This window comes from Gambusia affinis, linkage group LG15, assembly GCF_019740435.1.
Source record: "Gambusia affinis linkage group LG15, SWU_Gaff_1.0, whole genome shotgun sequence".
Classification (NCBI taxonomy): domain Eukaryota; kingdom Metazoa; phylum Chordata; class Actinopteri; order Cyprinodontiformes; family Poeciliidae; genus Gambusia; species Gambusia affinis.
Genome location: NC_057882.1, coordinates 24,954,039 through 25,098,217, shown reverse-complemented (window position 1 = coordinate 25,098,217; position 144,179 = coordinate 24,954,039). Strand labels below are relative to the sequence as shown.

The 144,179-nt window shown below is 37.4% G+C and overlaps 4 protein-coding genes across 7 annotated transcripts; 2 read left to right on the top strand and 2 right to left on the bottom strand.

Annotated features, from left to right (window-relative positions):
• Positions 1-5,317: 5,317 nt before the first annotated feature.
• On the bottom strand, positions 5,318-59,675 carry pdlim4 (PDZ and LIM domain 4). Of its 2 annotated transcripts, none has more exons than XM_044140350.1 (7): positions 51,100-51,352; positions 39,935-40,086; positions 29,604-29,685; positions 18,902-19,167; positions 16,689-16,846; positions 11,549-11,687; positions 5,318-8,011 (listed from the first exon to the last, which is right to left on the bottom strand). In XM_044140350.1, exons 1-7 carry the CDS (start codon positions 51,190-51,192, stop codon positions 7,807-7,809), a joined length of 1,095 nt encoding a protein of 364 aa, XP_043996285.1. In that variant the 5' UTR covers positions 51,193-51,352; the 3' UTR covers positions 5,318-7,806. The 2 variants fall into 2 exon arrangements, with proteins under 2 accessions (XP_043996285.1, XP_043996286.1); XM_044140351.1 differs by lacking the exon at positions 51,100-51,352 and adding an exon at positions 59,562-59,675 and having other exon boundaries at positions 5,363-8,011.
• Positions 59,676-70,322: 10,647 nt separating this feature from the next.
• Positions 70,323-104,313, top strand: p4ha2 (procollagen-proline, 2-oxoglutarate 4-dioxygenase (proline 4-hydroxylase), alpha polypeptide 2). Of its 2 annotated transcripts, none has more exons than XM_044140347.1 (15): positions 70,323-70,484; positions 76,230-76,329; positions 85,868-85,964; positions 87,615-87,766; positions 89,677-89,814; positions 90,910-91,149; positions 93,013-93,209; positions 94,262-94,438; positions 95,194-95,264; positions 96,310-96,409; positions 96,481-96,534; positions 98,349-98,414; positions 101,072-101,140; positions 101,512-101,608; positions 103,496-104,313. In XM_044140347.1, exons 2-15 carry the CDS (start codon positions 76,248-76,250, stop codon positions 103,564-103,566), a joined length of 1,611 nt encoding a protein of 536 aa, XP_043996282.1. In that variant the 5' UTR covers positions 70,323-70,484; positions 76,230-76,247; the 3' UTR covers positions 103,567-104,313. The 2 variants fall into 2 exon arrangements, with proteins under 2 accessions (XP_043996282.1, XP_043996283.1); XM_044140348.1 differs by lacking the exon at positions 98,349-98,414 and adding an exon at positions 98,231-98,290 and having other exon boundaries at positions 70,349-70,484; positions 103,496-104,307.
• A 381-nt stretch (positions 104,314-104,694) lies between these two features.
• LOC122844660 (sodium- and chloride-dependent GABA transporter 2-like) lies at positions 104,695-113,175 on the bottom strand. The gene is made up of 14 exons (XM_044140346.1): positions 112,945-113,175; positions 112,702-112,836; positions 111,801-111,941; positions 111,581-111,659; positions 110,544-110,676; positions 110,175-110,309; positions 109,983-110,086; positions 108,749-108,873; positions 108,371-108,483; positions 108,146-108,283; positions 107,905-108,007; positions 107,547-107,647; positions 106,784-106,954; positions 104,695-106,556 (listed from the first exon to the last, which is right to left on the bottom strand). The coding sequence occupies exons 1-14, from the start codon at positions 113,132-113,134 to the stop codon at positions 106,383-106,385; spliced, it is 1,842 nt and encodes a 613-aa protein (XP_043996281.1). The 5' UTR covers positions 113,135-113,175; the 3' UTR covers positions 104,695-106,382.
• Positions 113,176-115,455: 2,280 nt separating this feature from the next.
• jakmip2 (janus kinase and microtubule interacting protein 2) lies at positions 115,456-143,199 on the top strand. Of its 2 annotated transcripts, XM_044140345.1 has the most exons (24): positions 115,456-115,619; positions 123,304-123,550; positions 123,651-123,905; positions 124,572-124,814; positions 125,131-125,340; positions 127,166-127,264; positions 127,946-128,092; positions 128,179-128,319; positions 128,714-128,770; positions 128,939-129,061; positions 129,170-129,298; positions 130,291-130,374; positions 133,074-133,136; positions 133,307-133,405; positions 134,461-134,562; positions 134,664-134,717; positions 134,799-134,864; positions 134,962-135,030; positions 135,248-135,325; positions 135,776-135,826; positions 136,239-136,391; positions 136,495-136,560; positions 137,866-137,940; positions 138,490-138,623. In XM_044140345.1, the coding sequence occupies exons 2-23, from the start codon at positions 123,422-123,424 to the stop codon at positions 137,914-137,916; spliced, it is 2,469 nt and encodes an 822-aa protein (XP_043996280.1). In that variant the 5' UTR covers positions 115,456-115,619; positions 123,304-123,421; the 3' UTR covers positions 137,917-137,940; positions 138,490-138,623. The 2 variants fall into 2 exon arrangements, with proteins under 2 accessions (XP_043996280.1, XP_043996279.1); XM_044140344.1 differs by lacking the exon at positions 137,866-137,940 and having other exon boundaries at positions 138,490-143,199.
• Positions 143,200-144,179: the final 980 nt, after the last annotated feature.

Sequence of the window (144,179 nt, the reverse complement as noted above, 5' to 3'; positions counted from 1 at the left end):
CTCTCTTTTCTTCCTATTTTCCCGGGTCCTTCCAGCGAGGAGTGTGTGCCAATCAGGAACAAGGATGCGTGATGACGTCACAGAGTTACAGCGTTTAATCTCATAGGAAACCACAATGAAGTAACAACACAAACTGCAAAACAGCCAAGATACAGACTCATTACCTGAGACAGACAAAGAATAAAAACAAAGACAGAGACAGAGAAAGAAAAAGCAAAGACATGTCTTTGGAGAAGGCTGAATGCCAAAACGGCAGGAAATAACAGCGATCTGAATCATTATTATCGTGTTCAATCTCTTTATAGTGGAGGCGTTTCTCTCCTTGTTAATGTATTCATTAAGGCGTACCCCTGGTTCGACCAACCAGGAGCTCCCCTGGACACTCAGAGGAACTTAGACCTTCCCTTAATTTCACGCCAGAGATCAAAGGCCATTTGGTCTCTAGAAGAACAATGGAGCAAGCAGCTGCATCCTGGTCTTCTGGCTCTAACAGATACCTGTGAAATTCGGAGTGCCTCCCGGCCAAATCAAGTAATTTAGTTTAAGGAAAGATTATCTTCACAAACCTAATTCTGGTCTACTGCATTCAGCATTTTCCAAAGATTTAAGTCCTTGCTTTATCACATAAAATCCTGAACAGTTTTCTAATACTAAACAACACATTTTCATTGAAACAATTTCCATTTGGTTCAGATATTATCATAGACAGTACAATTTTCAAATACATTCAGCATTCACCCTTCTAAACTTAGATAATGCACTTTCATTATAAACTTGCTATTAATACTTAGAAAACTGTTAGTGATCTCAACATTCTATGTTGCATTTTAGTTTAAACCCTGCCAGATGTGGTTCTAAAAAACCTTTGATGTTCTGTGAACCATACAGGCTTCTGCCCTGCAATAGATGCTAATTTCGTGGCTTCCTGAGCCCTGATAACAATACTAAAAGATCTCCTTTGATCTGCATCTAGTTCCTGACCTTTGACATTTACCCTGCTGGGTAATTTAACTGTAAATTCTTCACACAATATCTGTTTAAAACAAATAAATTCATACAACATAGAATGTTCAAGATACCTTTTACACATGACATAAAATTAACTGTTTAAAGCATTAGAAATAATCATTTTTCTTAACAATCCTCAATGTCTAATGAACAAATACAGTGTCCAAAACCAAATTAATCTTCTCCCAGAGATGTTTTAGAAATCTCTTCCAATGTTTGTTCATTTTCAGTAGTGCAAAATCTGTTAAATAAACCTGACAGACAAGTTGTCAGGACGGTTTCCAAACACATCATTTTTATAGACTTGCCATTTTTGTTTCTTTTTCAGGCTGATAGTTTAGCGTAAATGAATTCAGTTCGAAGCAGGGTCAGATGGGAACATTGGGAAATAATTGTGTCCCAGTTACACTGTAAACACTCTGATAGATGTAGTCATGCAGCACGAAACATCGATGATGTCCACAGAATGGATTCTCAGTCGTTTTCTGTCCAAATAATAACTTGCAAATGACTCGTCAAATTTATGATCAGAAATGGAAGAGCATTTTAGGTAAGACTTGAAAAATACCTCTGGAACAAGAAATACAACCCAGTCAGGACTAACTTGTCATGAATGATGTTAAACTGCTGCATGGTGGAAGTCTGCGTTAGAAAATCTCATATGGTTGAGAAATTCATTTTTACTGCAGCACAAAACAGTAAATTCATCAACCACAAGATTAAAGTGTCAAATGTTGTTTAGTTGTTCTGCTGTTGCAGCTGTGAGTCACCAGGGCAGGGACAGCGAGTGCCCTGCAGAGTCTGCCACCATAAGTGTTGGCATGTGAATGTAGAATCACACAAGAGTTCAGTCTGAGCGTTATCCCTTCAAAGGGCCAACTGGACTGTGAAAGTGACTGAAAGGAGCCACAGAGACGTATGTAAGTCTCCATGGAAACAAAATGAAGGCCTGGTAATCCATCACAAGGATTATCTTACAAATTACATGTAAACGACTCAAAAATGTTCAGCTTTTTCTTTACAAATCGATGACTGTTTCTACAAGTATTTACAGTTTTTCATTTTAGTAGGAAACTACTTAGGATTTTACAGAAGTGCAGAAAAGAAATATTTGACAATTTCCCTTTTATTCTTTCTTTTTATTGCCCTGAGTGTTTTTAAAAGCAGAGGAGTCATGAAAGTAGGTTGATTTTATGTCTGCTGAATCCCTCCTGAGTTGGTGTGCATTCTGTCATCATACAGAATGATCCATTGATTTCTCATTGCAAAGGGTTTGGCCCGCAGCATCATACTTCCTCCACCATGTTAAACAGAGGATGCTATTTTTTTCACATATTCCTCCTCTCTGTCATGTCAGAACAATCCAGACTGATCAATGCTAAAAAGCCCAATTTTAAGCAAACACTCATCCTGCATCTCCATGGAAACACAGAATCCTCTCTCTTGAGGGTTATTTGTAAGATAAGTTTGTTGTTTTGACACATTGCTGTGTGTAAACTCTTTGGTCAAGAGAGTCAGCATTTAGTATTTTATTATTTATTACAGATAAACAGGCTGATCAGTATCAGCCAAATCCCAGTTTAAGACTTTATTCAACACACTGGTAAACAACATGAAATGTGATGATTAGAACCTCATCAGTTCAACACGATCAAATGGCTTGTATGAATATAAAAATAATTCAAAATCACTTCAACATAAAATTTGTAAAGCTAAACATGTGATGACAGAGGTCTGGATAATTTTAGTCTGATAAGAAACTAATGAGTTCAGGTTTTCTACTTTTATGACCTTCTGTTTGTAGAATGAATTTATATCTGAGCTGGGTCAGAAAGCTGCTTGTACAAACATTTTGACCCCGACTATATAAATCAGTCATGGCAGTAAATTGGGACCAAATGGAGCTTCAAACCTGGAATGAAAACTATGCTCTATATATAGAGAATGAGGTATAAAAAGAACAAACATAAATTTCAGCAGCTTTTTCACATAAAACCCAAAGGAAGAACTGCTTCATTCTTTGGTTTATTCTTTAAAGTTCATAAGTAAAATGTAAATTCACTTAGGAATGATGATATGAAATGTATAATTTGAAAAAAATTAACATTTTGAGAATGCTGAAAAATTTGAATTTGAATCCTACTGACAAAACTACACAAGCTGTGAGTGAGTGATGTCACATCTTGCAAAGCAAAGACATTAGAAACCTTAAGAGTTTATCTTCAAACTGGACTCAAAGTTTATAGATATCAGTTTATTTCTGTGCCAACAATCCTACACAACATTTTAGATTTACTTTTGGAAATTAGTTTGTTAAAATGTAGGAGTCAGAGAGTTGTGCTTTGGTCAGTACCTTGGTTTTTTTTTTCTAGATTACTTGTTCAAAAAGAAAAAGACTTATGTGAAATCTGGTGCACCCTCCTCCACCTTTCTAAAGGAAACGGTGGAGTTCTGAAAATCATTAAAGCTAGAGACAAAGCAGTCCTGGAGGAATACCTGCAAATGACTCGACATTCTCATTCCAGCTGCTCTGTGATCCTAAACATATAACCAGTCACAATAAACTGGTTTAAACCAAGGCGTTTATATTTGACAGATGGGCCCAGTGAATATCCAGACCTAAATCTCATTAGGAAGAACGAGTAGCACGACTTAAACATCACAGACGTTACCCATCAATCTTACTGAGGCAGGAACATTTTTCAAAAACGAAGATGGAAAAAAAAAATCCTGGTCTTTGGTGGTTTTAAAAAATATTGACTCAGTGGGGCTGAGTGCACGCTTTTCAAGTAATATAAAAACTTACACCTATTATATAAATTACATTTTACAACTGTGCAGAACTTTTTGTTGATTTGTCACATAAAATCCCAATAAAATACATTCATCTTAGTGCTTAAAACACAACAAAATGTGAGACTATTCAAGTGTTATTACTTTTGGAAGGTGCTGAGCTTTAGCAGGAACACGGCATGTTTGAGCATTTTAATCAGGCCTGTGTGTGCTGGCTCAGACATTTGAACACCTGAAAATAGTGGACCATCTTCCAAACACAGCAACACATTAATTCAAAACTTTTCAGGATGTTGGTGCTAACCGAAACGCAAAGAGAAACCAAGGGAGACGATAATCTGTCCACATTTATGATATTTGTTTGTTTTGTCCTATAATTTAGTGAATATACTTATTTGGATGTATAGTAACTTTGAAAAAGTAACTTTAGTCAGATTACTGATTACTCCTTGAAGAAGTAACTTAGATTACTGATTACTTGATTTGGAAAGTAACTAATTTACATTAAAAGTAACATTTTTAGTTACTTTCACCAGCTGGTGACAACAACGCTGTTACCAGCCTGTTAAAATTACATTGATTTTTGTCAATACTTGATTGTAAGTTATTTTATAATGATTACATCAACAAAGTATCTCCACTTATATGGTTGAACTGAAGGGGAGATTGTTTAATGGAAACAACAGCACAAAAAAACTTGAGTAATTTGTGTTCCAGTATTGTCTGGAAAACGATAAACAGAACTAATGTCTAATGTTTTTCAAAATCAAGTGTAAAGGTAGATTTTCCAGCCTTTCCATATTTACCAATAAGGATTTTATTTTCCAGCCATTTTTTATTTTGAAGTGTTGATTTTCTGAAGAAACGTAACCCTTTGTCTCAACTGGCCAGTATGTGGATTGAGCCCATAACCTTGTCCAGCTGGGCTAACTTACCTTACATAATGTTACGTTTCTATAGATTTAATTAATTTAATCTGTGGGTTTAATGTAAAGCTTTCTATTTTTAAGTGCAAGTTTTCTCTAAACTTTATGTTTTAATTGGCCAGTATGAGGATTGAACCTGTGAGTTAAGTGGTTTTTAATGAAACTATATGTATTATAACTGACAGGCAGTCATGGATTCTGCTTTTGACATCCATTTTGTTTTTCCACTTTCTAAGAGTGATGAGCTTGATTTTTTTATTTTTTATTTTCTTAACCTGCACCTGTCAATAGGATCTAAAACATAATTAAAATAAACTTTTCCAGAATCTCCACAGCTAAAATTTCAGTGTACCACGCATAATATTCTAGAAATTCTCTTTAAAAACAATAAATAACTATTTTAAAACAAGACTGCTATAGTTTTATAATCACATTTATGGCATCTGTGCACTAATTTGTGACCTTTATATTGAAAAGTAAGGAGATAAAAACATGTCAAAACTGAACTGAACTTCAACTGAAACTAGGATTCAATTGAAGGGATTGTGTTTGGAAAAAACTGTAGATAGATCCAGAATGAAATCACATCATGGAATTATAGTTTTCATTTTATTTAAACCAAGAAAGAACAGAAATGACAAGAAATACAAAAAAAAAAACTAAAAAAAAATAAACAGAAAAAATGTGTTGGCAGTACAATAAGTTAAACAACAGAGGAAAAAATACAAACTTTATTCAAAGAAAATGTTTAAAGATGCATGAAAAGCAAATGGTCTATAAGTGAGATGTTATACTAAACCAATTCCAAACAAACAAAATATGTACAAGATCAAAAACAGCATGTGGTGTTAAAGTTTTTCACATAATTTAAACAAATTACAAGCAAAGAAGCTAAAAACAAAGGAGGAACTACTGCCAAATTCACTCTTCTTTCAGATGAACAAAAATAGCTTTGTCAGATATTTTCCTAAAATTAAGAATAATATCACTCTCCTCCATCCAGTTCACTTCACTATTTACAATAAGATAAGACTGATGGTCACAAATGGATGTTGTTTTTTATTCTTCCAGGAAAGGAAATGACATATCATCTCAAGTCTTCTCCCTCCTGACACTTTCCCGTCTCCTCAGAGGAAATGGAGAAATAAATCTTATTGGCTTCATGACCTTGGCTTTAAGCAGACTCATGGATTCTTAATAAGAAGGGGACAAATAAATGCACATACATGCATATTGTCTTTTTTTTTTCTCTGCCCTTGAGATGTTTTGGCACCAACCCTAACCCCAACCTGAAGCAGCAGGTATTATTACCACATGTTGTAAAGTCCAAGTTTACTAGCTTTTTATTTTATTAGAAACAGTTTCCATTGTGTTCCCTCTAGTCTCCAATGCATAAAGTCATATTTAAAACTGTCAGGAGAAGAAGGGGGTTCTGGTTTCAGCCAGAGGAGGCTTTAAAAACACCCAGGGAGTCTTGTTTATGTAGCAGGAATGCTTCAGAGCAATAGCTGAAATTCCTCTCCCAGTCAGGTGCAAAAGTAAGAAAACATCCTCAGAAAAAGATCTGCACTCTGCTCCAAATGTCTCCAGGACAAAGAGTTCATCTGTTTTAAGCTCACATTTATTGACATTTTTATATCACATTTTTAAGTCACTGGAAGTATCATTTTAAGTTGTTCTTTAACAATTTAAAACTGGTTATTTTATGACTAAGTAACTTGATAAACATTTAAAAGATTTAAAATAAATTCCTCTTTTGCTGAACTTACATAATCTCACACTGAAGTCCAAATATCTTCTGCAGAAAAGTTTTATGATCAGACAAAGACAAAGACTGTTGATCAGATAAGATGTTGGGGTTCAATGTGATCGGCCACTAGAACGTCTAGTGGCAGAATCATGCTGGGTGGCGGATCTATTCTGCAAAGGAAACTTGTGCAGATTTGGTGGAATAATAAAGGAAGGAGAACTGCTAGAAACTTTAAAACCATTTAGGTTCCAACTGGATAATAATCTGAATCTCTAATCAAAACTGGTTTTCAAATGAAACGTTGAGACGTTTCTATGGTCTGCATCTCTACACAGATGGTTCAGGATTAGGAACCAACGGTTTTCAGTGAGGTCTAACATCCAATAGGATTTTTGCCAGAAGTTTGATTATAGCAATAAAACATGTAGATAAAGTACAACTTAAGAAATATCTAGCCAAATACAAGGAGGGATACATATACATGTTTGGTATTGTATGCATCTATTCGGAATAAAAGTGTTTAACCTTATTGATCCAGCTCTTCTCCTGACCCCTAAACAAATAAATTCACTGCAAAATGACCATAAAGTTGATGGACATGAGGATGTAATGCTGTATAAAAATATGTTTATTTTAATGCGAAAATAAGTGCAGGGGAACGTAGTTCACTCTGCATACGGAGGAATTTGCTACAAAGTTACTGACACTGTAGTAACTTTTACTAATAGGAGGCAAAAAGCCTTATTTGCAGCATTAAAAAGTGGAAAGTGAACTGCCAATAAGTTAGAAACAGAACAAGAACATTTAGCTGTAGTACTGTTAAATGACTTTTTAACCCCTTTAACCAAAACTTAAACCACAGATCGCTGCAGACCTCATGGATATGCAAAGCAAAAATTGTTATAAGCAGAAAACGGCAGCATTTCTTGACATCAGTTATAGTTTTCATGTCATCTTTTAAATGTGCATGGTGAATTTTATACATGACATTAAATATTAGACTACTGGATGCATGTGAACACAGTTCTTTGTGTATGAAAGCAAGTGATTTTGTTTTCTTGGATTAAGTTACAACACAAATCAATGAATGATGAATAATGGAGTTTCCAAATGAATGTTTTTGAATATGCATGGCATTTATCAAACCTGTCAGAGTGAGAGTACTGATCTGGGATCATGGAAATTTCCCACCAAGGGAGGCAAAACTGATCCAACATCAGCAGTCGTACGCGACAGAGCATGACCACAGCTGGCTACGACCCTCAGCTCCTCACTCCACTACATTTTGGTTTCCCTGTTTCTGCTACAGAGGAAGCCAGTCTCCTCCTCTTAGACCAGCTCCACCTTGGAGTTAGGATACACGGCGACCACGTCGTAGCCCTCAGGCGGCTGGACGCGAGCCTTGGCGTGGGTCTCGCAGTACAGACTGTCTTCGATAAAGAAGTAGCCTCTCTGCTTCAGGTTGATGCCACAGTCGTCACACATGAAGCAGTCTGGGTGGTAGAGTTTGTCCCGGGCCTTTACAATGGTGCCGCTGCGTAAAAATAATAATTTAAAAAATGGTTAGAACATTTTTTTTCTTTCTAGAAATGCAACCACAGCAGCTGAGATGTTTTTTCTTTCATCAGACATTCACAGCTCATGCTAATTCACTTAATTACAGCATGAAGTCTGTCAGTGTTTAGTATCTGAAACCTACATAATGAAGATAAATCCTGATTCTCCCCAGGTTTTGTGAAATAATAAGTACAACTGATAAATAGTTTTAAAACCTTTTCTGAATATGATGAGATTTTTATTTTGCACCACTGAACTGAAAACAATTTCGTAAAAGAAAAACAAAGAAGAAGGTGCAATGATCTGGTTGCTAAGTGAGCATCATGAACTAAAGCATGTGATTCATCAGCATCCAGTCTGGTAAATGTCACACCTGCCATCTGAACAACCTAAAATAAAGTTGATTTTTGTTAGTTGGATATTTCTGAATCTTCCACATTGCAATCTTTTTCAAACATTACACTTTGTAAAAAAATGTCAAATTCAGGAGAAAGGTACAAAATCTGACAAAGTATTTTTTATGTTATAATGAAACAAAAATGTTTTTGGAAAAGAACACCATGCTCACTGCAAAACATGGCGGTGGCAGCATCATGCTTTCTTATTACTTTTCCCTAAGGTGGATGTAAACTTTGTATGTCAGTCAGTTTTGACCCAAAACCTTTAAGCCTCTGCTAGAAAGCTGAAGATAAAGAGAGATTTCATTCGCAGCATCACTGAGTCCAAACATGCACAGAAATACACAGAATTCTAACTTCATAAGAGGGAAAATGATGTTTTGGAATCAACTAGAGAATCTGGGGCTCATCTAATTACTCAGAGTGAAAAATGCTGACAGAATTTACCGAAAAAGACTGAATGTTAAAATAAATCACAAGATGCTTTGACAAAGCATTCATTTAGAGGTGTGTACTCTTATGTAAGCAGGTTTTTTTTAGACCGATGCGTTTGTTTTTGGGTTGAATTGCACAGGATTTAAATGTGATGCCAAACGTGGAAACAGTTTCAAAATGATTTACCATAGTTAAATTTTTCAAGGGTGTGTGTGTACCTTCTGACAGCCTCTGTGTCTATGGGTGTGTGCTGACGCTTTGATAATTACATAAGCACAATATAAATTCATTTCAGACTTTAATCAACTTGAGCCTCATTGTGCCACATCTTTCATTTTTAATTTCAGAATATTACAGGGTTGCTTCTTGTAAATGCAGTCAGAATTGTGGAGCGCTTCAATTCATATGGAAACAAAAAACTTTTCAAAAGGTTTGAATTGCTTCAAGGAGATGACATCATCGCAGCAACGAGGCATCAACACTTTAAAAGGTTATGAGTTATGATGAACTGTCCAGGGACACAGTTGTTTATTTAAACTATATCTATGCAAATCAGACATTATCTTCTTTTACAGTCATTTAAAGCCCTTTGCTTATTTGAATATGGATGTCCCACATGTTATCATGTATCAAAGGACGCATTATGAGTCTGTTTATAAGCAGAAGGATCAGAGCTCCCACGCCTGGAAACTGGCTCCATTTGCCTTGAAAGTCACAGCTGGGATTAAATTAAAGCCAACTTCATCAGGCTCCAGCTGCAAGTTAAAAACAGATGAATCTGCTAATTGTTGTGTTCAACAAAGGCAATAACTCTTATTAGGCAAAGAGGCTCATTAACATGAGTTTTCCTGTGCTTTTTAAGCATTTAATCTCCAATGAAACTTGTTTATAAGAGATGCAAAAGGAAATCCAACTTTACAGCTCAAATGGAATGCAGCAAAACAGATTCTGGTGGCAAACTATTAACGACAACACTGGCTGCCCAAATAGTTTATGTGCTGCTCTGAGTAAAACTCTAGTGACACTATTTACTGACTGAGATGTTACAGAGGTCTGTGGTACCACACAAGAACAGTTTTCTTTTTAAAATCACACTTTAAAAACAAGTTCTATTGCTTCAAATAAAAAAGTTCTTTTATTTAGAACTTATATAGTTCTAAGTAAAAAATAACTGTCTTTTTCCACTTCAGATTTTAAAGATCATTTGAAAAATCCTGTGTCAGTTTTACTGTTAGTAACTCTCATGCTAACTTCTGCAGACACTCTATCTGCACTCATGAAGATTCCTTCACTCTGACACGCCAGACACTTGACAGATCTGCAACGTGTACGCCATCCAACCAATTTTCTGATTAATTTAACTATTACACATGTATTGATATGCACAAATGCATGTCAATAAATTAGAAGACCACCAAGTTTCAGTGATTCAGTTAAAAACAGAAAATCCTGTATGCTTCTGTTACATGTTTTTGAAGTTCTTCTGTAAAATTTGTCATGGCCTTTAACCAAAACAAATCCTGTCAGCTCTTCAGTTGATTTGGATTTTCATAAGACCAAAGACCATAAAATGACGTTAATACAGAAAGACTGTGGGATGACACACTCAGTCATGTGAAGGAATGCAAACTTTAAAGTCATTATTATCATCCACTATGACAATAAACCATTGCTAATGAATAAAGCTGTTCACAGATTGCTCTATCCAAACCTATCAATAAAAACTTCAGCAGCAGGAAAAATCGCAGTAGAAAGTTTAATACGTTGCCATGGTAGTGTAATTTATTGACATTCATCCTCACAGACCATAAATGTTTAGACAGAGAAGATGTTGAGGCAAAGAGCAGAATTAAAGCACATGGTGCTGTCACAGTGAAACCATTCAAAGCCCACATCAACATACAGAATGTGACCAAATCAGATGCAGCACATGTACTTTATAAACACGATAAGACCTCATTTTTCACAAAATAATCCCTTTACATTTAGATGAACATTAAACATGCATTCAGAAATGCCAAATGTGAAAGACTGACAGCAGCTTCATGTTTTAGTTCTGGACTGCAGCACAGTGATCATTAAATCAAAATCCTGCTTCTTTTTTAACCACAGTGAAACCACTCATGCTTGACTGTAAAACCTCTTGTCACAAAGCTCTATACATGCTCCAAAAGGCTGTAAAATGCTCAGAGGTCATAACAGGCTGTTCCCGCCTGCAAGACCCCAAATGTGTTCCTGTCGGTGTAAAGCGCATGACATCACTGCCTACCTGTGGCAGCTTTTATGCTGGTGGTTACTTTGGCAAACAGACTGTATGCATCTGTGCACCTATGTCTAACCGTGCAGCTATGTGACGCTGGGTGTGGAGTGTCTCTGATTAATCATTAAAATAAACTTTCTGAGAAATGGTCGTCGGCTGGTGCAGGTCGAATGGTGTGAGTTAACCTCTCTGATTCCAGCCAGGGTAAAACCTTGACTCACCTAGCATAGAGTGGGTCTTAAAACTTTACGACTGTGGGCGACGTGACAAAACAGGCAGAAGATATATGATTTCCAGATGCAGTTCAAGCATTTCAGCAGACATACACTTATATCTAAACCATGCAATTCATTACACATTTTTTTAGTTGAGTTGGAGAAAGTATTATAATTTCTTTGAGTATTCAACTTAAAGTACTTACACGATGCCGTTGCAGCAGCGTGAGCACTGCGGGAGCTTCTGCAGACCAGACATGGGGCTGGGGATCGGGCTGCCCAGCTTTGGTATGGGAGACCTGACCGGAGATCTTAAGCTTCTCATTCTTTCTGTTGGTGACAAACCTGTTGGCAACAAAACAATAAAAAATAAATGTTACTATAACCCAAAAATATTCAGCTGTCAGACATCTTACAGGCAAAACTCTCATAGCATAAACATTGAACAGTTTTCCAACATCCACACTTCCTCTGTAGGTCTCTGCTAAACGTTTATCTTACACACAGGTTGTGTTTGCTTTGCTTAATGTGATTTGATGATAAATAGATTTCTGATTCTGCCTACTTTATCAGTAAGATGAATGGCTTCCAGGCATTCATTCAAATATTCTCCATGAATGTTTGAACAGAAAGTTTCTATAACTTCTCAAAAAGATCTGAAAATTGTGACCATCAGTTCCATGTAATGTGGGAAGATTAGAGTAATTTCTTATGCTGTCAGGTAATAAATAACATTTGAAAACAGGTTAATTACTGTAAGAATGGATACAGTTGTCTCTATAACAAATTGCTACAAATATTGTGTAACTTGGCAAGATGAATATTTTTTTTCTGTTTTTTGCTTGACTGCATCTGCAGCAACAGAAACCTGGAAACAGATAAGGTATGACAGGAGATTAAGATTTCACAAACTATTACTTTGGTATTATAAATCACAATTGCAATCTATACAAGCTATGTGATGAATGCATTAAACTAAAATGATGTTTCAACACTACTTTCAGGTGTTGTTGTGAAATCCACAATTCCTACTTACATGCTACTGACTGAACTGAACGATGTCATCTTATTATCTGGTGGAGTTTATTGTTGTGAATATCCTATAATGAACATCACAAACTGGAATTGTCAATAATTACAATTTACTGATGAGTTCATTTGTTTTTCAGTGTTTGTTCTTTATGGATCTTATATTGCTGCAAAATGACTAACAGACAGAGAAATCCTCCTAATGAACCGATGTCCTCTGCCAATGGTGGGAAAAATGTGCAAAAAGATTTATGAGAGCTTTTAGAAAGAGTAATATTTATGAGTTGTTTGGTTTAGTGGAGGAGTGGTGAAAGTGGATCTTTCAGGTATAAAAATAAGAGTTAAGGTTTAGGAATAGGTTAAGCTTTTTCATTCAAACAAACTACTTGAAAGTTAATGATGTCAGATTAACCTGGATCGTTAAACAATAAAGACTTACAATTCTTTTTCTAAAAATGTAAAGCCACTGTATGCAGTTTGGTTTTGATCCTTAGCAAGTTGAAACATGAGACCAGAATGACGTGCTGCCACTGCAAGTGTGGGCACAGCACTGCACTCCTTTTCACAGCACAAGAAAAGAAAAGTGTTGAAATAAATAAACATTCGTTGTTCTCTGCTTTCGTCTTCAGCTTACATCACTGTCTTGAATTTCCCTTTTCTTCCTCTCCATGACTTTCCTGTGTTTTCTCTTTATGTTTCTGCAGCAGCATTTCCTGGTAAGAATTCACCAGTCAAAGCCGACTGATAAAGGGAAAACATCCAATGACACAAAATCCACAATTTAATCATCATACCATTATGCAGCAATCACATGAGTTGTGATAACAATTATCGTACTGGCAGGAACAGTCGCAGTCAGCTTCTTCACATTTTTATTGACTTCAAATCCAAATCTTGTTACAATCTGTTAAAGTAATGACGCATAAGCCATAGGGGTGATAATCATGGTGGGTGTAGATGAGTTCCCACAGATGGTGAGTTTTATGAAGAGCTGTCAGCTTAGATCATCAGGTGTTTAGTTATGCCTGCTTACTGGGTATGAATGTGGCGTGTTTTACGCTGGATGTCTGAGCTACTTTGGTCGTTTAAAGTTCAGTAAAGCAGATCAGAGAAGTTCAGAGTATGACTGATCAACATCACTGATGATGTGCCAGGAGAGGATATTCAAGCCAACCGGGCTGGTATGAGGAACACTAACCACAGTTTAATCAGCCTTCATCTGGAACTGAAGGCTTAAAGCACCTTTTATTCCTCAGTAACTGCAGACGTGACTGAACTACACTTCACCGACATTCACTCTTAAATGTGGCTTTAATTTCTCTACAATGTAATGATGAACTGGAATGGAAAAAAAATAATGTGCTGCACAACTCTAAAGTGACTTTCTACTAATTAGGCTAACTAATGAAGGGTTTCCAACCACACACACACACACACGCCCAAACCCCCCCCCCCCCCCCCACACACACACACACACAGAAAGTACAAGGCTTGTTTCGTCTTGCTTGAGTTTTATATTCAGATGGTGGAACCGCATACAGTAGCCCGATTCCCAGCCACATTTAGACAACAGTAGATGCATTTATGAATACATCTGTTCACCATGTAAGGCTTTATGTGTCAAAGTGGTTAAACAACATTTGTTCTTATTTTACAGCAAAGCTAGTTATAAACAATAAACACTGAAATAATGTACTTATTAATGCAACTGAACTCTGATTAGAATTGCTGCCCAGCTTTCTGCAAGTTTCCAACGGCAGTTTGACTAAATAAAATCTAAGAGTATTTGAGAGCTCCTTGCCATCACCCTAATCTTTGCAGAGTCTCTGTTGGATTGAAGTCTGGACTGCACCGACCCAAAATGTTATTATTACTTAGAAATATGTTAGCAAAATTTTAAAAAATGTATATAAATATGCCAGGTGTACAAAGAATCTTGGGTTTAAATATACTCCATATTTAAGCCCAAGATAAAATATGGAATATATATGTATGTATAGATATGTACAAATAGAGCCTAATGGCTTTCCTCCTCAATGTCTATGAAAGATAAATAAGTTACTGCAATAGTAACATGAATTTGTGAAAAAACTCAAAATATGCAGATGTTATTTAGTTTGCGGGTGATTTTCTAAAATGTTACAGAAAACCGAGATAAATTTCAGGAAAAAGAATTTTATTGCAAAAACACGAGTTTCTGTTCAACTGTTTTTTATTGTAAAATTCCACGTTGGCTTTAACGACACAGAATATTAATTATAACCTTGTTTACTTCAGAGAGGCAGCTTTTAATCTGTAAAGTTCCTCAGTGTTGTTAGATCCTCTCTGCCTCCAGTCGCTTTCATCTGTCGTTAGCATTGTCTCCTTCTTCAGCTCTTGGTTTTTGTGCTCCACTAAGTGTTATGAAGGTGATAAATTAGAGAAGCTGTGCTGTTTGGCTTTGCCCTGGGCCTCACTGTGGGAGCTCTTCACTTTGTTTCTGGTGCTTTGAATTATCCTGTCAACTCTCACTTCAAAGCTACAGCCTGAAATGTTGTGACAGTATCTAATGCAGAAGAGAAAAAATACAAAGATTGCTTCATACTAAACCTGTGAGAAGAAGACTGAACAAAAACCTGTTTTAGCTTTAGAATAAAAAATATTTAGAAAAATGTGAACAAAGGTACTCTTTAAAAGTATCTCAAATAAATGTAAGTGTAGCATGCTTGTAATTTATACTTTCATTTTTAAGTCATGAAGGTTTTGGTTTAGTTTGGTCTCATTTTCTAAACTATTTCTTTCTTGTATTCAGCTATAGTTCCTTGTGTTCTCCATGTTTCTCCTCTTCAGTTAAATAGTCCTTCCTGTTCAGTAACCATTCCTCTGTTACCTCATGTCTCCAAGAGTGCTTCATTATCTTTCATCATCAGTAAACATTTATTATTTATATTACCTGCTTCCTGCTTGTGTTTTGGTTCAACAAAAAGTGGCCGTTGATCAGAATGTGGAGGAACCAGTAACTATAATCCATGATGTCCTGTTTCCCTGCTAAATAGTAACAATGTGAGAAGGTTTACTTCTCCACTCCCTAAAATGGGAAAGACAAGCAACGTGTTGATGTTCATCTGGAGTATAAAATACTTACATTTACAAATACTTTTCTTCTTTATGTATTTTTAATTAGCAAAAGACTTTTGTGTTGCAAGCTGCAACTTCAATAAAGGCAATTTTGGTTTAAAACTATTTAATTTACAAAAAAATCAAAAATAGTCTTGAGTTCAGGGTGTGATTTAGATTCTCATCTTGAAAACAAAATCAAAAGGTTTTTGTAATATTTTCTGCTAGAAAATATTAAAAAACTGATATTTACTTAGTGGTTGAGAAGTTTACTGATGCAGTTAAAAGTTGTAAACTCCACTCAGTGCAATCACTTTTATGAAGGTTCTTTTTATGTTAGACTCTAAGAGAAACATTAATGATGAATATCTTTTTTTTTTTATTGGTGTATAAATACTCACTAACTTATAATTACCTCTCCCACTCCCTAAACGTTTGTCCAGCTTCAGTGGTAAACATGGAGCATGAAGAGAAGGTTTTAGTTCCAGGGATTAACTTCCTCCTGCTGCTGTCAGCCTCACATGACTCCTCCTCAAATGAAGGAATGCCAAGTAGTCGGACAGGAAAACCGTATTTCTCACTTTTATTGTCTTCTGAGAAGTTGTTTTTGCTCTAAATTGATTTACCAAAACTTCCCTCCCCTGGATTTTCTTCTATTCAAGATCTATTTTAAAACATTTAGGCTTTCTCTTTCCTTTTGTCTTAGCTTTTCTTTCAGTTATTCTCATGTCTCCCCCCTTCCTATCAGTCTTTTAACTCGGTTGTCAGTGTTTTTCTATAAAAGGAAAACTATGCCACTAGATGGAGGAGCTCAGAACAGTCAGAATGAGAATCACAAGCCACATCTGCAGAGCAGGAACTATTTACACCTTGTGTTTATGTGACTGTTTAGAAAAAATGCATTGATGTATGCGAGCAGAACTGAATGCTTATTTCATGCCTGCTTTGAAGTAAACATAACTGTATTGTAACAACTGGTGGTAATGTTGTGCTGATTTTTTTAAGCTTGACAAAGTCACAAATTAAAATGTACAACCTTTTGTCATTCTGATCCATTTCCTGACACTTTTGCATGGAGAGTAAAACACTTCAATGGAGCATAACTGTATTCCTCAACCTTTCTAAACTTTCTAAATATTTGGAGTATGCTGATATTTCTGCAAAGGTTTGGACCGATTCCATTTGTTGCTTTAATATCAGACACAAACACAGGAGTCGTACCTCCGTCCTCGGCGTCCAGGATCTCCTGGAGGTATTTGAAGGAGCCAGACTGTTTGGGCGCAGAGACTGGCTCTTCATAGTCCTGAAGCATCTTGTAGACATCTGACTGGGGGTCGAAACCATTACGGCTCACTGGGGACTGCGGAGGAGGCTCTGGACTGAAAACCACATAAGAAGCATGACTCAGTAAGAGTTTTTGCAAAGCAGCCAACAGATGACAATTTGGAGTGAAGAAGGGTGAAGAACAGCATGTGTTTAGCAACAGATGAAGGAGAAAAGAATAAATCTCCACAGATTCTGGTTTACCCTCACAAATGCTGATTATGTAGCATTATTTTTATATAAACAAAACACAGCTAATAAAGAAACAATTTAATTAAAGTGTAGATCCTTTTAAGCAAAGGGATCTACACTTTACTAATGGATACTGCTTTATCCATTGGTCATCCTCAGTCACTGCACAACCTGCAGTTACATCAAATGTGTGTGGATGTCATTTTGAAGAGCCTGGTTAGTGATGCACCAATCAATCAGCCGGGTTATTATATGCTGAAAAACTTGAATCTTTATCGACTTAAATGCACCAAAACTGCATTGAGTTTGTAAATGTATCAAGAAACAGAAAGCTGTTTGTCAACATTTATTTAGAGTTTTGTTAAAACCAGATCAAATGCTTACTACTTCCATAACAAAGAAACAGCACATTTTTGTTTAATGGTTAATGGCAATATTTAAATAAATTAGTCTACAATTGTATCAGCCAGGAATAATAGTTTTTGATATTTAAATAATTTCCTGGAAAATATTTTGGTAAAATAAGGTGATTGACAAACAATCATCAATAACTAAATAGATTTGTCTCTTTTTCATAAGATTGTATATTATAACCTTATCTATTAATTGAAGTTTGATCACATTGAGTCACATTGATTCTTTATAATCAACTTTAGTCACAAGGTTGGAAATGTCACCATCCACACTGCTATTTATGTTCTGAATAATCAGCTATGAAAAAATATTTTTAAGACTGGATTTAGGTTAAATATACAACAAAAAAAAAACAAAGAATATAAAAGGAAAATAAAATCACCAATGCAAGAGTGAAAAAACGTTTTTGTAAAATCAGAATGGATGCAGCAGAACCAGAGGTGTTTCCTTTACTCTAGAATGATTCCTTATGCTGGGATTAGTCTGGGATTATCAGCCGCTCCATGCCAGGCCTGTGCTTGCTCATTCATCCAGATTGAAAGCTTCAAGCTTTAGGAAGATGACGAGTGGAGCTGCTGACAGATGTGTGCAGACCAGACACACTTAAGGACACGTTTGTCTCCAGACTCCTTTTCAGGAGCAGCAGTAAGTCACATGACAGTAAAAAAACTCAGCTCTGTTTGAAGTGAAGCTGCGTGATGGAGAAAAATGGCAGTAATAAACTAAGTTGGAGAAGAAGAGTGACTGAAGTCAATGGATGCCATGAAAATAGTTTTTAATTTTGGGTTTGGAGTGGAGACCTGGATGGGATTAACAGTCCAGTCGCAGGGAACTCTGGGAGTTTTTCAGAGGATGTTCACCAGGGAACAGGAGACACAGGTTTATAACCCACTGGAGGGATGAACATAACAGCAAATGGCTTTTCCAGGCTGTTGGGGGCGAGGCGCGCAGGTGTGTCGAAGGATATCCAAAATGTGTCTCTGTTAGCATCCACACATACCGACATCTGCCATGTATGACATACTGCAGCTCTGTTTTTAAATGAAATCCAGTTTTAACTTGATGGATTTCAGAGCCAGTTGCTGGAGACGGACTCTTATTTCCTTGTGTGGTTTTCTCACAGCCGTGGTGTGCAATGAGGCTGATCTGGGAAATATCACGGAGAGATATTCTGAAAGCCAACAAGCCTTAACAACTTGCACGGACATGGTTCACTGTTCTCCACTTGTACAGGTTACAGCAGGAAAACAACCTGGATCTCTTTGTTCTTTCTTTAATCTGGGTTTTATATGGAACAAACACATCAAAATGAGGGCTTATTTTGATGGTAGCTCTACAGAAAAGCTCAGAAAGGCAGAACAAGACTAATTAAAACAGCAAAAATAAGGAGCAAATTAGAACACAAAAACAACCTCACACAGCTAATCCACTAGAGCTATTGATGCTGCCAATTATGGTTCATTGTCGGTACTTATGTCCTTTGAAAATGGTGTGTGTTGTCTCACCTGTGTGTGGCGCTCAGGCTGAGACCCCCCATCTTGCCTGGCAGGGATCTGTCCCCGTTGCTGCCATTATGAGCATAAAGCCCAGCTGGGTTGTTGTACTGAGCATGCCCAGTTCCGTTCCCATGTCCAAAGCTGTGGCCGTTGTTGGGTCTGGTGTGTCCGTTATTCAGGTGAGTGGGCTGAGGAGCGAGAGGGGACAGCGGCTCAGAGGTGTACGAAGGTTTACGGACGTAGTTGCCAGAACTGCTGGTGATGGGACGGAAATTCTGCAAAAGAGAAAAAGAGGAAGAAAAGCATGTCAGAAGGGATGACTTTAATATTTAAATGTAAAATGAATTAAAATGAAACATAACAGTGGAGATGATGCTTGGAAAATTTTCTGGAAAAGAAACTTGAAAACGTTTAGACAGAAAAGTTAAAAGATTCCACTTTTGTAATAACCGTTTGCTCCTGCTTTCCAATAAGAGTCCAATATTAGTTTTTATGATATCTTGTCTATTTTTTGTTACATTTGCATTTAGTTTGCCTTGCCTCGACACCTACATAACTCTGCTGTATGTGCAGAGGTCAACACCCTCATGCATTTGGACAAACGCAATGGTGACATCATCGAGCTGCTTGGTGTTTACTGCAGCTATCAGTGCACTTAAGAGATAATGCTCGCTCTGCAGCCGGGCTCGGATGTCTCACAGACAGAATTTTCCAGATAAGGTTTTACTGCAGCGCTCGCGCTTATGTCACCACTTCTGATACCGCTTCAGGCCTTTGAATTTCTCAGATAGCCGGCAGCTTTACTGACTAAACAAGGCTGCACATCATCACAGCTTCAGAGTTTTCAAACATTTTAGCTGAGATGGAGAAACCTGTTAACAAGTCTGACCGTGCATCAGCATAAAAAACAGATTTCTGTAATTCTGAGCCAGTGGAATGTGTGTGTGTGTGTGTGAGCATGTGTGTGTTCTGGGCTGGTTTAAAGTGCCTCAGCCACAGGTGTTGGAGGTTCAGCGCCTCTGCAGCCAGAGCCCGTTATTTCAACGGATGGATCTGCTGGATGTCCTGTTCTCAGCTTTCCCCTGGACCACCCACACACCCACACACACACTCACACCCACACGCACACACACACACACAGGTCTTTGGTAATCGTGCAATCACAGCTTTTCAAAGTGTAGTTGGATTTCCCTCTACAGCAGCAAGCCTTAGCTTTGAAATTTCCCACCAATACACCAACAATACAGGCAGATTTGAACATAAACAGCTTTGATTAAAATATTAGTCAAAAGAGTTTGCACTCAGAGCTACAGCAACTACAATAAAGTTTTCTTCATTTTTCATGTTGCAACCATAAACATCATGAATTTTATTATTTTATGTGAGAGACCAACACAAGATAGTGCTTTTTTTCTTTTCTAATATTTGAATATTGTGTTGTGAATTTGTATTTAGGTGAAACCAGCTTGGCTGCAGTTCCATCTGTAAGTCCTTTGCCTCTAACAGCTTCATACATCTGGAGACATTTTTGCCTGTTCTGCTTTGCAATGAAGCTCAAGCTGAGTCAGGTTAGATGGAGAACATCTGAATGCTGCACTTCAAGTCTTTCCAATGATTCCAACATGGATTTAGGAGTGAACTTTGACTGGGCCATTCCATTCTGGAATTCCAGTGTAGATCTGACCGGTCATTGTCCTATGAGAAAACGTACCTCCCTGTCTGTATTAAGTGTTTTGGAGACACTAGCAGGTTATTCCATGTTGTCATTGTACTCAACTTCTGACTTCATATCAACTCTGATCAGCTTCCGTGTTCCAGCAATGTGATGCTGGCACCACCATGTTACCCAGTGTGACTGGTGCATGAAGAATGATGCAGGATCATGTTTACCTCAGACTTGGCGTTTTGGGTGTAGAGTGAAATGGTTTATTTTGGTCTCATTTAAAAGAAGCACTTTCTTTTTAATGTCTCCAATAAGCCTTCATGGCTTATCTCAACAATCATTTTCTTCTTGATATTTTTCCACAAAAGCCAGAGTGGAGTTCATAACTAACACTTATCCCATCATCACCTGGATTATTGTATTGTGCATGCCGCCTGAGTTGTAGATCTCTGCAGCAGTCAGATTAGGTGAACCACTCACTTTCTGTTTTGGGACCGTAGGTTGAAAAGTGATGTGAGGCGTTTAAACTCCACGGCTTGACCTGTCTGGTGTGTTTCTAGGTCTTTATGTTGCTGTTTGTTCACTAATGGACCATTAGTAATGGTCAAATAGAACCTGAAGCCGACGCTGAATAGTATTTGTTGTATCAAAATGAAGATCCACATTTTTTTAATGTTAATTTGTTACAAAAAAGTCCTGCATTTGTTAAGCACGGGCTTTTTTTTGTCATTGTGGTATTCCATATAATTCTACTAAAATCCATTTAATTTTGTGGTTTTAATCTAACAATGGAAAAAGGCTAAGTTCTTAACACAAAAGTTAAATGTGAATTACTTTTGAGAGGCAGTTTAGAAGAAGAGAAACAGTAAATTCTGAGTAATGACGACCAAAAAGAACCAAACAAGTCAGACTATATCCTGCTCGTTATCTTTAGCTTCTTATTCTTATGCTGCTGACAGCATGACGACCACATTAAGGCCTCAATGGTTTTGTAATTTCTTTGGTTTGGAAAAACAATTTAGGAGTATGAAGATTTTTTGTGTAAATTAAATTCAATCTGGATAGACTCACACAGAGAAAGAGAAGCAGTTAGAGGATTTAATGATCCGAAATTTTTGGCGCTCGAACCCGGCGGAAGACTTGTGAGCTGAGGATCACCAGGCAGGTGATCGGTCCAGGTTTAGCTCAGGGTAGTCTTCCCCCCGGTCCGAATACTGGTGGTGGAACGGAGCCTTGAACGAAGGAGCAGAGAGGGAGCTAGGAAGATGTCCCTGGGATGATGGTGGAGATGGGGAGGAGGTGGGTCGAAGCACGGCTGACGAGCGAGAAGATCCGGGGAAGCTTGTCCTTTGAAGGGATCCGTGAACGACGATTGGCTGAAGCGGTGCGGCGCACCTGTCCCGATTGGCTGCAGCGGGGGCGTGTTGAGTGTCTGATGTGGGACGGCTGTGTTTTGTCTCCCAGCTTGAATTTTCGCCTAGGCTTCATTTGTGAATCAACTTTTGTTTAAAAATGAAAAAAATCCACCAAAAATGTAGCATTGGCAGGAATTTTGATGTTACTATTACTGGTTTGTGCCAAACCCTTTCCCCTCCAGTTATCTCCTTTTCTCCTCTAACAAAACATTTTGACAATATTCAACTTTAGGATTTCTGTTTCTGACTGCTGTCCTTGTGTGCACTTTCTCTTTATCCTCTTTAATCTCTCAATTTCCTGAGAGTAAATCCAGAACTGTTTTCTTCAAAAACAAATTGCTGTCACTACATGTCTTTTTGAGTCTTCATTAGTCGTTTCTCATTCTTAGACAAGGTTAAATCTCCAGATAACAATCAGAAGAATAACTGATGCAATCGGGCGAGCTTAATCATGCCTGCGCTCTTAGAAAAGTGGGAAGGAAAATCCATGAGAGTGGATTTTGTTACACGTTCCAGTTGAAACTTAATAGACATTTGATTTATGATACTGATCTATGCAAACATGAGTGGAGAACGACAGGTAATCCTTTGTTAAATTATTTAATGACGTGTTCAAAAGAACAATAAAAGTCAAAGAATCGATATTTGCTTTACAGACTTGGAGGGAAGTGACCAAGAAGAGCTACGCAAAGTTTGCTTGCTCAGCCCATGATTGTAAATTTGCTAAAGATTAGATGCCATTATCCTTAGAATAAAATGAATAAAGGTAAAAGATGTTCTCTGATCTTCCAGCTACGATATACACCTGTATTCTGCATTTTCTGCAGAAATACAGAAAAAGCTGGAATATTTTCACCTGACTGAAATGGGGTGACTTCATGTGTTTTGACTGAACCCAGCCAAGCCAAACCTTTCAGCCGTTCCTTTTGTCTTTTCATTCTTGCAGCGCTCTTTCTGCTCTCCCTGTCCACGCCCGTTTCACAGATATTTTCTTTAGATGGATGGTAGATTTATAAGGCAGCACATCTGGTGCATGCCTTATAAAAATGCCAGTATGGTTACATTCAGAACCTGTTAGTGCCTTTGAGCTGTAGGAACGGTGCAGCAGTTTGCGGTCTTTAAGTTACCTGTGCCAAATCTTCCTCAATGAGATGCATATTTTCATTTTGAAGGTTTAGAGATGTTGATGTGGGCTTTTATCTACAAATAAAATAGCCCTTTAATATTTTTACAATTCAGTAAAATTTGGTGCAATCTGCTTTTCCAAACAAAAACAGACTTAACTACTCTATTTATGAGGCCCAGCATTGTCCAATTCCCATAAATCGAGGAATCCACGTGATTCCACCAGCATGCTTTTCACTCGTAACCAAGCATGGCTAATGTTTCAGGAAGACTTGCAGTCTAAGGGAGTGTGTACACACAGAAAGGACCATGAAGAGTGAGGGCAAAGAGAGAAAAGCGTGTCTACTTCTGACTGTACTAACACACTTCAAAATGTGATACTGAGGTAATTTTGAGCCAGAAACATGTCCACTCAATACACTGACAGAAAATCCATCTGATATCTCGATGTGCAGCTACAAGCGGGTCACACTGTGGCAGAGCGGCGCCAGGAGAAGCGGCGATTCGGACCAGAGGACAGACGTTGGGGGTTGAAAGGTGGAGGAGCTTAAATGAAAGCACATGTTTGTTTAGAGCTGGAAACTAAGACTTAAGCCCAACTGCTTCACCAGACATACATACAAGTTCATGACAATGCTGAAACATGCACCCACTTCCTGCCTTTGCTGCCTCCTGCATAGTTTAATTCATTCAAAGTTAAGCTTTTCAGATAGCAGCCTGCACTACCAACCGAACGGTTCCGGTTCTCTGGGCCTGACCCCCGTCTGAAAGAGCGACAGAAAGGGCCTGATGACAACAAGGAGTATCAAGTGCTGCAGAAAAGATGGTCTGAAAATGTAAAATGTTTACAAACATTATGGAATAAATAGAAAGTTAATTGTAAATAACCTAACCACACATATGTATTTATGATGCAGTTAAAAGAGAAAGTAGCAGCCAGGTCCTGCTGACCAGTAAACTAGATGAACTAACAGGAGTTCTGGAAGTTTGTTGTTCTGCAGCAAACAGTTGTGGATAAACAGACACCTAGAAAAAAACAATGACTGTAGAAAAACAACTGTTGCTGCAAATTAATAGCAGAAGGGTCAAGGTCATTGTACAGTAAGAAATATTTTTCAATTTTTCAATGAGAGGACAGGAAAGAAAGTGACAATGCTCCATCTGAGTATCTACAGGCCTTCATATTACAACTAAGAAAGACTGAATCAGTGTTCAGTTTGATTTGAATGCTTGCTATAAAAAGTGTTTTAGCTTGTAAGGCAATATAGTGAGAGTTGGTTGGCTGCATCTGAAGGCAACTCCAACTTCAAGACTCTTCTTTGGACATAAAAGCGTGTTTGTTTGCAGTTGTTACTTTACTGATTGTGCCTTAATGTGATTGAGTCATTCTTAATTTCCCTGTACCGATTCTCTGCACATTGCAAATAAAATCAATTGAGGACAAAAGAGACCAAAGCAGAGATATCTGCCAACAATGCACCGCAAAATGTCTGTCAAAAGTCAAGCACAGCCTGTACAGATGTGTGTGGTGGAACCTTAATAAATAGTTTTTTGTGTATGAAAAAAGGTAGTATAATAGTTTTACAGCTTGCTCCAGTGTTATTGCCTAGACCAAGTAGTTTTGTGGTCACTGAAAGACCAGTAATCTACTCTTAATCCACATGCAATGTTCCCATTTTTCACTAAACAAGTTTTAAATCAAAGCTGTGTCACAGTTAAATCAGAGTTAAATACACTCAGGTGGGTTTGCTATTAGAAAGAAGGTCAAACTGAGTTCAAAATGGAATCCTTTTAATCTGCACACACATGAAAATGAAAGACGTGTAAATCAATTGCATCTAAATGATTCCAGACAGGTGGAGCCTCATGAACAAAAAAGGTTTTAACGACTCCATCTACTTCACAACATGCCGAGAGCTACGCACCTGAAAGCGATGTGGACGTTTCAGGGGATTAGTGGCTAGTTACTGAACACAAGCACTCACTTCTAAAAACAAGATGACTTGCAGGCGGGGTGTCAAAGAAGAATATTTTGGGAATTATTGAAGCATTCGGTACACCAAACAATCAGGCTTGCTAAGGTCAAAAGACCATTAAATAATTGGACATCCCATCTTGAAAGGAACAGCAGCTTTAACAGCAAATACTTCAAAACAACGGTATTGTTCCTTTGACAAAACAAATGTGTTTTATGTGCACACTTTTGTTTTAAAAGCATAATTCAGTTCCAGGCAGTGGGGGAATTATAGCCTGCAAGTCATGCAAGGAGTTTATCTGTCAGCTCCTATTAGTGTTAGCTTGGAGAATTTGCTTTCTGCTGCCAACGCCTGAGCTGAGACTGGAAGCTTCCAGTGACGTGTGATCCAGACCTCTCAGCTTCATCATTGTGAGGCCCCATTCTTTCCACAGGACCAAAGTTCTTGACCACAATAGCTAACAGTATAATGATAGGTTAGCTGCCATGAATGACACTGAGGATCTGTGAGCCAGAAGAACTGCTGTTTGATTTAAACATTGACAGCAGGAATTTCCCACTTACTTGAAGCTGCCACTTTATAACTTCAGTGAAGATGCTTTAAAACACGAGTAACTGATAGAGTAGTAAACATACTGGTGTGTGAAAATGTTTTAAGAGAAAGGCTGATAACTACACACTTAAAGCCATTTAGAAGAAGATCTGATGGGATCTTAAAAAGGCCTTTTTTAATCCATTAAACAGACTCACTTTTAATGGATTCAGATTTTGACCTGACCTTGCATTCAGAATGGCTGCTGTATTAGAAATTGATTTTAGCTGGTCAATAAGTTGGTACTTTGCGTCAGTCTGATGATTAGCAGTGCAGAGCAACTGGTGGGGGAGGAACTGTGGTGCATTTCTCAATGTCCATAAAGAGAAAACGAACAAAAAAACGTTTTCTGAAACTTCCTTAACAGGTCTTTAAAACATGAGATTAGGAATCTTAATGACAAAAATCCAGAGTTTTGTCATCTGCTGGGAGCTTAGAGTGGATTCTCTGCTGGTCTGCACCATGGAGCGCCAGGTGAAGATGTTTGGGGGTTTGATCAGGAAGCTCCATGGGTGAACGGTTTGGGAGGTTTTCTAGTGACATCCCAGAAGGACGAAACGCAGACCTCATTGGAGGAACTGTTTATCCCCTCATTGGGCTAAGGTTTCCACTAAATACATTTTGTATTAACTTGTACTGCCTACTTTTCACTGATGCTATGTAAGTGATTCTCAAAATGCCCATTGGAAGGCAAACATGTAATTTAGATTCATGTTGATGCGGAGAAGTAAAGGCAAATGATTGGGCATTTAAAAAGCAGCAGAAAAGAAGTTACTGCAATAAAACAACATTAATGACAAAACAAAAAGAATAACACACTTAAAACAAAAGCAATTTATGATGGCTTAGCTGTGACACCTTGTCATGACTTAACCCTTACCACTCGTCTTTATCACAATCATTTCTATTTTAAGAAGTTACATTTGCCAGTCAGTAGCCTGTGGTCACTCTTTCCAAAATATGACCACAGTTCCTAAGAAAACCCCCGGCATCATATGCTTCTACTTTTTTATATAAACAGCCATATGGCTGCTTGGTTGGTAGCCAAAATTACAGCATTTCGTCTAAAACTTTGACGAGAATCTCCAGGGGTCTCAAAGTGAAAGGAAACATCTCACACCTTCCATGTGTCACTTCCTGCTCAGTTGTAAATTCCCATAAGTCAGACCGGAATTTCCAACTATTTAAGAAATATTCCATCTGTTAATCTGGGACTGCTAGAATAAACGTGCCACCTTCAAATGCTGTCAGCCAACAAAATACTGTTACCCTTAGCATAAAGCCAGATTTTTACAAGTGAACTGTAAATACACGTTTGAATAGCAGACCTTTCTTTAAGTTACTGAAAACAACATTTTTAACTCAATTGTCAAGCCCAGTCAATCTCTGTTGGCTGTTTTTACAGCAGATCATCAAATCATATAAAAATCAGAGCCAAAAATATCACATGGCACAACGTTTGAGTCAGCCTGTATGAGCAAGGTCACGATGTGTAGATCATTTCCACTGAGACTCAGGAACAATCAGCATTGTGATGCGTTCAAAAAACAGCCGGAAACAAAGAAAGAGAGCACTGAGGTCTTTTAAATGGCCTCGGGGAGCGGATGTTTCCTCTGTTCATGCTAGGAAGATTCCACCTGAGTGTGACACTGAAGTGGCCCTGAGTTGCTGGTTTCAAGCTGTTCAGGTTCACTTTATTGAAGGAGACGCCAGAGAGCATTTTTAGAGTTGGCTGAAGGAGAAAGGAAGGACTGGATGAGATGATATAGAGATAGAGAAAAAGGAAACTGGGAGACCAGGGAGGATTTGCTGCTCTCATGTTTCCACCAGTCACGCTCGTCTGTGTTTGTATAAACTGATGGTCTGCCTCACTTTGGTCTGGGAATTGCTTTAGCTTTTGAATGTTAAACCAGGACCTCAGATTGGACTGACTTTGAGTCAGGAAAGCTGAAGGGCCGTTGGTTTTATAGAAAAAGATTTGGACAATTTTCACTATCTTTGAAAGAAAGAAATAAAATGAAAAGGACTACGCAATAGATTAAATGCAATTTCATTGAGACATCAAGGACGATTAAAATCAAATATTTTAAAGAATTACATGCTGTGTAATATTTGCTGCTCACAGCTTCACATTTTCCATAGAAATAGTATCTTGGGTCAGCTAGAGTCTCACTGCAGTTGATACTCACACCTGATAACAGTGTTCAAGATAAAAAATGCACAAAGAGTTTTGCAAAAATTGAGTGAGTAAATAAACTGTCTGATCTCGTTTACAGTATTTATTCATCCTGCATTAATAAGCTCTGTCTGGTAACATCTGCAAAATGATGTGAAAGAATTAATGCATGCTTTGTAAATGTTTCTTTTAAAAATATGAATGACTGAAGTCACTATTGTGAGCTGTTTCACAGCTGTATAACATATTGCTGAGAAAATCCCTGCTGGCTGGAGTGATTTACGGTCACACAACAGTAAATAATTTGATCTAAAAACAATAATCTTTGGTGTGAAAGTTGTTTTTGACAGAAGTGGGTTAAAAGTGAGTTCTTATTAATATCAGTGAGCTGTCGTCCTTTTCTGACCAGGAACATTCTTGATTTGGAGATTTTGGGAATCTCTCAGCAAATGCAGCAAGCCTGCTGTTTACAGTTAGGAACGCTAACTGTGCTAATTGCTAATGTAAGATCCCAGACAGCCTTAATATCAATCCCTTCATCATGCTGTCTTTGACACAACCTTCTGAAAAGTTTTACTTTTGAAAACAATAGCTAGTCAAAAGAAACTATGCACAGGGGGGCTGTGGTGGCGCAGGGGAGGAACGCAGCGTGACCCACAGTCTATATGGAGAACCGATGACCTTTGCATCATGTCTTCTCTCTCTCTCAACCTGCTTTCCTGTCTAACAACTATAAAGGAAAGGCCACGAGAGCAAATAAAACCTTAAAAAAATGAACTAAACTAGACACAACTTTTAAGCAAGTTGTTTGTCTTTATTTTCTGGTTTAGTAACAAATACTAAAAATATCATAGCATGGTGTAGGAAAACTCCCCTGGAAAGCCGGCAGAGTCACTGTTGAGAAATCAGCTGATGTAGATAAGAAATAATGATACTAAAAGTGAAAGTGAACATTTCTTAACAAAGAGCAATAGTGCTAACCTTCTGTACATGTTGCTACAAATGCAGGTCAGGCTTAATTCTACCACAACACAGTCCTTGACAACTGAACATCTCTCACGTACACAATACTCTCATTGTCTGTTTCCATCCTACAAACTCTTCACGCACAACATATGTGCACACATGCTTACACCCAACACACGTCTCATTCTTTATGTGCTCAGAAACAAGCCGCCGTGCCAGAACTTGGGGAAAAAAAATTGGAAAAAGCTCATCTGGTGGAGTTCATCACGCTGTGAATCTCCTTTTGGCAGCTGATCATTTGGAGAACAATCGAAACACTATTTCAACACGGTTCCAGCGAACAGTGGGACACATTCTCCCATTTATAACTGAGTTAATGACCATGTACATGCAGCTTGTGGATCGAGGTTTGCGCCTGTTTCCATAGATTCTGTTTGCTGTCAAAACAAACTGGAATCACTCAGCCACTAAGTTGTAAAGGTCACAGTTATGGCTGCGGACATGACTTACCTTCTGCTGTGGGAGATGCAAAGGGCTATAAAAGACGCCATCACTGACAGCTGATTTCAGAGCTAGATTAAAGATTTGATGTTGTGCAGTAAAAATCTGTCACTTTCTTTTGTATGGTTCCATATACTTTCCTCCACTACTTAAATGTCTTTTCTAATTAATTCCATTCAACATGGTGTCACATTATGAGGAGTTTCCTACTACAGCCTGATCATAGAAAAACTGAGAGATGAGTTGTGACTGCTTCCATTTCATTCTCACAAAACAATCCAGGGAAGACGGTGGTTACCTGTGCATCAGGCTCGGCGTACGGACTTATCTTTCCATCTTCACTGACAGTTGGTGACCACACTCTGTCTCCAGATCCCGATCTGAAACACAATCCCCATGAGAGACGGTGTTAAATTCATCCTCTGCCAACGTACACTGTAGTGCTGAAGCGTCTGAAAATTTCTGCTGAGATGGATGGATTTTTTTTCTATTTTTTGCTGATAATATCCCTTCTGTATTAAATGTCATTTTTTCCGAGAGTGAATTACTAAGAACTAACAAAGAAAAGTGAAAGTAGACACCGTTCCTACTCGTTTTTCTGACATGACTGAGCCAGGAAAAAAGCCACTCATCAACACAGTGTAATTGTTAGAAGTAAAGAAAACCATATGCTTTTTTTCTTTTTACAAATACTTAAGAAGTTCATCACGTTTTTATAATCAACCCCCTGTACTCTTATACCCATAAATAAAATCCACTGAAAAAAATTGCAGTCAGAAAATTCATTTGCCAAGTAGAGTTACAATCTTTGCACCTCTAGTTACTCTTGGAAAAAGTATTGACGATGACAGACCTGTTAACTTGATCTGACCAGCCAGAAGGAGAGCATTAATCAGAAGCAAGATGGCCGCTCTGGAGGAGCTGCACAAATCAACAGGACAACCTGAAGTCATGAACTTCCCAATCTGGCAGCGTGACCGCTGCAGTTAACCACAACCCACAGAGTGGAAGCTGCTCAGGTCAAATGAAAAAACAACATTTTTGCTACATGTGGGGAAACACTGACTGCAGATATCCAAAAAGTAAAAATTGGTGGCGACAGCATGTTTGTTGTGATCACGCTTTATTAGTAGTAGTAGTAGTTTTTCATAAAAATCTCAATAAAACTTAATTAATACATAAAACTTTGTGGTTGTTGCATTACAAAATATGAAAAAGTGCTGGTTGCATTATTGGAAGGAACTCTCAGAGCAGTTGATTTGTACATTTGGCAGGTTTTATGCTGGAAATGAGTATAATTAGTTCTCATCATCCCTCCAAACACACAGCGACATATTAATGTAACACCCAACACTTCAATGAGAGTTATAGTTTGCCTCACAGCCAGTTCTTACTACTATTGTACAAAAGTAGTGATAATTCTATTATTGTTAGATTGTTCTTTTGTTTGTATGCATAATAATTAACTGCAGCTGAACGCACTTATGAAAAAGTACACAACATACTGAATGATTGCTAGGGTAAGATGGATTATTTATTGCACTTCCCAATGGGCCTACTGTGTACACATAAGCAGGTGTTCACATAATTCACCTCTTCCTCTAGAAAACATACAGAAAAATGCTTCAGTGAAACCAAAAATGTGTCACTTTTCCAGATAAAACAATGTAATTCAGTCAGAGCTCTCTTCAATTCTGTTTCACTGTCCAGTTATGTGTAAATGTCACAGAGAAGATTGAAGAGGGGTTCTTTAAGTAACATGAATCCAGATGAGCCATAGTGTTCAATGTGAAGAAGGGAACACATGAAGCTTTCATAAGGGTAACACCAGGCCAACGTGCTAAAGAACAGAGTCTGCATGCAGTTGCTGACCCCTGCAGACGGGTGAGGCTTTGTCGAACTAGATGAGATCACCGGGTTGCAAGCTAGCACAGCATTGCTCAGGCTGAGGCAATGCTCCAGATATGAGCCACGGAGGTGTTGCTATCAAGGATGCTCTTATGAGGCGCCGAGTGTCTGCTGAATGAGCAGCAGCTCCAGAACTGCGTAGGAAGAACGCTCCCGCCCTTACACCAAGACCTCCATGATTCAGAAGCAGAAAGTCATAATTCTTTCCCCAGTTTGTTTGGTTGCAGTGGTTACCACACAAGCAGCCTATTGAGATGTGAAGCTCCAATGCAAGCCTGCTGGGTGGACCGACATTTTTAAAGAGTCAAACAAAAACAGGCTAAAGTGGGAAGGATCACAGGATGACCAGTTTGAACCTCACATTGTTGGCTCCACCAAATCCAGAATTACTCTAAAGACACATGTTGTTTATCTTTTGAAATAATAAAAAATAAAAAGTCCAGCTGGAAGACAGCTGAACTCGATAAGTTAGTTTACTTCAGCCACTCAAATATAGACTCAGTTCTTTTTCTAAATGACAGCAAAATACATGTAGCACCAGGCCAATAAATAAATCTGTAGTCAGTTACACACAATGAACTGTACAAATGGAAAGTGTGATATTCATTTGTCAACAATTTGTATAACTAATAGTATTCCAGCTGTATTTATGCTGAAGTTAAATTACACATCCTCTAGTTGGAGTATTTACAAAATGGCTGACTTGTTGCACCTAAATAAAATGTAGGCGTCAGAGGAAAGGGCAAAAATCTACATAAACTCCATAAGTTTTAAAAATTGTAAAAAACCAAACCCACCATTCCTCAATCACAGACAATAAAAAATATAGTAAAAACAGCTGACAGCCAACTGTACTCAAATACAAACATTGTTGATCAATGACTCATAGTTGTATTCATCTCTGATCAAAAGCATTTAGGAGAAAGGTCCTTCTGCACTCTACAGGATACAACAGAAGCTGCTACTTTCTCAGCTGAAAGAATTTCAGAGTTCTCTGAAATACATCAGCTACATTTAAAAACACGTTTCAGACATTCCTTGACAAAAATCTGGTTGCGGTTGATGATCAAATTATCCGATGACTCCCCCAATGCTTTAGATGCTGAAATCATAACCACATAAAAGAGAGAAACATGAGAGGACAGATGAGACGAAGGGCAGCAGAGGCAGCGCCGCTGGCAGGAGGCAGACCTGTGAGAAAGCTGCTTCCTTTGGAGGTTTCTTTTTGTTTTGCCCCAGCAGGAGTCCGTTGCTCCGTTGCTCCCATGCAGTTTTCATGCTCAATTCTTCATCTGTGACTCACAGGTCACAAAGTCAGGGTGAGACATGAAGGGCAAATCCTCCACCAAGGGGAACTTTAACTCCATCTCTAATTCCTATGATTCTTTCCAAATCCTTAGAAGCTTCTCTTGTTTTAGTTTCAATCTGGAGATGATGAGATTTATTTTTAATATGTAGAAATACTTAATATGCTCTCCTCATTTAAAACCTTCTGATCCTGGATTTTTAGTTTAAACTCATGTTTATGTACCTCAAGTATTACGGCAACAGAAAACCCTTCTGATTATACAACCTTCCAAAAATTGTCTTACACTCTTCACCCATTAGCTCACAAACATAACCTTTAAATTTATTTCAGTAAAATATAAAATAGACCAACGCAGAACAGAGCATACTTATGAAAAGGACTAACCGGATCCAGGCTTTTCATTTTCGTTCAGACCTATTTACTCTACTGTGTAACACTAATTAGTACATCGAGTTCCTCATATGTGTAATTTAATCTCAGAATAATGAATGTTAGGTGGACAAATAGTACTTTACATCTCCATAAACACATTCCAACTACAGTGACAGCAACAAGAGCTGGGGATACTTTTCTTTAGCAGGAGCAAGGAAGTTAAAATCCAAATAAAAAATATTGAGGTGTATGTTTACACTGTGGAAACGTTTAAAGGCTGTGGAGACCCAAAGCACAGTTAGACAGAGAAGCAGAAACATTCACTAAGTGAAGCAGTTGATCTAATGGCTACCTGTAATTTGTAATACTTTACCAGCAATTTTATATCCCTTTAAATAGTCAAAACAAAGATGAATGACATATTTTTAAACTATAATTACCCTTGACTGGGATCATCTGCTCTCAATAAAAAAGAAGCAACTAGAATTTCATTTGTGTTGCTATATTTCTAAATATTATGGATTTTGGTTTGGAAAGCCACTCTTTAGTACTTTCTTGTAAATGGACGTTTTAAAGGGTTTGTAGACCAAAAAAAAAAAAATTACTTTAATCCGGCTCTGCAGAAGCCAAACCCCACTGATTGCAACACTGAAAAATAATGCATGTACAGGAAAGCGGGTTTGTGCCATTTGGTGCAAACGTTTGTTTAAACCTCCAAACCACCAAGTAGAATTTTAATGAGAACAAATGATTGTTCAAGTTTCACCATACATGAACAACACACAGTGTCACACGCAGTGTGGAAATGATGACTCATTTTTCATCGCATTAACTCGCCACACACACGACTCTTTCCGAAGACGTTGACCAGCGGTGCAAACATGCATTCCAAGCACCATAATCTCTTCAGACAAAACGTTTTCTTCAACAAGCTCTGGTGGAATGATGAGGACTGCAATGAAGTGAAGGCACCACAAAAGAATTGGTAAATAGAAAAAAAATGAAGAAAGAATTCAGTCGGATGGGATTTGGGTTTGGAGGGGGAAACAGCGGTAGAACACGTTAAAGTCACGAACAAAGAGGTTGTGGAGGACAAAGAGGGAGGATTAAAGCGAGGAGAGGTTTTCCTCTCCAGCTGGTTCAGATGAGTAAATGTCTGAGAATACACAGAAAACGAGTCTGTCCACAAAGCCACTCTAAATTTAGGCACAACACATGTGAAGAGGGATTCTTCCATTTTTCCTTTGCAAAATGACAAGGAGGATTTAAAGACTGAGGCCATGAAGTAACAGGGAGAGAAACAGGCATACGTCAGCAGGAAAGTATGATGAAAAATGGAAAGATATTGTTCAGTGTTGATGCTGGAATCATTTTTTGATTCTCTTCCCTGTTTTTCCATTTCAATCAAAATTATCCTTGATTCTTCTTTTCCCTCAACAGATTTCTAAACATAACCCAACCAATAACTTGTTAAAAAACAGCTTTTCAACTTTACCACTCTAAAGTTAACGTTTAGTTTTTCCAGAATCTCTTTAAATTGGGCACATAGAGGAGGGCAATGAGGGCAGCATTTTTTATCAGGGTTGTTAAAACACATTCAGATCATGAGAGTTTTGGAAAAGATACATAATTTTTTAGGGTCATTGCTTCCCAAATCATAACTTATAATGTCAGTATTGAATTCTATAAACTAATTCCTTGTTTTACTTCCAAATATTTCTAAAATACACTGTCATAATAAAATTTTTATTTTCAGTTGCTGTTTACTTACCTAATATCATTTATTTAAAAAATACTTTAACAGTTTTAATTAAATGCTAGCCTTTAATTAAAACGGTTAATTACAGGGTTTCTATAGTCCCTGTAAGAAACTTTAAATCTCATTTTTCCATTTCTTTATTCTACTGTTTTTGTTTTGCAGACCAAAGTAGCTCTAATACATTTTCATGAGACTGTGTTTTATAATGTACCATGAGAGCAAAACAAATACCATGCAGACTTTGAAAGCACTTGAGACTCTCTGTTTTATATGGTTTGGGAAACTTAAAAAGTGTCCATCTAATAAAAGTATACTCGACACAGCAGTTAATCATGGCATATTATTTTTTTTTAAGTATTTAAAAACCAAATTAATAACTATAACTGCCATCACGTCGTCCATGTTGCCTCTTTATGTCATAGACTTCTAAGTTTCCTGGAGCATCTAAGCTTAAAAAAGCCACATAAAAGACATAAAAAAATGTGGGTTATGAAAGTTAAACATGTGAATCCATTACAAAGAAACATTCTTAAGTTACTCAAGACCTCAAGTTCAGCTGCACCCAGTGTACTGTAATTTTGGTTCCCAGCAGACGTGAAGACTCATATATTTTGTCGATGAGCTGCTGCACAAAATTACAGGTCTCCTATTTCTTGTGACTCTTTGCAGTATTTCATGACATGGTCTTCTAATAAGGGCTAAGAACTGCTTGTCCTTAAAATATTATTTTCTAGTGAGTCAGCATGTGCTCTTTCAGTCACTTCCATTCGATTTGACTTTGCAATCAATGGTTGCAGTTAAATACTCCTCACTTACTTCTGTGGCCTACAGTTGAGGACAATTTCCAATCCTTTAAGTCCCAAATGTCACAGCTACAGAATGGATAACTCATTTGTTTTATTCCCCTCTTTCCTTCATGATAAAGACACTTCCAGGATGAACAATACCTCTAAGCCTCAGCAGTGTGAGAACATGCTTGACTTTTCACAACTCAGTAGGGATCTAGTGAAATCACGCAGCAGAAGAAAACATTTGATTTTTAATGGTGAAGTAACTGTGTGCTACTAAAATATGGAGGTGTTTAACACTGACATCCTGTATGGTAAATGGTGGGTTAAGGTTAGGGAAAACTTTTAGAACAAATTTATGTCAGATCATTATTTCTTGGTTAATGTTCAGTTGTCATAACAAAGACATTTTGAATAATGTCAACTTTTTATTAAAAGTTTAATAATTTACCAAATGACCCTTTATGACAGCAGTCATAAATATTCATGAAGACTGACTCACGTTCATGAGTTCAGGTGTTATATCATATTTATGACGCTGTCATGACAGTCTTATTCACAACCCGTCAAATAAAGTGTTTCAAAAACTTTGACTCTGTTCCTGAAAACACTCAACAGCCTTACCAAGGCTGTTTTGGCTTTGGGACCCGCCAACATTGTTAGACTAAAAACATTAATGGTTACAATATTACATGATGCTTGCACAGAAAAGTTTTGATTGTGTATATTTGCTGTGAGGCATCATCTGAGTAATGAGGCGATACCTCGCTGCTGAATGAGATGTAGCTTTCTTACATAAGACTTTTTCCTACTCACTCTTCTTTCTATGCACCGTATTATGATTATGTGTCTACTCTGTCTGAGTTTCACTGTGTTGTCTTCTGAATTAAATTTCCAGAAACAAAGTATTTAAGCCATAATTTGAGCCAGGAAGACCCTATGTGCCTTTTTCTTTTGTCTCAGTGATTCATGGCTCCTTGGTGTTTCTTCTGTCCTGTTGTTCTTTCTCATAACTCCACTCTCTAATGTGTTTCGACACTCCTGCTCTCTTAGTATTATCTGCAAGTATCTCTTCAAATGAATTTTACAACATGTTTTTCCAATCATTTGCGTCTCTCTTTCTTTTCCTCCAGTTTATCGGCTGTCCAATTAAGCAACATGCAGCGAGCCAAATGTGCATGCCTATCTCTCAGAGGTGGCTTATCCTTTTTCTGTCCAGCAGAACAGGGCAGTTCACTCTGTAATTATTTAACCAACATTGTGCAGAAAGGTCACATTCCAGGAGCTCTTCCTGTTCTACCTCGTCTTACATAGACTAACGTTTAGGAAGGGATATCAGGAGAAATGGTGAATACTATGGTTATATCTTGTGGATTTATTTAAACTCTTATTTAGTCAAACTACTTTGACAAATTCTTTGTTTTTGACTGTAATATTTAAGGGTGAGGTTACTTGTATGTCTATATGGACAGGTTCTAAGAAAACTGTGCTTCTCCAGTATAGGCATATGAGCACTGTTGACTTATTGCACAATGTTTTTCAGTTGCCTGGAGTGATAAAATGACCAGATTCTGATGTTTAAGCAGTGAAATGTTGGAATGTTTGCTTTCCTTTGCAACTGTAAAGGAGCTTCTCTGGTCAATCCACTGACTTACTTCATGTATGCTTCGATAAATTTACAATCCCCATGTGGAAAAGCACTTAATGCTCCACAGCTTCAGCCTGATATATGGCTGGAGTATTCCCAAGTGAAGCAGTGGGGGCAGTCGCATTGTGAACTGCATACGATAGAAAAAAAACAAAAAGGAAAATATTTTTCTGACCATATACATTTCTTCCCATCTGATTGCTCTCATAACTGTGTCAACTTTATATTTTGAGCTTTCTTTGGCAAACAGAGAAAAACTTTGTTCTCTGCAGCACTAAAAAGAGAGAGAGCCAGAGAACCAGCCTGGCAGATGTCACTCGTAACTAAGGCTGAAACCACTTTATGTTCTTCATCTAAGACAACGACGTTCAGAGGTTGCCAGAATCACTCCGCACTTTCCAGAACTCCAGCAGCCCAACTAACCATCTAATAGAAATGTGGGAAGCAACTGACATTTCAGTTTTTCCTTGGTTGCAACCTTCCAACCACCTTCACCCCCCTCTGTCATTAACCGTTTAAACTGATGATTTTAATTCCAGAAACATGTTGCCTCTGTCCTCCTCTAAAGGTCAAACCAGAGCGGCATGGTAACAACAACTCTTTTAATTATAAGGATCTGAATTAGGGTGAAATAGAAACCGTATCTAGTCTATTTAAAGGTGCAGTTAAAAACATCAAAAGAGAAAAAAACATGACCTAACACATTGTGTCATAGTTTATGTAACAAATTTGATTTGAAGTGTTTAAATGGTAAGTGCATATGTACATCAACAGTTATTGCTTCTCCAGTAAATACAGTTTGAAATCATTTTATTTAGATAAAGTTGTGCTTAGGTTGATGTGATAAAATGTTATAACACTGTTTTGCCAACATTAGTCCTTCCCTTCAACATTTTAAGGGTTGCACATCTCAGGAAGCCTTTGAAACAGAAACAGGTTCCCACCAAAAAGAATGAGATTTTTTCACTGTCAAACAACTACTTCTTATTGAAGTAGCATTTTAAAAGCTTTCTAACTGCATGTGTTATCCAAATAAACCTGGCATAAATGTTCCTATTTTGAAAAGATGGCTAAAAGAACCTGTGTCCCGTCAGATTTTTACCCCATGAAAATATGACGTTTACTAATCCAAACATTGATTAGTAAATATGGATTTACTAATCCTAATTAGTAAATGGATTTTTAGATACTTGATCATTTCTTAACAAGTAAAAAATAAATCACAATCTTTTTTTTTCCATTTCAGCAACAACTTGAGGAACTGGATGAGAGACGATGTGCATCAGTGACGTTATTTTATCCTGAGTGCTTGTTTCTCCCTCCACCTGCACCGACTCTCTGATTAACTCATCTAACCAATTCCTCTCAGCTGCAGATTAGCTATAAATGTCTTCTCACAAGAAGAGAACAATGAATAGAAATGCTAAGCTGCTTAGCATACAGCTAAAACCCAACTGTGTGGCGACCAGGAGCCTTCCAATACGTATCTATCCAGTAAATTCACCCTACAGGAAAATCATACAATGTTCAAAGAATCTGGAATTACATACCAGTTTCTCACAGGATGGTAAGATAAACACTGAGGGTTGTTTTTTAAATTGATGTTTTGAATGAAGGCTATGAGAAAAACTTCTTACAAAAAAATAACAACAAAAAAACACAGCATAGCATAAATTTACAACTTCTGCATTCAAGCAATCTGCTTGATGTCTGTAAGAATGCCACATGAACTGAAGGAACCAGGACAGAGATCTTTGTCATCAGGTTTGATGAAAACCAAATCAGCACCAACATGGTCAAGGTTCATGACTTGGGCTTGTATTGCAGACACAGGGTTGGAGTACCTCAGCTCATTAGATTAATCATAAACTGTTGTTTATACCAAAATATTATTGAGTGGAATAAGTGGAAACGTGTCTGAAAGCAGAAGCTTCACCCATGCAACAGGCGATGATCCAAAACAAACTTGAAATCTACTGCTATTGGTGTAAGATATTTAAAAAAAACTGTACATAAAGCATTAAGGCTAAGCAAACAAAACACAAGATGACAACCTAATGACTTTATACCATATGGAAATCCGTTTTTGCCTATTCATAGCTTAGAATTAAACAGTTTTACTTTGTTTTTTATCCAACCTTGCATCACTAAATCCTAGCTTTAGCGCTTCAACAGTTAGAAGAACCAAAGATCTTTAGCTTATTAGAAGTAAAATAGAAAATATCACCACTGAAATGTATTTGTAAAGGCCAGAGTCTGACTCACTGCATGGAGAAGCCTCATTTAATCTGATAGTGCTCTATAGGCACACCAACCAGGTGATTTTAAGCTGCTGTAAAGCCGTCATCTTTCACTGTGACTCAACTGTACCAATTGACTCAACAGGCTGAGCAGAAATAGAAACACCATCACCAGTTTCATAATTACAATAACTCCCTGATCATTGGTAACAGGCAGGATTATAGCAAAAATACTTCTGAAACATGCTGGAACATGTTGGTCATGTTACACTGACAATGCCTCACAAAAAATGCAAACAAAAGAAAAATGGAGAGGTTATTCCTTTGTTGGACCATCATTGCCCCTTTGGGCTTCAAAATCAGACAAGACTTTGATAAACTGGCGGTTCAGATTACTTGGCATTTTAAAAGTCACCAGATGACATCCCTTCCATGACACCTTCACGGGACTCCAAAAAAAATAAATAAATAAATAAACAGATTAATCTGAACTGCAGGCAGAATTTGCAAATCCAGAGAGGCAACCGTCCGACTCTAAATTAGGTTCAAGAAAGGTTTCAAACATTGTTACATTTGGCAGAGCAGAGTGTTAAACAGTGTCATACCTGCTGATGATGAGTGTGAGCTCCTGAGTGCATGTTTTGATCTTGTTCTGAGCCTCCATATGAGTCATGAACTCTGTGCTGTCACCATTGATAGCCAAAATGGTGTCACCCGGACACAGGTCACCCTGGGCCGCCTTGCTGCCAGATGTTATCTAAAAACATCAATGAACCGACAGACACACAGAAACAGGTTATTTAGGAACTGAAGACAAAAGAAAACTCCAGTTTAAAAAAAGCAATTGTGATATTTTATCAGAAAATGGAAAATAACAAGGTTAGAAGTTGGCTTTAAAATCCAATAGGACAGTCAGTACATTCAGCCTATCAAGCAAAATACATATTCATCAATGTTTAATTATTTTTACAACCAGTGGTCTAAACTTTATTTGCATTATATGATGATTGTGTCCAAAGCCAATTTGCATCCTTACGCAGCACTGGGTATTTTACATCAGCATCCTGACCAACAATCTTAACTCCATAACATCACACAACGCTTAAAGAAACTGTTTAGTTTGTGGTAATTTTTGAAAATAATTCTCAATAGTGATTAATTATGTTTACTCTTATCTGTTTTCAGATTTTGTCCATTTGGCCCGGCTCTGCAAATGATTAAACTGAATTTTAGGGGTGTCCGACAGCACAGGCTAAATCTGACGCAGCTCTGTTTTCATTTTGACAGACACTTTCATTTTTTCATATACAAACGCAGCAAGAAAATTGTCAGGCATTTGTTTTAATCCATCTGTATATGGTTAGTATTTTGAAATTGAGTACAAAACCACAACCATGAACAATTTTATGATCAACCACAAAATTGCTTAAGGCTAAACCATCAGTAAATGCTTTTCAAGGTGACCCTGTAACCTTAACATATGCAACTGGTTTGAAAATATCTGCTCAGCGAGTTCTTTCTTATTGGCCTTTCTGTGGTCTTGCATATGACATATGTCCACATTCCTCTAGTTTAGAAGATTTTCTTTCAGCAGGTCATCAGAACAGATTTTTCACTGTGAGCCCACATTCCTGAAACCTGCATATCAGAGGACATTTGAGGCTCACCGGGAGGCAGAGGGGTGAAAATGAGCGGACTAGTGTGTGAACCAGTGTGTGTGTTTCACCTTCACATACACACAGTAACATCTGAGATCAATTTGTATGATTACTAATATACTCACATGTTACTTATATTTCCAAGCCTGTCTGTGGCTGAAAGAAAAAAAAAACCTGCTAATTATTTCCTCCATAATGAAATGGAACCAGTTATATCACATGAATCTGAGCCAATCATTATTGTTATAGGAAGGAAAGAAAAACAATGACATGATGTAAGGTGTTATTGAGTCTCCAGTCTTTTTCCATGTTCCAAATATTAGAAAATGACATGTTTCAGTTAGTAATTTACCTAAAGTTAAATGTGAAAATCCTAGTTTCACTACTTGAAAAATGAATAACACCAATATCACCAGAGGGCCTGAAGTTTATTGAAAAATTCTGCAGAGTTCCCTGCTCTACATAAACGGTTCAACTGAGGGTTTCTCTGGTATAAATGTAAGCAGGACCAGCTCTCTTGAAGCTAAGCTAACTAAAGATCATCCAGCTACCAACTGTAAATATTGACTTGTGTTTCTTCAGAGTCACAACAGGCTGATGTTGTGACTCACAACATCATTGAAACACAAAGGTTCAATGACACAAACTGTCATTCATGCACACATTCACACCTGAGGTCAACTTAGAATCCCTCATCAACGGTGAGAGAAAGAGCCACACAGAAAAGGAACAGCTAAGATTTAAGTTCAGGGCCTTGCTGAAATAAAAATTGGGAAATTTTTTTAAAACATGGCAAATACAGGACATAGAGAGAAATGAAGAATATTTTGATTTCACTTTTACAAGTTATGATACTTGGCTAATATGACAAAAGATTCGTTTTTTTTAACTGAAAAGATCATGACATTTAGCTGGTTAGTGGGTATATGAACATTGATTTTCATAAACACTATAACATAACCAAAGCACGACTCCTCAAGAGTAATATTTTACAGGCTGCAGAACATTCCTGAAAATATTCACATCTTTGGTTCAATTTCCTAATTGACCAGGTGAAAGACGACCGTTATTCAAAACTTGTACAATAACTCTGAGTGGTACAGGATGTGATTACAGTTAAAAATAATGGATTAAATTTAGTCATTTACCTTCTGTAACAGGAATAAACTGCTGATAGATAACATCTTTTTAAATTATGCTTTTCTTTATTTATTTTTTACTTTTAGTTCTTTTTAACACTGCACAAAAACAAATTTTCTGCTTTGAGATGATCAATTTAGTTCACTGAAGAGAGCAGATTATCAACATTTGAGGAATGTTTGCACAATAACGGCGCACAAAAGTCATTGTTTAACTTTATTTATAGTAATTTGATCACAAAGTTAGCATTAAATTCAAAAAGGTTGGATACATTTAAACACAGAAGGCTGAAACCAGCTAATTGTCTCTGAGCTACACATGTTTTCTAAATCAACTCCTTATGCTTGTGTTGGTTATCCATCTTTGTCACTTGGTGCAAGTTTTTAAGCTGAACTCATTGATCTCCACAGCAGAACCCCCACTGCTCAACTCCACAGCAGCTCTAATGTTTTTATTCTGACAGCTGCTCTGAGACATGTTGCTTCAGGACCAGTAAAAACCTGACTTTGAAAAACAGATATAGTAATTTAATCCAGTGTAAACAATACGTAAAGAGCTGCAGTAATAAGCAGAAGTCAGGAAGAAAAGGATTTGGCTCACAGTTGTGGAAAAGACATACAAGTCCACGCTCCATGAAGCACTAATAGCTGGATTGTGTGGTTCAGATGAGGAATTGTGAATTTACAGTCTGCGACCGCATCAATGTCACTAACTCAGTTCCGGTAAACACAGAGAGCAGTGGGGGGAGATTGCATAAATTTGTATACGCAAGAGCAATTCTGGGAAAATTGCACTTGCAGAAATTTGGCATAAACAACTGCAGGACTATAAACTTGTTAATTAAAGATTGAGTCTTTGCAAAAGGCGTATGCACAACCGACTCTTAGGGTGGGAAATGTGACAGGTTTTTTTTTTGTTTGTAGAGCGTTGGCTGACGAGACGCTAACCTGAGGCTAGCGTTGGAGGGCAGCGTTTACGTTGCTCCATCATCATGGCCTCCCAAGAAAGAATTTCCTTTAAACATTTGTGTGAGCGTTGGATCTGGGCCAGGATTGTGCCACAGTGGAACAAAGCTCATTCACCCACAAAACACACACACACACACCCACACACACCCACACACAGTGGGTTATATCACTTTACACCGAGGCCCTGAACAGCACAGCATGATTCACAGACACACACTCACACAAACACACGATGATATGCCAAATACCACAATAGTATAGCAAAAATAGACAATAAAGGACAAACATGTCTGTCCAAAGAGCCCTAAAGGTGATGTAAACATACAGTTCATACAAAATTATAGTTTGCCATGTGTACACTTTTCATTCTATGTTAAGTAATTACATATGTCTAAGCGGTGTCAGTTACAAGCTGTTTTCTCACAAATGTTTTTTGTGGGTTTTTTCTGGTAACAAAAACAAATTAAACAGAGTTTCCAAATCCTTTGTTAATTTACTAAGAACAAAACGCTGTATGAACCAACCAGGCCATATGTGAAAAGTTACTGCCCATTCTTCTTAAATCATTAGTTAACAAGATTATACTCATTTTTCTTAAGTGAATTTCACTTGCTATCTTCCAGGTTATAGTCCTGGAATGTGTCTGACATCTTGAAGTAGACTCAAGAATCTAAAAACAAAACAAAAACAACACTGTGGACTATTCTGTGACAGCCATTATTCACAAATGAAGCAAATATGGAAAGTTAATAAACCGTCACAGGACAAGCCAGTCTACCAAAATTACTTCAAGAGTACATCAAAGACTTCTGAAGGAGGTCCTCAAAGAACCCAAACTATCAAAGCAAACTATATCTGGTTTCACTTGACAGGGCTAAAATCTTGTACGGCCAAAACAATTACTGGGAAAAAGAACAAAATCCCAGATTCATATTTACCAAAAAAACATTCTGATAAATCCCAAGACTTTTTGAAAAATATTCTGAGAACCGATGAGACAAAAGTGGAACTTTTTGGAGGGTTTACATCTTGGAAGGTAAAATCTGGCGTAAAACTAACAGCTTTTCAATATGGCTTTATATTTACAGTCAATATTGTGGTGGAGATGAGATAGTTTTTCTGTTTCAGGATCAGGACGACTTGCTGTGATTGATGGACCCACAAAGTCTGGTCTGTAACAGATTATCTTGAAGGAACATGTCTGGCCATCACTCAATAACTTCAGGTTTACAGGAGGACAATTATCCAAAGAATGTTTAGTCATGATTTTTGAATTTATTCAGTGTATCTTATCTTATGTTAGTATTTGTTTGAAAGACTAGAACATAAATAAATACAATAGAATTTTGTTCATATTTTACAACCTCCGTTTTATCACTAAAGATATCGCTTTTCCAAACAAAGCAACAGAAAGTGCGTCACATTAAAGATAAGAGGTACATTTCTCACTTCAGGTGTTAGATACACCGCTCAGGTTCTGATGCAACACTAAAGTTATTCCAAAAATCTTATTCATAACCAACGTGTCTAAAGTAAATCAATACCTAGTTAAACTACAAACAGAGAGTCTGGTAAGAAAATGCAAACCTTATGTCACCCAGTTTCATCATGTGAATATGTTAGTGAATATGTGGTTTCACTTTGAATATGTCAGAGTTAATTACAGGCTTTGAGCCCAGAAAAGGAAAATGTTGAAAGCTCATGAATGTTTTGATATGTTTACACAGCATAGAGCATGTAATAAAACTTTCACCCTGGTGTGTCATCTTTCTGGGGGCAAAGTCTTACCACTATCATTTTTACCATGCGTCTTTCCTGTCCCCTTTATAAAGATCAAGATCCAAACCGTTACACGTGTTCAACTTGATGGATCAAACATGTTCCTGTTAATCGCTAAAATGTGGCAACCCAACTCCTGATTCAGCAGCAATACTTTATTTAAACACAAGTCAAAACTGGCAGTCCAGCATCTCAATGTGACATGTTCATAAAGAGAAACTGAACAGTAATTTAACTGCATAAATATTTCTCTGATACATAAACTCCATTTCAATAAATTTGACTTGGAAATGTTTTTGACTGGGTGGGAGGGCCAAGTTGCACTTCTCAGTGACAAAGTAAGTAATTCCTGACAAAGAGTCCAACGCCTTTGTTTGCTTGTTTGCTGTGTGATAAAAACCATGGTTATGACCTTGGCAACATTTTTAATAGCAAAGCCAGAGCCTTGGGTGTGAGGTTCTGACTGGAGTGGGTTAATCACACTAGAACAAAGAGACTGGGTCCGCCAAGAGGAATAAGAAAGACTGGAGCTGTGGGAACTTATGTCTCATGAACAATCTTTATCTTGCAAACAGGGGTGAAAGTTAGTTTGTGTAGATAATATGAATAATCCTTGCTAAGTCCGTAGTAGTCCCAGAGATAAAGAGACTGCAGCTAAAAATACAATCACACTTAATTCACAAAAATAAGGATTTCAAACTTGTCTATGTGCTCTAAAGACTCCAGACTTGACTGGACTCCAGCTATGGGACTTGTGTCTCATGGACTATCTTTATCTTGCAATGAAGAATGAAAGGTAACTGGAACATGTAGCTATCAAGGTAACAACTACTCAGGATTTATGCAGTCTGAGAATGTTCATTTCAATAATAGACTTGACTTTTGGGTGAAAGACTTGAGAACTGACTTGCATTTACTTCTTTAAAACTTGAGCCTTGACTTAATTTGTCAACATCTAACGGCTTCATAATATCAATGTCCTCCTTTAAAATCTGATAAGAAAATCCAGTCATTTTTCACATTCTTCAATTATCCAGTGATTAGAAGAAGAAATTTTGCATCATTCCAAACACATGACATTGTTCCCCATAGTTAATGACAAGAATACCCACATGAACACCACCCTGTTATCCATCACTTGTTGAGATGCAACATCTGAAATTATCACCTACTTTGACTCTTGAAGACAATTATTGTAGTCATCACTGTCTAAAAGAACCCACCAGGCTTCACTGGTCATATCTCTGGATATGAAAAAACATACTTTGAGAGATTACAGGATACAAAGGACACTGGGTTCCAAGATATGCAACTGCAAAATATCTCCTGGTTGTATTTGTACTTCAGTCATGTTCTCTTATTTTGGAACAGAGAAGCATTGTCGAACATGCAGCCAGTTTCTGTTTGACCTCGTATTGCAATCTACATGTAGGCCCAAAATCTTGGACTGGAGACCTAAAATGAGACAGCTTGCATGATCAGATGTTTAAGGTCAGTGTAGTCCAGACCCCGCAGGGGGAACCTAAATTAATCTCATTTATCGTACGTCATTGTAACAACCAGCTGACTTCCAGGCTAAAATAATGATTATGCATGCTGCTTCAATCAGCAAAGATTACATCATGCATCTCATCTTCATGACATTGAGTTTAGGTTACACAAGTAGATTACACATTTAATAGAGACAGAGGGAGGCCAACATCTTAAGACATAAAACACTCCTGGGCAACTTTAAAGTTAATCTTAATTTGCTATTAGCAATCAAGAAAATTCACTTTGGTATCATTTTAGATTTAGAAGCAAACAAACACGAAGTTTCAATGATGACAGGAAGAAAAATTATATTGCAAACTAAACTGAGTCTGTGTTGAAAAATCAATCAACCATCAACCAAACATCTCGACAAAACAACCCTGTAATACACTTCCTCAAATAGTGTTTGTTAAAATTAAACGCTATTTAAATAAACAACACATAGCTAAAATAGAGGTCAAACTAAACTAGTGAGGAATATTAAGTATGCTTAAATACTGACAATAATCATTTCACACTTTGTATTTTGTGAAACAGCAGCCAAACATGTCAGTTACTGAATTTGTCATCCAGAATTCAGCATGTTTTCCATTAAATTTATTACATTTAAACATGTGTTGTTGTTTTTTTTTTATTAAATAATATCTAATTATTTTTGCTGATTGCTGGTGCTTGGTCACACTGATTTTTTTAAACAAGGTGTCGAGACATGTTGCTGATGTTCATTTAAACAAAATCTTAATTAAACCATGATTTAAAAACATCACCTTACGGTTAGACAAAACAGGATCCAAACATTGTCTGCCATAATGCCGTGGGGTGTTAGAGGGGAATGTTGGAAACAGCAGAAATCTGACCCATGTTTACACAACACCCACATCTGAACTCCTATTCAGCAGTTGAATGTTTGCCACCTGGTAGAGGGGAAAAGTTTCCTGCGTCACCGTCTGTCTGGGTTTTGGTGTGACACTGATGTACAAAGCGTTTATCCTACATGTGTCACATTCAGCAAATCCACACAAAATACTTAATCTGTTATTTCAGGGATTTCTACATGTTTACCTTCCTCTGCCTCTCAATAGTTCTCATTTACCCACAGACATTTAATAACCCACAACACCACACACACATAAACACACCACTGGGCCAAATATTTCCAGTCAAATAAGCTAACCATCAACAGGAATAATTTCTAATGGCTTGGCAGGGGAATATTCTTTTTTGGGAACATTAACAGCTTAGCTTAAGAACCAGATAATGTCATCAGAACTTGTTTTCCGGTATTTACATCTTTCCCTTTCTCAGTGTGGGGTTGTTCCCAGTCTTTCACTTCAGCACATGAGAAATTAGGTATTTACTTTCATTTATGCCAAGTTAATGCTCAGCACAAAAACAATAAATCTTTCTATTAAAACTTATATTAAAACTTCATATTACTGGTCAAAGTGGGGTCTTGCTCTGGCAATTGGTGTCCAAATGAATAGTCACAGACATGCTGATCTTTGAGTTTAATACCTGTATTAGGACTGTGCAAAGTATTGAAAATTCATGTTGTAAAGAACTGCTTGAACTGTAATAAATGTTCTCTAGATGTTTAAGGCTCTGTATGATGCTCATTTATTTGGTGACACTTGCTTGATGCAGCACACAAAGTTTTAGAAAACAGAGAGAAAAACCATCAAAAAGAAACTAGAATTTAGTTTTTCAACACAGCAAAGGTCAGCCAGAACCAACTTTTGCAATAAAACCTCTTTGATTTTTATTGAGGTGGAAATAGTGGATTTGATTTTTGCTAGTAACTGTAGTTTCTGCTTCCGTTTAACATGAAGACATGCTGAGAGGTAATTCAGCCACTTGACTCAGGAGTGACAGAGAAAATGTTGCTAAAAATTATAACACAGAGGCTCTTGAGGACTGGAGTTGGAGACCCCTGTCTTCTAGTAGGTGAGAAAACAAAAAGAAACATCCTAAGAACAAGCATAAAAATGTACATTTGAATTAGTCCAACCTTGACTGAATTATTATACAGTCTATGTCTTTAAAACAGAGAACATGTTTTGTAAAAAAGTGCATAAACCCAAAAAACTGGTACCTTTTTTTTACCTAAAGTATTATCAGTCATTTCATCTCATTATGTGGGTATAAACCCCTAAATAAAAGCTAGACCTAGTTGTAAGTCATTTCTTATCAAAATCAGCAAACTCAAGCACTGGACAAGAGGAAAAAACCCAAACAATGATCTCAATGCATGTCTATTAACACAAATAATGCACTTTAAGGATCATGGGTATCTTCATTTTTTCTGACTGCTAAACATATTTTCCAAAAGTAAAATAAAGTTGTTATTATGTCACATGGTCAATGGATTAATGTGTAATGGTTGGTACAGAGGCTGTTGCAGTGATATCCAGGGATTTGGTTGCAAATACTCTACGTATATTTAAGCCTCTTACATTACACATTTTGTTAGATATGCTTCCTTTTCAACAGCTGCTTCCTTGTCTAACTTTCAATCCAAGATTTTGGAATTACCCTCCATTCATTCCTGCAAGTAGCTCTTCCATGTCAGCTCTGGGTTTTTCTTGTGTATTTCTCCTCTGTAACAATCTGTGAAGTGTAACCTGTAATTAACTGTAATGTTGCCAAGAAGACAAGGTTTTGCAACACCTGCTGCATCAGAAGGAATGCAGTGAATGTCATGCTTTTTATTTTGGCAATCATGCAAGAACTCGCAAATTCAACTGGTGAGAAATTAAGTGATTTATTGCATTGAAACCAAAGCCTATCTAAGTCGCCCTGAGGCTGCATGAGAAAGATCTTCACTTTACCAATATTTTCCAAAGATTGGAAGCTTTATACCAACAGTAAACCATTTCAACAATTCCCAAAGTAAACATTTTATGAAATAGGCACTTTGTTTATATCTCTGATTTTGGGATGTCAAATTCAGTTAACTTTCACTTTCATTTAAGAGAACTGAATTCACCAAGTGAGTCTCACTGTTGTGAGAATGATGGACCCACAAACCTGATGGTTTACATTTGTCAAGACTTTTGCACATACTGTTTGACTAAAACCAGCTACATTGTGGCATCAAACCTTTTTTCCCTCATTTTGGTGCTAATGGAACTGAGCACTCGAACTGACCCAGAAGGTCTCCTGTTTGTCCTTTCAAAGTTGTTAATCTGGGTTTGTAAATGTAAAAATTACACCTCTAGTTTGAAATGCTTGCACCCTGCAGTTACATGGAAGGTTAGGGGCTGGCTGGTGAGACAGCTGAGGACAACACCTGGAATCCCTCAGCAGCACGAATAAGCACTGATGAAAAACAAATGTCAGCACCCCCCCTCCTTCTCACTTACTCTGTCCCTCCTGTAAGCCCTGCAGCACCAGGCTGTGTTTTCCCTGGCTAAGATGAACTAATGGCTACTGCCAGATCCACTGCAAGCACTGTGACTCTTGACCTAAATTGTGAGGGTCAGGGAAGTTCATGAGGCTTTGAAAGTACAACTTCATCTACTTTTGTCAATATTTCAAACAATGATGAATCAACATAATTACGTGGTCTTACAAGATAAGGATTCTAGCACATGGAATCATTTTGAAAGGGTCATTTCATGTGGAGTCACTCATCAAGATAGCAAAACAAACATTAGCCATGGGAGGCTACTAGTTTCAAGGCGTACTATGATTTCAAATAGTTAATTTTAAAACCACTACAAGTTTAAGTGACATTTTGAATTTTTTATTTTTTTTAATTTTCACAAGTGAAATAATATAAATCACAAACTATGCATAAAAGAATCAGAATTGAGTCTGGCATAATTTTATCTAGGCTGACTAGTAAATATTGTCCATTCATGCAAAAAAACAAAAAAAAAACAAAAAAAACACTGCATAAATATTATAAATCTAAAATTTTACTTTAGAGACTCACAGCTAACAGCTGGACAATCCCTTTCTTCAGCAGCACTTCTCATTTTTTATTTGACCTGCACTCATGGCTTCCCCTACACTGTGTAATGATGAGCCATGTTTATCACATGAAAAACTTCTAATGGCTGTGGTGTGATGTGTGTTTGTGTGTTTAAATGTGAGTGTGTATCTAAATGAACCTTTAGAAGAAAATATTTTGAATAATAAAAGCAATAATGGGTGTTTGAACCTCCTCCATTTGTATGGTCTTTCCTCTCTTCCACCTGCGCACTACCTGTTTAGTAAAGCTACCAAGTCACTATTTTTATAGCACTAATTTACAAGAAGTATCTTATTAATGAGCTTTACATATATTCCATTTTGATCTGCAATTGTTACCTACAGTTGTTTCATCATAAGCCATACCCTCATTTTTATACTCTCCAACGCTAGTTAGGTACTAATCCCCTACATTAAAAATATTACTTGTTAGATTATCATCCCTTTTCTGTTTAGACTGCAGATTTTGAGGACACATGATCGCTAATAGTGACTTCGCTGGCAAATCACCTGCCAGAAAATAGACAGCACCATCTTTCCGTTATGAGCTTTCTAAGGATTAATAAAACTGTGAAAACTTTTATTCAATGAGTGATGCTTACAATCCCAATATGAATGCAAATCAAACGTATGGGATCAACGCAGCGGCGCGTTATCCCCCTTTTTTTCCCCACAATTCAATGAATGGATTCATAAGCAGGAAAAGTCGCTACGTACCCTGGAGATGGTTAACGGTGTGCTAAAATCCCGTCCTCCCACCAGGCGAAACCCCCACGGAGAGGGTCCCTTCAGTGTCACGGTGTAGGACATGTTTGGTGTCGATACTTTTCGAAATTCTTTTGAATAAATAAAATTTCAGATGATAGGAGGAGGAAAGTGTAAAGTCCGGTAAAAAAGCGAACGTGAAGTAGTCAGAGTCCTCCCGCAGCTGCTAGGCAACGCCGTCCTGGCTCTCAAAACTTTGCTGCTCCGCTCCTGATTCAAGTTTAAGTAAAGAAGCCGCCTCTGACGTCGCTGGACGGGCTGTCCCGCCCACCTTCACCCAGACTGAAGGCGTGAGAGTGGGAGGAGACCCACCGGACTCTGATCCTACGAGTCTAAAATATAGGACAATAAAAACATTTTACCCCTCTCTATTATATCTGATGAAAATACCAACATGCATTTTAAACTACTTTTGTATAAGCATAAGAATTACCTGTTTGTTTTTTCCTCTCACTTTTTTTTTTTTTTACATAAATATACAGGTCCTATTTTAGGTAGCCTAGGGCTGCCAAAATTACCAAATGCAAGGAATGCATCCGTGACTCTACTTTATATGTTTATATTCTATTTATTTTTTGTGAATCTTCACATTGCTGCTGGTCTATCTGAATTTCCTCACTGTGAAATTGTTTCTACTCCAGTTATTTTGAGAGAGATTTTTGATTATTTTCCTAAATGTAAGTGTTTGACCAACATGACAGTCATTACATTTTCTGGAAAAAGGGAGAAACTTGCATCATCAGGTTGTTTGGGGGTTTTGTTGTGGAGCAGAGTGGTGCAGGCTGCAGGGCTGTGCTGTTGTAAACATGCTGCCTGCAGCAAAAAGGTCCTGCAGTCTTTGGGTCCTGGAGTTTATATAATCTCCTCTGGCATGCAGGGTTTTCTTCAGGCTCTCCTGCTTACTTCAGGAGTCCAAAAATATTTACATGAGCTTAATTAGGTTCTCCATATAGCCTTTAGGAATGATCATATGTGTGAATGATTGTTTGTCCTGGGTTTTTTTCTTGTCTTTGGCAATGAATGAATGAATGGATGGATGGATGGATGGATGGATGGATGGATGGATGGATGGATGGATGGATGGATGGATGGATGGATGGATGGATGGATGGATGGATGGATGGATGGATGGATGGATGGATGGATGGATGGATGGGGGATTTGTGTACTTCATAAGATGAGGGCATCTAAAGGATAGAACATTTTGTGGAAATATCAAAGCAACATCTTAAGAACCAAGAAGTTGAAGTTAAATGAGTTTTTCAAATGGCTGCTGACTCTTACATATGCAGACAAATTAGTTAAGATGTGGTTTAAAAACAACACAGTCAATGTTTTAGTGTCCATCACAAATCTTTTCTATTCATCAGCCAACACTGCCTTGTTTTAGAACAAAAGTCCAGTTCTGTCTGAAGAATAAGGTAGCTTTATTGATTTTTTTAAATCAACAAATTTGATTAAAAAGGTGACTCTATTAATGTCTTCAGATCTGACCATCATGACTTTAGACTTTCAGCAAATGCTGATCACTAAAACGAGATAATTCAGTCATCCCTGTATCTGATTAAAACTTTCTGGCATCAGGTTCAAAGCCTCTTCATCCACAGGAATATCACCTTTAGTAATAGTGATGGTTTACCAGGTGATTGTTTCTTTGTTGTTGTTGTCCTGGATATCGTTGGGTTCAACTTGGCCATCCACATAAATAATGTTGACTCTTAAATCGACGAGAGGTTCTTGGATATGTTTCCTGTGTGGTACTCTACTAAATGAGTGCTGTCAAACAAACACTGTTAGACTGGCACATAAAAGATTCCAGCTGCAGTCAATTAAAACCACAAGCTGAAGGTTGAGATGTCTTGGCAAGCTAACAGAGGCATTTTGGAATGCCACCAAATTAATATTCTGAGTGCTTATTTTGATGTTGTTGGATTGATAATATTGAGTATTAAGTTAACTTCAGAAAACACTAAATATGGATAAGCAATATTTAGTCTTGGGGTGTTTTTCCTTCATGCCCACAAATATTCAACAGACTATCGGCAATATGATGAAAATATTCTGACCTTTCAGACAACAATCTGGTGTTTTAAACCTAAATCCGGCACATTATTCACTGACCAGGGCCTTAAGTTTAGAGCCACGATGATTAAGAGAGAGAAAAGAATGATCAATTATTAGTGCTGTAATATGGATGCCAGTAGCAGAGGACACCTCTCCCATTTTGTTAGTGGATATCCTATTATCTTCACTGCCTGATTATTTTATTTGATCCATCCAGTTATGCAGTGAGTCAGTGGATTTGAGCAGATTTCTGTTTCTTTGTTTCTCTAATGCAGAGGGAATGACCTCATAGGCATTACTCCAGTGTGTGGCCTTTAGTAGACGGCACACATGTGGGGTCCTGTCTTGATATCTGAGTCAGTCTGAATCAGACACTAACCAACAAATGCATCTGTAAAGTTAAGAGGGTGTGTTTCCATTTAAGCTGAACGTCAACATTAGGTGAATCAGCACTGAATTAATGCCAACCTCTCAATCCAGACTCCACAGTGAGCAGCTAATGAGAAATTTAGCTGCTCACTTTTAATGCACGGCCAAATCTACTTAGCAGAGCACACTGCATAATGAAAATCACTCTGGTGAAGCAAGATTCAAGCAGCATAAACTATACATGCTGACATTTCTCTCTACTCAAACTGTAAGGTTTTATACAGCAGAACAAAAAGTAGCCGTGTCTAATTTATGCTCATGTTTCACAATGAGCAGATTTGCTTTTAAAATAGAAAATGATCTGAAGAGGTGCAGCAGCACAGGCAGGACACTGGAGTGTTATCCAAATATTTTTGGTTTGTGTTTAGACAGATATAATTTCCAAAATTTTTTACTCCATTCACTTAATGGAAACATGCCAATTAAAAAAAAGAAAAGAGTTTATTTTAATAAAACGTTTTTGTGCGAGAATGAGATGGTTTTTCACTCATATGGAAATAGATGTCTAGAGAAAGTTGTTGACCTGTTTACATTATGTATCTCAACATCTGCTGATCTGCTCTGTCACTTTACACAGTTTATTTTTGTTATGATGTCACTAACAGTCTGTGTAAAATCCTCTCACAGCACAATGTTGGAACTCACTGACCTCCTAAAAGGAAGACACTGCTTTTCAACGATCTGTAGAAACAGCCTGCAGGTGAAGATACTTAACTTTATACACTCATCCTTTTGGAATATCATACACAGTAATCCAAAGACAGAAATCTAGTCTTGTTCCTTTGGATTTTGAATTTCATCTAAGCAAAGCAAAAGTAGTAAAAACAATATGTGCACAATTTTTACAGGGCTGTAAATAAAGCAAACAGTTACATCACCAGAGATTGTCCTCAGACTGTTTTGAACAGACTGCTCATCTGCTTACAGCCCTGGCTTCATCAAAGGATGACTAACCAGAGAAGAAGAAAGCCTGTGAGGACAGCTGTCTGTGCTGAAGATTTACTGGGAACGTCAACATCTTCTTCAAAAGCCGGTTTGCAATAAATCTAGTTGAACCTCTCCTTTTTCTGTTCAGTTCTCTTTCTCTTGATGATCATAAATTAGAGTACCTTCAACAGAAATTAAGGTTCTTTTAATGCACGGCCAAATCTACTTAGTCTGGTTTTATCTCCGTGTTGCATAGACTTGAAGAATGTGAGCGGAAGCAGGTAAGACAAAATGTAATCATGAGCTGTCTGCCTGTCTGGGGTTTTTTCTTGTTGGAAAGAATTACAACATCTCTTCAGTAGCACAAATCCTGGCAACAAACCAGCCAGAAAAGTTTATATTCTGTTTAATACAGGCATGTATAAAACAAAATCAAATTAGTTCATTTCTAATGACGTTGTTTTAACATTTTTATTCACCCAAACTGGCAAATACATAAGTTTTGTAAATGATACAGTACTAAACATTATGTGAAACAAAAACAATGTTTTTTCTTAAAAACTTACATGTTTGTAAACAATCAGAGCCCTAATTATTACTAGGTTGAAATTATTGTAATTTTGAAACACAATTAAAGTTTGATTTTTTATTTGTTTTCCTCCCCTCCAGGGGGCCTTTTTGTGGGCTCTAGTGTCTCTTATATAAAGATAGGCTGACAGGGAAGGGGGAAGGACATGTAGCAAATGTTGCCAAGTCCAGGAATCGAACCCGTGACAGCTGGGACTCAGGGCCTCCAATTGTGGGTTGTGCTATTCCCTACACCACCACAGCACGCCCTGATTTTATCATTTTTTTATCATAATTTTATTATTTTTCACTGTCAGTATAAGAGTTCTTTTGGCTCAGTTTCTCCTTTCTCATAAACATATGATTCCAGCAGGATACAGCTGTTTTCTAGATAAAATTATGTACACTGTGCCCACTGCCAAACGCAAGGCAGACACAAGCTGTGCTTCTGACAAGCAGTCAAGAAAATCTGACACGTTTTTAATGACACAAATGTTCCTCAACTGCAAATCATTCCAAAAATTGTTCTACCATTATGAATGTTAAAACCACAAATGGATTTTAATTTTTAACAGATATTTTAACTGATTGAAAAAATGTCTGTCATAATTTTGGGGGCTTTAGTTTTGTCTTAAGGTTTAGTCTGGGATTTATTTTCTGTGTTTTCTATCAGACATTTCCTTCCCTCACAGCTGCACCCAGTTTCTAATCAACCTGATTCTTCTTCAGTAATCAGCTCTCTGGTAGAATTGTTTGCTGGGTTCCCCACTTGGGGAAAGCTGCAAATTAAACTCTAACTGTCTTTTTTGTTGCTTGTTTTCACAAGAACTGGTTTCTGTTAGTCATTCTTACACAAAGGACACTGGTGGAAGAAAGCTTTTTTCTATAAAACTCTCATTACACAACCGGTCAGCTTGGATGGCAGATCTTCTGTTGTGTCAGAACTTTTCCATCAGTTATTGCTGTCTTTAAAACATGTAACATTGCTTAAAAGCATGATATCTTCTCCAATATGAAAAAATAAAAAATAAAAAGAAATTAACCACCAAGAAATAGTTGATATGATGCACTCAAGAAAACCAAACCCCATGAGGTTTAAACTGTGAGGTATCAGCATAAATTGTAATATCATTTCTTAAGAAGTTACAGATGATAACCTTGACTATGTCATATTTTTTGTGAAATAGTCAGATTTATCAAAATGTTCTACAAATAATTCAGGTGAACAAGTTAAATAGTCAACAAAGCTATTTGACAAACAATGGTTTTACTGTGACAAAGTCAAGAAGCAGAAGGCAAATCTTGCAGACATTTTTTTTGATTAGTAACAGCTTTATCACAATAACAAGAAAAACCCTCAAATGTATCCCCCTTAGTTCAAACAGCACATGCTGGAAACAATGCTGCCAAGTGTACCGCTGAGCCTAAAGCAGCATGTGGGGAAGCAAATAATGGAAGGGAAATCATAAAGCTTAATTCATGTGGCTGAAATATTCAGAAATGGAAAACAGACAAATATAATTCAAGCTCTGAAGAAATCCAGAGCTAAAACAAAGACATGCACATTTAATATGAACAGGTTTATACCATTCTTGCTGTTTAATAGGAAAAACCTTTTCAATTTGAAATAAACTTAATTTGAAGCACAAGATTTTATTGCTTTTGAATAGATTTTAACATCCAAATGGTGATGTGTATGCTGAGACGGCTGTACAGATTACTGTGAATTAGCACTGCTGAGCCTGACACAAGACTAACCCTATATTTATACAGATAAAAAATAATATTTGACCAAAGTAAATAAGACATTCATAGTTTTTGCCAACCTGATAATGGAGTACAAAGAAAACACACTATTACGTTATCTTGAGTTGTAAACGGTTTGTGGCATTATGAGCCTAACTACATGTTCTGGGTACACACATGCACATCCACCAGATGTTAGTCATTATTGTTTAATGTGGAGGTGCTTCCCAACTGTTGTTAGAGTAACTAATAGCTGTAAAGGAGTCTTTTGCTGTTTAAAAGGAAGACACAGCTGAAATTTTAGGAAAACTAAAATAACAAGTTAAATGTTTTAGTTCTTGTTTTCTATAAATTAAAACAAAAGAGAGACTGAAATTGTAGGATGCTGAAAGTAATGTCTTCTTCAGGTGTGAGGACGTCTTAAACTGACTTTAAGAAAGAACTGTCTCTCATTTCTTGAATGAAACAGAAAGACTTTCTTTAGATGTATTTGTGACCGTGCGGTAATGCTTTTCCTGTAGCCGGTATCCATGGAAACCAACTGGTTCTTTGGTCACATGTTGGCAAATAATACAATTAAAAATAGACTATGGTAATGATAGACAATGGAAATGGCAGCATTTCGAGTAGCAACTGGTTGTAAAGGCATTATTATTGTGGAAAAAGGATTACTGCCAATCTAATGTGAGTGTGTGTGCTATGATGTGACTTACAGTCCTGAAGAAATTAGAGAACCACATTCAATATTCAGCTGTTCATATGTTCAGATATCAGCAATAAATCTTACTTTGTAAGCGTATGCACTCTGATGTCAGTCAAAAGAAGGTTGGTCCAGTTAATTTACAGACTGAGAAACGAAAGTTTTATCAGCTAGGATGGATCATAATGAAGTACAAATAAATAACTGTTGCTTCTCTGCTTTAAGTAAAGGAGATAAAATCACATTATTTTAATTTTGAATTGTTGCATAAGTAAAGCAGCAAGCTCTTTTTACTGAATCTCATACAAGCGTGAGAATCCCATCATTAGAAAGCTGTAAAAACAGACAGAAAACCTTTCTCACAGCCTACAGGCTGCAGCAGTTCTGATTTTGTTTATTGAGCATACAAACTTAAGCTGCTAATGATTTCCCTCTATTTCAATTTTGTTTAAATAAAAACTTATTATTTTTTTGAACAGCTACTGGATTCAAGGTTTCCATGTACCTTCATGAAGGTCTTGTATTTGAATTGAGACGTTTGATACTTTTTCTCTGCTAAAGTTTAAGCTGACTTTCTTTGCAGGTCTCATTTTCTTCAAGCTCATCATCACCCAGCTTTCAGAACAAGCTGGGTGATGATGAGCATACAGCAGACATGTCCAGGTGATGTAGAGATGTAGTTAAACACTAATGTGCTATTTATGTCTTTTTATACCTAAAAAGACATAACGCCCCTTCACCCACCAGTGGTACAAATAAATTTCTAAATCTCACATAGTCTCCACATTATACCTAAAGCAGCCAATCAGATTCAGTTTCAGGCTGCTTCACAGACATCTTGCTTTCTTTTGGGACAATCGAGGTCCCAAAATGAGAGAAAACAACAATCAGACAAGACTGGTGAAAGTAATTAAAGTTGGTACTTTGTGAGGTATATCAAGGATTATGAGCTTTTTTGAATTGTGTGTTAACCTCAAGGATTTTCTAAGCATGTACACAGAATTGCAGCAAATTCTCAACAGGGCAGCTGGTTTGCATCGAAGCAAGGACATTTACTTTTTGGAGGTTTTATTTGGTCAAAAATAGAAGATTTTATATTCTCAAGTCAAAACAAATCAGACACATAAAGGGGTATAAAACTCAATCCTCTCCTTTGTGTCTTTGTTTGTATTTATGCATCTTGGAGCCTTGAACGAAAAACTTTTTTTAAAATTTTTGCTAAATATGCAGCCAAGCTGCTGGCTACGGAAAACAGTCTGAAAAAAGTTCTTCAAAAACGTTTGCTTAAGCTGGTTAGGAATTACCCAGCCACACAATATTTTTTTTATTTTTTGTACTTGAGATGCCAATTTAGGTCTTTGAGGTTTGCCTGAGTTGACTGAAATAAGTACTCTGAGCCCCAGTGGATGTCATAAAGTGAGGAACATTAGGCTGTAAGCGATGAGGTTTGCAATGAAAGACCTGATCAGGATGCAGATCTTTCCAAATCATCAGCCTCAAATGGCAGCTCACAGATTCTAAAGTAGATCAGCAGTGGAACAATACATTCTTTGTCCTCTGAGGGAGGCTTTTGTGACCTGGGAAAAACACACAAATGTTTCCCACGTGCAACCAACTGTTGACAACTGATCTCAGCACATTCACTTCTTTGTTTGTGTTTACGGCTGTTCAATGCCGCAGAGCGAGCTGAAGGCCACCGATGATGATGCCAGCTGGTAAAAGTGGCTTCCTGTTAGCATTTATCTGTGTTTGGCGATCTGTCCTACACAAACTCATAAGGGATACGTGTGTATGTGATGTAAACATAAAGATCCCCTTAAGATTGAGCACAAATAGATCCTGCTTCTTACTTTCAGTAGACTTTATGCACAGTTTTTGTCATTTTTGCTTTTCTGAACATTGAGTGAATTTTAAAGAACTTAAGTTTTCCTGCAGACAAAATTTAACATTTTAGACTATTTACACAGTGGAAGGTACTCACCAGTTTCTTTGTGTTCTTGTAAATGATCCTTAAGCAAGATTACAACTTCAGCAGTCTGTGATCTGCCTCTTTGTCAATTGTGGTATTGCCAAGTGTCTTTTAAAAAGTCAGTATTATGTGTTTTCCAGGCACATAGTGCCATTTTATAGCGTAATCAAGTAACCATGGTAACTTCAGTTGTTCTAAAAATGCTATATATATCAATTATGACTTAAAAGAATTTTGACTTTCTAATTTAATCCGTTGAAATTGGGCCTCAGTCTCTTTAAAAACTCCTGCTCTTTCTGAAGCTCCTCCTTCAGGAAGTCATCACAACATGGCTCCTCTATTAACACTTTAATATTGTTTTTATCAGCTTTACTCAGAGAAGTAGCTCCTATATTAAGCTCAGCAAATGCATATTTCTGCCAGGTGTTTGCTAATAGCTGCAGGATAGTGTGAAGGAGATGAATGGGAGAGCTGCAGGGGAAGGCTGCTCTGTGAGGCAGGCCTTGCAGTTTCTTTCTTCTTTTTTTTACATAAAACTGAAGCTCAGAGGAGGAGCTGCGCCTCTAAGGCGGAGCTAAGTTCACCCAAGTGTTTGGCACAGCTGAATGGTTGCCATGGAGATTAAAGGATTTCTCAAACATCCGTGAAAGAGTCAGAGCAACTCTTTCACTCTTTCTCCTTTTTTAATCTTGCTGTTGCTATGGCCTCTGACCTTTTTTGGTCCTTCAGTAGGATTCAGTATGAGTGGTTCCCACAACGCTGACAAACAACTTCTCCAAATATGAGGTTTTGCAATCATTATTTCAGAGCTGAAGGAGTACTGAAACATGGGAGGAATTACAGCTACTGGTCAGCCATCTTCACAACACACAGATAAACCAAAATGTTGAAGCCAACCACCTAATGAAACCTGAGGGAGTTTTTGTTTAGATGAGGTGCAGAACATCCAGATGAAAATGTGAGAAGATAAAAGAAAGAATCTGTGGGGGTTTGAGGACAAAAACGGGATTACATGCAGATAACTATCCAAACCACTCTACTCAAGCTGTTGCCTTCTTACCTCCCCCTTTTTAGAAAATGTAATTCAATCCAGTTTATTTACAGAGTTTATTTACAGAGTTTATTCATAGAGTTTATTTATAGAGCATCAAGCTCAAAACAAAGTTAATCTCAGGACACAAGTTTATAAGCTTTTCCTGAACTGAAATGTCAAACAGCAGTTGTGGAAAAGAAACTCCCAAAAAACTTTCAACTTTCTGCCACAGATATTTTCAAACAGGAAGTAACCAGGAGTCTGGCATTTGTTTCATTTTATTTCTTGAAAGCTTGTTTACCTTCAGTCTTTTATTTCCTGCTCAGGCATTGGCTGAACCAAGACATGTGGTGTGGAGACACACTGAGGAATCTGGGATTAAGGTGGAAAAAATCTGTTTGCCTTAAATTCTGACTATGTAGCTACTTTTACTTCACCAATGGCAACCACTTGAAGAAGAATATTATAATTTAGGAATCACCAGAGCTTTAAAATATGTCCTCCTCTAATCATTTTAAAGCTTTTGGTGAATGTGCTCTGAATGTGTGTTTGTGTGTCCACTGTTTGGACACACAAATCTCAGAGATCCCTGAAGAATGCTCTCCAAACCTGTTTATGACCTTCTGGGGCTGCAGGAAATACATCGCTTTAAGGAAACTGAAGCTGAGAGAGAAAAACCTCTTTTGCATAATGATTTCCAGGCTATCGTGTGTTGCTTCCCTATTGTTCCACGTAGTCCTAATTTAAGGTTTGACTGATTTATACGTCACATGTACTTGGCCCAGTAAAGAGCAAGGTCTCACAGATCCATTTGCTACTTTTATTGCTGATATTTTTGTAGTGGAGCAAGAACACTGACAGTCAGTGATAGATTTAAGCAATAAAAACAACAATCTTCTGTGGCCATCTGTAAGGCTGTGCATATTTGAGTATTAGACATTTGTAAATCACTACACGTAAAAATGAAATTAGCTCTGGAAATCTGAAGAGAAGTCACAAACTTCTACAAGACTAGTCTCAGTGGGGATAATATAGGAGAATTTTATGTGTTTAGAATTTTTAACCTCAATTCACACCAAGCTTTACAAATAAAACGTTAACACAGCCTCCAGTTGATAGGAAAAAGAAATCCTCCTCCCCCTAATGGAACTGGTATCTACAACTAGTACATTTTCATCAATATTAATAAATTATTGACTTAAAACAAGCTCCTATCTAACTGAACAGTTACTTGTTTGCTTTGTCTTATTTCAAGTGTACTAAGATATTATGCACTAGAAACTAAGTCAAAAATACTTGGCAGTTTGTTTTTTGCAGTGTAGGAAAACTGCTTTTCTCATTGTCTGGCTCTTCTCGTTTTTCTTCTTCTACTTTGTCTGCTTGGAGTTTTAAGGTTTATATAAGAAAGCCTTTTCATCGTCATTTACCTGCTTCCATCTTGTTTGTCTCTCATGACTGATATGTTTCTTGTGTTGGCAGAGTGAGTGTTGCTCAACATAGCTGTGACTCCAGCTAACCTCACCTCATAGTCAGGTTTTCCCTTTAATTTGTCACTTGTCTTTACAAACAGCGACAGGATCTCAAAACAAATGACAGACTGAGAAGATTTAGAAAGCCTGTCAGGAGCTAACACGCCATGCCAGACTTCCAGTTTGATGTTATCATTGTAACTAAATGTGTTTTCCTTCTGTCATCAAACTTTAGTTAAAAGTGACTTGGAGTTTTGGGTTTTCTGCTGTTCCTAAGATGTTGATGTTGAACATTTTTAGATTCTTACCAGGGATGATTTTCAGTTTTGCTTTAAAGGATTGAGATGGAGAAAATTAGATTAGAGGAAAGCACCTAAGATATTTCAGACTGAAACTAGTCTGAGATATCTGATTGGCACAGTAAGAGCTGTTTTTCTGTCTCTCCCTGGCACTGAAACCTTTAGAGGAATCTGTCTCACATCTCCCAACAGGAAGCAGAACTAAAGTGATCAGTTGTGTAATAAAATGCTTTAGTAACCTGTGGCCCTGCTCCATATCTTTCAGTTGAAAAGTTGTCATCCTTCCCTCACTCTTATATTGTTTCACCACATGTGTGAGGGAGTTTTTTTTTTATTCCTGCCTGTGCTGTTATCATTCCACCACCCTTCTGGAGTGACTGTGGAGTGCTCTGCGTGTCGGTGTAATGTGATGGGCAGAAAATCCGGGGCCATGCATAAAGGGGATTTCTAAAGATTTAGTGCACTCATAACTTACACAGCAAAGATGATCTGACTTCCTCCTACCAAGAAACCTGTGAGCAGCCAGGTTCAGGATGTTTAGTCTTAAATCACAGAGTCCGTCTCACAAAACACTATTCAATGAGTCATGCAATGCAGGCAAACAAATACTTTATACTTAAATGAAAATTACAGACAGTAACAGCTGTCTGCTCAGGTAAGACAAAGCAATGCAGCCAACTGGGTCACGGAGCGCCAACAGTTCCAGCACAAGAGGCAAAAAAACAAACTGCCCACCAGCATCTGTTAATCTGCCTTTCTCATTTACTTGTTTTATTGCTGTGGGAACGTAAAGCAAAGCAGACAGAGAGGTTTCCAATCCCTCTACGGTATGAAGTCCACCAGCAGTCCAGCCCCTCAGTGCACCAGTGCTGCTGCTCTCTGGACACCCAACCTTCAGGTCATATTTGGAGCTCCTCTTGGCGTTCCCTGGGGTGACAGTTATTCTGTTTATGTTATAAAACAACTTGGCACCAGTTTGTAAAGAGAAGGGTGTGTGGGCTTGTGTCAGCAGATCATAATACATGATGAATACAGGCATGGAGACATTGCCACTGATGCAGCGTATTTGCAGTGCAGATAAAGAACTTCATTTAAAAGAAGGAAGTGAACGATTTTAATTGCTAAATTTGCCTAAATTTAGAGCTAAAGTTTAAAGAAGACCAAATTAAAAACTTGGAAGCTGGGGTACCCAGAGAGAACCCACACATGCACATGCACAAAAAGACCCCTATTTATTTTTTATAAATTAAAAAAAAATATTTAGATAAAACTTGTACTCTGTCTATAAAATAACACATTTTATAACTTGTGTGAGATAGTGTAGCCAAAGCAGCAAAGAGAGGTGAAAAGAAAGCAGCTTCAGCAGCCAGTTCCAAGTTCTGCTGGAGGATGTCACCTTTAATTTGTGACATCCAGCTCCAGTAGCCAAAATCTTACTGGTTTTATTTCAAATCGGCAACATACCTGCACTTCATAAACCATACTGAAACCGTACAACAAAATTTATACAAAGGAACAGGAATAAGATTATGAATCTAATTTGCAAACTCATTTACATTAAATAGTCTGCGAAATAAAACATCTGATACAGGGCGATTCAAAAGGTTAGTTCAAAGAAAACGAACAATACAATACCAAAGAAAACTCCCCCTCCTCCCCCCATTTTGGTACAACTCTGTGATGCAATTAGTGACGTCATACAGCCATTTAAACAGGAAAAACAAACCTGGGATAGTGAGTGAAACCAAGTTACACCAAGGCTTAAATTAAAGCATTATAACCAACTATAGATAGATTAAATAAATCAGAAAACTGATTTAAGGAGCAAGCAGTAAATAAACACAATCTTCTTAATGAACACTGATTGATAAATAAGTAAATTGAATTCTGGTGTTTTCCAAACAAATTACCTGTTGTGACAGAGCAAGACCCGAACTGTAAAGAGCTTTGTGGTCATATCCAGTTCAGCTTATCTCCCTCCTGCTACCACTAATATCATAGATTTATATTAAGCCGAAAGAAGAATCCAGCTTTCATTGGTTGTCAAGTGTTCTTGGAAGGCCCTCAACACTTTGGGGGCCCTCACCTTTGACCTGGCTCGCTTGTACCTTGTACTGGCTCTGCAGTGGGTCTTAGGATGATCGAAGTGTGAGCTCACTCGTCCTCACCCCTCCTTAAGCATTTCACAACCATAATGAGCTGCAACTTGTTTGTGCATCTGCTGGAGCTGCTTGTTTCGTCACCAAGAGGAGCTGTGTCAATATTTGTCAAGTCGTAACTCACTGATTCATTGAATAGCCCAATAATGCTTTGGTGAAAGGATATTTTAGGCGTGATCGAACACTTTCACTCAATCACAAGTAAACACGTGTGCTTACAGGCTCATACAGGAGCGCCGCCACAAAGACAGTTAAGAGGGAAGAACGAAACAAACTGACAAATGTGGAAATGAAGAATTTTATTTGTTCAGCTGCACAAAATATCACAAAGTGCTTTTATCATTGCTAAGCAGTTAAATAACCAGGACCAGAAACGCCAGTTATAATAAATTAACCTTTAAACTTCCAAACTCTTTGATTTCACAGGATTATTTACTATTTCTCCCAGTTTGGAATATTCTGAGAAAATTAATTAAGTAGTTTGTGGGGTTCCTCAGGGCTCAATTTTCAGACACTGTTTATTCAATATCCATATGCTTCCCCTAGCTGAGACTATAAAATATTCAAATTATTTTCCATATGTGTGTTGATGACAAAGCTTTCTATTCGTGAGTCACCAAATGACTGCAAATGAAAACATCTCTTTACTGTCACTGAGTGACTGTTTCCATAATGTCAGTGAATAAATAAGATTTCCTCGATTGTTAGCTTCTTCAAATCTGAACTAATTATTTATTTTTTTGCTAGACATATTTGTTTTTATTTCTAGCCCTTATGAACATCACTGCTGGACCTTAGAGTTTGTCTTTGACTAACTTTTTAATGACGGTTATGATTTATTGTGCTTTAAAATTAAGCACCAGATATAATTTTACTTTACTCTCACATTACCAACAATGTCGTAGTCATAGCTGCATATTTATTCATTTTGTTGGACACACTCTTGTAGCTACTACATTCCTCAATTTGAGACTAAACTCAGATTGTGTTTTGCAGTGACAGCCGCTAAATACAGACTAACAAGAAAAGTGAAGATAAACTGTGAATCTAACGGTTTATTGTTTATTCTAGTTTGATTTGTATGTAAGTCTCATCCAGGGAGGATTCTTGAAACCTCAAACACTCAAGTGGACGGATTCACACGATGTCACAAAGCTGCCTGTAAGCAAACTTCACTTTTAGCCTCCTGTGATTTCTGTGGGCCAGGCATCACCCATGTGGGACATCTGCATCGCTCCAACAAATGTTCTGGATCCCTTCCAAACAGCATTTGACATCAGTGTTGTGTGAACGGCACCCTGATGCTCCTCGTCAGCGCTGAAAGACAGATTATGGATCCCAATCAGCCATGAATCACTGTTTGGCACTGGATTTATACAAACTACAACTAAAATACTGTGTACAGAAGAAAAGTGTGTCTGATAAATAAAAGTTTGACATAGATTATAGCAAATCTTTCTTTGGCACAGATGGAATAGAAACCAGACAGAAAGACAGTCGTGGGAATTCTAAATCTTTCTGCACTTTATCTTTTTTCAACCTCATTATTTGGCTGCAGTTACTGACTAAGACACCAGTGTGTTTTCTCTGTGTCTTACAGTGTTTGTTGGACTCCCACCAGGGAGGAATTAAAATCAGAGACTGGCCTTCCTGTCATGCTTCTGAACTCAGCTGATGAGGTTTTGATTAAAGCAGCTGAAATCCAAACCTCACTCCCTGTGTTCACTTTCAGCGCTTAAGGCCAAAGCAAAGCAGACGACCACAGAGTAAAAGCATGCATGACGACACATGTGCAACACCGTCTGTCCATATAAATGTCCTCACTAAATCATTGCTGCCCCAAAAGGGGCGGGGGCCATCGTTCACCCTGTGACCCCTGAATTGGCCAGTTTAGCACCCAGAGCAAAGTGTGGGATGAATTGAACCAAAACAAGCAGTTGGAACATCTGGAACTTTTTAACTCTGGCTAAATAAATAGGTGGAAGAAGATATGTGGTTTTGTGTAGCAATTTGACACTGATGCAATTTTGGGTCTGATTCCAAAGAGGTGCATGAAAATAGATTTTCTTCTTTGATGAATGTTTTTAAAAAAATCCATCCATTGTCTACACCCAGTTATCCTTGAAGAGTTGCTGGTACCTCTGTCCTGTTCACGAGTTCATCACAGGGCAACACACACACACACACACACACACACACACACACACCTGGGGACAATTTAGTGAGACCAATCAACGCAACAGTCATGTTTTTGGATTGAGGAAGGAAGCTGGATTAAGCATGCATGCACTTAAGCTCCATACAGAAAGAACCTGGGACTTTCTTGCTGCAAAGCAACAGTACGACCAACTTATAAAAAAGTAATCTTTTTTTTTTATAAGATTGCTTATAAAAAAAGTAATCTAATAAATTTCTAGCAGAAAGATAAATATTTCTAACAGACATAAACACAACTTACATGAAAACAAGCAATTGATGGAAAGAAGCATTAAAATGTTGTTTGTTCTAATTATTAATCAGTGACTTGATGAAGTTTCTTGGTGTTGCTGAAAGTTTATGAAGGTTTCAGGCAGTGAAAGCAGTTTCTAGCCATTGAGAACTACTGACACCTAGTGGATATTTCTGCTCTGTGCAGCTGTGAAGCCTTATAAATTCATTTCTAACGCTGAACTCACTATACCATCTCATTTCGCCGTACTGATGCCAGACGATCAGCTTTTTCTGTAAAGGCTACTAATCAGTGATTTGAGGAGCTGCATCTTGAAAATATTGTTTAAGACACTCAGCTGCATGACTGTGTGTGTGTGTGTGTGTGTGCGCCAGTGATTGTGTGTTTGTTTTGTTTATTGTTGTATTGTGTATCCACTTTTGAGATTGTAGATGTGAATTAACATTTTCTGTTCATTGTCCCTTTTTCAATAAAGTTCACTATTATAAAGAAGTTTTGAGTTGAATCTTTTTGTTTATTATATTACATGTCAAATGATAACGTAACAGCTCTTAAATGTTTCTTCCTGCTGCCTTTTGAATAGCTTTTATTCATTTGATTAGTTTAATTTGGCCTTTTTGGAATATTTTAATGTATTTATTTTCATTCTTTTAGTTTGGCTCATGTAAAGCACTTTGTATGGAAAACGAGAAGAAATTTCTACATGACTGTACCTATTGTAGTGTTCATTCCAAAAAGCGAAAGAGCATAAACAGTCAAATGAATAGCATTAAAAACAAGATGTGGTTTTTACTTCTACTATAAAGTTGTAACAAACAATGCATCCTGTCTTGATTTAAAGTGGAAAATAGTTTTTGCAAATCTGAGTTTATAGGATGTTGCAGACTTGAGCAGCTCAGAAACTAATTATGTTATCTCTGTTGTGGTGTTGGAAACACTAAGTAGATGTAAATACCTGATGGAAGGTAACCCTGACATGTATTTAAGGCAAAGACCAGTCAGTGCTAAATGGTCCAATAAGAAAGGGAAGAAAAAAAGAACTCCATCCTTATTAAGGCACTGAGCCAGAGCAGTTACTTGAAGGGCTGGTGTAGGATTTTAAGAAACATCTAAACAAGCCAAAAAAGGGACATTAACATAACATAAATATTACTCTAATGTATTAGTATGTGGTATATTTTGAGAATTTTTTTATTTTTTATGATGACTCCTGATGACTAAGGCTGACTAACACGGTGAAGCAGAGAGGAATTAGGGCACAAACCCAGAGGAAACCAGGGCTGTTCTAATGATTTCAACTGCAGTCACATAAATAAAGCAAATGTCAGAATAACAAGACAAAACCAAACAGTTTATTTCAAAGACATGCATCTTTACGTAAAACACGTAATTTTTGAATTGTATTCAACTTCTGTGTTGCTTTCTGTTTTCACAATTTCCGACCAAATGCCTGCTGGGAACTAAAGGGAACCAACAGTGACACCTACTGGTTAAACTCTGTCGAGACACCTGATTGTTAAATGTTATTTTTAGCATCATGGACGTTTGTATGGAATCTGTGTTTACTCTTCAAAGTCAAAGATCCTAACTTTTAAAGCACTGTCTAAATATACTTGAATATATCGAACATGTTTCAAAGTCTGGTAATTCAATGTGTGATGAAGTTTATACGTGAATTTAGCTATTCACTATAAAATCCACGTTAGCTGGAGATATGCACCAGCACCCCTCCCGACCATTGTAATCAAGCTACTTTAAATTATAGGCCTTTATATCAAATCTTCTTTATTCGTGTATTGTCTCCCATTGGTTCCACTAGCACAGAATGCAGATTATAGAGATTTAAATAGCACAGCAGAAATGAGTAGGACCTTTAACAACAGGCCATAATTAAAGCCATTTCTTTTTCTCCATCTGGAGCTCAGTCCACCCAAAAACAAGCCTCGGAAACCAGAATCCAAACTGCAAACGTGACGGCTTGCATGGATTACATTACCGTAACGAACATAAAAGATAAACTGTAATAAGAAATATTAAAACTTGCTTGAGAAAAAAATCGGAACCCATTTTTATAGGCTCTTGGAGGAAATAACGGAGCTTATATTGAGTATAAATTGGGCTTGTTTGTTTAGTAAAGTGCTTTAAAGTAACTTTTGATTTTTTGCAACTAAAGAATAAACTAAATATAAATTTAAGAAACTGATCCTATTTGTATAAATAACTTGAAAGAAAGGGATTAATTGAATAAAAACACAACCACTAAGTCTATTATTACTATTTATAATAATAATAATAATAATAATAATAATAATAATAATAATAATAATAATAATAATAATAATAATAATAATAATATCTGCTGTTTTGTTAAATTGTATAACATAAGGGGAGATAGACAAGGCATTCATTTATGATGAATACATTCTCCTTCTGATTGTAGTTAAAAACTACATCAAAAGAACAATATCAGACGTTGAGTTTAAGTTAGACATGCAATGGAATCAAATAAAGAAATCTTACTAAAATATTTAAGACAGATAATTGAAATAATAAAGTTAGATGGGATCCTAACTAAATATACATATTCTTAACATTTATTTAAAAACATATTAGCTACAATCAAGACTTTATAGAGGTTGTTCCAAATGTGAGGGTTAAATTATTGAATAGTATTTTGTTAAAACTATATCTCATGCTGCAATACCATTCAATAATTTAATTAAAGTAAGTAATTAATATAAATTTAAGGAACTGAACTGCTATCACAAATCTTGCCTTAAGTACTTTGGGTTGAGGGGGTTTATATTATGTGAAAAATAATAGAAATTTTTACGGGCAGCGAGAAGCGGAAAAAGTCTTATTCAAATTACTTACAACAACTGTGACTGCAGGAGGCGCTGTTTTTTCTGTACACCCTCACCTTTAAGGATTGTCATTTTGGAGCACCAAACCAACATGGAAAATAAACATGTATCAGAAACGGAGATTATTTTGAACAATGAGAAGTTTAACATGGCTATATCTGTTTTGCATTACTGGTTTTTGATAGGATCATCCAGTTACCTAAACCAACAAAAGGGTTGATTGTGCTGCTTTGACAGCAGAGCAGCCTACCGTATTTATTCCACATTAAGTATCTAAACTAAATGTAATTTTAATATATGACAATGTCTGTGTTTAAGAACAAGAGGCAAACTATTGCAATAATTTTATAGAAGAAATAATCACTGACTTTCTTCTGAATGTAAATTTTATATGTAAATTTGTAAGTTGAACTTCAATATCACATTTCTTACTTCAGGAACTGCACCCAAATGCAGCACAAGGGGGAAACTCTCGGTACACAATGTCCCTGCGCTTCTCTTCCTGTACTTACGGTCTAATCCTCCAGTCTGTTCTGTACGTGGCAGCGGTTCCAAACGCATTCCCTCTGTACTCTTCATAACCCCGGGGGTGCCAAGTGGATTTTCGTCCACACAAGGAAGCGTGACAGTCTTCGTTTAAAGACTCCAGAGGTGTACAGAAGGTAGGCCTACAGTATTAGCTTATTTGCTGCCATACAAGCTTCTCTTTACATCATTTGAATCGCTGAGCATGTTCTGCCTCTAGAACATGCTGTGAAGGTTGTTCTGGGGTGTACAACAGGCGATGTTTCGGATTATTTTTGAACATTTCAGACCAAAAACCTTATGTGGTTCAAGTTCAACGAATACTTAATATGTAGTGATGTGTGTGTTTACTTCGGAGGAGTGTGTGGCGTCGTTAAATGAAACAGTGAAACTGTTGCGTTACAATGTTTCTTGGCAGACTGGAGGAAACTTTCAAAACTTTGCGCGAACTTTCTGACAAGTCCCCCTCTTTTCCCGTAGAGGGGGGACCGTTTCACACTGTCTCTCTCACACACGCTTTAATATGAAAAATTAGCACATGTTTTATTTATTGCATAATTTGGGAGTACAAGCAGACAAACTGGATCTTACAGAGCGACAAGAGTTGTAGGATTTTTCTAGAAGCAACTGACCGGAGCTGACGTCACCGGGTCTGCTCGGACCCAGGTGAAGAGATGATGAGGAAGGCTTTTTACCAAATCCAACATGCTCCAGGAAACTTTAAATATGTAATTTACTAAACACTCAGGTTATTCTTACATGCCAGATGAATTCTCCTGAGAAATGATAGCAGAACGTTTTTCTTCAGTGTCAAACCGGGCCAGAACATTTCCTAAGAGGTGGCCTGGAGGAGGAGGGGGTCGAACTGATAGCTTGGTGTGGCTCATCAAAATTAATATGTGGAGGTATTTTAAACAACCCCACTGCTGCTAGTTTGACTTTTCAAGAACCGGTTTATGGAAATACCACAAAAATCTGATATGGTTGAAAATGTTTTATTAACCCCCAAAATTTTAATTTATGTAATTTTTACTGATGCAGCAGGTCAACTGCGACTGCAGCAGGCCCAGCGAATGTGCAGAGTGAATTATTGATAAAAGCAGAGCTCACTCTCCATTCATTCAGTGTCATCCTTAAGATGTGCTGAGTGCAATTTGTATTCTGCACTGCATTATTGGGATTTAAATATTTTTATACCTTGATAGTATTTCTTTCATTTCCCAGTTTGGGAAATGAAATGCAGTTCGGACATGCTAGATATAAGAACCTGAATAGCTTGTAGATCAGTTTTTGTATAAGTTGTGAGTCAAATAAGGTACCAAGTAGCATTAAAAGGTAAGATACTGGCAGTTAGACAACGACGAGGACACCATGTTTTCTATGTGAAAAACCCCACACAGTTTTCATATATTCTTCTACCAAAAAGCTTCCGGTTCTTTAAAACAGTTATTCAGAAAATGTCTTTGGCACAGTCAGCTGATTAGTCAAATGTTTTACAGAATGACTGAAGAAAAAATAGAGTGAAAAAGTTATACAATTGGGTTTTCCCTTTCTATTAAATGTGTTTCGAGTTTATTGAGATTTTAATATCTGAACAAAGTAATCCAGCAAACCAGTAAAATGTCAAAGTTCTAACAGTTTTTGCTCGGATAGTCCCCCAGTCGTAGATCAAACTGTCTCTGTGTTGTAAAAAGCTCCATAAAAAGCCCAGGCTTTGCTCACTTTGAGTGCATGGTGTAATGTCATCAGAGCCCAGTTTCACTATAAAGGTCTGTGTGTTCAGGTAAGTGATTACAATGATTTTAATTGACTGTGGCAACCACTGGAACACACACATTATATGGAGGCAACAAAAGAAAAGATGACATCAATCTGTCAGCAGGGATTAGGCTGAAAGGCCGATGACATGCACACTCATACAGGGATCATTTAGAAATACAGCCTGCAGAGGGGATGAAATGCTACTGCTAACCTTAAAAATATTGAAGCACAGCATCAAATGTTTTTTGGCTTGATTTATATTTACTACTGCATCTTGTTATCAGTGTTGCCATGGCACAGGAAAGTGTGTACAACATGGCTGTGCTCATGTCCAGTTTGGTGACTAGATGTAAATTTAAACAAGATTTGAGTCTCCGATTTAATATTTTGACTTTGAGAACTTTCTGTAAACTGATATGAGATGAACAGATTTGAAACACTGATCTGAATGCCATTTGCATCAAAGTATAGCCAATTACTGTACTTTAGTCCACTATTTTTCTTGCCTTACTGTGTCCATTGGTCAGGAAATGCTCACTTCCTTTCTGGACAACGCAGTGTTTCTGCAACGTTCATTGCAAGATGACCTTATAACAAAGTAGATGTTCATGCAAAAGTTTAGTGGAGGTGAAAATCACAAGAGTTGTTTGTTTTCCCTGGACATTCAGGTATTTTTGACTGAGCTTTTCCATCCATCCATCCATCCATCTTCTTCCGCTTATCCGGGGTCGGGTCGCGGGGGTAGCAGCGTCAGAAGGGAGGCCCAGACTTCCTTCTCCCCAGCTACTTCCACCAGCTCCTGACTGAGAACCGGAGCTTTTATTTCTTTTATTTTGTTATTTATAATGTATTTTGATTAGGTTTTAGTGGGCAGTTGACACCTTCCCTGATTTGTTCCCTCCATTTTGTGCTTTTTTCTTACTCAATGTAGTTTTCTAGTTTTTTCTAAACCTGAAGATGAAAAACTGTACATATGAATAATTTGATGACCAATGGTGGTTGAAAAGTCTTAAAAAACCCCCAGTATTTATTCAATATAAGCTCAGTGACTGGTCAAGTAAAACACCATTGAAAATTATGATTTTGGGATAAAAAAAGGGAATAAATCTGACATAATTTCATACAGTTATTTCCCTTTGCAGTCTGGTATAACATAGACAAAACTACAAAGTACAAAGCACAATTTGGAAGTCTGAAGAATAAATTGAGATTTTTGAAACTAATCTAAATTCAATAGGATTGTTTTTTTTTTTTCAGAATTGTGGTGAAAATGAAATGCTAAGAAAGGTTTAAATCTGAAACTGTGTCATCATGTTTACAGTATCAACATGTCTGCTGTCCTGAAGTACATGCATTCATTTCACACAGGATTCTGTGTGGGCATATGTGTGTGTGTGTGTGTGCGTGTGTGTGTGTGTGTGTGTGTGTGTGCGCGTGCGTGTGCGTGTGTGTGTGTGCGTGCTCAGGAGTCCAGTGGTGTGATTACCATCAGTCAGGAGAGAAGCTGCTCTTTATCACTCTTTGTTTACACTCAGTGATGGGAAATTGCAGCATCATTTCTCTCTTGGAGGATGAACGTTGTCTTCAGTTTCAACTACTGAATTATTCGGAGTGTGATGTAAATTCCTAAAATTGCAGAAAGGTGAAGGAAATGTTGGCTTGGTGTTCTCTTATATCAGACATTAGATCTGTTTAATGTTCTCTTTTGACCCACGTTTTAGTCTTTTACTGGGAGGCAGTAGATTAAGGGTTTATCCTCTGATGTTATTTCCAGCTGCTACAGAGACAGCGATCATGTTCTTTCTGTGTTTGCTGCAGATGTTGAAATGTTTACTGTTGGAATAAATATTTGTTCTTCAGATTCTGTCCGCTCAGCCCTTATGTCAGCCGCTTCGCCCTTGTCGTCCTGATAGAGCAGGAATCCAGCAGGTTGTTCAGGGAAATCACTGTTTTTACACTCAGAACGTTTTTCGGTTTATTCTTAAGGGAACACGTGTGAAACATTAACATCCAGTCTGACTTACGACATGGAAAAACATTTTCTCAATGTGTGACTCATTGTTAAAAATAGAGGCCAAGTACAACTGGTTGAAAATAAAGCCAACCGTGTCTGTTTATCTTATCTACCTCTCTACCTATTGCTATTCCTGACAATTTACAGAAATGTCAGGAAGGAGTTGGAACCCAGAAGTATCTGGAACGCCAGTTTGCTTCAGGAATGTGACCATGGGTGTTTCTGCGTGCAGCAACAGGCGAGACTATGTTTGAGCTGAGTAATCATTCTGGGTGTAAATTACCGATGGCAGGGGGGGGTTTGGTCACTTCTTTTCCATTTTAGGACTGTGGTAATAATGACCTGGGCCTGCACTATTTAGATGAACCAGTCAAGTTAAACGCATTTAAAAGATGGAAACTCTGTTGTAGCTCTAATTTTTTTAAGTTTCATAAAATCATCTTAGCTGTTATGAAGGACATCAGTCATTTATGTGTAAACTGCAGCAATATTTGTAGAATATGACACATTTTTGGGTTTCATTAGCTGTTAGCTACTATTATAAAAACATCACTGTGTAATTAATTAATCTCTGAATTAGTGAAATTCTGTTGGTGAAACTGATGATCTTTCTGCACTCTGGCTTTATTTTTGTGTTGTTGCAAAATGCACAAAGCAAATAAAGCTTTAGAAGTCAAACAATTAAATTGTATTTCGAAACTTGATATAAAGCACATGTGCAGCTCTTCATGCTGGAGAAGATAGGGTCTTTCAAAAAAGAGAGTAAAAATGTCTAGATATTTGAGTTTTAGTCCTTCATTGGCTCCAAGAGGCTGTGGCACATTCCATTATAATAACTATAATTGTAGAGACATTTAAAGTAGAAGAAGGCAGTAATGAACTCTTTCTCTGCACCGGCATAAATAGAGTTTATGTTAGCCTTTATTTAAGTCTATCAGAGACTTTTCTTATCTACTTCCAGTTCCTGATTATTCTTTTGTATGGCTTTCAGGAAAATGCTTATTTTTGTCACTCTGTGAAAAGGGATGTAAAGTTGTTTCCTTTTACAAAAGAACTGATAGTACCTGCAATTTCATTTAGGAAGCACCTTATATGTGCTGTCTTTTTAAAAATATGTTCCTCAAATCACTGTTTTTTCTTTACGGATTAACTTGCAACATTCTGGCTGCAAAATGTAAGTGCTTCATGTTATCTTAGCAGATGAATTGTTTGTAAAATGGCTGCTGTTAAAAGAAAGGAGCAACATTATTCTGCTTCTTGTTTTTGTTTTTCTCAAATCCTTGATTATAGAGTTGAGCAGACAGTGTGTGGCGGTGTTTGGCAGTAACAGTGTGTACGTGTTGGGATGGTTGATGCAGTCAACCCTGAGATCCAATTGAGACCAAAACAAAGACACTTGTAGTGACTTTCACAAGGAAAACTTCTCTGTCTTCTGCTCCATGAACAAAGAGCTCAGACAGATCATTTTCCTTTTGGCCCAGAAAACAGTTGAAGCTTCTAAAAACATTTAAAACAAAGAAACGCTGAATTTTTCTGCAGCTTTTGTACTGAAACTCAACTATTTGCTTGGTTTAATCTTCCTCTTATCACTTTTCATCCATATTCCAGATGTGGAAATTGGAATGAGGTTGGACCTTTTTTATGGTCTGTTCTAGTTTATTGCAAAGTTTGAATTTTATCATAAACATTATCAACAGCCATCTGGTGGCCATATTAAGAAATGTGGCCACTTTATCTTTTAATCCATGTTAAAAGATAAAGTAAAGCTTTAATAAAAAGCAATAAAAACTTCCACAGACATTTCTGTACATGATCCAGGTAAAAAGTGAAATGAGGAAATTTACTAACATGTTTCACATTCAGCTCTCCTGCAGATGAAACAAGTTTTTATTTGGAAGTATTTTAAGAGTTATTTTGTTTCTTGGTAATTTGATGCAGAACTGGACATATAAACTGTGTTGATACAGAAACACAACATCCTTAACTTATATTTTAAAATCATAATTGTAACATTTTAAAAAGGTAAAAATCTATGTAATTTTTAACTATAATGTGTTTTTTTTTGTCAGTCTTCTCAATATAATATGCTCTGTTTCTGTTATTAAAGGTTACCAAAGTGGACAAAATGAGGAACCATGTGTTTTGTATCTCCTGGGTTTTGCTGTGCTGCTGCTGGTCTACACGTGGGGACATCTTTACCTCTATTGGTAGGTTAAAAATTAACTTATTTCTTTGTTTTAAAATGCTATTTTTAATTTTTTTTCCTTGATTTGCTTGCAAATACCTTGTCACTCTCTACATGTTGAAGAATATCAAGTTATGAGGACATACACATTGCAATAAAATTTACATAAGTTCTACTCCCATATAGCAACAATATCCAAATTATAATATTACCAAAACTCATATAAAGCTATCCCCTCTTCACAGCAGTAACAGTTATTTAATCTCTTAGGACAGTGGTCCCCAACCACCGGTCCGTGGACCGATTGGTACCGGGCCGCGCAAGAATTAATTAAATAAGTCCGTTCTATGTATTGAGTCTGGAGGAGCTTTTATTTTGAAAATCCTAAACCGGATGCTGTCGGTTACGTCTTGCGCGCCAACAGGCAGCAGAATGAGAAAGAAACAACGGCATCGGTCTCGATCCTCACAACGCAGCACGCCCAATCCCCCTGTCCGCGAAGGGTTGACCGGTCCGCTGTACTAAAAAGGTTTTGGACCACTGTCTTAGGGTGATTATAAAATATGAAGAGAATAAATAAAATGAGACCAAGATCTTATGCCAAACAATATGCCATGAATTTAACATCCTTCATCCCAATAAACATTTACATTCATTGCATTCGCAATCTTTAGCTTGATAGATTATTTATGCTTATCTGAATATTTGAACACTTATTTGCATATATGACATAATAAATACATTCTTATTATTCACTGGTCATCAACACCTGTAGTCATCTAACTCAAAGCTTCAAGACAGGTTTGCTGCGATCAGGTCTTTTGCTGCCGGTTCCCATCACCTGGATTTGCTGCTAATTTTTCGCTTTTGGTATAAATACTGCTACGTGATCTGGCAAAATGATCTGGCAGTAAATTCACCTAATTTAGACATAAATTTCAAAAATATTTGCAGGCACAATACAGCAGCTATTCAGTCAGAAGGACAACTGAAAAACTTGCAATCAGTAAAATCATATTTAACCAGTGTTGTAGAAAGTACTAAAAAAATGTACTTAAGTAAAAGTACAAATACATGGACAAAAATGTACTCTAGTAAAAGTAAAAGTACTACATTAACATTTTTACATGAGTAAAAGTAAAAAAGTACTGGCTTTTAAAAATACTTAAGTATTAAAAGTAAAAGTACGGCTCTCAGTGAGGCTTCAGTCCTGTAGGACTTAGTAAAAATCCGTCCAGAAGAATCGGATTGTTCATCACTATCACTATATAGCAGACTTTGGTCACAGCGTTGTCCCATATATGCGACACCTAAAACAACACTTCCACACAATAATTAAACGTATGACTGACAACGTTTTTTCATCGCAGAAGCACCATATGTGTCTCTGTACAGCTAGTTTTGCTAACATCACGTCCACTTAGCTTACCTTCCTTTAAGCTTCCTTTCCAAGTGACGCTAAAAGTTGGACGAAGTTTCCACCGCCAAATCTTATGATTTATGTAGCGAAATTCTATTATTGACGATTAGACACAATCATCTCCCGCTTAGAGGAAACCACTGCGCATGTCTGGGAGCTCCGCGTGCGACTGAAAGGAGGAGGCGATGGGTGACGACAGTAATTAGTAGGTCACGTTAGTGCTTGGATTTACAGCGCCTTGTTAAGTCCCTGAACTTCATATTTTAATGGGAAAAAAAGCGCAATGCGACTTGGATGTAACGAGTAACGCGACGGTTTTGTAGAAATGTAGTAAGTAGAAAGTACAGATACTGTAAAATGTAGTGGAGTAAAAGTTGAAAGTATTCATTATTAAATATACTTAAGTAAAGTACAGATACACGAAGATTGTACTTAAGTACAGTAACGAAGTACATGTACTTCGTTACTTCACAACACTGCTTACAGTACTTAGAGGAACTTGAAATTCCATCAAATTTAAGGCTGCTAGCATCCAAACTACCTTATAAACTGCGAGAAAGATGGCGAACCACAGCTTATGAAATACAACAGAGAACTGGCAGGAGAGTGAGATTTAAACATCTTGTCGAGTTTGTGGAAAACTATGCTAATATGCTTTTGGATCCTTTGTTTGGAGACCTTCAAGACCAAACAACAATCAAAAAAACATTCCCAAGAGGCAAAGGTGAGCTAAAATCAACAAGAGGTAAAAACAGCAGCTTTGCAACATCAATATCTACAGAGAAAACAGGATGTTTTGCCTCCACCACCTCCTGAAACGATAACCAGTCCCATCATCCATCACTGTGGATTTTGTGAGGGAAAACACAACTTAACTGACTGTTCGCGTTTTAAAACAGAGTCACATGATACTAAAGTTGAATTTTTGAGAAGTCATGGATATTGCTTTGGTTGCCTACTAAAAGGTCATTTAAGCAAAAATTGTAAGAGGAGATTAATGTGTCAAGTTTGTCGAATGAGACATCCAACAGTACTTCATATTAAAAGTGCAAAAGTTGTGCAGCAGGACAGTCAAATTGAGACTGAAGTAATTTCCATAAGCAGTGCTCTTGTTTCAGCAGGTGATGCAACCAGGGCCGGGAGAGAATGTGCACTTTCAATTGTTCCCGTCCGAGTTAAGGTGGCAAACGGGGACAAATATATTCAGACCTATGCTTTCCTTGACCCGGGCAGCACGGCAACATTTTGTACTGAAAGATTGATGAACCGACTAAGTTTGAAAGGACGCAAAACTGAGATACTTCTGCGAACAATGGGACAGGAAAAGCCTGCAGGAACCTATGAGGTTAGAGGACTAGAGGTGGGAGACTTGGAGGGCTGCACATACTTGGACTTGCCAAAGGTTTACACACAGGATAAAATACCTGTCTCAAAAGAAAACATAATCACACAAGCTGATCTGGAGATGTGGCCTCATCTCAAGGGTGTCCATTTAAAGAAAATTGAGGCAGACATTGAACTACTCATTGGAACTGATGTTCCTCGAGCATTAGAGCCATGGAGAATAATAAACAGTCATGATAACGGACCGTATGCAATGGAAACAGTGCTTGGATGGGTGGTAACTGGACCACTTGGTGTTGATAGTACCACAGAATATTTTGGGCCTATTGCAGTGTCAAGTATAATTTCGGTTACTGATTTGAAGGATTTACTCATCAGACAATATAACCAGGATTTCTCTGAGAACTTGTATGAGGAGAAAAATGAGATGTCTGTTGAGGATAAGTGTTTTATGGAGATTGCTTCTGGCTCATTGTATATTAAAGATGGACACTATCACCTACCACTTCCTTTCAGAAATAAAGACAAAGTTATGCCTGATATCTATAAAGTGGTTAAGGAACGCACACTGCACCTTATGAAAAGGTTTAAGATGGATATGTTGTATGCAGAAGAATACACATCCTTCATGGAGGATATTTTGAAAAAGGGCTATGCAGAAAAGGTTCATTAGAGCAGCTTTGCAGGGAGGATGGACATGTCTGGTACATTCCGCATCATGGTGTTTACCATAAGCGAAAGCGCAAACTGAGGGTGGTGTTTGATTGTACATCCTCAAACCAAGGAACTTCTCTGAACAAGGAGTTGCTCCAAGGTCCCGATTTAACAAACACCCTTATTGGGGTACTGTTAAGGTTTCGCCAAGAACCAATTGCAGTAATGGCAGATATTGAGGCAATGTTTTATCAAGTTTATGTGGATGAAAAGGACAGTATGTATATATATGTATATGTATACATATATACATATGTTTATATGTATATATGTATACGTATATACATATGTATATATGTATATGTATATATGTATACGTATATATGTATATATGTATACGTATATACATATGTATATATATATGTATATATATATACATATGTATATATATATACATATGTGTATATGTATATATATATACATATGTGTATATGTATATATATATACATATGTGTATATATGTATACGTATATACATATGTATATATATACATATGTGTATATGTATATATATATACATATGTGTATATGTATATATATATACATATGTGTATATGTATATATATATACATATGTGTATATGTATATTAATATTATTATTTATTATCATTGTTATAAACAAGTTAAAATTTTCTTCCTTAGCCAATTCATTATCAAATTTGCACAAAATCTTTTTGGACTGATGGAGGAAGCCTGAGAAAGTTCCTGAAACAAACAAAGGAGATGATTGTTGATTTCAGGAGGAACAGGATTAGATCAAAGTTTGTTTCCATCATGGGAGTAGAAGTGAAGGTGGTTGAGGAATATAACCACCTCAATGTTCATCTGGACCACAGACGGGACTGGAGACGCAACAGGGAAGCGTCTATGAGAAGGAACAGAGCAGACTGGAGTCCTGGAGGAAGCTAAGGTCCTTCAAGATGCTGCAGACCTTCTATAATCTGTTGTTGAGAGCGCCATCTGTTGGGGCAGCAGCATCAGCGCCAGGGACCTAAAAATGCTCAACAGCCTGGTAAAGAAGATTGGTTCTGTTCTGGTTCTGTTCTGGGAAACCTCTGGAGATGGTCATGCAGAGAAGGATTCTTCATAGGATCAAGAAAATTAGGGACAATCCTGATCATCCTCTTCATCCGATTGTCTTGGATTGTCTTGTTCTCAATGGCTCTTTGAAGAATCCTGATGAACATTCAATTTTCTTTGGGATCAATAAAGTAATTTTAAACTGAATCAGGAAATTTAATGACAACTGGTGAATACCTTCCTCCAGTTGTCATTAAATTTAAAGCAAAGCATCCAATTCTTGGCATGGTACTGCCAACACATAAATCAATCCACAGACACAAATTAGAAAAAAATATAAGAATGAAAAATCACAAATCCAAAAAATAACCAGCAGCAGGCAAAATAAGCACAAAATTAACAATAATATCTCCCACTTAGATATATTCTTACATATATTTACACAAATAGATATATAGTTTTGGTTATTAAACAGATTTTCTCTCTCTTTTAAAATAATCTCCACAGACTCAGAAACGGTTTCTGCCTTGATTTCAGCGACATCTTCTAATGATTCTGCTCTCCCTCTGCTTTGGAGAGGGAGAGCAGGGTAAGACGTTACACTTGCCGTTTTCTTCTCATAAATGTAAACAAATCCCGTTTCACAAATTACTTTCTTGCAGTCGCCACCTGGAGTTATAACAAGGTCATCATCAGCCATGAATATCTGTTGTCCCCGGATCAGGAAGGTGTAGAAGTGTGTCAGCTTCGAATTACTGCAGATGATGGAAGAAAGATGGTATGTCTGATTTCCACCTTTTCCGGGGACGTCAAGCGTTGCACTTGGAGCCAGTATTGGATTCCAAGCCCTGGCCGACAGTTGCCGGAACAGGACAATCACTTCATTATTGCCTAGAAAGTTTTTTCTGTTAAATACCCTTTTGCAGACTGAACAGCGAGTTTCCCCACAAAAATCCAACCAACAGTTAAACAGAGAAGTGAAGCTCTCTGCACGTAGTGAAGGCAGAGCAACGAGGGGGCTGCTCTTCAAGAGTCCAATAAGATCTCTCTTACACTTCATGCAGGTCTTCTCTCCTGTCATTAGCATTTTCATGTTTCTATCACTTGAGTTTAGCCAGGTTAAAATAACTTCCAATAAGTACGAAATGTGATAGTCTTTACCCAAGTCAGACCACAGTTCATTTTCTCTCAGTTCCATCTGAACTCGGGCCATTTCCAGTGGGGTAAAATATTTTCCCGGATTGTGAACGGCTGTAGAGATGAGACTGGCACATAATGGTGTGGCTGATGATGCCTCAGAAAACTTCTTGGGATTTTGAAAAATGCACTTTCTGGTAAAATTCAAATTCAATATGCCTTGAAAACTGGCGTTCATCCAACCATTTTTGCAAAGGTTGGAAAACTTACAAATATTGTCAATGTTGCCTTCTTGGTTTTTGTTGATTTGGTTATTTAAAACATCTGTTTCTGAGAGAAGCTGCTCATCTACAAAGCAAACATCCCCGGCCGGGGAAGTTGGTTCTATTGAATGATTGGTGAAATCGTTTCCTACATCAGCTTTCTCTTCATTGGTGCTGTCTTCAATTTTCTTGTTCTTCAAAGCAAGACAGTTTTCAGACTCAACTGTCTCAGTTTCAACGCAAACTTCTGCAGCCGCAGAAGTTTGATCCTTGGGAAAATTAAAGAAATCATTTCCTGCTACAGTGGTCTGAAGGGCACTCTCATCATTGGTACTTTCTTCAAATGCCGTCTTCATCAAAACAGAAGTAGAGCTTTCCGACTCAACTGTCTCTGTATGAAAGCAATCCTCCCCAGCCGGGGAGGTTTGCTTCTCTGTTGGATAAGGCTTGAAGACAGATGCATCATATCCAGATAAAGTGCCCTCATCCTGAGAGCAACTTTTCTCTACCTCCCCAGCCGGGGAGGTTTGCTTCTCTGTTGGACAAGAGTTGAAGACAGATGCATCATATCCAGATAAAGTGCCCTCATCCAGAGAGCAATCTCTACCTCCCAGCCGGGGAGGTTTGCTTCTCTGTTGGACAAGAGTTGAAGACAGATGCATCATATCCAGATAAAGTGCCCTCATCCTGAGAGCAACTTTTCTCTACCTCCCCAGCCGGGGAGGTTTGCTTCTCTGTTGGACAAGAGTTGAAGACAGATGCATCATATCCAGATAAAGTGCCCTCATCCTGAGAGCAACTTTTCTCTACCTCCCCAGCCGGGGAGGTTTGCTTCTGAGTTGGAGATGGAAGGAAGAGAAATGCATCAAAAGCATCGTATTGAGGAAAATTGCTTTCGTCTTGAGTGATACTTTTCTCTACCTCCCCAGCCGGGGAGGTTTGCTTCTCAGTTGGAGAAGGATTGTAGAGAAATGCATCAAAAGCATCGTATTGAGGAAAAGTGCTCTCATCTTGAGCACTACGTTGTTCTAAACCGCTTCCAGGAAGTAGTTTGTCAAAAACTCTCTTCATACTGGTGGTTACTAAATATCCAAGGCCAAAACCAAGGGGAAAACACACGTTGACCAAAATCTCTGCCATCCTGAAAATTCTTGCGAGAAACAATGTTGAGGTTCGAAGAGCTGCTTGGATATGAACTGAGGTCTTGCAACACAAGCATTCATAACCTCAGATGTTCTTTGATCTAGAACCGCATGTCATAGATGAGGTCATAACTACAATGAGGTCACTGGGGGAATGTCTTGTTTCTTCTTGTTGCTATGGAAACGGTCAGATCATTTCTGCTTGAGCCAAACTATTGCCCCTCTGCAATGGCGTCACTTAATGGTTCGAGGAGCCATGATGAGAAGTGAGGGACGGGAGTATTGAACTGAGCAACTGAAGTTGTTTTACAAAGTTGTTAGGAGTCGGCGTGTTTTTTTTATTTAAAATAAATGTATTAATAAACTTTCTTTGATAATCAGTACTGCAAGCTTCTCATCTGGCCTCTCTCTCTGCATATATATATATATACCATATACCATACCATGGTATTGTATATATATATATACCATACCATATATATATATATATATATATATATATATATATATATATATATATATATATATATATGGTTTATTATTGTCATATATAGTCTTACAGTTCGATCTCCTCCCTGTTCATTGAGTCTTCATTCCAATAAATGAGCCCCTCAACTGTGAAATCACCCATAAAGTAAATTTCCAGGCCTTATCTGTGAATTCACTGCTGTGTGAGAAGCAGTGGGCCGAGAACACAACCTTGAGGTTTCCCAGTTATCCGTATTGGGCTGACTGTGGTCTCTCAATCTAGAAATTTAAAATTCAGATTAAAGTTTTCTGTTATTTCTTTATAATAGCTGTTGAAAAATGTTAATGTTAAACATTGAGCATGGCAATCTTTTTAAATGTCCCTTTTCACAATACACACATTGAGTACAGTCTTATTGTGATAACAAAGAAGTTGCAATATATTTTTTCCCAGCCCTACTCAAAAGTAATCTGGTTAGAAAAGTTAAAGTGCGCAGAAGTACTTTAAAATCTGTATCTATATTCACCCAGCACGTGGCAATTAACTAAATTTAGATGTTTAGCTTAAACTGGATTTAGGTTATTTTTCGCTTTTTTGGCCTAAAATATATTGTGGAAAGATTGAGGTGGCAATTATAATTATTAATAACTTAAATATTTAATCGAGAACACTTTTGGGAAAAAAGAAGCGATTATTTTAGGAATATACGTGAACGTTGACGATCCCATTGCGACCCGTGTGCGCAGAAGACGAACGTTAATGACGTCACACGGGGGCGCACTGTTTACGGAAGTAATAATGGATGCCGCCACGTATGGGTCGATCTTAAAGTTGTTGAGCAACGATAGCCGACAGTATCGTCTCAGAAATCACAAGACGAAGGAAGCTAACAAAAAGAAAGCTAAGCGAATAGAAATGGCGTTTTGTGGAGCATTGACTGCAACTTCAGTAGAGAAGTCAGTTTTAATGCGTAATTGGAACCAAGACAGTGTCTTCTTTCATCATTTCTTTATTTACAGCTATAAACATACATCTATTCTTGGACAGAGCAACCCTGATTTTCATCATGCAGACACAGTTTAGTTTTCTTTATATATATATATATATATATATATATATATATATATATATATATATATATATATATATATATAGAATTAAACTCTACTTTTACTTATTAAATAAACTCATTTAATAGTAGGTCGTCAGGCAGATTATCTATCTCATGTTATTACATAGGGAAAGTTTTAATACATATGTAAAATCTGTTTTTATTTTAAGTTACCTGTTGCAGCTTTAAGCAGATGTTCGGTGTGAGAGTTCACTGCTGGTGGAACGGCGCTCCGTCTGTGAAATATTACTACCTGTAGTGTGTAATCAGTCGATTAGGATCGGTGGCCGATCGATTGGACACCTCTACTTCCAGTTGATCAGCTATCTGTGGATAAATCTTAGATTTAAACATAAATCAGAAACATTCATGCGACTTGTTTCTGCATGATTACTGTCTCTATGAATGCTACTGTACAACTAAACAAATATTAAGGCCATTCTTAAAGATAGAATATTATCCATACTACAAAAGGCACAATACCTTATGCCTTTTGTTTTATATCAATAAAATGGTGATATCTGCTTCATTAAAGAACAGGCTACTTGGTTCACACTTCCATTCTGCCTGTTTATAATAGAGTCATGTAACAAAAATGTTGTACATTGTGCATTACATTTGCTGTTTCCTCATTGATTTGTGTTTGATGTTTTTGCCTATGTGCGTTCTGCCTTTCTAAATTAGCTGAATGACTCTGAAATGCACTCTGTATTCCTCAACAGTTTATGGATTGGTTTTCAGTTGTGGTTTGGTCAATGCTGCACTATCACTGCTCCAGAGTATGGAACTGAGGATTCATTTAATTCCACTCAGATATACAAGGAGAAATCCATGTTAAAAGATAAAGTAAAGCTTTAATAAAAAAACAGAGTAATGACGGTACCTTTATCTGTTGAAACACTTTACTAATCAAGATTATGTATACATCTTTGTCTCTGCAGGACAAATGACTGATCTAATCCACACAGAAAAGGAGCTGGTCCAGTCTCTGAGAGAATACATCAAAGCAGAGGAGTCTAAACTGGCTGCGGTCAAAAGGTACTTTAAAAAAACCCTGTGACTTTGAGTGGTCACTATTTTTAAATTAAGTATTGTTTTATACAGTTTTGTCTAAGTTTACAACCCTTAAACTTTACCACATTGTTTATGATCCAACCACAGACCTCAGTTTATTGTAATGAGGCTTTTCCTGGGTAGACTAACATAGCTTTATTGTGAAGAAAAAAATAAAATGAAACATAAAAACATTTGTATTTGCGTTCAGTCCTCTTTACTTTGATACCAATTAAAGGAATTTAGCCCAACCAGACACCTTTACTAAACCGCCAAGGTTTTAAATAATTCAGTCTAAACTAACTACAGCTGTCCTGCGAAGGCTTCAGTCTATGGAGGCATATTTGTGCCATTTTTACATGTCTGATTCATGATGATATGGCAGCAAGACGCCGCTTCTCTGAATCTGTTTCACATGTTTAAAGTGAAGATTTTAAACTTTTAAAATTGTTTTAACAGATCAAGTAAAAACAGTTACTCTAAATTAATTAATCTGTTTTTTTCTCAATAATATTGTGATGTTTATTCTGTGAACACCGGGGACATGAGGAGTGTTGCTTGCAAACATTCCCTACAACATGAGGCCCCCTCTGTTATTGATGGAAATATTCCATATTCAACCAATAGGAAAGTGCATTTTATTGCTAAGTTACGAAGGAAAGTTGTGTGAGTAACGGCGTGAACAGAGAGTAATGCTGGAACAAAGCAAAACGAACCTGATGGTGGGAGACAGCATTCATACTCAACATGTTTCTGACATTCAGTTTGTAATTAGTTCACTGCTTTTTGTTTTGGATGTTAGAAATGATGCAAAAACTGAATTACAGCAGGCATAGTTTATATACTGGCTCCATTTTGAGCTGGAATGTGAAGAGAGAGGCGATGAGGAATTTGACGACATGGTGGATCGATCATTTATTTTAGAAAGTAAGAAAGAGAAGCCTGAAGAGGAAGATGAGGTTCTTGTAGGGAGGCAGGTGGCTGCCAGGTCCAGATCACCACTGGGTCAGGCAGCGGTGCCGCTGTGCAGCCTGGAACATGCTAACAGTGTGGCAGGAACAAAAACAAGCAGTTCTGGTGAACACCTGGAATCCTGGGATGAATCCAGGTAGACAAATATTCATCCCAAAATCAGCAAAAAGGCATTAAAAACAAGTTATTACATAGAAGAGATACATAGTACATGTACATGTTTTTGTCCCTTAATTTTCTTAGAGATAAACTTATACAATTGTGTTGTTTGCTATATTTGTACATATGTTTTAGACATTTTAGAGTATGCATTTTAAACTAGGGAAGTGATTTGTTTCCATACTCACATGAAAGTAAGTGAGTTTTACAGTGAGAAAATAAAAGTTTTTTCCAACTGGAATTTTATGTTTTTATGTGACGTGGCATCAAACATGCAAGTACTATATCTAAATGATCAAAAATAATTATTAATTCACATAGTTATGGTTGTGAAGAAAAAGGGTTTTAACCAGGCAGTATAAAGGTGAAATTAAAATGAGTCATATATCAGCTGGACCCAGAGAGTTATTCAACAAACCTATGAAAAATAGGAATCACAGTTGTGAAAGGTTTGTTGTCAGTGTGTTTGTTGAAGTAGAGATGGTTTCTGTTTCTGTTTACTAGCTGGGCTAGCAAACTCGATGCTCTCACAAGATTATCCACTTCGGACCCTGAGGGCTACCTGGCCCACCCAGTGAACGCCTACAAACTGATGAAGAGGCTCAACACTGAGTGGTCTGAACTGGAGAGCCTGGTGCTTCAGAATCCCTCCGATGGTAAGGAGCTGCCTCTGCTCATGTGACACAGTTAACCAACAATTCCTTTTTAGATTATTGGACTTAATCATCTTTAATTTATTGCAGCCACATCTGAATCCAATATTTCTGCTTTCTGACATAATCTTTTCCATTTCATGTGCAAAACAGCATTTGCTTGCTTTGATGTTGCCTGATAGAAAGACAGAGTGGAGCTGCAAACTGGAAAAATCCAGAAGGATGTAAGCAGAGCCACCCCAGCCTTGGCTGCAGACTGGAAATATCTGCTGTGCAGCTTTGCTCAAAAGTTTCTTTCCCCAATGAACAGTTGAAGTTGTTTTGACTGCAGCTGTTCCTCATCTGAGCATACTTTGGCCATGTTCTCACATTGGGTGTGTGTGCATGTTAGGACACAGGCCCTTATCTGTGTGAGACACTGAAACAGAGCTTACAAATGAATCTGTTGACGTGGCTGCTCAGCTAATAGGCTGGATGCAAATCCTGCAAATGTCACCACTTGGTACCAAATATCTTTTAGTTTGGCGTGTGATCTTTTAAGTTATCTGACATCCATGTTTTGTCCTGAGCAAAACACATGTATGTATGTAAATTTTACTTACTAGTTGAAAAGCAAGTTAGGTAAAGTAAAAATGCGTGCTACCAGATCTAGTTAAAGATTAAGCTAAATAGAGAGCTGCATCTTAATCCATTAGAATTCAGTTGGAATTGAAAGTAAGTATAATACATAGATTTCTGCTGATTTTGAGAATCCATCACAACTATTAACAGTCCAACAATTTGGTTTCTCAGAAAATGCAAATATTACCAGACCTCTAGCAACTTGCATTATGTTCTGCACTCTTCCTTCATATGAAAAGATGACTTTTGATCTCTGAGCAACCATCCAGGCTTTTTTCTCCCACGTATAAACCTTCCGAAATTCTCACTGACTAGTTTGGTCCATGTCGTAGAAGCATCTGTATGCGATGACTGGGCCGAGTCCAGCTGCAGTTCATGTGTTGTGAATCAGCCCCAAACTTTTCAGTTGGTTTTGATTCACCATCCCCAGCACTGAGGTTGTGGTTGCTGCTGCTTTTTCCTACAGCTAAACTTCCAGTTTATTTGCTTGGATACTGCTCTCTGTGAGCAGCTAGCTCCTTTAGCTCTGAGGTTGTGTGGCTTACCCCAACTGTTACCAAATGGGTGACATACCTTGAGCAGTCCTCTCTGTGGTTCCCCATTCATGTATGAAATCACTTTTTTTGCTCCGTCCTATTCTGCATTTGGGTTTTCAGCAGCTGTGATCCATAACAAAAATACATGCTCTTAATATGTCAATAAATTTGTAATTAATTTGAGCAGTTTTCCCTTTTCACTCAAGCATCTGAAATAAATAAACTGATGATTTTTTATTCATTCAGATTCACTTGGACAGTAATGGAACAGTCATTGTGGTGCATAGCTGGACTAAACCCTCAATACTTTAGGCTTCTGCTAATAGTTTCACAAATAAGTTGTAGATAATTTAGTTTACTGTTAACCTCCTTTTATTATTCACCCACATGTGTCATCAGAGCAGGTAGAACCGGGCACTGATCTGCTCCACGTTGTGTGTGTTAGAGGACTGTCTAAGAGGTGAAAATGATTTCAGTTGGGTTCAATCTTCTCGAGATTCATGTGTAGCTCTGGTTTTGAACTCGCTGCTCCACAGATGAGCTTAGCAATATACAAGCCAGCTGGGAAAGTTAATGCAGGAGTGGCAGCCGCATCATACTTCTCCCATTACATACTGGATTTATAAACCCTGGACTGCAGGAGGCAAACAAGAAGTACTGCAGCTTTTATGGACTCATTTTAAGTTATTGTTATTGTTATAATTTTTTTTCTTTCAGTAAGTTGTGATTTTTTTTACAGCCATGCTGTTTTCACAGGTTTCATCGGCAACATTTCCGTACACAGGCAGTACTTTCCTGATGCGGAGGATGAGACCGGTGCTGCCAAGGCTCTGATGCGTCTTCAGGACACATATCAACTGGATTCAGAAGCGTTCTCCAAAGGAAAACTGCCAGGTAATTAAATAGCTGGAAACGGTTGTGTAACAGTGTGTATTTGTGTCTGTAAATGTTGTTTCTTTATTGGTGTTTTCACCGTCCAAATCTCCTCAGTCTATGATTAGTTACTGGTGCTTTGAAAATGAGCTGTAGCCAGAAAATGCAGAACAGTTTGAAGTAGAAGGAGGACACAGAAACAACAGCTGGCCAACTAAACCATATTCTTTTTATTTTAAAACCTTTCTGTAGAGGATTATGGGGATGCAAACACAGTAGATTCATGCAATTTGACTGCAGAAAGAGGTGACCCACCTTTAAATGCTCACTTGTTGCCATGGTTACTTGCATTTATCTTGCTGTTTTAATGTTACCTAGCATGAGAGAGTACTACAACTGTTAGTCACAGCATGATAAAAAAAGTTAAGCTGCCAAACTGACATTAATGACCAAAAGTGACCATTAATGAGTCAAAGGCATAACATGCAGATGAGTTGAATAACATTAAGGAAATGGCTCAAACGTCATTTCCTTATTCCAGATATCACCCAGTACAGTAGCAATATTAAAACAGTTTTGTTGATGGTAAGATTATCAGAGAAAGGTCGAGTCCCCCTTAATGAGACAAACATATCTATGGTGAGAAAAAGTTCTCCTAAAATATAAGTTTTCATAAAAAAAATAAATGCCAGAATTTATATTTAGTGCAGCCATCAGCTGAAATTAAAAGTGCAGGAGGTTGAACCAGAACTATTATGAAGTACAAAGAGACAGAGGTAAAAATCAAACCTCTGACATCTGCAGATGCTCCAAAGCTGCATGTGGAAGTAGCAGCTGGTGGAGAGAGGTCATCTGTTCTGACAGCGAGTTGTAAATGATTTTATTAGCCTAATTGTAAATAGTTTAATTAGTTAGAATCATGTATTCTTGTCAGCTTGTCAGAGGGACTAATAATCCCTCTTTTTCTTATTCAGTACAAATAAAATCACTTCAGAGAAAACATGAAGTTAGAGAAGTCAGGAAAGTAGATGAAAACAGGCCTGAATAAGCTGTTATTCTAAGTATTTCTAAAAATACCTTTTGACATTTTAACAGCTTTAATGAATTCTCCTCCAGGTGTTCACTCTAACGCTGTCCTGACTGTGGATGATTGCTTCGACATGGGAAAGACGGCCTACAACGACGCAGACTATTACCATGCCGTTCTGTGGTTTCAGCAGGCGCTGAAACAGCTGGACGACGGAGAGGAAGCTGTGGTCACCAAGGCAGAGATCCTGGACTACCTCAGCTACTCTGTTTACCAAATGGGTGACATACCTCGAGCCATCGAGCTCACGCGCCGCCTTGTGGCCATCGGTAAGTCGTGAGAACAATAAACCAATTCAGCCACCATAACGTAAAGATAGGTCTTTTTAATCCTAAATCACAAACCACTCTGTGATCAGAATGGTGGTTTAGATTCATGCTGGTGCAGCAGGGTGTTGTCTAGGCTTTGTGACTGTTTGTGGTTTAAACTGTTATTTCTGCCATGTAGGCTCTTTGGACAGCTGAAGGCCATTCACTTAGAGCTGTGGTGTCCTTGGTTACGCATTGGGTGAAAGGAATTGACTAGAGTAGATGCAGACGTACTTGGGGCCAGAAACTAGAGCAAAAATAACTCGGTGAACATTTAATTTCCCTGGACAGCTCACACACAGAAAACTGTCAGTTTTTCCCCTTAGCATTTGCTTTCAGTGCATTTCATTCCGATTAGCAGAAAGTAAAACATTGCAGTTTTATTGTTAATAAGCATTAGGCCAGATCTGATGGTGAGGGACTCCAGTCTCTTTTCTTACCATCATTATTGATGCATAAACCATCAGTGGGATAATTATATTAATTCCTGCATTATTGGGAGTTAACCATTCATCTCTAACCTGACTAATTGGTTCTTCTGCCAAACATTTTATTAGGAGACCATGGAAATCCATATACATATGAAAACAAACACTTCAACATGGATTAGACTGTGGATTAATAATGTCTTGTTTTTAAACATTTCATATGTAAAATGAAAGAAACTAAATAGTTTAGAATGACAGCTGGAAAGAGGCACCAGACATGGACCGGCAGATACAAACGATGAATGGATGATTAGTGCCCCCTGCTGGCCATTGGAGCACTGTACAAGACATATTTACAATGTTTTACTGTAGACATACAGTGGGCCACAGACTCATGGTAAGCTTAACTATTTTATACTTTAAGGTGAACATAAATAATGAGGCAGTGGAAAATTTAGTGTGGAAAAGTCTGAAATATTCAGATGAATAATGTTTCACGTGTTGGAAGTGAAATCTTGTTCTGCCGTTTCTTTTGCCCCATCATGAACCCTGTGTAGAGAACCGCTTCTGGTCTTAATGCAGCCAATGTTTCTGTAAGAATACTTAGTTAAACTCTACCAAGAATTGTAATAGATTTACCTTGACATCATCTAGACCTAGGACATAACAGCAATAATTGTAGATGAACTTAACATTAACCCTTTTGAGAAGTTATTTGGTTATTCTGACATAAATTAACTTCATGTTTAGGTCACTATTTTACTATATAATACTACCCATAGTTATGTACAAGGGTCTGCCAGAATGCTGTTATACCATTTGCTCTCCTTTTAATTTGATACAGATTTAATGTATTTCCCATAAATACCACAAGAGGGCAGATTAGTCCTTTCAGGTAACTTTCAAATCTGCAGAAATAAAAGTAATAAAGTTTGATAAAGTATTCATCAGTAAATTTAAAAGTTGATCAAAAGGACTAAAGTATTCTAGTGGTTAGCCTGATTGTAAGATCTGACCATTTTCCTGCTTGCTTTATATTTTAAAGTTCCTGGATGTATGAAAAGTTCTCATAATCTATGCAGTTTTTATTATTAGCATTTCTCTCTTGATATTTTGTTAAATAATAATCTAAAGCGAATTACATCTAAAGAGATTAAGTTTCATTTTTGATCATCTACACCATACAGAGTTTAATGAAATAAACTCACTTCACAAAAAATATGAAAACAACCTGTCCCCTTTTTTCATCTAAATCTTGCATTTAACAATGTCAGATTGTTGGCTTCCCTTTGTTTCAGAAGACATAATGGAAGTTGAAAAACCTAAATTAGTCAGATTGGCAGGTTTTCTGATTGCTTATTGAGATGCTAACAATGCATCTCTTCTCCACTGACAGACCCCAGCCATGAGAGGGCAGGAGGAAACCTGCGTTACTTTGAGCGGCTGCTGTCCAAACAGCTCAGTGAGATGAACCAGGTTTACCAGCCGGCCTCTGAGGAGCCCATCCAGCTGGGGACTTACACCCGACCGAAAGACCATCTGCCAGAGAGGGAGTCCTACGAGGCTTTGTGCAGAGGAGAGGGGCTCCAGATGGTGAGATTTGGACTTTTCATGACGTCTTTATCGGAGTCACAGGTGGGCACAGCGTTAAGACAAGTAATTACAGTCTCCCTGAAACAATAATTCAATAATATAAATAAAATAATAACTGTCAACACATGGATGAGACCCACTTTTTTTGTTCATCATCCGATGAGGATGTTGTCATGACTTTACTATAGTTTTTTACACCTGTTTCAGGTTAATTGTTACTTGTGACTTTGAAGACATACAAGGTCTTTAAGTGTTACTCTCTATGTCTTTATGCAGACCAAATTTAGACAAGTAAAAGTCTGCTCCAGCATTTCCTGTCTGCCATTTTCTTCTAATAAGTTCTGAACTGAACGATTTTTTTTCAGTCTTTTGACAGACTGAAAAGGTTTGTGAACACTAAATAACTTTCTGATTTGTGCCAACTAATATTTTTCTTTGTTTTGTTGGTGAACCACTTGAAAGGAGAACTGCAAAATTCTTGATTTCTTATAATTAACTAAATAATTAAAGTGGTGGATTCATTTGTTTAAATATTAAAAATATTAAACCTATTCCTCTTTGCCAAATATCAGTATTTTGTTGTATGGACTGACATCTCATTTACCTGCTGTCTGGTGTAATCACATCCCCAATTCTCAGTCTTTGTGCCTCTTTTGAGTCATAGTGAAATTTAAAATTAAGAGAGAATAAAGAAGTATGAAGAGTTTGAGAATATTTCTGCTGTTTTTAAACATTCAGGTAAAATTAGCTCCACAATAAAGATGGCAATCCCAAATTAAAATGCTAAATATTATTAGTAAAATTCACTTTTCAAACCTGCTAAATTGATATCATACTAACTTACTCATTTTAAACTGTTTCGTATTCACACAAATCAATTATGCAAAATTATTTGCACATTTCGTCTGAAAAATAAACACAAATCATGACAAAATCATTGTTTTACTGGAATATTTTCAGTAAAGTGCAGAAACACAGTTAAATTATATTCCTCAACATAACATTAGAGGTGATTTTATATGGTTAGATTTAGTTTTTTGCATTTCTCCCAGAATGAAGCGAGGAGGAGTCGTTTGTTTTGCCGCTACCAAGATGGCCGTGGGAACCCTCGTCTCCTGCTGAAGCCGATGAAGGAAGAGGACGAGTGGGACAGCCCCCACATTGTTCGCTACCTGGAGATGCTGTCAGATGAAGAAATTGAAAAAATCAAAGAGCTGGCTAAACCCAGGGTGAGATGAACAATAATGAATTAAAACTACAGATTTTCTCCGACTTTGCTTCCATAAAAGTCGGATATCATTTGTCAGCATTTCACCCTGTAGTTGCATGGAAGGCGACCTGCAGATGTTGATCTTATCTGTTGAAGGAATTGTTTAAATCACTATAGCCTTTTCTGTAAACAGGAAATAAATAAATATAAATAATTTGGTAACTTGACATTACAAAGAGCCATAGTTTACAGATTATTCCTCAGTCAGATTAATTAAAAGCTCTGTTTTTTTCTTCAGGAGAACAAATGTTTTCATGCCTCAGATTAAAACAAACATTTCAACTTTAAAGAGTGGAATTGTAATCAGATAAACAATTGTGCAACAGCCTGTGATTTTCCTAATTATCTCTAGTGATGCATGAGTCCTTTACCTCAACAAAAAAATGTCTTTGTGCCCTTGATCCAGAGCACAATCATCCTGCATTGACAAAAGGATGGTGATACACTTGTGAATTGAAGAAAACTGAAGTTTCAGGGTGTTGAAGATCAAAAAACATTAATTACCTATTTGCATTTCTTTATATTATCAAGTTATGTTATGTTTATGGGACTTTTTAAAAAAGTAATTTAATGGTTTCAGAGTTGGATGGATTCATTGTCATGTGAATGAGATGAAAATCAACATGCAACCTTAAACCAGTGTGGAAACAAATGAACCAGTAGATGAGTTCCTCTATTCTAATGTTTATTTTGTGCTTTTTGTGGTTTTTTAAGCTTGCCAGAGCTACTGTTCGTGATCCCAAAACAGGAGTTCTGACTACAGCCAACTACAGAGTGTCAAAAAGGTCAGTAATGTAGAATCCATGTGTTCCCTTATGATGGTTTTACTCTCTAAAATGTGTCCATGACATTCTGTTCTTACTCATTGTTACTGCATATCTGCTTGTGGCCACTATAAAATGCAACCTTTTATGTAGCAAACAAACGATGTTAAACTTTCAGAGTCACAACGAAACACATCAAACGTTTGAGCCAACTGTTACATCGTGGCTCAGATTAACTTGCTTCAATAATAATTAATCTGATTTCATGCTGGTTTGCGGCTCTGACACCAAAAATTACTGAGAATTTATGTGAGAATCATGAATATTTATTACCAGCATAAACTGCCGACCTTTAATAGATTGTGATGGATAAATTGCTTGGAAAAATAAAATTCTTTGAGAGATAGGTGAAACAGAGCAGTTTGAAACAAATGCAAAGAATGAAAGCAAGTGAATATTGAGTCCAATAGAGCAGAGGTAGTACATGGATAATAATATGAAGTCTGAATATGATGAGGATATAAAACAAAAAGAACTAGTTCAAAAAGACACAAACGATGTGATAAAAAACATCAGTAAAATATAGGAGTGGAATTCAAACTCAATACATCTGGGGTTATTTAGAAATCAAATAAATTGCTGTTTTGATGTAAATGTCTTGGCTCGGTTACACCAGATTATTTTCTGGCATCATAGAATCTGGCATCTGGCTTTGTCAGGCTTGTGATTTTTTGGGTCCAGAACCAGGAATGGGTTCTGACTAATGTCACAAAACACTCCTACTCCACAGCCATGAAACCTAAACTGGCTTCGCTTTGTCTGACAGCAGAGTTAGAATACAGTCAAAACCAGACAAAATAACTAACCAGGCACTTTACCAACCTGTATTTAAATAAGTGGATTGTAATTTATTTTAGAGTAAAGTTATATAACAAGGTAAAGATTGATCCAGACATGCATTAATCCATGTTATTTGTTTACAAAGGTTAACAGTTGAAATAAACTTGGATAAGCAGTCCACTAAGTTTTAACTGTGTCTGCATACATTTTGTGTTTCTGTGTTCAGTGCATGGTTGGAGGGAGAGGAGGACCCTGTGATCGAAAGAGTTAATCAGAGAATAGAAGACATCACTGGCCTCACGGTACAAACTGCAGAGTTACTTCAGGTAATTGTCCTTTATTATCACTTATCACTTCTTATTTTCTGTTATTTAACTTTCTATAAATGGCTTGTCAGGTTGCAAACTATGGAGTTGGAGGACAATACGAGCCACATTTTGACTTCTCAAGGGTGAGTTTCATTTTTAGTGATGTTTGGTGGAATCTGAAAATTGCAAAATTGTTCTCATAATAATTTCTTTCAGATTTAGTTTAATCTCCATTGTATTACACACTGCTTAAAAAGTAAAGGGAACACCTAAACAAAACAAAGTAACTCCAAATCAGTCACACCTTTAGGTAATAACACTTATTGTGAATCAGTTTCACCTGCTGTTGTGCAAATGTAAAACCCAACAGGTAGAAATGAGAAACGATTAGCAAGAACACCCCCATAAGAGTGATTCTGCAGGCGGTGACACAGATTATTTCTCTGTTCTCGTTCTTTCTGGTTGAACTTTTAGTCACTTTCATTTTCACTGAGCACATGAGACAGAGTCTGGAAACACTGTGGAGAACAATATGCTGCCTGCAACATCCTCCAGCTTGACTGGTGTGGTGGTGGGTCAGTCATGGTGTGGGGAGGCATTTCTTTGGATCACTGCACAGCCCTTCATGTGCTGGCCAGAGGTACAGGGATGAAATCCTCAGACTTATTGTGAGACCATATTCTGGTGCTGTGTGCTCTGGGTTCTTATGTGTGACCCCGCTAGGCCTCATGTGGCTGAAGTGTGTCAGCAGTTCCTGCATGATGAGGGCATTGATCTTATGGGCTGACCTGCCCGTTCCTCAGACCTGATCCAGTTCTGCACATCTGTGACATCATGTTTAGTCAATCCACCAACACCACATCTCACCGCAGACGGTTCAGGAGTAACTGAGACTCTAATCCAGGACTGGGAAAAAATCCCTCAGGAGAAAATCCATCTCCTCATCAGGAGAAAATCCTGGTGTTGTCAGGAGGTTACAGACACATTTAGTCATTTAGACTGAGGAATGTTCACTGACGTTGCATCAGCCTGTCATGTTATTTTCCACTTTCATATTGAGTAGGAATCCAAATGCAGATCTCCACAGTGAAATAATTATAATTTATATTGAGGATTTTTGTTATTTTCATCTTAATCAAATCCACGGTGTTAATAATAAAATATTTCAATGAGAACATTTAATTAATTGAGATCTAGGATGTGTTATTTTATTGTTCTTTTTAATTTATGAGCATTATATTATATTATATTACATTATACTATAGACCTTTACAGCGTTCAGATCAGGGAATATTCAAGTCACAATTATGCACCATTTTATTTTGGTCAACTATATGAATTACATGGTAAGTTTTTGGTTGTTGATGAAATGTGGTTCAAAAGTAGTGAATAATTTAGCAAAACACAAAATTGTTGATGCTTAATAGTCCCTGGATATCATTTAAAGGCATGCTAAACAGTTACTTTTAGTAAATTTGAACTTACTAGATGTGAAACCTCACTGGTTCTGCAGGATTTCTATTTCCTGTTAGACATCAAAAAGATTTGATGAACTATAATCATTATTTTTAAATTTTTAATATCTGTATCATGGAAAACTTAAAATCCATTAGGAGCCATACATTTTAATTTGACATTTTTCTCCATTATTTTAGTAAAAAATGTACAAGGTATGCTTCTATAAGAAAACTGTATGATGAGGACAATTTATCTGGTCGAAATTGATACATTTGAATATAGAATTTGAACTTTCATTTGAGTGCAGTGTGTGCCCTAAGCAACAGGCTCCAAGTGTGAGACTTTCAGATAATGAGTTATACGTATAAACATCTGTTGCAGCGCCCCTTTGACATCAGTCTCAAGGTCGATGGAAATAGACTTGCTACCTTCCTAAATTATGTAAGTAATCATGTGTCTTGTTTTATCTTGAAATTTCTCTTAAATTTTATCTTCATAGAAAGAGGAACCTGATGCTTTCAAAAGGTTAGGCACTGGAAATCGCTTGGCCACATTTTTAAACTACGTAAGTACAAGCATTCAGTCGCCTCTGATTGTTGACCGGCTGATTGTTGACCGGCTGATTGTTGACCGGCTGATTGTTGACGGTGTTAAAAGTGACCCCTGATTTTTGCTATATGTTCTTTTCAACAGTGATTTGAAAAGAACTGTTTCAGTAAAAAGCAGAACAGACTTGATGTTTCTCAGATGGCTCCAGTCTAAACCAGTGCAGAGAAAAGGAATATTTTCAGTCCTTGGGTTGCTCTTTGGATCATACCGTCTCATCACAGCTTTATTCCATTAAGTTTTATCTCCTCTTCATGACTAGGACTTTTTCCAGTGTTTTTCTTGCACAAGACATATTTGTCATTATAGACAACAGCTTTTTTTCATTAGTTCCTTATTCTACCTCACCTACTTTATTCCAGATATTGCCTATAGTTCACACAAATCAAATCAAATCAAATAACACTTTCATTTCATGTGCCCTATTTAGTATTTGTGGGGTTTTATCTATTTTACATATCATTTTATGTTTTTGTGGTTTCCTTTGTGTCAAAAACTCCCAAATGAGTCCATGTCATTCTCACAGGAGGTGTGGCAGGGCAAAGGGCATTGTCAGAACCTTAGTTCTTCTCTTTTTTTTTTCTTTGGCAAGAAGAGCCACAGGTGGAACTGATATTTTGAGATTTGATGATTCAGATTGGATTTAGACAAGCTATTCCCCATCTTGTTTACGCGGCAGAAAGCACAGTGAAACTCAGACAGAGCTTTTGAGGATAGAAACCTGTTTTTGACTGGAGTCAAAAAAAAGGTCAGGAATGTTTGAGATTAGGAAAAGACCAAAATGAGAGGTCCTCTTCCATAAGACACCAAAATCCAACATATGATGAACAATATTAAGGTATGTTTGTTTTAATAAAGTGGTATGAAAAAGTGTTTGCCTTCTTCCTGATTTCCCATTTTTGCACATCAAACCATATAAATATTAGTAGAAAACAACAATGTGGCATGACCGTAAACTGCTGGAAAACCCTCCAATGTGAATGAATTACAGCAGTTCTGCAATAATGAGTTGGCCAATATTCTTCCACAGTTGTAGAACTCATTGCAAATTATTGCAAGTTGTTTCTGCCAAGAGTTGCCCACCCAGTTGTAAGATTTGGGGAGGAATCACGTTTTCTCACAGGGCCATTTAGATTTGGAGTTTCTTCTCCCTTAATAATAAACATCTTCATTTAGAAAACTGTATTTTGGGATTGACTAGCATTTGAATTGGTTTAATGTTCTAAAACACTGAAGTGTTTAAAAGAAAATTGCTAAAGGCTGAACACTTTTTTTACCCCACTGTACGTCATAAAAAATTAAGACAGATTGGTTGGTTCTTATACCGTCAAACTCTGTCAGTGGAAACTTTGTGAGTGAAAAAGAAGTGAAACATTACACCATGGCCTCTATACAAGAGAACTGTTTTTTTTTTTTAGAAAAAAAAGGATAATTATTGAAAGCAGGAAACCCTTCAGAGACGACATTAATTAAACACCGTAGCAGAGGAGCTCACTGATTGCTGTACCTGCTGATTGAAACAGAGCCTGGGTCGCATTTATAAAATCTGATTTCATTTCTGTCTGTTATGAAAAGATTAAGTATAGGTCACATAAGAGTAAAAGAAAATCTGTGCTGGGTCACTTCAGGCTGCCTTAGTGTCCTTTTTACCACTTTGTTCCTCTGAGAATGGCTTTTCTATTTTACCTCTGAGAAAACAAAATACAGATCTAAACTTAATATTTAGGATAAATTGAGTGACAGCAACAAGCAGGCAATCTTGTTGTAAACAGATGTCAAATGCAGAAAAGACTTTCTGTACCCATTACAACCAAAATCATATCCTAAAGTAAAGCACACAGCCAATCAGTCAATGACTGAACTCTGCTGCTGTGCAGAGAACCACTGCAGACTGGAGTCAAGAGTTTGTTTTTGTTCAAAATGGTTTGAACAAAAACAAATTTACTATCTTTTTAGAAATGATCTACCATCTGATGACAGCAAAACTGGGTTTGGCACTCAGGGAGGTTTCACTTCCAGGCCAGCTGTATTACATTAAATATGTGTATCCTCCATGACGTGTAACTTTACAGCAAGATTATAGCATGAAGTTGTTGGTCTGGAAGTGCCATAACTTCATTTACACTCCAATGGCAACAAGTCCAGACTACAGATTTTTCAATTGTATGTCAGTTAAATGTTTTGAAAAATGGTGTAGCAGTTTTCAAAATCTCCTTTTAGAACAACTAATTTCCACTGTACCAGGGATTTTGAGCAATTTGTGTTGCTTTGTAAAAATTATCTCTCAGTGAGAGAAATGTTCAGATTTGTTCAGGCGTGGTTAAAGTGTGGTTAAATTATGACGTTTTTCTTCCTGATTATTTCAAGTGCAAAACACCTGTTATTACAGACGTTCTAACTCAGCAAAAGCAGATGAGGTTTAAATCTTCTTATTAAATCTTTTTATTTGATAGATGCATGTCAGTCTATTAAATTCTTCCATTATCTTTAACTAAAAATGTTTATCAGTCTGACAGGACAAAACAGTTAAAAATACCTTAAATGGTTGTTTAGAGGGTATAAGTATATTCATAGAGTTGTTATTGTGGTGGTAAAGTTTTCTGTGTTGGTTCACAGATGAGTGATGTTGAGGCCGGAGGAGCGACAGTCTTCCCTGACTTTGGGGCTTCAATCTGGCCAAGAAAGGTGATAAAACTTGAACTTGCTGTTTGGTCTTTGTTGTTGTTTTTTACTGAATGTGAGTTTTTCTTTTTTTCTTCTTTACAAAGTTTACAAAAAAGATTCTGATGATGGCAGTATATTTAAGTAATTACCAAATAATTAATATAATAATAATAATAATGAAACGTGTTCTAATCTCTACTATAGACAGTACATTTTACAATATGTTTTCCTTTGTTGAATAAAAACTGAACTTGACTGCATTATTTTATCACGAGGATCAATTGGAATGTATCTTCTTAACTTTGATTTGACTTTATTTTTGAGAGATATGCTATTTAAATAAAACTGAACTGAATAAATAATAAATGAAAAACTGAAACATGTGTCTACAGGGAACATCAGTGTTCTGGTATAATCTCTTCAGAAGTGGAGAAGGAGACTACAGGACCCGACATGCAGCCTGTCCAGTTCTTGTAGGAAGTAAATGGGGTAAGATTTACTTTTTACAGTTTAGATTTGTGAGAAAATTATAAATGACTGAACTGAATTGAATTTATATATAATAAAGTAAAAAGGGGAAAGAATCTTTTTAGTGGTCTCACAGCAGATCACTGGTTACTGCCAATAAATAAAAGATTGGCTGATTAAAGTTTGGTGCCTCACTAGTTTGTGCTCTTAAGTACTAAATGTTCAGATGTTCAAATTTCTTCATTTAACAGTTGAGTTGGTTTCCTGAGGATGTATTAAAATGTCTTTGACACACATTAAGCTGACTCCACAACCGTTCAAATGTCTCTGCAGCTCATTCAAACATGACTGGATGTTGACCAATTTGAGAAAAGCTCTTTAATTGTGAAAGGAGTCAGTGTTGCTGCTACAGAATTGGTTGTCTAAAATCGATTTTCACTGCTAATTTCCTGGCATCCGAGATGCTCTACACTCTACGAGACATTCCCTTAACGACCACACAGTATTCCTGTCATAGCAAAACAACCCAGCTCCAGCTTGACTGGAACCTCAAATATATTACACAACTGCCACATATTACACTGCAGTCCAGCTCAAGGATCTTTATTTTACCTACATACTAGAAGTTTCTGCACAGCCACCATCAGTTCCAGTTTTGCTGTGGAGGAAACATCATAGTTTGGTTTTCTTATCAGTTGCATGTCAGATTGCAATCTTATGGAGAGTGTGTTTTATTTTCCATCATCTGTCGGGGTGGCAGCATCAGAGCCGGTGAGTTTAAAACAGGCTGGTTCTGTTTGAGGGAACTGTTTATAAACAAAGCTTCTTTATAAAATTAAGAAAATTAGACAACCCAGTTTAGTTTTTTAGTTTATGTTGTCTGAACCTCAGTCTATAGCAATATGGGTCTGAAAATGATCATTTTGTTTTACTGTATATTATGTATATTGTTGAAATGACAGAGTTACAACAGAGTTACACTAGTTCTACATAACCTACACACCTGACTCCACTCCTGCCCCTCAGGTCCTGTGTCTTTAGATGTTAATGCTTACACACCAATTACTCTAATCCCAAACCTTGAAGAGATTTTACATTATCTACTTTGCCAGTTCTCACCTGCTCACTCAAAAAGCTGTTTTCAGTCCAACACATTTTACCTTCAGATTTTTACATTTTTCTCTGATGTACAATTTGGCCATGAGTAATTACTACTGATATGTCTTAGAGGCACATGTCATTATAAGTCAGGTGCTGAAGTGGTTATTTAAGCACAAATTTCTAAGAATATTTGGAAGTTGAAGGTAAAGCTGAGTCACCTGATGAACTTGAAAGAGACTGATGTCAACAAAAACCTAAGTTAAGTTGGTCTCCAGGTGTGTGCACGTCAAAGCAGGAACTTTGCTTCCCTTCTTTTTACGTATAATTTCTAAATCCTGAATGTGTCTAGAATTTAGCTTTGCAACTCAAAGTTTCCTTTCTCCACAGGTTTTCTGTGTGATTAAGTTCTGAGGAGAGGATTTAAATTAGAAATTTTCTGACAGGCAACAAGTTGAGTTCAGAACCTTTTTAAAGGAACATCATGTGTAATATGTGTGTGTCATGGACACATAACTGGTCAGAGCAAATCTGAATTCTTCCTGATTATTTCAAGTGCAGACCAATTTAACACTTTTTTTAAACACCATAATAATTCTAGACTGTTAATTTCTTTGCAGTATAAGTAAACCTACAAATTCGACAAGGTGTGACATTTCCTCACTGTGTAAAAGTTTCTATGTTAAGAAGTGTTTTATTTTTTTTCTATACAAATCAGAACCATTCAGATGGCGACTGTTTTTTCAAACATTTTCTTCTGATCACAGAAGATGCCCTTTAACCACTTTTATTTTTTGAATGTGTGAATAGTGTCGAACAAGTGGATACATGAGCGCGGACAAGAGTTCAGGAGACCATGCGGCCTGACGGAAGTGGACTGAAGCTCGCTCCATGTCTGCTTACCCTCCTTAGTGCCTGATTTAGGCGAAATGTTGCAACACAGACACATTGTGCCAAACCTTTCAACATGTCTGTTTGACTAAAAAGTGGGAACCGACATCCATCTGCTGAGGGAGAGTTCAGTGTCTCAGTCATTCTTTTCAGTACCCTGGTTTGTTTGAGCAGACGATTAAAAGACAACAATTCTGAATTTAACCCTAATGAATATCATGTTCAACATTTTTATTTTCATAAATTCACATCTCTTTTGAGGTAGTTTTGTCAGACAGGAGTCAGACAAGGTTTCTTTAAACCAGTGGTCTCCAACCTTTTTAGTACAACGGACCGGTCAACCCTTTGTAAATTTTCTGCGGTCTGGGGCGGCGCGCGTGTTGTGAGGTTTGAGATCGATACCGTTGTTTCTTACTCATTCTGGTGCATGTTGGCGCGCAAGACATAACCGCATCCTGTTTAGGATTTTCAAAATAAAAGCTCCTCCAGACTCATTACATTACATAGAGCTATTTCTTGTGTGGCCCGGTACCAATTGGTCCGCAGCCTGGTGGTTGGGGACCACTGCTTTAAAGGACTATAAGTGCAATTTAAGCTCTATGGTGAAAATGTTCACTATCACTGTCTACAAATTATGTGCATTTTTTTTATTTATAGTGTGGTTAAATTATGACGTTTTTGTATTCTCATTCCCCAAGTTGTTAATCAAAAGGTCAATAAACAATGTGTTTTATTAATTTCCTTGCAATTGTTGTTCTTTATTGATCACCAAGTGTAATCTATGATTATTATTATTATTATTATAAATTACTCTGAAGAAGCCATTCCAGCAGTGAAACCTTGTGGTGGTACGAGGATTCTTTCCAGATTCAGATCAAAATTGGTGGAAGATGGACGGACCCTGTCCACAAACTATGACTTAAAAACCGTATATAAGTTATGGAAATAGACATCTATCTTTTTCTATTTCATAATGTTCCTTTTCTGTTGTCAGCAGAAGCAGCCCATCACTGGGCAGAGTTGAATCTTGCATTTTCACCTACTTGAAATGCATCTGGCGATAATAAATAATGAGCCAAACTAAATCCCATTTCTGTTTATTACAATATTGATAGTGGTTTGAATACATGTTTTATTGTAGCCTTGCAAAAACAAACAGTTCATCTGAAACCCTTTGATCCAAAGTTAGAATCAACAACCGATACAAAGTGACAAAAGTTGGTCAGGGCAGCACAGATTCCAGAAAAAAAACACTCTTAAGATTAACAATTAATATTACAGTTATATTAAACACACGCCCAGTTACAAAAACATCAACTTTGAACAGATTCATTGTGTTTAGTCTTTACAGCATGTTTAAATGTTTAAGTAATGTGAATGAGTCGTGTGAAAAATTCTCCCAGTTCAGCGTTTTCCTGGCCTGCTGGGCTTCTCCAGGAAAGGTATGAGTAAATGACAAACACCTGCTAGTTTAATCTCATTTATATTTGTCAGTTTTACTTCAAACATCAATATAATTTCTTCACACACTTGCTAATAGGTGAACATGTTGGGGCTCGTGTACACCTGGAATGTGGTACGTGACTGAGCCTTCATGACTCCATGTGCTCCACTGCATTAGAGATGTAACGGAGCTTCTGCAGAGTTCAGATGGCTCCAGTGTGGGGCAGATGAAAGAGATATTTTATTAACGTGGTGCCTGACTGACAGATCAAAGTGTGAAAGCATTAAGGCACTGATGCATTCTAACAATTGGTTGGATAATATTTAGGTTTGCTGCTGCGGAATGCTTCACATGTAATAATAATGCTTTAGCATGAGTGATTCTAGAAAAAAAAAACATCTTCTGCTCAGTGCCCTACAAAAATATTCACATCTGTTGAGGGTTTTCACATTTTGCCACATTTTCAGAGGTAGGAGGAAATTTGATAAATTTTTCTATTTGCCCCTCTTCACTCTGAGACCCCAAAATAAACTCCAGAGCACCTGACTGCATTCAGGACTCCTCTAATTAGAAAATGAAATATTAATCTGTGAAGTTTTCAGAGGCTTTTTAGACAACTTTAGTGAACAGAAAAACCTCATTAAACCCAAAAACACAGCAGACAACCCTGAGATAAAATAAGATCAAGTTTAAGCAGGATTAGAATATAAATGAACATTACAAGTTTGGGCATGTCTCTCTCCTTGATTATGCTTGTTTTTATGTCTGAGAATGGCCCAGTCAAAGTTTAGAACTAAATGCATTTGGAGATTTGTGCAAGAGTTGATGTTAACAGATGTGATCCAACCAATCCGACTGAGGTTGAGCCTTTTTGAAAACAAAGAAAAACAATTTTAGTTCAGACAAAATGTGAAAATGATGAAGGGATTCTGAACATTGGATAAGGTCAGATGATACAGGCTTGTCTTAAACATCTCCTAATAAAGCTGTTTAAATGTGAAGTATTCTGTGTTCAAAGCTGATATGAATAATCATACTTAAAACAGCTAAATCTATAACCCATATTTGACTGGATATTTACACCGAATGTCCCTTATAATTTGCTTCGTTTGGTTACTTCTTTGTCTTCTTGTTCATGTACAGCAAACCCTGCAGCTCAAATGATGACATATATGAATATATATAAAAATATATGTATGAAAATATATACAGAAAGTACACTTTCTCAGAAAACAATATAGATATAAAATATTCTTGAGTTGTGGCTGAAGGTGGATCGTGGACCTGGATGGATCCTCTCCAGGTTTGGATTGGAGGAATTTGTTGTCAGAACATTCAGTGACTCAGACCTGGATCTCTCTGCTAGTAGACGGTCAGCCTCTCGGCTGAGCAGTTTGTTGGTTCTAATTGAGTGAGTCCGGCCGTCTGGGTCAGAGGTTTGAGCTCTGTGTACGGAGCGCTGCTGTCACTTTCCGGTGTGGAAGTGCTGCGGATTTGGTTGAAGGTAGCGACGGGCTTGCAGAGCGATAGGAACCGCTGAGGAAAAAACGTGAAAAGCAACATGAGCTTTTGTCTTCATAGCCTTTTAGGGGTGATGTATGAACAAGTCAAGCATAGTTTATTTTATATGTATGTGTCTCTGGTTAAATATTTGCTGAGAAGAAAATCTAGGCTATCCCAATCTTGTGCTGATTTTACAAACAATCCTGCTTGTTGTGTTACTTGGATTGTGTCTGTAATGTTGTTGCTGAGATCATGCCCACCTGTCGGAGGGTGCCTTGGCCTTTGATTAATTTAAAAACCACAAACAGTGGGATGAGTGAAAGAGAAACTGTGGCAAAAAACCATCCCAGGACATTTGCCCAAAGCGGATAAACGTAGGAGTTACTGAACTTCAGTGGAGTATATTTGATAATCGAGAAGATGAAGGTTCCCTGTGAAGAGACAAGACAGATTAGATTTATGAAAACATTAAATACCACAAACTGAATGATGAAGGAGTTCTGCATTGGTTTGTAATTTGATTTAGTCTTTTAACTGGACCAGTAAAAGAGCATCTTACTTTTCCCATTTTGAACAGACACATTAATCAAGGAAACACATAGACACATTAATACTCCAGGCAAACATATTTATTCCTCAGGAGGTCATAGATTATGAATTAAATGTTTCTAGATACTGAGATCAACTTAAAAATAAAGTATTGATGCTTTAATAACATTTATTTTATGAACAGAATTAAAACCCAACATGATTAGATGCTTCTGAAGCACAATAAATGGAACATTGTTCAACATATATGTATATTGATGATTTTAATGATCAAATAATTTTTGATATTGTTGACAATATATGTTTATGGTGTTTTTATGTTTTCATGATGTAAAGCACTTTGAACTGCCTTGTTGCTGAAATGTTGCTGATGCTGAAACAGCCTTTCTGTTCCTGGTCTAACGCCTGTTGGCATCTTTATGTTAATGAACATACACAATGTCAGACATGATGTCAGTGATTTGTTTTACTTACAAAGCAAACCAGAGGAGTGATGTACTGCCAGCAGTACTTCATGAAAGGAAATGGATGATAGCCAATCATCTCCTTGATGTTATCGTTGAAACGGTCTGCACCTGTTGGTTAAAGGTAAATGGGACTCAGTGATTGACTGGTAATAATAATAATAATAATAATAATAATAATAATAATAATAATAATAATAATAATAATAATAATAATAATAATAATAATAATAATAATAATAATAATAATAATAATAATAAAAAGCTTCTTGGTATAATTATGGGTATGCATTTGCCAAAGTTCAATGTGAACCTATTACTTTACAAAATCAAGAACAGTAAAATGAATCCAGGTGCCAGTGACTCACCGTAGACCCAGCCAATGCTGACAGACTGGCAGAAGGAGAGGATCAGCAGGGTGGAGCCGCTGCAGACATGGTGGTCCAACAGCTGCAGCAGGTAAATCCCACCCTTCAGATGAAATGCCATGTGGCTTTTAGTTCAAAATAACATTTTAATTAACACAAACATGTAAAAGTCAAAATACAAATGTAAAACATTAAATGCTTGGTATTCTCTCACGCCCTGTCTTTATTAATATGTCCAAACCTCAGTGACAAGTAAGAATCCAAGCATGCAGAAGATACAGGACATAACAAGCAGAAGCAGCTCCCGCCTGTAGCCTTGATGCAGGTAAGAAGGGAAATGATCGACCAGAGACGTCATCACACACTCTATACCAACAAACTGGAATGAAATCATTAAGGGAAACAAACATGTATTACACTTATCAATTTATTTATTCATTTATTTATATGACTTGAGTCTTGTTACCTGGCTGTCTAGTCCAAGCAGAATGATCATGAGGAAGAAACACACCGACCACACCTGAGGCATCGGCATCATGGCCACGGCGCGCGGAAACACAATGAATGCCAACCCAGGGCCTGAAAATATTTATTTTAAAACAAATAAAATCAGAAATATACAGAATGGATGAAGAAAATGGATCACAGACCTGGAATCTATTCAAAACCATATTTAAAAAGGGTATTTAAAAATAATCATCTTCAGTTATTTAAACATGGCAATTTAAATAAACTGCATCTGTGATTCAATTCATCAAAACAAAATAATTTGTCAAAATTAGGATAATGCTATTTGTGTGCTACATTTACTTAAGATATATCAAATATGGTTCAAAGTAAGAACCTGATGTTGCTACTTCAGAAACGTCCAGGCCTTGTTCATAAGTCATGAAGCCCAAAACGGAGAAAATGGCAAAGCCAGCCACAAAGCTAGTGGCGCTGTTCAGCAGACACAAGTAGAAACAGTCCCTGCATGGAAAAAAACAAGATGTACATTAAAGTTTTTATGTAAAATATGTGGGTAACAAAACACTAACAGTAACACAATAAAACCAAAGTCATAGCCTGTTCTTCTTCACATTGTTCATTTCTGTTTTGCTTTGTAAACTAGTCGGTCTGGGAGTTTAATATAAAAGTTAAGCCACACAGTTTGCACAACACTAACATACTAACACAAAAGACCAAGCAACCATTGTTCACTGGCCTTGCTATTTTTGACCAGATCTGGACACATCCTGCCATTTGCAGCCAGGTAACATTCCAAAGTCGTACCAGCCGCAGTGACCCTGCAGTGACCCTGCAGAGACCCTGCAGTGACCCTGCAGTCTGGACATCACTAATTGCTTCTTGTCAAACTCAGTCAAAAGAAATTCTACAGCATTTTGTTGTTCACAGCAAGTCATCCTGAAAAGCAGACATTTTTTCTGACTTTCTAATGCTGTAAATTGGCCCTCACTGTTGGACTCTATTGTCAAAGATAATTAATGATCTTGAAATAACCATGATGATGGTGTGTTCAGGGGACCAGTGATAATTCTCTGTTTCAGAGGATTTTCATGCAGGGCAAAAAGTTAGCATTTTGGATCATGTATTAATGTTTTTGAAGTTTGTGCTTCGTGACTTGTGGCAACATTTTCATAACTTTCCTTCTAACTGTGGCGTCTTTCTATCATCTCCTTCATAACAGATGAAATTCATGCAGCACATGGGTAATAGTTGTGTGTATTCCCCCACCTGAGCTCAGTATTCCTTCATCATGGCTACTCTTCAGATTAACTGGATAGAAATGTCTTGGTACTTTTGCATTTATATCAGAATCTACATTTTTACTGCACGATGGATCAAATAGGGCTTTATATAATATTCAAATATTGGCATGTTGCTTTTAACTTCTACCAAACATCTGATATGACTGGGAAATGAGTTATTCTTGAGGATGCTGCTGCTTGTTCACTGATGCTTCATGTATTGTTTTCATTCAGGTTCCAGTCACACACGGTTGTGTGTGAGGTTATGAAATCCCACATTTGTGGTTCATGTAAATGTGTGAATGTTCAGAGGAGTTTTATTGAACCTACCTGTAACAGTCATTGTTGAAGGAGTTATAACTCCCCAGAGAAGTGAGGAAACCAAGGCCGATTGCATAGGAGAAGAAGATCTGAGTACCAGCATCCATCCAGACCTGAAGAAAGTGCACAAACATTAATCTGTGCCTTATTTGAACATTGCTCTCAATAAGTGTGACATAAGCATTGGATATATATTTTTACCTGGGGATCTGAGAGGCGAGAGATGTCAGGGTAGAGATAATAAATGATCCCATCCAGAGCTCCTGGGAGGGTCACGCCTCGTATCAGCAGAATAAACAGCATGACATAAGGGAAGGTAGCTGTGAAGTACGCTGCCTGTGTGGGAAAAGAAAAGAAAAGAAAAGATGTTTCATATATTTTACAGATCACAGAAAACAAAAATGATATGAAATCAAATGTCAAATAGGAACTGCTGTACAATATACAGCAAAGAAATTAAGAAGGACACAACCTGCTTGTTTCTGTCATATTAGACACACACACACACACGCGCACACACACACACACACTGATATGTAAAAAATAATGTTGATCTCTGAAGTGTCAGACCTTTCCTGTTGACTTGATTCCTTTCCAGATGCAGAAGTAGCAGATGATCCAGCTCAGGATGAGGCACAGCGCCAGCTCCCACCTCAGCCCTCCCACCTCCTCGATCCCACCAGAGATCTTTAAAACTCGATGTCTGGTCAGAGAGGTGGCGGATGGGGTGAGAATGAAAGATTAGGACAAATGTTGAAAAACAAGAAAACAAAATGAACTTTGTCTCTGTTTCTGTGTCTGTTCTGTCAGTGCTAGTCCGTTGTGACCCATAGTGATCCTGGTTCTGTTGGAGGACACCAACTGTCCTGCAGCCTTCCTCTCCACTGTCACCATATGCTTGATCAGTAGGTGAGATTGCTACCAAGTTAATGAGATGCAATCCAATGAGCTTGAACAGATAGACAACTTTATCCCAGTTGTCATTATAAACTGAGGTGAGCAAGTCATTGACTTTTAATCTGACTATTTAATCTGAATTAGGCTTTAAAATTCAATATAAGTGTGTAGTTTCAAAACAACATTAAAACATGATAAGAGATGCTTTTGATAAGAAATATGCTTTTGAAGATTGTATGAATGAGTTGTGTTCATGTAAGTGTGCAGCTGTTTTTTACTCCCCGTCCGTCCAGGGCTGCACTGTCATGTAACTACTGTTCCTAATTCTAATAAAAGCAGGATAAGAATCAGTTGAAGCTTCAAGGCTGAAATCTGTAACTGGGTTTCAACTGTGTTCTCCCTGCAGGTAAAACTAAGTTCTGACTCTTGTCTCTTCTTTGTGTCTGTGTTGAGGTAATTTAGACCTAACAATACGGCTCAGCTCAGAAAAGTTGATTTTACGTAAAACCCCCTTTTAACCTCCAACAACAAACTTTGAAGGTCGTAGTTGTAACAAAGTGGAAAAGTTCAAGGACAAAAAGGGTTTACCAATAAAATAAAAGTTGAAAGACGGGAAACAGGACAAAGGGAAATGGGGATTACTGATTAAAGAGATAAACCAGAGAATATCAATGAGTGAAATATAAAATAAACTGTGAAGTCATGCTTACTGCCAGAACTCTACAACTGGAAGCGTAGTGTTCAGTCGTGATTCCAGGCTCAGATTCAGACGGTTGTCGAAGCATGAGTCTAATGTGAAAACATAAAAACGCACCAGAATGCTAATTTTACACATAAAACTACATGAAGCTTTATACTTTTTAAAATATAAAATTGGTTTTACAGTATTTCATGCTTTGATCTGTATATAAGCAGCATCACAGGAACTACCTGAGTTCCAGTAATTCCCACATGAAGCCCATGGCAGGTCTGAGCTGAAGGAGGAGAACAGGTAAAAAAACGCCCAAGCAAGGATTATGATGTATGAAGTGGCGCTGAATGCAATAATAAGGTGACTGGCATAACCAATGCCTGAGGAGAAAGACAAGAAATGATTCTGGTTCAATAAAATTTTTATATCATTCAAGTAAAACATTTAGAAAATAATGCAAACCTAACTAAGATAAATTACTTTATCATGTCAAACAACAAAATCCCCAATATCCTAATTGGACTTTAAAATGTTCCAATATGACTTTATTACAGCAGCTTCTAAAATTTGAACAGTATTAGTTCCAGCCTTTAACTGTCTGTCTGGTGGAGACGTCAAACAGTTTGATGTTTATTGAGACACTTTAAAATGTGGTTCAAGGAAACTATCAGCATTATCCTTCTAAATATTCAACATTTGTTTAATGAAGAAAATAAAAAGTTTTGTTTTGTGAATGAAATTTAAGTAATTATCTGATTGTTTTTTTTACTAGCAGAAATCAGGCAGTCAAGTCTCCCAGTACTCACCAACAAGCAAGAGAAACTTACTTCAATGCAAACTTGTTCAAGACACAATAAACAGATAAGACATAAAAAATGTTTTCCCATCCCGCCCTGCCAACAACTGGCCTCACAGCCCATAACAAGAACCGCCACTGCATGAGAGATTTGATGGCCTAAAGTTTAGCTCATATTTGCTAATAATTTACTGCAATTGCTATGAAAAGTCTAAAAATTCATCAAAGTCTGACCTTGTAGAAAAGTAAAGACTTGTTGTATCCATAATGTCGTTAAACAGTCTACGTTTTAACATTTCAGTGAGACCTTTAAAGAAACATTAAAATAGTTCCGCGTGTTTTACCTTGAAAAAGCGGACAAATCGTCCGCCAGCATGTGATTCCCCCCTGGCTGGTGTACTGCCCTAACGCAGTCTCAAGAAAGAACAAGGGTATTCCACACGTAAATATGAACACGGTGTATGGGATGAAAAACACACCTATAAAAAATAAAACAAAACAAAAAATGACAGCAGTAAGGAGATAGGGTAAGAAGGCAGCTGAGGAGCCAGAAAGCCGGAGCGCCACTTGTGCGTAAAAGCGCTCACCGCCTCCGTTCTTGTAGCAAAGATATGGAAACCTCCAAATATTCCCAGGGCCGATAATTGCCCCCATCACGGTGAGGATGAACTCCGCCTTGGTCCCCCAGTGGCCCCGTTCCTCCACTTCTTTAGACTTCTGAGTGTGTCCGTTTAATACGCAAAGCGCTGCGCTGCTTTTCATCCTGTTCGTTGTCATCTTCAGTCTTCAGATCTTTAGTTTGATAGAAGAAAAAAGTTCCTCTGAAGAAACATAGGCCTAAATGCTGAGCGATCTGAGCAGCAGGAGTATATAAATGCCACGGTGTGTGTGGGTGTGTGTGATGGGGGCCGGCAGAGAGATGCAGCGATGTGAATGGACTTCTCTTATCAACGGGGGTTGCAACTATTTAAATTAGGAGACGCAGTGGAGGTTCTTTACTTGAAGGGGTAAAAAGTGTAGAGAAGAATTATCTGGCTTTATTCTTTGGAAGTGTGTGTGTTGGTGTGTTTTAGCATTAAGCACCTATATGTTGGCCCATTTTTCCAACAAATACTACTTTTTGAGGACCCACTGCTTCCTATGGGATATGACCTCTACCCTAAGAAGTTGCTGCTGCCATGAGGGCATGCAAATTCATGAAACTCCTGGATTGGAGGGACTGGCTGTTGATTTAAAAAATAATCCAGGATAAATTATTTCCATTACTGAAGGCACTACAAGGAATCGCTATGGCATTATCCAGATCTGTGATGTTTCTTTGATTTATCATCACAGCATTTTTAACTAGTTAACTCTGTAGTTGTTTAATGAATGATGTTGATGATAACCTGAATCGTTTTAGTTGCTAATTATATTTGATATAAGGTATTGTCATATTTATAGGTCACATCCAGAAATAACTCAGGTGGCTCTGGAGGAAGCTGAGTGATGAGCTTTGTGTGCAGGTTCAGTCCAGAGAACAAGGCGTCTCTGGTTTGGGTTCTTAGGTCATCTGCTCTTCTGTTTGTCCAGCCAGGTGATTTTTAGGCTGTGTGTTTTTTCCACCTTTCTGCCGTGTCACTCTGTTTTCTTAGACTTTTGTTAAATGGAGGTCAATTTTTTAGTTGCAAAACATCTTCAGATAAAGAATATACTCAATCTAAACACATCTTTCTCAGATGCCACTCATTGTCCAGATCTGTGCCACTCATTGTCCAGATCTTTAGATTGAATTACAGCTCATTGTGAGCTGTAATTCAATCTAAATACAGAAAGAATCAGCCACTGTCACAGAATTAGCCTTACATAAATCTGAAAACAAACAAAAAAAAAACTTGGAAAAATCTAGGACAAAGAAATGTGACACAAAGCAGAAAATAAGCAATCTGTAGGGAAGTGAAAAGAACTTTTAGAGCATTGTAAAGAGTAGCAGTAGAAAAAAGTAAAAAAGAATAAAATAAACTGATCAGTAAATTGTTCTGCTGTCTAAGCCAGAAGCATCATGAGCACAGAGAGAGCTCAGCTCAGCCTGAGCCACTCGGCTTCAGCACAAGGAGAAAAAGAATAGAAAACAAATGTTGTTCAGTTAACCTGAGGCAAAGAGGGAGGAAAAAAATAAACTATCACAGCTATTAGGCATTATTAGACTTTTTGGCTTTAATTAAAATACTGTAATTCCTGAAACAACAAGAGCAGAAAATGAAATGATGCTTTTTTCCAGTAAAGCCACTTTCCTTTGATTCATTTTCATTAAACATTGCCTGAGGTGTAGTCTAAGAATTATTCATTCCTCTGACCGACTTAGATTGAAAGTAACATTTTAATATGACCAACATGTCTCTTCTGACTGGAAGCAACATCATTTTATTTGATAATAAATCTAAATCCAGGGTACACTTTTCAGTAAGTTTCAAAACCTTTCTACACAAGAAAAATTATTCTGTTCCTCATCTTAACTGTTTGGCTTGTTTTTAATCCAAGAAAATTAGTTCCGAAATAAGTTTCCACATTCAATGCATAATAACTGTCATGTTTGTTCCGTCAGTGGTGTGGTGATATGGGGCCCAGCCGGGCTGGTCTTCACTGTAATCCAACCCACGACCCAACATTTGTATACAATGTTTAAAAATAAAAATATGCTTCCAAAAATATGGTTTCAAAATCACTTCTAAGCAAAAGGCATCATTTTTGACTACACTTCTACCTTCCACTAAACTTTCCATTTGTATATTTGGATGCAGCATAGGTCTAATGTATTTTCTAATATTCTGGGAAACTAAATTTTGTATTTCGCTCATGATAATAAATAGCCAATAAATTAATTTATGAAATATGAGTTTCACTTTCTGAATTTGCTGAAATAAAGCAGAATGATTATCCTCTGTTTTTAAAAAGACAGACAAAGAGAATTCATTTTGTTTCTATTGAGCCAAACGTCTGAATGTTTTTTAGAGTGATGATGCTCTGAAGGAGGACTGGACTTGTTAAACCCACCAGCTGGAGAAGCTGAGAAGCAGTGAGCTCATTCTGGCTGCATGCGGAGGAGGGCGGGGCTCCAGCATCATCACCACCGGCCATCACCGCTTCATTGTAGGCTGCTGCTCATCCACACAGCACCGCCGTGAAAGGCCTTTCAGATAATCACATTAGTGAAAAGTGAAGATGGCATGGACGTTGTTTCATATGAATTAGGATTTCACACCTGATGAGAATTTTCTCTGAGGTGAGTCGGTGACAGCGGCGCGTTTTTCTGCGTGCTGTTTGTTTTATCATCGTCGGTCGGAAGTGGGAGTTAGTCGGACTAGCGGGCCTGCTGGTTGGAGACTCATTCACTGTTAGCGCCGGAAATGTTATTTTTTAACTGAGTATGCTTCCACGGAAAATATTTAGGTAGTTTCCAGAGGCATGCACGGCAACACGAACTTAAAGGTCTGTGTTATTTCGCTGCGTAGCGGTGATTTATTGTGCACATTGGAGGCTGGCCTACACCGGCAGACACGTTAACGATGCTGGGAACCGTCCTGCCTTTGCTCCTGGGGTTTTCCCTCACACGGCATCGATGCTCTTTCCATGTTCGCATGTTTTCAGTGACAATATCTGTAAATGCAGGCTGTAGTAGCTGTCACCAGCTGCCTGCCTTAAATAAACCCGGATGCAAGTAAATATCGGCTTTAATGTGTTCAGTCCTGCATGGTCGTTCCTCCTGCGCGGTGAATTAGCACACATTACTGACCATCATTTCAGATGATGCTGCAGTGATGCTGCAAGACGATGGCAGGATGCTGGCAGGGCCTTCACCGTCAGCTGTGGCCTGCAACAGCATCACGGAGTTGCAGCAGATCAGACTGTTTCAGGGTCATCACAGATATGGGACAGATGTTAACTGTTTATAGATCTTTCTGAAATTCTGACAGTAGGCCTGATCCATGGCAGTGCCACACATCAGATCAAAACCTACCAACAGTATGACAAATGGGGTTATAGTCTGTAGTTTTGTTTTATTTAAGTCATTTTCCCTTCTGCCAACCTTTTTTTTTTCCAAACTCTTGTGTTTATTTTTAAGGTTTATTCACCAGATACACAATAACCACCACATGTGTTTTTAATTCAGGAATCAACTCCTTAGTTAATTAACACAGCAGCAACAATGATTTAAACTGTTTTGAAACTGTAGCTGATTAAAACCTTAGTGTCTGACTTTCTGTGAACATTCAAGTATTTTCTAGAAATAATCTTGAAAGAAGTTGTTTTGAGAACCTGCACAGAGTTTTAAATATCAGAGAAACCAGGCGATATGCTTCCTTTTATAAGGACATTTTCCTCCTCCTGCCGTTTCCATATGTCCAAATGTCTCTATTCCAGCTGCACCATGATTGTTGTAAAAGACAAATACAGCACAGTGGTTGAACTAATATATGTAATCAGTTGTTTGAACAGGTTTACATAAAAAATGTTCTGTACATAAAAGAAGTTGGAAGGATTTTAACCACCACTTCCTTATTTGTCCATCATCATTCATGGAGAATTTACATTACAGATTAAAAATACATTCAGTTGGTTAAGAGACACAGCATGTCAGAAATGATGACCTTATGACCTCTTCCAACATTGTAACATATTTCAGCCTTTGGTATTTTTATGCTCTGTTTGTTTGTACACAGCTATGATATTGTGGCTGCAGCAAAAAATATTACAAAACTCTTTGGCTCAAGATGAATCGTAATTCAAAAATCAAGTGAGTCTGATGAGACTTTGAACCATGTTACATCAGAACACCCAGACTGATTAAACTTAAATTGCTTATTTACTTTAGGGAAGCTGTTTCTATTAGTTTGCAGAACATTTGCTGATTCAGTTGCATAACCAGGATTAGCAGGAAGCTAAGTTGTGCTGTAAGAGTTTGTTTGCCTAAAATAAAAAGGGAAAGCTGGAAAGATGAGCTTGTTGAGCAGTTACAGCCTCATGGACATCCGATTACTGAAGAGACCTTTCTGTCTGGCTCTGTGGTTAGGTAACAATGAGACGGCTGCCCAACATAAGTTACAGACATACTCAGTCCATCTTAAAAAAATTATTTTGCATTTTTATATTTTCTTGTGTAAACAGTTGAAGACTAAATCTAAAGGTTGCAGCTTCCATAGGAACTGAACAGGATTCCAGCAGGTACAGACAGCTAGACCCAGATATTCTGGAAACACCAGAGTGTTGAAGCAGCTGCAGGCCTTGTCATGTGAATCCTACCTGAATCCCTGATTGGGCTTTTACTTCAGAAGTATGCAGAAATGCGTATGCAGAACTCTGAACAGTCAGATTCATTTTGCAGTCTGCTCCTCGTGGAGAGTCAGTAACTGCAATGACTGACTGTGAAAGTCACAGCATTTCTGCATTAAAACATTTGATCAAATGTTTAGTCATTTTTAACCCTAAATCTCTTGTTTACTTTATATCAAAACAACAATATGAACCTCTGAAACTATATTGAAGTCTGTTTTGTTATAGATTTGCTAGTAGCACCGTCATTCCAGACACATTTTGAGGTGGCGTTGCTCTGTGAATGACCCATTACCCATTCTGTATTGATAATCCTGCACCAACACTTCCTTTGGTATGTGTAGTCAGAAGTGGGTCATGGTGTCAGTGTGCTTCATGCTGCATTACTTCAGATGCACAAATTCACGCTGATATACGTGCTGCAGAGCATCACATGTACGTTGAGGCTGCTGAGCCACAGACTGTTATTTCAGAACTGAATTAGTTACTGCACTTATCCTCTCATGCAATACAATCATCAGTGGGTGTTCTCCTTCACTGTTCAAGTGTTCTTCATCATTTTTTTTTTCTTTGACTTTTTGGACAATATAGTAATGTGAACAGAGTAACTGAATGAACAGCTTGTAAAAATACAACAAGATATCTAAAATATTATCTATCCATTCTACTGTTTTACTATCCAATGTAATTTGTATACATTGGAAGGAAGCAGTGATCCTGGGATGCACTACATGACCCACAGTTCCTGTGGTCAGTCTGCAGGTTGGGCCGGGATTATCACCAGGTTATAGTGATAACTGGGGACACAAATAGAAATCTTAAATGCGGTGTTGATGTTCACCCCTGACTCAGTAGACTTTCAACATCTACCACAAATTACTAAATAGATGTAGGCTCCTTCCAAGTTATCAGGCCTGTTTGAAATGTCTCTGATTAATTTGCTCCTTGCCTGGTTGTTGGTGTAGGCAGGCGGCCAGGTCTTGGCAGGTTTGAAGTTGTGCCGCAATGTTTCCAATTTTAGGTGATGGATTAAGTTATGATGGATTAACTGGCCTGTCTGGTGTGTTTCTTGATTTTCACCTTGCTGTTTGTTTGAGGTCTTTGCAGACCAGCTGTGTGTGTATTAATATAAAACTGCACACTAATAGTCTATATTAGATTATTTTTTTAGGGGTGACAGTGTAAAAACAGTGAATACATCTGCATGCTGCACTTTTCAGATTTCCATTTGTGAAAAAAGTTGGAATTCTAAAAGTTTTTTCTCCAATTCACAGCTATCTAGTTATTGTTGATTTGTCACAATCAATGTCTCACAAGAAACATTAAAATCAGTTTTTTTTCCTGACAAATTGAGAAAATGTTACCTTGTGATTTTTAGTATTTCCTCTATTTTAGTATTTCCTCTCATTCCAATCAATCCTTTCAATGGACCATTTACAATTAGTTATGTAGTGATCATAAGACCAATGTGTAATATTTGAATTTAGGTCCAACCTTGTGATGATCACATGTGGATTTGACTATTTTAGGAGGATGTTGAGTGAACATGGGGGGGATTATAGCAAGCTTCTTGCAGAAGTGAAAATTAAACAGAATCTGGTCCTTTGACTGTTTTTGTTAAAAATTCAAATCCCCTCGTTAAAGATTGTTCTTTTTGGTCCAGTGCTCTTCTATTAAGATGCATTTGTCCAAATAATGTCAAGAAACAGTCCAAAGATCACGAGTTTGGGTTCATGTCTGCGTAGAACATCTTGACCAACTGAATCTGTGATGATAAACAAGAGGTGGTTATATACTGTACTTAACTTTGTAGGTGACAAATTAAAGAACAACAAGGAGCTCGTGATAGACAGATCAATCCAAAGTGATGGGATATCAAGAGGATCAATGTTTTGAGAAAACATGTCAGAAAGAATGAAGCAGAGAACCTGTCGAATGCTAAAAGTTCCCATTAAAAGTTGTTCCATATCCAATAAGCTGCTTCTGAAACTTCTGAGATTGTCCAAAGTTTTTGGTAGATTTTATCCTCAGTTTTCTGTTGTTGACTCGTAGTGTCAGCCTTCTGCTGCTGTAGCCCATCTTCTTCATGTTTAGCATGTTGTCTGATCAGAAATGTTATTCTTCATGCTCTTGTTGTAATGAAATCTTATCTGAGCCACAGTTGCTTTCTGTTGTATCGAAACCAACCTGCCCATTTTGATTTGGTTCAGTCTATTCTCTACAAACCTGAGATGGTTGTTGATGAAACTCTCTGCAGGTTGTGAAATATTCAGACCAGCCCATCTGTTACTAACCATCATGCCACCCGAGTCACGTAAAATCCAGACTCAGTTTGAGCTTCGTCAAATGCCTGAAACCACTCTGACTATCTGCAGTGTGGTTCATGAGATTTATGTCTGTGTTGACAAGCACTTGAACGCTTGTCCCTCATAAAGTGGGTACTGATGTACTCTAAACACACATAAACTCTGAGAAAACTGAGCAGTGAACAGTTCCATTTGTTTCCTTCATTTTGCCAAAAAGGGTCATGAAACAAATTCTAAAAAAATATTAAAGATAAATCTGAGAAAAGACTGAAACTGTTACACTGAGGCTACATTATGCAGTTTGCTCAGATTATCCCTGTGTGTGGGATGAATTTGTTCATTTTACTACCCAGCGTATGGATTCACAGTCCAGTCAGAAAACTGACTGACGTTAATCAGATTGACTGTGGCTTCCAGCATATTTATATCCAACCAGGATCTCAGAGTAGAATTTGAATTCATTGGGTAAAATGGAGGTTAATACAGCATTAGTGGTTATAGTAAATTATGATTAACTTTGCATGATTGTGGTGTAATCAGCGGGTCTGGGTTGAATATGGCTTATTTTTTTCAACTTCTCCTATGTTATTTTTCAAAACCGCAACTATCTTTGTACATTTAGTTTAGGATGAGCTGACAAATATTTAGACCAGGAATAAAGACCATCTGCTGAACATGTTATGTGCTTGTGAACTCTCACCAAAAGAACCTGTTTGGGTTACAGACACACACACACGCCCACACACGCACATGCACACCCACACCCACACACGCACACACACACACACACACACATGCACACACACACACGCACACGCATGCACCCCCCCTCACACGCACACACACACACACACACACAGACACACGCCTGCACGCCCACACACACACACACACACTCACAAGGTTGAAAGTTGTTTTCCTGCAGACTGTTTTAGATTCTTATCCTCGGTGTAAAGCCGTTGTGTTCCCTCTGCCTGGTAGTTCTGTCATGCAGAACCGTTTCATTACTGATTGTCTTAAACTCCTTAGTAAATTACTGAGTATTTAACAGTACTCAGTAATTATTTTTCTCCACATCACCATATAATTACATACCCAAATTAAACAGTAGAATTAAAATAAACTGTTTTTGGTGCTGTTTGTATTGAGCACAATTTATGCATATTGATATGCATAAATTCATTTACCTTGGAGAACTCTAGTTATTTCTAGCTTTTCCAAATTTCATTCTAAACATAAAAGCTAAGTAAAAGCAAGTAAAAAATCTTGTATTAAATTAAAATTTGTAGTTTCAAATTAGCTCTCACTCATAACTGCTTATCTTTTATCATCTTTCATTTTAACCAATTATCTTTCAGTATTTTACAATTATATTTAAATAATTTAAGGATAATTTTCTTCACAAAAGCTCCGTATTTGTTAAGCGTGTGTTAAATGAATTGTATTTTAGCTACAAGTATTGCTTTAATGAAAGGATCTAGTTGAAGTTTGAAACTTCTGGTTGAACCAACTCTTGGGTCACAGGATCCATTTTAGAAGCATCCTTATGATTTCCAATTCTGATTTATTTCTGCAGTCCAGCAGTTAATGTGGCCTTGTTCCACATTATGACAAACACATCTAACTCCTTCCTGCAGTAGATCCCACTGGTCTCCAGTTTGCATATTTTTGAATAGTTGATTATAAAATGCAATCAGATTATCCACAAACATTAAATCTTTATTTGATAATTTTCAGAACTGAATTAGCTTTTTGAGTTCTAGTATTACACTTATCTTATCTTCACGTATATTTTTAAGTAAATCTTTAATAATTTTGTAAACCTTATTTTAACAATAAAATAAATACAATATTAAATGAGTAAATTTAGTGGAAATATTCAAGCAGATTTTTTGCATTGCCGTTTTAAATAATATCACTCTAAACTACTGATCTCTTGGTAAGAATGTTTAGGCTAAATAAAGTGCTTATATGTTTTACTTTACCTGAGAGAAATATTTTTGGCTCTCTGGTTGTTTGATTTTATTCTGAAGTCAGATCAAACATTTAACTCGTGGTTAGAAATGCATTTACCAGTTTTGTTTAAAGTACGATCTGTGAAAAGGACAGATGAACACCTCAGTCATTTATTTTTACCTTTGGTTTGTTTGCAAAGACTAATTTTTTCACTCAGATGAAAGTCAGGAATGTATGTTTTTCCAATCAAGAACAATGCAGTGTTTTAATATACTGCTTGTCACTTACTTTTTGGTGCTTTTATATTGAATGCTGAAGGTGGAATGGTTCACCTTTAAACCCCTTTTCTGTGTTACATTAGAGGACAGTGGATCGCTTATAGCTGTTCAAAGCTATGAGACTTTTTGTGACAGGAGCAGAATGAACAAGCCAAATGTTCAAACAATAGAAAGAAAAAGCTGAAAAACCTGAAAATTTTAATTTACATTGAATGAGAATGATTTAAAAAGGCACACTGGATATTTGAGGAAGACTGGCAGGAAATGTAGCAGAATCAACGGTTCAACACCTATCAGGATAATTGTATGAGCAACAGAATAATACGAATCTCCTAAATACAAGCTGTGGGTGTGGTCCTCTTCGTGTGACGTTCCCCTTTCAGCTAAACCTTTCTGTGAAAGTTCTGCGCCAATTCTCCAATTTGAAAGGGTTATACATCAATCACTGTCACACATTTGCTTCAAGGTTAATTTTGAATGACTGATGGTTGATTTTCACGTTTCTCTGAGTCTGACTCTAACAGGCTGTCAGATGTTTCATGGATGAGTCAATATTTTCTCACCTTTCATCCTGTCCTCAAGATATAATTTTGTAATCTCAGCTTTAGCTTGTCTGATCTTTGTAACTTTGCTAACATCATAATCTTTAATGTTGATCATGACTGACGTGATCTTCAAATATCTTCTCTGTTCACTCACACATGGTAAACATAAACTGGAGATCTTATCAAGGTGGATTGGTATTAGATTAATTACACGTCTCTTAAACTAACCCACACTTTGTCATAGCAGCACCACAAATTTCAATAAACTTTGAATATAGTGTTGATTGATAGACCAACACAAAGACGTGTGAATTCATGAAGTGACTGGAAGATTTCAAAAGATTTGTACTGTGTATGTTCATATTAAAGCCTCTCTTAGTCTGTATTTTGTACAACCACCTTTTGATGAAATTATAGCTCTCAGTATTTTAGGCTGTCTCTAACCAGCTCTGTAGAGTGGAATGATCTTTAATTTTTCTTTTTAATAAAGCTCAATCTCAGATTAAATTGAAAGCATCTTTCAAGAACTTTTTTTATTATTACCCCCACAGCTCTAAAGTCTAACAGGAGAATGAGGAGGAGGAGGAACTGGAAATCTCAGGAACAACTTGGAAGGTTTCTCTAGAGTCTCAATGAAAGCTACGAGAGCGGTTCTCTAGACAGTTACTGATGGCTAAGAAAGGTCGTACGAAGGGCGAGAAGCCTGAAGCCCTGATTTCTGCCTTACAAGCAGCCAATGAAGATCTCAGGTCCAAACTAACTGACATCCAGATAGAGCTGCACCAAGAGAAATGCAAGGTACAGTCAAAAATACACCAAGCTCTGCACCTTAATGTGACTTATTTTACTTTGCAAATTCTTAAGGAAAGTCCAATAAATTCCTCTTTTGCTGCTTCAGGTAAGCAAGCTGGAACGAGACAAGGTGCAAGAGGTAAAGCGGGTGCGAGAGCAGGAGCAGCATCGCTACACTGCCATGTTGACGGAGCAGCGAGCCAAATGGCACGAGGAGAAGCAGAAAGAGCTGCAGGCTCTCAGGGAAAACCTGACACGGCAGCATGAGCAGGAGCTGGCACGGCATGCCAAGATCAAGGACCAGGAGAACCAACGGCTCAAAGCCGCCCTGAACGCCATTCGAGATGGCAGTGGAGAAAAGGTGAGTTTATATATCAACATTCTTCAAGTTTTCCTTTTTAATGATGCCCAAGTTGGGGGTTCATAGACGTGATTTATTGAGGGAGAAAGAGAAGTGCTCTCACCCTCTCTAGGACATGAGGAGCACTCCAAGGCTTTTCATGGCCTACAGAGGGTAGTTCCCTCAGTGACCACTTGTGACAAAAATTGTAATAAATCCAAAATAGAATTTTGCAGCCAGAGCATTTCATATGACTGCGTCTCCAGGAAAGCATGCTTTATATTAACCATGCAGTGCAAGTCTTACTTTTATCCACTTAGCAATTGTTTTACTTAAGACTTGTATCAGCTACATGTTTTAACTAGGACAGTGAATGTCATAGGACTCAGAGACAAAAACTTTGTATGTGTGAACATGTGGAGGTAATGTTTCGTTTTCTGTTTAACAACTTGAGAAAGCATATTTAGTAAAGTTAGCGAATTAGTAAAAATCACAGTAAAACTAAATCTTTTTCAATTTTGCTCACAAACAACCCCTACGGTTGCTGGGGTGATCTCACTGCAGACTTACTGCTCAAGGTATCGGTTCTATATGGCATGAAGTGTTGTTGAAAGAAAGAAAAAATGGCGGAGATAACAGAACAAAAATCCAATCCTTTTTTTAATAAAACGTGTTGTTCCTGTTCAGGTGCGCACAGCGCTGACTCTGGAAGCCAGAGAGGAAGCGCGGCGTTTCTTCGACCAGGAGAGAGTGAAGCTCCTGCAGGAGATAGTGGAGCTGAAGAATGCCAAGAAGCAGACCGACGAGGCTCTGAGCAACATGATCCAGGCAGACAAAATGAAGGCCGGAGACCTGCGAGTCGAGCATCAGCAGCATCAGGAACAAATCTCTAAAATCAAGTGGGACTGTGAGAGGGACGTCCGCAGGCTGGTATGCACTGACAGTGATTTAGTAAATAGGGAGCCAAGCAAAGCCAGAAATGAGAAAAGTGATTCGGTTTCCATCAATTCGTGTGAGCCAGTCCAGTTATGTAAGCCAGCTCTGAGCCTGCAGTTTCCCAGAATAATCTGCAGGTTTATGGGATTCCTACTTATCTCTGAAACCTTTTGTATCATGATGGGTTGCATTGATTTATATTGTATTTTAATGTTTTAAAACAGCTGAACAATGATGTTTTCAATAACAACATTATTCATATGTCACATAAGACTCCTTCCACTCAATAATTCCTTTTCTCTCACAAAAGGTGGATGAAATCAAATCTAAAGACCGCACCATTTTCTCTCTGGAGAAGGAGCTGGAGTCCACAGCTGGCTGCCTGCAGAAGCTGCAGCTGCAGAAAGACGCCCTGGATGAACAACTGTTCCTGGTCAAAGAGGCAGAGTGCGGCCTGGGAAGTCCAAAACGGGAAATCCCAGGAAGAGCTGGCGATGGCGCAGAGCACTGTGGAAGCCCTGTAAGCAGAAAAGTTCAATTTTAGAATTTTATTAAAAAGCTGACTTACTGTAAGTATAATCAAAACCAAACTGATCTCTGTTGGCTTTATGGAAACAAAAGATTGAATTATTTAATACCACAAAGAAAACACAAGAGTACCGTAGTCTTCTAGACAAAGGTAGAAAGTAATTTTTAAGATTAAATCTCTTAATTTATGACTAAGTTAATGAAAAAGTTTGACTGAAACAAAACGCTCTACAGATTGCAGAGTTTTAAAAGATTATAGGGATTCCACAGGATTTCAGCATCCAAGACTGTGGAGCAAAATATGACAAAGAAGGCATAAAGCTCACACAGACTCCAGGGTGAACATCCATTTATATCTAAACACAATAAACCCAAAAGAATTTATATCCCTGGCATATTTAGGTTTAGTATAATCTTTTCATTTTGCCTTATGGTCTTCTGACAGGAAGTAATATTAACATTTTAAACCTGACTCTGATGGAGACGCTGAGAAGGAGCCAAAAGTTTAGAGTGAGGGCAATGAGTCCTTTCAACACGTGGACTTCATCACCAAAATAAGTTCACCAAATACCAGTGGAAACACGCAAAAAGCTGCTCTGCAAATGTAATTTGATTACTGTAATACTAAAAATAAGATTTCCTATTTATTATTAAGTATTCAACAGATTATGGTGTAAATATAAACAAATTGCTTTCACTTTTTTTGAGAAGACTTCCCTCTTGTCAGTTTTAATCTTTTGATGACAGTTAAAACTAAACCTGGCAGCCGTATGTCTGATTTTAAGCCTATCTGCTATAAAACCTCTACATTTTGACCGAGGTGTTCAGTTGGCATGATGTCAGAATTTTTAACCTTGATTATGATTGTTAGAAAATATTTTTCATTCTTCTGTACTCTTGTACTATGACCAAGAAAGATAAGTGCTAAACATCAGTGATCAGATCTTCAGCTGACGCACGGAAAAAGTTACAGCATTAAACAAACACATGGAAGACTTTTAATAATGTTTCCTCAATTTTAAGGATCTGTGATATTTTCTGATTGTATCTTTAGCTCCTTACAGCCCATAAGGAAAACAGACAATAAAGATTGTTTGTAGGTTATTTTTCAGTTAAATCCATCATTAAACAAGGACAGCATGGAAGATTTAACTTTTAAATATGAGGCAGTTTATAGGGATTATTTTATGTTTTACATTCCAGCCTGAAATTTCTGTGTTTAATCAGGTCACATGTGCTGGACCAACGCAAAACACACATAGTGTGGATGTGAAGTGGAAGAAAATGTCTTATGGCTTTTCCTCTTCTTCTTCTACACATAAATATCTGAAAAATGTTTCAAGTATATGTGTATTCATCACACCTGAGTCATTACTGCAATAACAGCTGCAAATCTTTTTGCATACCGCTAACAGTTCCTCACATCTTGAGGATGAAAATTCAGCTAATTTTTAATGTAATTTTTATTTTTGGGTTGTAAGGATGGAGGTGCTGAATGTAAATCTACTTTTCACACATTTATTTTAAAAATAAATTGGCTTTTGTGTCTCTTTGTACCTTAAATCATAATTTCACACAACTTTGAAATTATCTGTAACATAAAACCCTGATAAAATACATTAAAAGTTTGAGGTTGCATCGTAGCAAATGTGAAGTTCTGAACATTTCTGCAAACCCCTGTTTCTTCAACATATCAGTTCCTTAATTTGAACTTCAGTGGAATCTGATGAAGTGGTTTCGCTCCAATAGAATTAAATTCAAATTATGAAAACAATGTATCCTTCTCATATTAAATCTGTGCTTTTTTCTTCTTTCAGGACCTGCGAAGAAATCAGCGGCGACTTGCTGAACTTAATTCAACCATTCGCAAGTTGGAGGATCGCAACTCGTTGCTGGCGGATGAGAGAAATGAACTAGTATGAAGAAACAGTCAATTTGGTTTTAAAACACAATGTATAGAGTTTTCTTATCACTAACATGTTACTCTAAACTTTTGATCATTTTGGTAACAGAAGATAACCAAAATCGTTCATATTTAATATATGCCACAAAACTATACATGGATATTTTATTAGATGTTTTGATTACTTTCCTTCATAAGGATGCTATGGCTGTTTAAACTTATGGTGGCTCAGTTCACAACATTTGAGGGAGAAATGTGAATTCCTTTTAAGGTAGCACCTCACACAGCTTTCTTGTGTAATATTCTAGAACAATCAAAATAAGTCAGTCAAGATGTAAAGAAAAGAATTTAGAGCTGGTTCATCATCAGGTACAATGTCCAGATGTCCCAGGGTTCCACATTCATCTGTTATACAATTAAGGCGAGATCAGTTCAGAAAAATAATGGGATCATTAATGAAGAACAATATGTGAAAATACAGAGGAAACTTCTTCAATCAACCAGGAAGTTAAAGCTGGAGTACAAATGTGTCTTTAATATGAACAACAATTCTAAGTTTCTAAAAATTGCTAAATATACTGGCAGTTAGCAAACTGAACAGATTTTGGTCATTTTAAATGATATTGAGCAGGGAAAGCTCAGACTAACCTGTTTGCTGTGCCACATGTCTGACCACCATTCTTTTTTCTAACAGTTAAAGCGAGTTAGGGAGTCTGACAAGCAGTGCAAACCCTTACTGGACAAGAACAAGCTGCTGAATAAGAGGAACGACGACTTGACTCAGAACATTCAGAAACTGGAGGAGAAACTGAAGAGCCTGACAAAAGAGAACCTTGAAATGGTGAGCAAGGTCACATCACCGTCAGTGTTTACAACGGCTGATCAGCAGTTACACATAGTGACATATTGTTATTGCTGTGTGTGCAGAAGGAGAGGATAGGCTCCCATCCTCCTCTGAAGAAGCTGAAGTCCCTTAATGATCTGGACCAAGCACATGATGACCAGGAGATAGCCTTCCTCAAACTTCAAGTGCTGGAGCAACAAAGCATGATTGATGAACTAACAAGAGTATGTTTACTCCGTCTGTCTGTCAAAATGTCTTTTTTCTACAAACCAAAATGTTTGGTTTGCTGAGAACAAAAATACAGCTGAGTAAAAAAGAAAAAAAGTCTGCTAAAATGCCTTACAATTCCTATTTGTTTTTATTTTTTTATTGACAGAATCAGTCTGATGAGCTAATTGCCACCTCTTCTGAAATTCTCTGGAGTGTTTTCAGCTTAAATGTTTCCCTGCAAGTGTCCAGTATACAAACTTCTTAAAGTATAGCACTGCAGTTTATGAGTGATAATGCATTGTTTTTGTATTGATTACATGTCTCATCAATCATTCAGTGTTCAGCAGTTCATACAACTATTGCATTGATGTAACTTTATTTGTTCTGCCATCTGTGTCGTGTTTCCAGGATCGTGAAAAACTGCTGCGAAAGAAGAGGCATAAAAGAAGTTCAAGACCAGTGAAGGTTGCAAATTCTTAGTATTTTTTTAATCCAAAAGATTAATAATATATCAGTATTTTTAGCAGTGCTTTGGTCTTTTCATGCTAAATGTTTCGATAAGCTATTGGGAATCTTGTGAAACACTGACAGAAAAGAATACTGTTGGAAAAACCCAGCTGTGTTTCTGTGCAGAGACACATTGTAGTAGACACCTTCTTTGGCTACGATGAAGAGTCGATGGACTCTGAGTCTTCCTCAGTGGCGTCGTTTCGGATGGACAGAACCCCAGCTACTCCTGATGAAAATATGGCCGATGTAAGATCTTGTGTTCACAAATGAATGTAATTATTGTAAACTTTAGCAAAACCCTGAGATATTAATCCTTAAAATTCTAATTCTTTTTCCATCTGTGTGTCAAACCAGGGGCTCGCAAATGAGGAATCTGAGTTACGTTTTCGGCAGCTGACCAGGGAATACCAGGCCCTTCAACGAGCCTACGCCCTGCTGCAGGAACAGAAGGGAGGCATTCTGGATGCAGAGATGGAGGCCAAGGTACCACATACTGCACCTGATGGCCACGTTCACTTTACTGGGAGAGGAATTATTGACCAGATTTATAATGTAATTTATCTAACTCTGTGTTTGGTCTTTGTGAAAAGGCAAAACATCCTCTCTGCAATTCCTAAAGGAATATATACATTTTTTCATTGCTTTTAGTTTGCAATGGTTATATTTATTTTCATGTTCAAAATTAAGAAATATATCAAAAAGCGTGAAAGAAAACAGGAATCCTTTAGAAGAAAAACATTTAGAGAGAGATGGGTATTGATTTAATACAATCTGACAAAATGGCCAAATTTGTTAAATGATTGGAGGAAACAAAAAGTAAAAATATCTGTCCCAGTTTCTGGTCCTGTTTTTGGTCATCTTCCCTCAACTTCAGCTGGAAGAAAACTAAGACTGGAGTCCAAATGTGAAAGGCTCAGTGAAGATTAGATGAAAATCAAAACCTTTAGATACAGAAGGCCTTAATCATTAGGACCAGTGAAGTAAAGCTAAAGTTAGAGGATTTGTAGATATTCTCTTATCATGACTTTTGCAGTCATGTTCTTTGATGAGGTGGCAGCTTTTAGATAATAATTAGGATTGGGTATTATTATGGAAATAAGGTATTCTAGCCTTGAACTTGTGAAAGTCTTTTTATTCTTAGATCGCTGTGGGTGTTTAAAATGAGGAAAGTATTTTGGATTCTTTTTGTGGATTTGCAAAATGGGAGAACAAACCTTGCATAAAAATAAACATTGTTTCAGTACATTATTCATGTACTGTATAAATGTCTTCTTTTCTTTCCCTGACTTCTGCACATACCTAATGGCAAAATGTTCGTAGGTGTTACAATACTTGTGTGCACAAAAGAAATGCAGTAGGCAGACGCCTGGCCCCAGGTTCTAACAGGTCTGAACATGAGGAAGGATGACATAAAACGATTTTCTTGGAAAAGGTAATTTACTACATAAAAGAGTCTGACTTTGCTCATGTTTCAGGCTCAGGAGCAACTGCAGTCAGACGTGGTGCGATATAAAGCCAAGATAGAGGACCTGCAGAAGGAGCTAACCTTTAAGGGACAGGTGAGAACAACGTAATTAATGTTACTGCCGTTTATGCATTTTCTTTGCTGCGGAGTCTACACTTTTAAAAAACAGAAGGTGTAAATCTCGTGCCAGGCCGTACCCATATCATAGGTCTCCAAAGTGAACAGCCTCAGGCATGTTGGATGAAGGGAGTTATGGGAAGTCGGCAAGTCAGATCTGTAACCTTGGGAGAAAGTGAGTTTATGAAAAAGTGCATCATATCACGCTGTACCCACTGTGTGACTGAAGCCAATTCATAGTTGGACCGTAGAGTAATTTCTCCTGGCAGCTATCTTTCTATTTTAATAATGTATGTAAAGACAAAAGTGGCCTTCATACCAAAAAGGAAACTTATGAAATACTCTTAATCATCAACTTAATAGACTAACATAAAGCAGTGCACACTTTTTATGCATACAAAAATAACATAAAAACTGTATGTGGTTCTCCAACGTTTTATAGAAATAAAAATCTGAAAAGTGTGGCATTTGTATTTATTAATCTCTTTTAACGGCAATGAAAGAAAATGTATCTAGGGACTAAAATTATGGCCTGATGTTCGTTTGCACATTCACTCCCAAGTCTGGGAGGAAGAATAGAGTCTCTTACTATTGTTCTTATAAATTTTCAATGTTATTTAGATCTTACTCTCAGAATATGCTTTGTCATAAATTGGAAGCTTTGTCAGTTTCCAGAATTGCATGAAGACACCGTTTTTTGAACGTGGAGTTCTGGCTGCATGTTTTCTATTTGTGTCCAGCTGGAAGATGAACGTCCACTCAGTCAGGTCACCTTTTCCACACTTTCATCCAGGATCACCCAGTATTCAGCTGCACCTACTTTCCAACCGTCTCTGACCAGTTTTCCTCTCTCTAATATTGGATAATCACTCCCGATCCTGATGCTGTCACCATGACGATTGTATGTTTAGGATGATATACAGAGAAATAGATATATTTTGGTTTTATTGGACCAAAGCGTCTTCATTTTGAATGTTTTTTAAAGGTTTTATTGGCAGCAGTGGCATTTATTTGATAGTGAATTGACAGGAAAGTGGGCAATGAGAGAAGGGGCAACATGCAGCAAAGGTCAGCGGACTGGGAATCGAACTTGTGACAGCAGGCCTGCTCTCGATGTAGGGGCCTTTAGCAGGGATTGTGCTTAACCCCTGCGCCACCACAGCACCACCTTCATTCTGAATGTTATAGAGGCTACAAAACAGACTGGCTTTCTTCTGGCCACTGGCATTATGACAACATTTGTGACGATTAAAACTGTTAACAGATTCACTTGCCATCTTCAGATCTTTGTAACGTTTCCACATTTACTAAGGGCCTCTTGGCTGCTTCTCCACAGCTCATCTGGAAAGTTTCTCCAGTGATTCACTTTTTCCATGTTTTGTTATGTTGCAGCTTTAGACCAAATAGTATTTGTTGTTTTTCAAATTCATTAAACGGGACACCAAGAAATCCTATTTTTTCAAGTATTCACAATGTTTGCTCAAAATTTAGTTCATTCAGCAATTACAGCCTGAAGTGTTTTCCAATATGATGCCACACAATATCACACCTATCAGTAGGCAGTTTCATTTTTTGCAGTAATTCTCAGGGCTGCATGGCGACATCTGTGCAGCCATTTCCAGGTCTATCCTGAGATCTTCAATCGGATTCAAGTCTGGACTCCGGCTGGGCCCCTCCAGACGTTCACAGAATGGTTCTGAAGCTACTCCATTGAGATCTTGGCCATGTGCTTTGGGTCATTGTCCTGGTGACAAATACAGTGTTGAAATAGGAAATAGGTTAACTTAATACAATTTGGATTAAGGCTGTAACAACATGTGGAAAAAGTGAAACACTGTAAACATTTCATGGATGCAATAGAATGAAAGATCTCTTTTCACATCCTGTCAGGTTAGTTGGATGGTGAACAGTTTCTCATTTGATGATAGAATCAACATGCGTATGTGGGATACATACATTATGAGATATTGTTTTGCAGCCCAATGCTGCCTTGAACGTCTCCACTACTGTACCCATAATCTGTTCCTCGGTCTAAGGCTCCTCTACCAAACCTGTGAGGGCCCCACAGACACATAGGTAGCCCCTACTGATCAGGGGATCTTTGAAGTATCAGAGTGAAGGAAGCTTATACATTTCTTCATTTACTAGCTATTTACTTTAAAACTGTAAAGTGACAACATGAACAAAGACTTAAAAAAAAATGAAAAGACTCATTCATAATAATTCATTTTGAATTATTGTCAGCCCAAACCAACTAAAACCTGCTCAGTGCTTCTTCAAACACTAATAAATAAAATGTAGCTATAAAAGAGCAGCCTTGGAGAATCATGAGCCTCTTCAGACTGTATTTCTGGGAAGTTGGGGTTTAAACAGAACGACTTGAAAACTTTCCAAAAGCTTGAATAATAAACTTACAGTAAACATGATGTGACTTGTTATGACATCTCAACTTCATATTGGAGTAAAGATATACAAATCGCTGGAAGGAACTAGGTATCTTTCAACATGTGTCCTTCAGGTTTGTTTTGAGCTTTTTAGATTGAATAAAACAGCAATTCTGTCAAAGTCATTGGATTTTCTATTCCTTTAACGTTTATCTTTTTGTTCTAGCTAAAAAATTAAACATTGCAAGGCAGTTCTTACCTCTTTAAACAAAGTTATGTCTATTTGTTTTAGGACTCCAAATGGGTCGAGGAGAAGCAACTCTTCTTACGAAGAAATCAGGAGTTGCTGGAAAAGGTTGGACTTAAACCTTTTTTATGTTCTAAAAACAATATTTAGCATTTTTCTTGCTTTCAGTTCTTACTTTGAAATACATTTGAACTCATAATATTGAATTTGTAATGTAACTATGTGAAGAACTGTTGTGACTTTGTTGGTCTTTAATTTATAAACTTGTCTTTTTCTAGGTGGAGAAGATGGAGTCGGAATGCAGTCGACTGCAGCAGGAGCTTCAGGACTCCAGAGACCAAAACGAGCTTTTGGAGTTCAGGATACTGGAACTGGAGGTGAGTCAATTCATATTCCAGATGAAGGTTTTTCCCACATTAACATGTTTAAAGTTCCCCAGAGTGTAGCCTGAAGGATCTTGCACATTTATTACCCAATAAAAAGATCTTACAAGCTCAAATTGGGGAAATTTGTCAGTGGCACGACGTTTTTGAGCCACACAGAAAAATGTGGCTTTGCAAAATGGGAGAACTGCATTTTGCAGTGCAGAAAAATAATGCAGTGCAGTATTTTTCTGTAGTGCGTCCGATAATTTTTGCACATGAGGCTGTCATGGTCAACCTCCTGTTCCTCTTGCTGTTCTCTGAGGTCCGGTGAGCATATCTAACATCCAGATTTTTTGTGCTGCAGACGATTTAGTTAATTTCCATACAAACCAATTGACCACAGAGTTATATTTTGCCACTAACGGGGAAACAGGAATTCACAGACACTCAGTGTGTTGGATTGAGTGTAATATGTCAGGTAATACAGCTGACATGTTACCTGTCAGCTGTTATATTTGTTTCATTTTTTATAGTAGATTTTGTCAGTCAGACAAATAAAAACTCACAAGAGTTTATTTGTTTGTTTGTTTTGACTACAACTTGTGAGGTTTTATGATTGCAGGCGAAAAGAATCTGATTTATGTCCTCAAAACAGTAATAATGTGTTTTACAAGAGTATCTTTTACTGTGGGAATGTAATAAAAAAGAAGCTTTGGTGTTTGTTGTCAAGCATGTACGTACAGGAAAACAAAATCAAGTTTGTGCGAATTATCAACACAATGAAATTCATTATTAAAACCAGGCCAATTTCTTCTTTTAACCTTAAAACTGAAAATATATGGCAAGACTTGAAAATTGATTCTCACAGACATTCTTCACCCGATCAGACTGAACTTGAGGTGCTTTGCAAATAAAAATGGTCTGGAATACCATTCTTACTTTTCCTTCCTCTTTACAGTTCTGCTCTACTTTGAGTTTGGTCAATAAATGTAATACACTGATGTTTGTAGTTTTACGATAAGAAAATGTGGTTTAGTCCCACATTAAAATGTGTGTTTCTTTGGTAGGAGCGGGAAAGGAAGTCTCCACCTTTTAACCATTTGAGAATGCACCCGTTCTCCGAGGGAGTCAGTGCTCTGCAGATCTACTGTATGAAGGAAGGAGTCAAGGTGATTGTTAAGAAGAACTTGTATGACCAAAAAGGATAAAGATTTATTACAAATGTAACATATTTTTGCATTTGCGTTATTGATTCTGCTTTTCTTCACAGGATGTGTGCATACCAGATCTCATTAAACTGCTAGACATTCTTGGAGACAACGGGGTAATTTATAATTAACTCAGCTGTTTGGCATGCATTCCTAAAGCAAGAAATTTATCACAATCTTTCCTTTTTTATGAGCAGAACTTGAGGAATGAGGAGCAAGTGGCAATAATTCAGGCTAGCACTGTTTTGTCACTGGCGGAAAAGGTAAAAAAGCAACTTTATCTTGATTGAGAAGCAACTTCCTGTACATTCTGCTCTTTCTGTTAAACTGACTAAAATTTGGACAAATGTCGCCCTCTAGTGGATCCAGCAGATAGAAGGGACAGAAGCAGCACTGCATCAAAAGATGATGGACCTGGAGATAGAAATGGTGGGTCATGGGAAATCTTTTAAGATTTTCACAAAAAATAATCAATTATAATCATAACTATTTTATCTAATAATGCAATTCAGAAACATGAAATGCACACGTTTAAAAGCATCACATATTTTATTCTTCATTGATCTTTATACTTAAACCAAATTTATTGAGCTGTGTGATCACATTAGATGTTTAATTTATATGAACAACTTCCTCTGTGTTACAGGAAATGTTCTGCAAACAGAAAGGTTATCTAGAAGAAGAGCTGGACTTCAGGAAGCAGGCCCTGGACCAGGCCTACATGGTAAATACTCTGACACTTTGCTGTGGAAATGTTTGAAATTGCTGGTGTGGTTTTTTCCGGTACTTTGCATACAGACAGACAGACAGACGTCTTTGTATTATTTTAGGGTAACTTTATTCCAAAGTTCCCTAATAATTAATCATCTTTGAATAAATATAGCTTTCACCAATTTCCACTATGTGGAATAAGTTGGAGCTGGATTTATATCTTCTTTCTAGTTTGGTTAAAAAATAAAAAGCATGGAATGGAATCTGAAAACATATTCTGTCCCCACATTCAAACCTACTTCCATCCATTTTCATTCTCTATAAATCTGTTCATTTGGCTTGTTTTGAATTATTTTGTTAGATAAACACTTTATTACTAAATGAAGCATGAGGTTTAAATATTTTAGATATAATTTGTATTCTTGTGATGATTAAACTGTTGACATTTTCTCATTTTTAACAGCAAATCCAGGAGTTGGAAGCGACGCTTTACAACTCTCTGAAGCAGGACAAGGTTGACTTTACATCTTATGTTGCATCACATCTTTTTGATTTTTTTAAGTGTAAACATTTTGAAAGTGATGCATGTCAAGGCATGCAGCACTAAATACAGTCACTAATTCTATTCTGAATGCGTATTTGTGATCATCCCTCTTATCAGTGTGGAAAATCAAAGATGTTTCAAATGGTTTTCTTGTGCAGTTCCATGAAAATAAATGCTATCATTGTAGAAACTTTTCATCAATTCAATTAGTACCAAGAATACATTTCTTCAAGGCTGGATCCCTGCAAGGCACACAGACGTTCTTAGAATCTTGTGATGCCTTGAAGCTCCTTTTGATTAAATAGAACCTCATTTAGCACAAACACCCACGTTCTTGAACTCACCATGATCATTATAATATCTGCCGTCTCTTTTTCATCAGGTCATAAAGTATGGTGAGCCTCTGAATGAGCTTCAGAAGGACGAGCTGAGGATGGCGGTGGAAAAGCTGAGGAGGCAGATGCTGAGGAAGAGTCGAGAATATGACTGCCAGATCCTCCAGGAGAGGATGGAGCTGCTGCACCAGGCCCACCAGGTTCTTCTAGATTCATACATATTACCGAGAAACTTTGAAGGGAGAACGTTTTTTTTAGGTCCTTGGCTTGATTTGTGTCTGTGCTCTCTTTAACGAACCACAGAGAATTCGGGATCTTGAAGACAAGACAGAAATCCAGAGAAGACAGATTAAAGATCTGGAAGAAAAGGTAATTACTGATATTTAAAATCCGTAAATATGTAATGATGTTGCTAACAATCTGACACCCTTATCAGACAGTCCCACTCAAAGTGAAAATGTTACACAGATATTGACATCTAGTGGTCAAGCTGGGTATGACACCCGTCAGAAATGACTTCCTGTCGGTTTGAATTATTGGCAGATCTGATGACAGAACGTGATACAGACTGTTCTCAATCTGAGATTGAAATGTTTGACTTTTTCTGTTTTTATGCAGCACATACTCTGCATATCAGCCAAATAACTGATAAATCTCCATACAGCTTACTGCTGGAGTCATCATGTCTTATGTCTCCACTTCTCACTGGTTCCAGTCCTTTAAACCTCAGTCAGAATTATAAAAAGTTATTTCATTTCACTTAAGTTAAATTATTACAAAGTGACATATATATTAAGCATTTCTGTTGAAATTTGAATGACCGTTGCTTACATCAAAACAAAAAAACAACTTTCTTACATCAAGTAAACAAATTAACACGTACACAGCAACTTAAACTGACCACACTTCTCCACTGAGTCTAAACATGCCTGAAGTGTCTCATCATTTTCCCAAGGGGGGGTTGCGGGTTGGATGACCTAAATGCATGTGTAGAAAGCAAGAGTCCAAGACAGCAAACTGGAGAAATAAATGGAGGAGGGAATAAGTGGTCACAGGCGCAGGAACTGCACTGAGGAGAAGATCTACTAAAACAAATGACTAAAAATCAGTCTGAGTCACAAAAACTCCTGAAAAACAATCTGAGAAAACCTTAAGAAGAGATTGTTACAGGAAAATACAATTCCCAACATCCTTAGTGCTCCTGTATAATGCAGTTCTTAAGGTTGTTATCCTGGTTTTTATTTTAATCTGCACCTGTTTAATTACAAAGTTGATAAAAGCACTTAAGGTCTGATTTAAAGATGTTATTTGTTCACACAATAAAATATTTTATAAGGAAAGTTTATTTTGATTATACTGTTTGGTAGATCAGCCTTGCATATATGAGAGAGCAGCATCTGCACAAATGGATAAATTTGCAAAAAAATGATTATATATATATATATATATATATATATATATATATATATATATATATATATATATATATGTGTGTGTGTGTGTGTGTGTATACAGAAAATAATCCAGTCAAACAAACAATATTAATAATATGCAGATATATGGTTTTATAAAGTAACCTCGTTTTTTTGTCTCTGGTACTAACGTGTCAAGTGTTCCTCTAATCCTCAAACTTTCTCTCTCTCTGTCTCTCTGTCTTGTTTTTTCTTTCTACAGTTTCTCTTTCTCTTCTTGTTCTTTTCTCTTGCCTTTATCCTTTGGCCTTGAAGTCTTTGGCGTTCTGTAGCTGAGGTGAGTCCTGCTCTCTTCGCATTCCAGCTGCTGCCATCTGTTTTCTCAATCTTTCTGAAACCTGTCTGTGTGATGGGAACCTTTAACAGCAGGTTGTTGCTTTAGCACTGAAACCACAGGAAAATTCTGACGTCATTCAGTCAGAACAGATTTCTGAAGCAACAAACCCACTTAGGAAATTATTCTGTAAGAACAATTATTCTAATGTTGAACAGTATTAATGTTTAGGATGTTGTTGATGGTGTTCAGAAGGTACAGAGGATAGAAATGAGAATTTATCTATTTTTCCAGCTTCACTGAACCAAAACAATGATGCATTACTGTAACTGATGTTGGAAGTAAATCCTCGCGATAAACTAAAGTTAGTTATTAGACTCTTACAACCTTTGCCTCTCGTCCCGTAGTAGGCTTCACAGACAGAAAAATAATTTAAAAACAACTCTCCTAAAAGTCAAACAGAAAAACTTAAATATTTGTTGTATGTTATATTGTCTTTCTTTTAAAAAAAGGAACACCTGAACTCCTGTTTTCACTCGTTTCATTCTCCAGGTCGCCTGTCGGCTCGGAGATCTTCTTTGGGACTACAGTGTTGTTTATGTGTTGGACAAGCTGAAAACGTTGTGCCGTTGTAACATCAGTGATTCCAGATGTTGTTGGTGGATTAAGCCACTGCACACTTAACACATTTCTTTTATGTTTTTTTTTTTTTCCCAAATGAAGTTGAGATCTGCAGGATTCTGTCCAGGACTGTTTATTTTTTTTTTAACAAAGTTTGGACATTAAGCATCTCTCCAAATTTCTGAAAAGACAGTCAAAGGCTGGCAATGAAATCTATACACACAAATACTGATATAGTACACAGTTTATACACACATGCATGCATATGTAAATGCAGACACACACACGGTTTGTCAGATGAAAACCAAAGCCTGGAAAATGTTCTCTCTGCCATGCAGGGTTATAACGTGTCCACAGCCACAACGGGAACATAAACAGACAAAAAACTCAAACAGTGAAGATTACAAACCACAGCCTTCCCTCTTTTTTTCTTCTCTTTCATCTGCTGCCCAAAGCTGTAAGAACATTCTTTTGGGATGTAAGTCATCGATGAGTAGAAGTGAGCCAACTCAGGGCCCATAAGTGCAGAAGCAGTGGGAGCAGTTGTGACCTCAGACCAGATTACAATAAGGAACATTTGGGACACGGTGCCTCCCCCTCTGGCCTGCCGTCGCTGCTCTCAGAATGGTGCTGACACAGACTGCTCGCACTATCCAGAAGGTTATTCCTGGCCGTACTGCAGACAGTGGCGTGCACAGACTCTGTAGAGGAATCATGAACACTCAGGTTCATCACTGGACAAAAGGTCAGAAAAGGTAAAAACCAGAAAGAGATTGAGGCCTCTGATTCAGCTCCTCTCAGCATGGATTTCCAGGAGGAAAGCTGCACATTATGGAACTGCTTCTTAGCATTTTTTTAAAAGCCAGAAGACTGAAAAGATGCAACTCTCTGGATTTCTTTTTTTACGGTTCCAACCACTTAAACTACAGTTCCGAAGATCCCCAAAAACCTGTAATGTAATATATATATATATATATATATATGCTGTTGATATGTACATGGGTCTTAATTATTTTATGTAGTCTCCCTTATTATTTTTTGTGATAAGCTGTACTTTTTTTTACTCTCTAAAGCAGCTTGAACAGTTAGTTAAACTTGGCAGTTTATAAATGACTTACACAGAGTGTAAACTGCTCTGGTTTATTGTGGTGATGGCTGCAAAGATGAATTTTATGCCCTGTGGAGATATAACTGAAAAGCTGAATGAATGTGGATAAAAACTTTAGCTTTTTTCCTTCCCCTTTTCTACATTGTACTGCTCACACATTTTACTGGATGAATCAGACTCCAGGTCAGTTTTCCCCTTCGTCATGTCGTACCGTCATTTCCGTTTTGTACCCACAAGCACATCTATGCGTCGTATATGACTGTATTCCCTTTCATTTAATTAAGGTGTAATAATACACCCAGCTCAGGAGACAAAATGAGATTTTAAAATTTGTAAAAACACTTACAAACCCTTTTATGGTATTATAAAAAGAGGTAAGATTGTTCAAGAATCTGAAAGTGGTGTTGAACATTGCAGTCCAGATTTGACTTCATATATTGTGGGTTTTGTGTGAGTCTAATTCTAATTCTGTCACAAACAGGATGGGAATCGTCCCTTTTTGTCTTTTCTCAAATGAAATCTGAAACTGTGGGTTATGTTAAAGTATAATTCAGCTTCCATCAGTCTAAGTTAGTGGTGCCCAAATCCTCCTTGACATCAAACATTAATCATGGGTGCTGTGTGTTTAGGCAGCCTGCAGACCCAAAGGGGCGTGGCTTGAAACTCAGCATTCATCTGAGCAATGTGCTGGATGAACAACGGGAGAAACCTTGAAAGGCCTGAATTTATGTTAGATACTCATGAAACTTCTTCAAATCCTTTCGCTCCATGAAATACACTGAATGTTTCCAGTTCAGTATTCACAAATTCACCTATTTGTGGATTTTTTTGTGCAGCGTAACTCCAAATTATTTGTGGAAAATCCATTCATTCCCCAATTTCTTTCAAAGAGCAAGTCAAAACTTTTTGGAGAGACAATGCAGCTTAGAAAGCTGAAATTCCTCAAATTAATGCAACTTGATACACGATCAAAGCAGCCAATCCAGATGCACCGTTTCCCTGGTGCTGATTGGCTGAAACCCCAAAGTGTTGATTAGGGAGAGTAGATATTAGCTTCTGCAGCAGTGCTAAGACAGTTTCCACTATGTGTGATGAAGCATGTCAAAGTATATTTGGTGTTTGAACTATTAAAATAGGCAGTTAAGGGTGTTTTTGCAAAGTCTGTGTTAATTGAATCCAAAATTAAATGAATTAGAATTGTGATTTAATTAATTGAATCAAAGTACGAAATGGCGAAGGGATGAAGTGACCAACATTGTTTGTTTTTATTTACCGAGAATCTGTTGCCTCTCTAAGCCAGTAGGAGCGTTTGTTTACCCAACTCACCTTTTAAAGTTGTAAATATTTTCATACCACTTTACAATATTATGCATCAAATTTAGTTCAAATTCAAACCTAGTTCTTATTTAGTCACTATCTTAAAATTCTTTATCTAATTTAAATGACTTTTTGTATGAAAAATGTCTAACAATCCCCAGCCTAAGAATACTGCAGGTTTTCTTGCTTTTTGTTATACTAACCAAAAGTTCTTTGATACTAACAACTTTCTTGAACTAAACCCAAACAGCCATCAGAGGTCTGCTTCTGCAGGGTGAAACAAGAGAAAGTGAATGCAACATTACACCGACTTCACTCCCCTGAAGCTAACTTCACCCAGAGGCTGAAATATTCACTAGTTAGCAGGTTCCTGTTCTCCGTGTTCCTGAGCAGGACTAAAGGAATCTGCCTTCATTCCACTTTGGCTCCATTCACATCGGAGTCCCGTTACAATGCAGAGCAGCAACTACAGCAACTCCACTCACTTCACTGAAATTTGTTGTGCTAACTGCTGGCAGTCGCCCGGGATGCATTCTCCCTTTTCTACTCATAAATGTTATTTGTTTTTCATTACTACATCACATTTCATATATTTTACATTTTTCATGTTTTTGTCTCTTGTGTGTCTTCCAATAATAATGAAAACCCTTTATATTTTCTTTCAAGTAGCAAAGAAAAAAAAAAGTCAAATACACTTGTTTCATTATTTTATGCTGAAAGTGGGCATTTTAAATACTATTATGTTTTTATGCAATATTTGTCATATAAACAGATGAATTCTGTTTGATGTACAGTTTCTTGTAAATGCATTCATACCCTTTGAGCTTTTGCATGAGTTGATGTTACAACCAAAAAAATCTGTTTCACTTTTAGTGAATTTTATGATAGATCAGCACACAGTAAAGCAGAACTGTGAATTAGAAGGGAAATTTTTATAATATTTTTTTTACACATTAAAATAAAGAATCCTTGTGTTTAGATCCCATCATCCTGCCAGTTTCCCTCTGAAGGAAATAATTCTCAGGGCAAACTTCCACATTTTCACTTTGTCCAAAACTCTTCACCTCCACCGGTTCTCCTGATCTTCCCTGACTAATTATCTTCTTTCCCAGGTGACTTTGCAGTTGAGTCATGCTTACACATTTCCACCTCTGGATGTCGGGCTGAATGGTGCTCCATGTTTATGTCATTGCCACAGCCAGTGATCATTGTTTTATGTCTCTCTACCAGGATAAAAGCAACAACAAAATGCAGCAACGTTTGGGGTTCTGAAAAACTGCAGAAATGTTCAAAGGGTATAAATACTTTTGCAAGGCATTTTGTAACTGCTACAGATGAAGATGGGATAAGATGAGATGAAAATTATCGTCACCTTCTTAAAATAATGCCTCAAGTTTTTTTTGCAGAAATCACTTTTGGCCAAAAATGACACATTTTATGAAGGTGATGTTTTCTAATAATGTTTTCAAAAGCACACATATGTTTTATTTATTTCCTTTGCAAGAATATATAAAATATATTTTATTTAATAAATTAGACTTAGAAGTTTTTAATTCCACATGTTGTATAGGTTGGAAAAAAAGTCTGATTATTTTTTCCATTTATTCATAACGGTCTCTGTGGCTTTATTCAGAAAGGATATTTTTTTCACATCACTCTTTATTGTTGCCATCGACATTGTGTCCCACCTTACAGAGTTCTGCTTTGTTCAGCTTTGAAAGGTCCAGATTCCTACCATCTTCTGCTTCACTGATATTTAAAAGACAAATATATCATGCGTCCACTCATCCAGTAGCCTTTTAACACAAATAATGTTTCTGTGACACGTTTCTTTCACTGCAGCTCTGTCATATAAAGGCTCGATGTTTAACTGTTTTAAGACTTGTGGTCCATTCTAGAAATACATAAAATTGTTCTCTGGGGGCCTCCTTTGTCAAACAAGCTTGTTAAACATCCTGCTTTTCCACATTGTGGCCTCTAAATGGCCGAGCGGTTCCAGGATAACAGTCTGTCTTTCCACTTAGTGTCCTTGCCAGCCAAGCAAGACAAGAACAGGAAGTTTGAAACTGGTTTTGTGCTGGAGCTTTCTCCTGCCAAAAAAGTACATCATTCTGTCTTTGCATCATTTCACCACTCATGCAGAGGGCAATACGTGGACTGACTAAACAACTGCCTTCTACAACTTGTTCAAAAAGGGAAATAAAGTTTGAAGTGAACCTCATGTGTGACGTACCATTTTTTTTCTGCATAGTTTTTCTTGGAACATAATTATTACTGTTGATGTATCTGCTTTTGAGCTGCACAGAAACAAAGTGTTTAGCGTCGTCTCTTCACAGTAAGAAGGAGTTTGCACCTCATGGTTCTCCTCCTTTCCAAAACTTTGTGAAAACATACATTTGTAGATGGTGAACCATTTTAAATGACTTCCAGTAGGAGTCTTTGTTAGTGTCAACTTCAGTGTGAGTGGGGGGTCAGACTGAAATTACATCATGTACATCCTGGGAGGCAATTTAACTTAATTTGAGGAGCAGCTGGTCAGGAGCCAAACCATCCCAGGCGGAGGCAGCTGCCCAGACACAGTTCAGCCGCCGGACGCAGCCCTGGTGTGATCCGATTTTACACTGAAGGCTGAGAGCCACAAGAAGAGTCAAGATCATATGAAGAGTTCAGTCTTAAAGCAAACAGGAGGAGTGTTGTTTTAGCATAACATACTGATATTGTATTTCTTGTTGTTCTGGCCTCCAAAGTATGAGCAAAGGAAGGGAAATATGAAAAAATAAAATAAAAATCTGTTTTCATGCTTATTTTTTTTCAAAGAATATCAATCAGAATTTCTACAGAATCATTAAGATTACATATTATTTAGTTTTATTTTAAATACTTTATTTTAAAGATATTGTCTTCAATTAGTCATTGAGGTTTTGTCAACAGCAGGCAGCAAAATTATTATGCATAATTACCAAGACATTGAAATAAAGAAAAATATATGGAAGCAATAAAATTATGGAGCCAAAGTGAAATTCAAGACTTGAGGTTTAGAATATCACCCTGTATCATCAGATAAACCTTTTTAAAACCTATAATTTTCAAAGACAGTTCAAATCTGTAAAATCTTTCAAACTTGGTGATTCTCATCCTTATGTTCTGTCCTTTCTTCAGTGATCCAAGGCCACTTGCTGCTTGTCAGTCCTCCTTT

What these genes read in the sequence shown, in the direction of transcription:
- jakmip2 (XM_044140344.1), top strand. Translation starts at nt 123,422, where the DNA reads ATGGCTAAGAAAGGTCGTACGAAGGGCGAGAAGCCTGAAGCCCTGATT. An exon ending in TGATTGATGAACTAACAAGA is followed by an intron (nt 128,320 to 128,713) that starts GTATGTTTACTC and finishes TCGTGTTTCCAG; the next exon opens with GATCGTGAAAAACTGCTGCG. An exon ending in CCCTGGACCAGGCCTACATG is followed by an intron (nt 135,326 to 135,775) that starts GTAAATACTCTG and finishes CATTTTTAACAG; the next exon opens with CAAATCCAGGAGTTGGAAGC.
- p4ha2 (XM_044140347.1), top strand. Translation starts at nt 76,248, where the DNA reads ATGAGGAACCATGTGTTTTGTATCTCCTGGGTTTTGCTGTGCTGCTGC. An exon ending in CTCCAAAGGAAAACTGCCAG is followed by an intron (nt 89,815 to 90,909) that starts GTAATTAAATAG and finishes ATTCTCCTCCAG; the next exon opens with GTGTTCACTCTAACGCTGTC. An exon ending in GAGGAGAGGGGCTCCAGATG is followed by an intron (nt 93,210 to 94,261) that starts GTGAGATTTGGA and finishes CATTTCTCCCAG; the next exon opens with AATGAAGCGAGGAGGAGTCG.
- pdlim4 (XM_044140350.1), bottom strand. Translation starts at nt 51,192, where the DNA reads ATGTCCTACACCGTGACACTGAAGGGACCCTCTCCGTGGGGGTTTCGC. An exon ending in ACGCCGAGCCTGATGCACAG is followed by an intron (nt 19,168 to 29,603) that starts GTAACCACCGTC and finishes TCTCTTTTGCAG; the next exon opens with AATTTCCGTCCCATCACCAG. An exon ending in CGCTGCTGCAACGGCATCGT is followed by an intron (nt 8,012 to 11,548) that starts GTAAGTACTTTA and finishes ATTTTTACGCAG; the next exon opens with CGGCACCATTGTAAAGGCCC.
- LOC122844660 (XM_044140346.1), bottom strand. Translation starts at nt 113,134, where the DNA reads ATGACAACGAACAGGATGAAAAGCAGCGCAGCGCTTTGCGTATTAAAC. An exon ending in TGGGAATTACTGGAACTCAG is followed by an intron (nt 111,660 to 111,800) that starts GTAGTTCCTGTG and finishes TTTTCACATTAG; the next exon opens with ACTCATGCTTCGACAACCGT. An exon ending in GAATCAAGTCAACAGGAAAG is followed by an intron (nt 110,310 to 110,543) that starts GTCTGACACTTC and finishes TTTCCCACACAG; the next exon opens with GCAGCGTACTTCACAGCTAC.